This window comes from Polyodon spathula, chromosome 2 (assembly GCF_017654505.1).
Source record: "Polyodon spathula isolate WHYD16114869_AA chromosome 2, ASM1765450v1, whole genome shotgun sequence".
NCBI lineage: Eukaryota > Metazoa > Chordata > Actinopteri > Acipenseriformes > Polyodontidae > Polyodon > Polyodon spathula.
Window position 1 is genome coordinate 94,825,669 of NC_054535.1, and position 121,180 is coordinate 94,946,848.

Genomic DNA, 121,180 nt, shown 5'->3' on the forward strand with positions numbered 1-121,180 from the left:
GACACAAGTGATTGGAGGTAGGAGGGGGCAGAGTGGTGAAAAGAGCGGTAGGCAAGAACAATGGTCTTGAATGCAAGCAGAGATAGGTAGCCAGTGGAGAGCGGCAAAGCAGAGGGGTATCATGAGAGTAGTGAGGTTGGAAGAAAACAACACGAGCACAAGAATTTTGAATGAGCTGAAGGGGGCGGATAGCCAAAGCAGGGAGACCAGCAAGGAGAGAGTTACAGTAGCCCAATCTGGAGAGTACAAGAGCTTGGACCAGGAGTTGAGTGAAATAAGTACGTACTTAATTTAGTATAGTGTACTATATGTTTTCATCTTTGCTGAAAGCTGGGAAGTCTATAATGATGATGAGAGATACAAATGTTTAAAAGAACAAATCTACCTCATCCTTTTCCACTTATAATTATTGTTTTTAACCACTAGATAATGTTAATTTTCTCTCTAACCAATCAAATGTTGCATTAGCTGTAAAAAGAGAATTTCAATGTGTGAATCTATTGCAGTGTTTTTATTAAGGTGCCACCATTTGTGAAACAGATGTTCGAGTTATAATACTTAATAATAAGCTATGAATGATAAGTAGTTTAATTACCGTAAGGTATTTACATTGCTACGATGCTGCTTTATTTTTTGTGTTCATTTTTTTGTTTGTTTTAACTTGCCTTAAATTGGTATTTTTTTGTCGTTTTAGTTAACTAGCTTTAACAACCTGCATTGAAACCTTTTCATCTGCCTTTGGGTTGGTCTTGAAAAACATTTTATATCAGTTCTGTTTGTTTCCGTCTGTAGCAGATTGAGATCAAAATGATTCCAGTTGAGTCAGTCAGCTGGGGCTGGGGCTGGTAGAACTCCATCTGTCCTGGAGGAGGGCTTTAAAAGTATATTTGTAATAAAATCTATTTTTATTAAAACAGAAGCAAAACAGGAAAACCAGATTTTTTATTACAAACCATAATATTATTTTCTTACCTTCAATGTAGGAATAAACCAAACCATCATAAAATTTCAATTGAAATAATTTTATTTGAATTAATCCCCAGCGTGTTGCAAAATCTGAAAGTAAATTAATAAACTAATAATATAGAACATTTGTAATGCCACATTTGGTACTGTGAAAAAGGATCATACAGTCACATGACGTGAACATATACCGTACATATTTCACTATCAATACTTTGTCACGCTTCTTGGATAACATATTTTCTGAGATTTGTTATATTTTAGTCATCTAGCAGTTAAAAAGATAAATACATGATTAACCCTAAAGGTCCTATACATATCAATTTCTCCAGCTCACCTGTTGTTTCTAGCTGCGTCTATTGTCTTCATCAAATGTTTTATTGCTTTTAGGCAGATGTGCCCATGATTCCCAACTGTTTATTCCACTGGATTCATGCCCAGTATTCCCTAGTGTCAGTGTTCATTTTCTGTTGTTGTAACAATCACGGGAGATGCAATATGTCAAATTTAGTGCAAAGAATTTTGGATAGCTAGATTTCCAGCTAGGTCGTTTATTCATCCAGTATGTTGTTACTTTTTCCATTGAATAGATTTTCTAGGCTGACACGTATCTGTTGACATGAACATGGCAATCAAGTCTTCATCATGTGTGTTTTAAATATGTTTCAGTTTCTGTCACTGGAATTATATGCATAACCTATATCCTTATTCTTGTGATTTTTCTTTATCCAATCAAGGATGGGAGAAAAATGGCTAATCAGTTTATCACATGGGAAACAACAAAACAGTCAAATATTATAGATGTTCTCTGTTGCCTTCAGGTTGAAATTGCAGGTTCAGAATAGAAATGTATAACTGAACAGTCATTTATAAATGTACAGTCATTTATAAATGGCTTCCATGTCAAGTTAACTTGTAAATCAGGACTAATGGAGAGAATTAGTCACACTTGGAGATGCTTTGTTAAACAGTCCTGCCAAAATAGGCATCATAAATCATATTAATCTTAGTAAGGAGTCTGCAGTTTATCAGACTTTTAATGCAGAATAAATTGTTAATGGTGAAGACTTGACACCCAGTTTATATGGCCTGTCTATAAAGCATAATCATGTGCTGCAGCTATCTTTTTTATTTTTTATTATTTTGTATAGATTTTTTCTGTTGAAAGCAGAACTATAAAATAATATTTTGAAATGAGACATGGTTTAAAGTCCATGGTTTAAAGTCCATCATCCTCATAACTTCAAACATGTACATTAAGAAGGAAGCAATGGTATATTGATATAGTTACTGTTTAACCTCTCCTATCTTTTTTTCTGTATGCCCAGCTGTTATTCTTACACCAAACTCACTTCTCTCTCCCATTTTACTTTTATATATCTGGATAGCTATATTTATCAACCAATTTGAATAGAAAGCAAAAATTGGCAAAATAATCATGTTTATAACTGTACACAAATCTAGAAATTCTAGAAAGATGCACTGGTTTGAATGTCTTTATGTGACTGCACTGCTTTACTCCAAAAGCTCTACATTCCAGCACAAGTAGAGCACAGGAACTAAATCAAGTAAAATAAAATAAAGTAAAACAGTATAACAACTTGTAAAAACATCCACTTCTGCTGTTAATCCTCATGCCCGAAAAATATACCCTATAAAAAGTTTTTTTTTTTTTTAGTCACAAAAGCAAAATCAAATATTCTCAAACTTGTATGAGCTGTACTGTTCTTTATTACTAGCTCACATAAAGTATTGCATGCTCAAAGGGCATGCTATGCAATACAATACTTCTTGGACAGGTTTGTTACCAACTCTTGAATTAAATGTTAATTAAGGCACCACTATCCGTTTGTCAGAACTTGTTGTATAAAAGGCTTATCAATTACAGATGTTGAGCATCTACAGTATGGGAAACCTAAGCCATAGTTCTATTTACTGTAGTAGTTTCCCTGTGTTAAAACTCATCAGGAAACAAACTCTTAAAAGTGTATGTTTGAAATAAGATTTTACGTGTTAACTAAGAAATAAGCTTTTACGTGAGACCATGCAAAAAACTAAAAATATGAACTCTGTAGTTTTACTTACTGAATGATTAAATTATAGTGGTATTTCTTTTAATTTTTCTGCCATTTTTGTATGTCAACTTAAACAATAACTTAACATTACGGTTAGATTGTTAATGAGTACATTAGACTGCAAAACAACTATTAGTTTAGCTTACACACAGTGTCTGTGAGCTTAATTTGGTATTTACAGTATTTACAGACAGGTACGGTAAAACATATTAACAAACATGGTAAAATATGGTAAATGCATAGTATAACCAATGGAAAAGCATGAGAAAACTGCACATTTTGTGAGCAGATTTAATGTGTAAAATGTTATATGGTTATACTGTAATTCTATACCATACCAATAAAAATGCATGCCTGGCACAAAACTTGCAGTAATTTCTTTCTAACTTCATGTCTTGCAAATTCCTTGTTTGATTCTTACATCCGTTGGATTATACCATAAAAAATTTTTTTCCGTGCATGGTATTCATAAAAAGTCCTTCCTTCCTTGTATTATCCTTGCATAGTTTTTGCTTTAAAGTTTCATTTTGTGGTCTTGCGTGTCTTACGTGATCCTAAAATCATCCTAACATCATCCTTGGTATTGTTTTTCTACTATGAAAGAATGATTGTTAGTTTTATATATATATTATACTTTTTTTTTTGCAAGCCACAAAAGGTTATGTCTTCATTAAACGAGATGTCATTGCTTGAGCATTTATGAAAATCATCATATAGAATTACACTTGAAATAATTACTGAACTGAAAACTGACTTGCAAAACAAAACAGATGCCCCTGTTTGACATACCTGATGTGAAACGTATGGTAAGCACTGTAGGAAGCAAAGTTTATCCAGCCTGTTGTTATTTTTGGAACCAGTTCAAATAGTCATGTTTTGAAAAGTATTGATCTTTTATTAGACCAAACTATCTGAAGCACTATGATCCCATCTGGATGAAAACCAGTGAGCTTAATCATATGTTCATGAAATATATCAACTGGATTGCACAGTAGCTCCTGGATCATTTTGCTAAGCTAAACATGGGGCCGTGTTTTAAAAGGCTTTGTGGTACAATACACAAGGTATGTCAAATTATTGCATCTTTTTAGACATAGCTACATGATTACACTTTATGGAGGAGGTGGGGTTCAAAAGTTCATAAATGATAACTCCAGTGTTAATCAACAAATCGGTATGTAGCATTGATTTTGGCATTGTCAAGTTGTCGTTATCCCTATTTTGTTATTAAATAATCGTGCTAATGTGATTTCCGAAATTATGTTGATTTCTGAAATAATGTTTATATTAACGAGCAGTGCTTCTTGAGACTCTTTCTTTTGTTTGTGTGGGAATTTAAAAGGAAATCTGTGTTAATTGACATAATTTATCAGGAGTTAATTTGCCTGTGGAAAAGGAGGGTTTTAATTAACGAAACATTATATGACTCACCTTGAAACAGTATTTAAGTTCTTTGGTGTTGAAAAAATGGAATAAGAAAAGCTGTGGCTTTGCTGATAGTGGCAGCAGTTGCAGCATCAGTAGCAAAAATGTACTTTTAGAGCTTGATTGCAAGCTGAGATTGACAGCCCCCGGCTGCGACGCCAACGATACAGAGAAGTACAGGACCAGGGATCATTTCTTAGATTTACCAGATGACGATCTAAAAACTTGATTTGCTTCTGGATAGGGCGGCTATTGTCAACATCTATCAGACTGCGGGAGGACCTTGAATCGCCTATGAAAGGGGGCCGAGCCATACCCCAGCATATAAAGGTGCTGGCAGCATTGTCCTTTGTCTATGTCTCTGGGTCATTTCAAAGGGTCACGGGTGACTTGATGGGACTCAATCTACCATCTCTATGGCTATCCATCAGGTCACGGCTGCATTGATAAAGAGGGTTAATGATTACATCAATATCCCATCTAATCCGGAGCAGCTACAAAATATTAAAAGGGAGTTTTATGAAATTGCTGGGTTTCCCAGAGTGATGGGAGCCTTCGCTTGCACACACATTGCACGCAAATCATCGCAGTATCAGGCATATACATATGAGCATAGAACGGGGTTCCATTCACTAAACATGGAATTGATTTGTAATGCCTCCTATAACATCTGGAATGTATGTGTACATTTCCCTGGCTCCTGTCATTTTCAGAGACCCAATAGACCAGATGGCATATTAGTAGGTCAGTATTGTAAGACTACGTAGCTAATTCAACTTTTGCAGTTATAAAAATATTTAGCCTTTTTTTCTATACTTGTGGTTATGAAGGAGATTTGTTCACTTATTTTAACCATTTGTAACCTTACAGAACATTTGTTTTATTACTAAAATGATATACCATTTTTTGCACCTAGTATGATGTTAGTACCAAGAAATTATCAATGCAACTATAGCCTGGTCATCTGAACTCTCGATACATATGCCAACTGACCACTACTGCAGATTTTATTTGAAGTGTACAAATAAAAACCTAAGAGTAAATAAGAAAATCTTGGTATATGAAACTGCATACTGGATATAACAGTAAAGTTTACAGTTGATTGCAGATTTGCAATGCATCCTTGGCTTTTAAAACCTGTGTCTAATCCACACACGAAGAACAGGAGTACAATAGGTCACACAAATCAACTAGGAATGTGATCGAGCGGACCTTGGGTTTATTAAACATGAGGTTTCAGTGCCTCGACAAATCAGAGGGTGTGCATCAATACAACACCAAACTATGGCTAGGATCTTCATAGCATGTTGTATCCTGCACAACATAGCTATACGTCAAAAAGTGCTGGAAATGCTCAACGTACTTAAGGAAGGTAAAGAGGAAGAAGTGCCTCATCTTGAACCACTGGAGCCTCCTCAGAATATTCCTCCCGGAGAAGTGTGTCAAAGCCAGGGCTGTCAGGCAACAGATTGTTGTATTTTGTATCGTTGTAGCATGTATTTTGCCTAAAACGCATTTGTAAGTATACATGTTGTGAGCCCCCCAACACTTTGGGGCTGATGTAAGGATACACACAGTGTCCAAAATCCAAATTGCTTAGCAGCCAGGCAGTTCGATAAGCACTGACTTGAGGAGACAGCTGCATAGGTGAGGCGTGTGCTTTCATTCATGCTCATTGCCAGCCCTTAATCAAAAACAGATAATGTGGCATTTAAAGTCTAATACAATACAATACAGTAGATTTCTTTATATATTGCCTTTCATAACAGAGTTATCACAAAACGCTGAACAGTTTAGAATAAGCCAAATCAAAAAGGTATGTTTTTAACCTACTTTTAAAAATCGAAAGCAAGTCAGCCCAGCGAATGCTCTCAGGGAGCGAATTCCAGGCTGTGAGTGTGATTAGATAAAGCTCTTCCACCCATAGAGACAAGGTGGAAAGAAGGAACAGAGAATAGGTCTGAGTTACAGGAATGATGAGATCAACCCGGAATGAGTGGCTTCACCAGATGACAGATTTAATCAGGGCCAAGTTTTACAAGCTTTAGGACTTTAAACTCAATTCTCTTAGTTTATTTTGTGTTAGGAGACGGGAGCAGGGTTTTGGAAATGTTGGTCTTGAAATGGTATCATCAGCAAGGCTTACTGATGTCTGGATCTGATCAGCATAACTTCAGTTTTGCCTGAATTTAGCTGGAGAAAGATGTTACTCGACCAGGACTTAATATCACTGAGACACAGGGAGAGAGCAAAAGAGGCGTATTTGTCAGAAGGAGTAAAAGATAAATAAATCTGATTACCTGCCGAAGAAGGAGCATGTAAATACTGAAATGAATGGGAGCTAGACCAAACCCTTAGGAACCCTGAGGCCACTGGCAGAGAACGTGAAGAATAGCCACCCATTGTAACAAACTGACACCTAGAAGAAATTTAAGATTTAAACCAGTCAAGCACTGCCGGAGATACCAAAGTCATATCTAAGGTAGTCAATCAATCTCCCTCGGTGTACAATATCAAAAGCATCAGTATGCTCAAGCAATACAAGAAGAGACAATTTACCATTCTGCCTTTAACAGAAGATCATTGGTGACCTTTAGCAGCGCTGTTTCAGTACTGTCTAAAAGAGCTAAATCCAGATTGAAACTCTTCAAAAAGATCTTTATGTTTGAGATGTTCCTCTAAGTTGAAAAGCCACCACTTGTTCCAACACTAGCCAAGAATGGCAGGTTGGAGACGGGCCTTTAGTTATCAAGGAACATTAGAAGTCTTTATAGAAAATGCCAGCCCCATCTAGTGGAATTAAGGCTCAAGATTATTTTTTATATTGTTGGTAATACACAGCTGTGCACTAGAGGGCGTTGGCTGTTCTATAAAGACACCAGAACACAGGAGCAGCCCTGATCTCAGGTCAAAGCACCCTACCACAGAACATTTTTAAAAGGTTTTAAAAAATAATAATAATTGAACCATTAAGAAGGACTGCAAACCATAAAAAAGACAATACAATACACAGTTATTTAAAGATATGTACTAAAGCACCGTAAATAAAATAATAAAAGCAGTACATAAAACAGTAAGTGACATATAGTTCCAAGTACTATATAATTTAATTTGTTAAACCTTTACCCGTTAAATATATTTGAAGAGTTCTATTGCACGAATATAAAAAAAAAAAGTCTTTATTGTGCTGTCTTACTGGCTGCCATCTTGCGTTAATTTATAAGCAAGGTGGCAGCTAGCTAGAAAATAGAACGACATGTATATATACAGTGCCTTGCAAATGTATTCAGACCCCTGACCAATTCTCTCATATTACCGAATTACAAATGGTACATTGAAATTTCGTTCTGTTTGATATTTTATTTTTAAACACTGAAAAAAGGCCAAGAAAAGGCCGTCCCTCAAAACCAAGCGCTCAAACAAGAAGGAGACTTGTGAGAGAAGCCACAGAGAGGCCAACAATCACTTTGAAGGAGCTACAGAGTTCAGTGGCTTGGAGTGGAGTAATTGTGCACCAGTCAACCATATCAAGAGCTCTGCATAACACTGGCCTGTATGGCAGGGTGGCAAGAAAGAAGCTGTTACTCAAAAAGTACCATCTGAAAGCACGTCTGGAGTTTGGCAGAAAGCATGATAGTGACCCAGCTGCAATGTGGTAAAATGTTTTGTGGTCAGATGAGACCAAGATGGAGCTTTTTGGCCAAAACTCAAAGCGATATGTGTGGCGCAAACCTAACACTGCCCATGCCTCAAGACACACCATCCCTGCAGTGAAGTATGGTGGTGGCAGCATCATGCTGTGGGAATGCTTCTCATCAGCAGGGACTGGGCATCTTGTTACAATTGAAGGAGGAATGGATGGAGCAAAATACAGGAAAATACTGCAAGAGAATCTGCTTCAGTCTGCTAAAAAACTGAAGCTTGGGAGGAAATTCACCTTTCAGCAGGACAATGATCCCAAGCACAAGGCCAAAGCAACATTGGAGTGGCTCAAGAACAAAAAGGTTAATGTCCTACAGTGGCCCAGTCAAAGTCCTGATCTCAATCCCATTGAGAATCTGTGGCACTATTTGAAAATTGCGGTCCACAAGCATTGTCCAACCAACCTGAACAACCTGGAGCAAATCTGCCAAGAAGAATGGGCCAAAATCACTCAGACACTGTGTGCAAAACTGGTACATACTTACCCCAAAAGACTTAAAGCTGTTATTGCAGCGAAAGGTGGCTCTACCAAATATTAATGTGTGGGGGTTGAATACTTATGCAAGCAAGATATTTCAGTTTTTTATTTTTCTTAAAAATATTTCCCAACATAAAACCAGTGTCATCTTACAATAATTGATTTTGAGTTTAAGTGTTTTAAAATAAAATATCGAACAGAACGAAATTTCAATGTACCATTTGTAATTCAGTAATATAAGAGAATTGGTCAGGGGTCTGAATACTTTTGCAAGGCACTGTATGTGTAAGCTATGTCTGATTGTTGAGTCACCAACATATCAGGGGTGCAAATTTGGCCCGATGGCGCTAGATTCTAGCACCAAGGTAGCTCATATAACGCCAGCAATATAGCATCCTGGTGCCAGTAGACAGGTTTATTTTTATTTATTTTTTTAAACGTTTTTTAATGTATTTCTTCGCGACCATAAATTATGGTAGTTTCTCATTGGATCTGGACTACTCAAATGACCCACTCACACTCACCACATACACAGGAGAGAAGGTTCGTGTCGTGTGAGAAGTTGTGATTCAACACTCCCCCTGAAACTAAACCCGCCATAAACTATTGATAAACTTGTTTGAACAAAAACGTGGGAACGTATACGTATACGGTATATATATATATATATATATATATATATATATATATATATATATATATATATATATATATATATATATAAATAGCATTTTCTGTTTGAAACCCAATGTTTTTACTGTTACCATGAAGTCTGTAATACACAATTATTCAACTTTCACAGTATCTGAATCATGTTTGAGGTTGCGTAGTAACCAGTTATGTTAAAGAAGGTTCAGCCAAAGTTAAATAGATTCTGACTCCCAATGAACTTTGTAGCTCTATTAATTTGTTTTAAAAAATGCATTCACAATGTATATTGCAGTAGATAAAGTATTTAATGACTAATATCTGATATAAAGATGAACAAATCAACCTTTGATGTTACACAGGCATATTGTACAAGGTGAAGGTTACAATGATAAGGAAACTACATTGGGCAACCAACAAAATTTTTTATATGATGACTTCATCATAATACAGTACAACAAAATACTTTATTAACAACAAAGAGAACTTTATTAACAACAAAGATTACAATGAGAGAAGATCAGGGATTCAAAAACATTTTAAATGTCAGTTTCCTAACCCTTTCCTAACCCTGAGATATTTTATCACTGTTGTGATTTTGTTAGATTACGGTTTTGTATTTTTCAGATCCACAGCTGGAACACAGAGAGCCAGATACTTTTCATGAATAGATTTTTGGCAGAAATAGGCACAGTTCTATAATAAGGTGCTCCAAAATGTCTGACTTTTGCTTGATGAGTAAGAATGGCTATATTTTAAGCAAAGTTGACCTTTTCCTGGCTTTTGCAGTCAGTTCTTATTTATATGATATAACCTTGGGGGTGAATACAGATATCTGCTCTGAACAGATGACCAGTGGAATCTAATGACATCTGATGTAAAAAAAAAAAAAAGAGAGCGAGAAAAGGTTTGTGAATAATATCCAAAACAGAATGGGAAAACTCAAAAAAATAGTGCTTTAGCACAAAAATGAGTGATATTCCAAAACGGCACAAAGCAGTTGCGCACATTGGAATATTGTAGTTTTTTGAGCAATTCGCAAATCTGTTTGTGCTTCGCAAAACCATCTGCGCATTCACTGCCAATATAGCAACTGCACACAACAGCCAAGCGAGAATGCAGAATGATGGACAGTCACCATTAGTAATGCAACAAGCTGCTATCATTGGTGTTGCCACAGTATGTACCGATATGACAGCAGACGAGACCACACAATATATCGTGCACACATACGTACGGACCATTCAAATACACAATTGGCTCCATAGCTAGGTGCAGAGTTTTCAAAATAATGTACTGATAACGCCACTGTTTAATTGAATACGGACAGTATTGTATCACGAGGAAATAGCTGTATGTTTTTGAAGTAAAATTTTTAAAAAAGGCTTTGGATACTGTCTTTTTTTCTGAATGATTTTTTTTAAATTTTTATATATATATATATATATATATATATATATATATATATATATATATATATATATATATGTCGTGCCGTGACAAAGTCTACTGTGGTAGCTCACTCTGATTTGTAAATTTATTCACGTGCAAAGTAAACATCAATCAAGCATTTTTATATACACAATACACAGAAATGCGTTATGTTATTCATTCTACTCACCCATTTGAACGCCATGATTAAGCGCAGTTTGTAAGGTTTTGAGTGTCGCCGGAATGGATTTTTTTCTTTATGCCATTTTTTTTTGTAAGAATAATAATTAATTCTAAATACGCTCCTAAAATGTTAATTATAGCCTACTATGATTTCTCAGTAAATGAACAGTCTCTGTACAATTAGCAACACCGACATTCAGAAAACTGGACAGCTGCATAAAAACGGCCAGAAATTACAGTTAACAGAACGTTTGTCCCGCCTCAGATAACTTATGATTGGACTGCTGCAGAGAAAATACAGGTCTTTGATTGGTTGATCGTATCACTGCGTATCATACCCTTCTGCGCGGTGGGCAAACCTTTCGAATATTGGGCCCAATTTCTGCCTGGCAACAGACCCTGTATCCTGATGCGAATGCCAGGGAATTACAGAAGCAATTAGAGAGGAGTAGGTGTTTAATCAATTTATTTTTTAACTATGCTGTACAAGCTTGCAGTTAACCTCAAAACACTTAAGCTTCCAAAGGAAAACTGGCTCAGCAGTAAGACAGTGAGTGTTACAGTAAACCTGGAACCCAAATTTCCTTGAACTGCCAGGAGTGTCCCAGATCCACGTAATACCCTCCAAAAAACAATAGAAAAGCTCACAAATATAAAGTCTAAATGCATTCTCCCTATCTCTTTAAAACTTTACTGTATTTACAAACATCAAACAGTTGAGGCATGAAAGAAAAACATTGCTAGCATTTGCTAAACAAGGTTCTGCCACTAGTTGTGGTTCTTGTTTGTCGGCCCCCAAAGTTAAACACCTCATTCTTAACTGAGTTCTCTGATCTACTATCATTTATTTGTCCAAAATATAATAGGATTATATTAGAGATTTTAATATTCATGTAGATGCTCAGCATGGTTCTTTCAGCTGACTTTTTGGCTTTACTGGAATGTTTTGGCCTTATGCAGCAAGTAAACGTTCCTACACATAACCGGGGTCACCTTTTAGATCATTATTTGTGACCTGTCACTTTCAAATGTGGATGTTCTTGATTTCGGTATCTCTGATCACATGGTTATCGTGTTAGATTTAGAATACCCACTACCTCTTCCCAGTATTCCGTAACCTAGAGTCAGATGACTTGGCCAGGTTTACTAAAGCCATTTTAGCCATTGTGATTCTCAGTCCTATGCACTGGAGGATATGGTTGCATTTTACTATGGTACTTTGTCTAATGTTCTCGATCGCATAGCCCATGGGAAAAAAAAAAAAAAAAAAAAAAAAAACATGCTTAGTTTCATATACTGGTTTTAATATATATTTTTTTCTCATTAAAAACTTTTTTCCCCTCAACTGTGTGGAATATGGTGTGTAGACAAACTGGAAAAAAAATGCATTTAAATGCATGAAACTCTGAGGCACTGACACAACATAATGTGAAAAAAGTCCACGGGGTGTAGACATTCTATAGGCACTGTGGGAGCGTTAATGGACAGTAATCTTCAAGTCATGCCACAAATTTTTGATTGGATTTAGATTGGGGCTCTGACTGGACCACTCAAGGACATTTACCTTTTTGTTCCTTAGCCACTCCAGTGTAGCTTTGGCTGTGTGCTTTGAGTTGTTGTCATGCTGAAAGGTGAACTTCCGTCCCAGTTTCAGCAGGTTTTCCTCAAAGACTTCTCTGTACTTTGCTCTATTCATTTTCCCGTTTATCCTGACAAGTGCCCCAGTCCCTGCCGATGAGAAACATCCCCATAACATGATGCTGCCACCACCATGCTTCACAGTAGGGATGGTGTTCTTTGGGTGATGCGCTGTGTTGGGTTTTGCATTTAGGCCAAAAAGTTAAATTTTAGTTTCGTCAGACCACAAAACGTTTTGCCACATGGCTACAGAATCTCTTGAGTGTTTTTTTGCATACTTCATCCTTGTGTGTGTAATTTTAGCCAAAAATTATTTTCTTTTTCAAGACATATTTTACCTCCAAATTAAAGGAACAGCAATGGGGTCCTGTATGGCACCAACTTCCATGTTGGTTATTTAGAAAATAATATTATATTGCATACTGGGGTTTGTAAATATTTTGATCTGGAAACATTATATTGATGTATTTTTGACCTGGAAAGGAGATGTTACAAAACTAAAACTTAAGGTATATTTCAGTCACACCTTTGAAATGTAATATGGAATTCTGTTATTTTTTATTTTTATTTATGGATAATTAAAGAAAAAAAATGATTGTGCACAACCTATTTCATAAGCCCACAGATCACAATACATTGTTATTGGCTAATAGCTTTCATTCTTTGTCTGTTAAAAGGATCTTACGTTAGCGAGTTTCACTGTGATAAAAAGAGATATAAAAAGAACACCGATAAACAGGGAGAAGAGGAAGTGAGATAACATTTTTTTGTAGAGAGAGGTTGTAAAAATAGCTGGACTGAATCAGCAAAAAAGAAAGTTAATGGAAGAAATGAAACCCATTCTAATTTTCAAAAAGATGACTAGAACTTTTCAGCTATTTTTACAACTACATATCTTCCTCAGGCAGAAAAGTTTAAAACTATTCTAACACTGGCACATTCTCTCCACAGATAAAGCAATATCTCAGCTCTAATATTTGAAGGATCATCTAGTTAAAGCAGACTGCCCTGTCACTGATATTACTCCTAAAATATCACAATTGTTAAAATCCTTACCAGATGATAATTTTAAACAACATCTCACCCGAAAGATGGAGCATAAGAAGGTTCAATGACTTGCTCAGCAAGTACACACAGCACAAAGTCAAAACTGAGCTAGGGGATATATTAAATTTGAACCAGGGACCTCCTGGTTACAAGCCTAGAAGAGTTTCTAGCGAAATTAACCACTGGACCACACATGGCCTCTCAGTATGCATTCATCTATATGAATATGTTGTGTATGTATAGAGTATTTTCATAAATGTTAACTATAAGGGTCTACCTAAATCGCGGTCACCGCGAAATTCGCCTCTTTTAGGGGGCAATGCGTACCGGACAAGTACAGAGAGAAAAAAAAAGTTTAATTAACTACTGCACAACGCAAGCGACACAAAATACATATCTTCCTTTTGTAGATAAGCTTTTTTTTATTCCCTCGCAATCCTGTGTGCATTGAACTTAGGAAAAAAAACAAACTAACAAAAAAAAAATGTCCTTAGACAAATAATATTTACCAAAATACACCAAAGTGATTAACGTTGTTGTTTACTGTTCAAATGACGACAATGTTTTAATCAGCCTATCAGTGCGTCTGTACTGTACAGTAGGGGGCGGGACAAAGACTGTGCTGCATTGTTTTGATTTAGGTTGCTAAAGTCTAGTTTTCAGGATTGGAGGTAAAATACCAGAAATGGACGACAAAGCAAAAAAAGCAAAGTATATTTTGGCTGATGATCGTGTACTGTACATGCAGATGGAGGTAATTGTTTTGCACATCTTTTAATGTGTCTTTAGAGAAAATACAATCGATCACTATTTAGTTCAGAATCACACATTAAACGAAAGGCTAGTACAGAGGCTGCTGAACAGAACGTAAAATACACAGCTTTCAGAAACCAAACTGGAAAGTCAGCGCAGACAAAAAGTATTCCTGTCTGTTGTAGCCAAGTAAAATCAGTATACAGGTATGATCTCGCACAGCCACCTCACTTCAAACAACCTGCTGCTTACTTTTTAAACACAATTAGAATTTTAGACCTGAATAGGCACGTTTTCTTTCTTTTGACTTGTTGTCACAGGAAATAAGTTAGTCATGAAATAAGTTAGCGTTTGCCTTACATTTGGCAAGTAGTGATTTTTAACTATGCATAGACATAAATTAAACTGACAAAGTAATGTTTTTAAAATATTTATTTATGTTAAAAAAAAACTAAAATACAGCGAGCAATTTCCTGAAGATAAAATGTACTTGAAGATAAAATACAAATGAAATATAAATATACATTATGATAAATGTAACCTTTAAAAAAAAAATACTGTCTGCAATACACTTTGATAAATAAGGTGACAACATATTTAAACAAAAATTACTGTCTGCAGTGCAAAACTTGTTTTCGTTTCTCAAAAAAAAAAAATACAAATGGCGTCCTGTAATTTTCGATGAACAAAGAGAACCTTGCCTTTAAGTTCTAAGATTCGCGCATGCGTAGAAAGGCTCAAAAAGACAAATGCTGACTTATTTCACACGTAATTTATTTCTTGTGACAGGTACTAATAAAATAAATTATTGGATGGGACAAATAGATTTTGCATATATTGCCTTTATTAAAGTATGCCAGATGTCCTTGGGTAATTTCCAAATCTGTATAACTTGGCAAAGCTTTACCTTACACTTCCAATCAATTCAGTGGATGCAGACATCCAGTCTTAATGTATGGACAAGTCCACAGCAGACAGACAATGAAGGCAGCAACTGCAGGGGGATGCTGCATGCTTGCCTTTAACAAAAAACAGCACTTTGTTTTAGTAAGGAAGCAACTACCACTATTTTTAGGCTTTTACAGTGCTCTGAAATATTGTCTACTTAGGTTTATTTAATGTTTAAACTGGTCCATGAAAGGTCCGCAAAATACTAATTTTATTCCATAACCTAACCTAAAAATACCTAAATTTACCACGATTTAAGTAGACCCCTATTTATAAATAGATTACTTAAGGAGTAAGGTGTTTATGACTAAGGAAAATGTTTGCGTGTCTAATTTCAGACTGCACTTAAAAAAGAACAAAGTGAATCCCTCTCCCTGTCTCCTGCACTTCACTATAATAATTACCTTGTTTTACTGTCTGCAGTTTGAAACACTAAACACATTTATAGACAGCTGTTTGTGCAACCTTTATTGGGTGATCTAAAGTCATAGCAGTGTTTGAAGGGGTCCTTAATATTCCCAACATGTAAAGATGAACCTCTGTTTATTTGGTCGCTGTTGTTAACCTGTGTGGTTGAAGGGTGGCCTCTTGGAGGGTTCATTACTATCTGAGCAATAAAGTCTATAGTATCAGAAGTTCTTGATGGAAAATTTGAAAGCACTCAAGAACAGAGAGAGCCTTATTATATGAAAGTGAACCAGGGTTCGGGTTATTTCCCACCCCCTTCACTCAGAAAAAAAGTGCTATGAGTACCTGTCACAAAGACGGCCAAAGACGATGATGTGAAATGAAATGATGATGGCCCTGGCAGGCGCCGGTTTATTGTAAAATAAAAGGGTTTAACAAACAAAAGACAGGACACGGCACTTCGCGCCAAAATAAACAGACAAACAAAACGAATAGACACGGACAAAACACAGAGTGGACGAACGCTACACAAACAATTGAGATTTATAGTTACACTTATCTCTCTATCTCTCTCTCTCTCTCTCTCTCTCTCTCTCTCTCTCTCCCGTTCTCCACTCCCGAACACCCAACCCCCAGTATGTGACAACGTGCATCTATATATACTATTGTGCTGGGATTCAATTACCAATTAATTATTCACTTGAATCCCAGCACGTGAATTAATAAAGTGCAATTCCCCGTGCTCACATATTACTACATTTTACTTGCACGTGAAGTGCTGTGCAATCCTCGTGCCTAAATACACATATACATTTTTAAACACTCGTGTTACACAGACCCGTTTATATCCCGTGTACCAATGTCTATACACCAACATTTAAACACACCACACGCAACACATAACAGATAATATACACAGGGGCGGGCACTTTGTTACAGTACCACATTCCATTGTGTTTCTAGCTTCAGTTTGTTTCTAAACAGTACATGTTATGTCCTTTGTTGTTATTTTATATTGATTCCACATAATTGTTATTCAATCAAACAGTTCTTTACTTCAGCCACCATGACTCCTCGCCGAATTTGTTACAGTGAGACTCACATGTGTATAAAGTACATAATATCACAATGTGCCTTCTTGTTAGTGAACCAAGACTTGGCACTGTGGTACTCAAGGGAATGCCAGGAGTTACTAACCAGCACAGTGCTGTAATCCAATTAATGTAGAGTAATTAGATCATCCATGGTTTAGATCACATGGTTTAGGCAGTGTGCATCCCTTCAGTAGAAATTATAACACTGAGTTTCCTGATAAGGTATACAGTAGTTACATATTGTATCAGGCGCTGGATTAATTTCAGTCTGCAGTGTTTACTTAGGAACAGCATTCCATTTAAGTTTTGGGAACCCCTCTGTAATCTTTCAGCCAGCAATATTTTCTAAAATGTAAATCAACATTTTTGAGGGGTTCAGGTCTCTGAAGCCGAAAAGACAAATTGAAGTGAGAATGATATAGACCAGACAAAATCTCACTCAAAAAGTTTCCACATGTTCTTGGCATTCTCCTGAGTTAGGAACAACAATCGAGGGGATCCTGTTGGTCAGCAAAACAAATAATACATTTTTGCACACATTGGTTGGCTATGTAATAAATATATATTTCCAGTTGAAGTGCTAGGGGTAATATATTGTAACCACTGACTACCACACGCATTGTGCTGTACTTTTTTGACATTAAAAAAGTGTAGCAGACTTTCTGGGCCTTAAATCGTACCAACACCCTCCAACAAATACCTACTCACCTATCTTGTGCAAGTACACCATAACCAGTCACCAGCGAACCCTCCTTCATCACTGAGCAAGATGTATGGTAACTCCCAATTCTACACTGCCAGTATCAGAGTGTATTATTATTATTATTATTATTATTATTATTAGTAGTAGTAGTAGTCCTAGTAGTAGTATTATTATTGTTGTTGTTTGGCATTTCACTGTAATCATTTAACACTTTCTTGAACAGTTTTAGTAGCAAATAGTCTGGGGAGCGTTTGACTTTGGATGTGTCCCTTTTTGTAGATATCACCATGTAGATATCGCCTTTATTATAAATTGTCTGTTCAACTAAAAATGGTTAGGTATTTTTGGTTAAATACAGTTCAGTATTGCCATGGACATGAATGAAATACTAATGTGATCGAGATCATTGACATGGATTTTGCCGAACGTATTTGTAATGTTGTCAGACTCCCCCTCACGCTGTATGTACAGTGTACACTCTCACCTTCACATGTCTGTATGCACATATTATAACATCTTATAATACTGGAAGTGTTCAGTGACTACTTCTATTCATGTTGAGTTTATTTATCGTGGAGACGAGCAACCAGTACCAGAGAAAATGCATAATTAGAGGAGTTTACCAAACAATTAACTATAAACAAATTATGTATTGGGTTAGGAAGTTCTATCGTAATTTTAAAAGCTTAATGTATAATGAAATGTTACATACATTGTATACATGTATAGTAACTAACAACTTCAAACACAAACGACACTTCAGACATATTTGTTTATAGCATACAATCATACATAGTAAAATAATTACAAAAGTAGATGTCAACATCAGAAAATAAATTCCAACCAATATAAATAGATGGCTTGCTCACTTTCTCCTAAAGCTCTCATTACTATACCACGAGTTTGACACAATAACACTGGCTTTTGAAAATCCTTCCCTATGCCTCTAAGACTGCGGATAAGTATCTAACAATTCCTAAACTGAAGTTTCTCTCCATTGTTGGCATGTTACCTTTTACTGTACAGTTGTCCTTTCCTTTCAGCTTGTCTGTTTAAAATGCACCATGATGTAATGCGCAACAATCCGTTGCTTAGTTCAGGACGGAGAATCAGCAATGTGGATGATTTAAATTGCAATTGAGCAGATGAATTAATGACGGATGATGAATTTGGCCAGAGACCTTGTCCATGGGCGCTGACAGCTATCTGCAATGCTGGCTGACTAGCGGCTACACGATGACATCATGCAGCCTTGTGCCATGGATAGGAAGTGGCTCGTAGGGCGTCCTCCCCCCAAAAGACAAAGCCGCCAAACCATGACTGGATAAAATGAAGATGATGAATGGGTAACACAGTGCCACCTACCCACAGAAATAGGACAAGGATGAATGAAAAGTAAGCAGCTGAGACATGGGCCTGCCCTTCACGCATGAAATACACTGAGGGAGAAGCCAGCCTCTCCGACCTGCCACGCACCCTGCAGAAACAGTACAAACTGCCTGGCACTCGGGTAAGGAAAAAAAATGCTGGTAGGAGGAAACTTTAGGGAATCCATACCTCCCCCAGGCTCTAAAGACACTGTATCTGTTTAGCGTCACCGCACGTGACTGTGAGGCCAAACAAAAGAAGCGACATGAATGAAAGCCACGCCGAGTTTCTATGGCTCTTGGACATGACGTGCTGAGTGGGCGGATTCTCCTTCCAGAAATACAACCAAGTTTTCCAGGAACTCTGGATCGAATCCCCCTTCTGCAAAGAAAGACAGACTGTAAAGATGATATCATAAATAACAAATATAAAGTTAAGATATACAGTTTAAATGTGCAGGAAATGTCTCATTCATGGTATAAAAAGTTTATGTACTGAATCTCCATTGTTTACAGAGAATTATCCCACTGATTTTCCATAGCTCTTAAACAAATCCATTTCAGATTCAGTACATAACCTCTATTTATACAATACAAATATACTTGTACTACATTCCCTTAAAAGGCTAATATTTACAGAGTATTATTTAGCTTGTATATCTATGCATTAGGAATATATATAGTACAATAATGTACAGGAGTGTTTTCTGTATAGTTGGATTATAATAGTTTCCTGCCCCAGCTGTTACTGTTTGCATTTCTTTGATTTCCTTAATGAACCATATAGATCAAAGAAAAACAAATAAAAGCACTGCAATTCAAAGCATTTTTATTAAAATGCCCTAATACAGGCAATCCTCAACTTACAATGCTTCGACTTACGATGCACGGCACTTATGACTCTTTCGCATTATTAACCTGCTTCGACTTTACGACATCGATACGGCATTTACGACACGATGAGACCCGAGCCATTCGTCATGTGCGCATGCTTGGTGTCCGAACTGCAGCACCTGTCGTGGTCGCCCTGACTCAGTCTAGCGTTTTTGTTTTGTTTTTTGGAGGGGGGGGGGGGGGGGGGTTGTTCATGTAACTGTTTTTTTGTTTGTTTATTTTGTTTTTCTGATAAGAGCAATGGACTTGAAACCTAAGCTGTGAACTCTGTCACGTGATGAGGGGCTTAACTTCAGGCGATCTTAATTCCGGCTGGGAATACCGCCTACACATACTGAATACGTCATTGGAAAGCCCCTAGTCTGTACTTTTAAACAAGCCAGGTAGGTACCTGAGTAATATGCGCATAACCACCGTGCTTAGTGTAAATAATTAAATAAATATTTGCATGAGTACAATGTAACTGGTCATTTTTGTAAAAATATATTTTCAGTCAGGAACATAACCCCAATTTATAACATTGTTCCTATGGGAAAATGTGCTTTGACTTACAACGGGACTTCAGGAACCAGTTGTGTCGTAAGTGCGAGGACTGCCTGACAGTGACATCGACAAAGAAAACCTCACATTTTCAGCTGTTGTTTCTGAACAAACCCATGTTTACAATGAAAAGCTCTGACACTGTACAGTATGTGATGTGTATGAAAGAAATACAGGTGACAGGACTTTTGTTAAAAACTGCTACCTATATTCCAGCTTTCATACAATGCCTTTTTCAATCACAGATACATCATTAGTAGGTTAAATATTGGATGGAAAAAAGATAGTATTTACATACAGCATCAATATCCTTTTTTTCTATATAATAGAAACTGAGCAGATTAATCTATACCTTTTCTCTTTCTCTTCTCAGGGCACAGCAAACACTAGCAAAACATTGGCACAGACTCACATAATTACTTCATTTAGAAGCACAGTATAACTCCTTGATCATCCATTCCTTGTAGCCATGTGTCCTAAAAGGATTGATTTCAATCTTTACGTGATCAGAGTCTGTATGTAATTAGGTGAATCATTTAGTTTGTTCATATTGCTGTTTTAAATGTATATATTACAATTAAATTAGAGCACATGTATTTATATAATCCTGTTTTATGGTGCTTCTACAAGAAGGTTTTAATGGCTGAGCTTGAGGAACTATGATCACCTAACTTAAACCACTGGACTAAAAGAGCCCTTAAAATATGTTAAGTTTTGACAACAAATCCCCTTCCCCCTGTGTGTGCCTATAAAAAAATATACACAACCGAACTTGGATTGACAAAACAAATACAAACAATGTAATAACAATAAATATATCCATATGGAATCTGTCCAAAGCAGTCACAGGCAATAATAAAACATGCTTGACTTTCCAAAATATATTTGAATGGGTGCCACGCTGATTCTAAATTTAAAACCAGCCTTACATCACTCTTTTATTATCCTTGCTTTCTTCTCTCAAAATCTGGAAATACAGCATGAGAAGAACAAAACAGATATTGTTGTGTATATTATTATTCCATTACATACAGTCTTTAGCTTCAACTGTGCCAATATATCACTCTGATTCCTCATATGCAAATAGCTTCCAAACCCTCAAGTGGAAACATGTACCTGCTGAGACATTGTCTTTACAAAAGTGCTTGCAGATGTTAGCCTCATTCTCCGATTTCCACAGTAATGTTTTATCAGACTAATATTATAAGCTCTAATCTTTTTCTTGGCTTCTAATCAATTTTTGAATGTCAAATTAACTTACTTAGGCCAGAGTAGTATGGCTTTCTTGAAAAAAGAAACACAGTTTTACTGGAGCTCATCATCATGTAATGCAGGACTGGCTCAAGCGAAGAAGAGTTTAGGACAACCCTTACAATTTAAATAAATGAGAAACAAATTGTAATATGCTTGTAGCACCCAAGCAAAAGTTCAGTTGCCTTGCCACTGGAAGAGACAATTGAAGCTGCGCCTTTTGGAAGTAAGACCACGGTGTAGTTTCATGAGGGGAGGTGGCTAAAACATGCAGCTAAAACACAAACTGGTTTAAAAGACTTGCCCAGGGTCCCACCACAACTCGGGCCCTGCCTGCCCCACATTCTAATCAATGACAGTGTTTTCCCAAAATACTTTTAGTTTATCTATGTAATTGCTGTAGTAAGGATTGTTAATGTAGACACATTAGTGGACTGTACTCATTTTACTTTTCATTTTAACCACTAAAAAAAGGATGACAACAATATTTTGTTGCTCATTATATCGTTCCATAAAGAACACAACTCACAAAAAAATGACTTTCAGTACTAGTTCAGGACAGACCCACCATGTACAGAATTTGCTACGAATGGTATGTATTTGATGATTACGGAGGGTGAGATTAAACATTTTCTCAAATCCCTGTTTAGGGAAGACTCCCTGCAGTTAACCATGGCGTAATTGAAAAAGGTGTCGAGGAAAGGAAAGGTTTTCCAATAAAGAAATATCATTGGAAAGGGAATATCTAAAGGGTTTATTAACAAGAAGGATATTCATTGGTTTTAGCAAACAAAATAATTCCATTATTTTACCTGTCATGCTCCCGCATTGGCTGTATAGATTCATTTAAAATGAAAAAGCATTTAACGTGTTTGTTTTAAAACTGTACATTTACAGTGAATGGAAATCACCATAGGGAAGATTGTAGAATCATTTTGTTGGCTACAACCACTTGTATCCACTGCATTAATGCAGAGACAACTTCCAATCTCTTCACTGCATCACATTCTTTACTGTATCCTATTCAATTTCCTATAATTAGCTTGAATGGTTTACATTCAGAAATATGCTCATACAGAATTTCACTGAATCATAGCCAGAAGATCATGCCTGACCTTTAGATAGACAGAAAGTGTCATGACTGGCACAATGCTTTTTCAAAAGACTTACCATGAGACTTAGACGCTAAGAAGACTGACAGCAGGATATGAGATGTTCCCTCGCTAAATCCCACAAGTAATTTCCTGCTGACTGGAGTCATGCAGTATTTGAAATGAAAGTGAGTGGACTTAGGCATATGATGGCATATAAATAATATGGCGGTACATAAGTAAATAACCGTCTGTCATATTTGGAAGAGAAATTAGTTACCATTTTGTGATCTCTATATATAAGAGCATGAATGTGTTGTACATATTTTGGAGTTGCTTTAAACAAAGTTAAAAGCCAATGGGATGTTATTGTGGTAGGAGAGAACTTGAAAATCAATTAACATCAGGGAGACAGAGAAGTGAAGGCCATTGTGGCTGCCTGTGTTTTGCCTACTGTACTGTACAGCAAGTACACTGTGGATATAAAAGGACCCATTTTTCAGTGCTTGCAATTTGACCTCTTTTTACAGCACACGTTTAATCAAGACCTTATTATAGGATAGTTATTTCTGAAAACTTTTGCATTGTATATTTTCCTGGATAATCATCTCTGTTAATTAAAAACAAAATGAAATACTGAGGAACTCTTTAATATATTCAATTCAATTCAAAGGTGCTTTATTGGCATGACTAACATTTTAACCACTAATGTATTGCCAAAGCAAATACATTACATAGCAAGTGTAACAACATAATGTACGAAAAAAAGTTTATATCAGATTGGGTAGTTTTTTTTTGTTTTTGTTTTTTTTTGTGTGTTTTTTTTATGTTTTCAAAACTTTATGTATATACTGTAGATTGACGGCCATGACTGGAGGCAAACACATTTTTGGTTTATCATTTTTAATTAACCCCACAGATTCTGGAAATGTCTTCCTGGATTACTCAGAGATTAGCGAGACTTCTACAATTTTCAATTGTCAGTTAAACAGCTATTTATCCAACCAAATAGGCCTGTAAGATATGCAGTGTGAGTTTCTGTAGTTCTTACAATTCATTTTTCTATCATTGATCTTATTTTTACAGTGCTTTGAGAGGGCCGCCATAAAACGTGTGATTATCTTTATTAATTGCAGGACGTATGCAACCATACTTTGACTCCTTCTGTTCAAAAGATGCTTACAAAGTAAACATTAACATTTAAGACCAACAGCTCAGCATCAATATAAATGTGCGACTTAATTTAACAAAATTACCCACATTTATTTCTTATATTAAAAAGTTTTTAGGTTCATTTATAAATGGCGTGGGCAGCACCACCTACATCAGTGGAAAGGAGGGTAGTTCTCAACGGCCCATGTGCATATTACACTACAGCAAAACAAGTAAAGCACGGGCCAATGATTCTCGTATGAAAAAAATGCCAACCAGGGAAAGGGCACATCAGTGCTTCCCTTATCATACATTTCTGTGATATTGACCTCAGTCCAAAGTCTTGAAGGCTTGTTTTTGTAATAACCTCCTGCCCCCATCCTCTATTTTCTCTTTCTTTTTCCTTTTCTCTTTCTAACAGACATTCCTCCAGTTATCTGGCTTTTTCCAAGCTTGTGGCTCATTTCAGCACAAGATCTAATCTAGTGCCTTATCTTGCTAATATATTTCATGCGGCTTAAAGAGTAAGTAACAGTATACATCCCCACGTGTTGCTACAACTGTAAATGTGCCTGTAATTTTAATTTTCATTGTCAACTTCCTTACAACTTTTTAAATGTATAACTTTAAAGTAAAAATGGCTGCTGTAGTGCACTGGGGTTTGAGATCTGTCCTATAAATCACTGCAGGAAGAGTGATTAAAAAAAAAAAAAACATAACAACTGTTCTGGCTTTTCTGTTCCGTACCATATCACGGATCGTTATTGCTGTGTTACCTGTTTGACAACGTCGTCAATAATGCTTGCACTATCAGTGCACTAGAAAAGCGCTTTGAAACATACTTCATAAAAAAGTTGTCAGGATGTTAACAATGAAAAGTAAAATGACAGGTACATTATTTAAACAGTTGTAGCAACACCTGGGCACGTGTAACGCTGTATTTTTCAGAACCCCGTTACTTACACTTTAAGCACTTGCAGGTTATTTTTTTAAAAGAACACTTTCTACTCCAGGTGTACTGTACAGTAGGTTCCAATTGGCTGCCAGCGTTACACAGCACTTTCCAGGTCTGCTCCTGAGCTAACCACAGTGTTTGTGAAATGTGACAAAAACAGGTGAAAACCCCTCTGAGCATATGCAGACATTTCATCATTTACCTGTTAAAACCCTCAAACCTTTCCCTTTGTTTACTTACTAACTGTGTTCCCTTCCAGACTAATATATTTATCAAAACTAATATTGGCTACATTTACAATGACTTCTGGCACCCAGAATGGAACATTCTTTTTCTAGAATGTTGATATCACCATGCTGTCATCATACTATAGTTTTCTAGATTTTGGAAATACGCGTTCCAAGTGCCTGGAGAGGGTAGGCTAGTGCCAATTTGGTACAATTAACATTGTCGCATGGGTAAAAATGCATGAAATCCAAGGGCCAAACTGAAGAATCGTCATCTTAATGAGACAGAAATACACTTCCTTATCAGTTTAAGCCTTTCAAATCTTGTGTCAAGAAATGCATGTTGCATTACATCAAAAAAAAGAAAGCACGGTCCAATGAAACTCAGCATGAAAAAATGAGCACAGAGCTACATCAGTGCTTCCCTTAACACACATTTCAAAATGTACATCTCTGAATAATGTCAAAACAAGTTAATCTGCTTATGCTGTGCAATTTATACATACTGGATGCATTATGCAATATAGATGTTGATATACATACCCCCAGACCACAACAAGCTAAGTTCTCTATTTTAGATTAACCAATACATCTTTAGCTGACATGTCTTAAGATCATAGCAACAAATCCCTGCTGTTATATATTTTAATTTTTTTTTATAGAAAATATGTCTCTGTAATAATTAATTAATAGTTAATTAATTAATAAATAGTTATAGCCTTTCTTTGTAAATTAATTGATTTGAAGTTGTATGTCTTTTACCAACACATCTTAACAAATTTCAAGTTCACTGTACAGATTTTGATAGTCGCAATGCTCAGTAATCAGAAAACAAAGCGCATATTAAGTTATATAATTTAAAGAAATTCTACAGATAAATAAATCTGCATGTCCAGATTGTCTTGATCCTTACTTAATAAAAGTTGCTGCTGATATTATAGCTAAACCATTGTTGTTTATATTTAATGCATCAATTTTAACAAATTAAATACCTCAAATATAGAAATCTGCATTTGTTACACCAATACTGAAGGGTGGAGATGATTCTGATTTGAATAACTAGACCTGTTTCCAATGTTTCTGTTCTCATAAGGTCCTGGGGTTACTAGTTAATGTACACTTAAAGCACTAGTTGAGTTCTAGTAGCATTTAGTGAAATGCAGTCTAGTTTTAGGTCTATCTGTATATCTTTCAATATCATTCAGCAAAATTTATTGGATTTGAAACTTGTCTTAAAAACAAAAGCAGTGGTTAAATTGAAGTCTCTGGTATGTCCCTGCATTGACAAGTAAACAACTACAAATATCTGGGAGTATGGTTAGATATGAGTTTGAATTTTAGAACACATATCTATATGCTTAAAAACTGGATTATTTTTATAGACATAAATCCTGTTTTTTTCAGAAAAAACTGGAAAACAACTGATCTTAAGTACATTTTTGCCTCTGATTGGTGACATTATTTATAGAGTATCGCTTCTGTAATATCATTCTAAATTCTTGCAAAGTCGTTGTAAACACGCTTTTAATGCAATGCATGTTTAATTATTGGTACATTCTTACGATGCTTCCTTAATTACAATAATATGATACACACTGGTGTATCATTTAGAATTTTGTAAACCCTTTTCAAAGTAAAAATGGACAGGGTAAAGGGATTTTTATTTTCAGGGATAATAGCCAACAATCACAGTGTGCTGCCTTATTGTCGTTGTAAATGTATCTGTTGTGTTTATATTAATAGTGATTCCACTTTTTTGTACAAAAATGTATCTTCAACATAGAAATGCTAATAAAAAAATATGATTGGCTGTCAGCTATTCATTCATAAACAATTGAGGATTACTTCACTAGTGACAGATTTACTGTTTATATTTAGGTACTTATTGATTGTGCCAAATTCACAGACATGCAATTTATAGATCAATTCCTACCCTGAAGAAGTAATCCCAACATTGTATTGCTAAAATAGTTTAGCAAGTAACATAAAACATCTTTAAAAAAACTGCTCGAATAAAAGCAAATGACAAGTGAGTTTAGCTTTAATGTCTCGGGTTAACATTTAGTAGTAGTAATCTTGACTTTAGCACTCGTCACAGCCTTAGCGAAGGTATTTATGTGCTGCATAGTGCACTTTTATGTCTCTTCTGTTTGCTTGAATGACTAAATTAAATATGAATTGTGTAGACCGAAACTGACTGTACTCAGTTATCTTAAAGTGCTTGTTCCAGAAACATGGACTTGGCTGGAGGAACGTTTATGCCAAACTGTGTTGCAGCACTTTCGGTAGGTACAATAAAATCATAGGCCTTTATTCATAGTAAAATTGTGTATTTGTGTTCACTGCGCATGCTGTCTGTCATTTTGTAGGCTATATTACCACATGTAACCATTCTTACATGCTGCTGTTCTTATAAGTATTAGCATAGTTTTTGTCTCAGGTTTGTCTTTTGTCCCACTACATATTTTTAGAATATGTGCTACATGCACAGTTTTGTCAAATGGGGTTAAACTAGCCTGTTAAACAGTAGAATTTCCTTTATTAATAATGTGTTTACTGTACATTGTTCTTGTTTTTTAATCAAAACCATCTAATTTTTCTTGTAGAGTTTACAGATTTCACAGTTGTTTGTTTGTACAGATGGAGTTGTTTTTTTTGCTAAAAATGTAACTATAGAGATTTAATTTCATTGGATTAGTGAAGAATATTTTATACTGATCACAAGGGTCTGAACGTTAGGACAGACTTTTTTTTTTTTTTTACTTCATAATCAACCCGAATAAAACATCTGTATTTGGAATTTAGTGTGTAGTCTTATATCTCAAAGGTTTAGCACAATAAACTTTTCAAAGTTGTTTAAATGTAATTTAGTTTTGGACTTTAGATAAAATCTAGTCAAGATTGTATGGCGTGTTTAACAAAAATTATAAGGAGGCAGTACAGAATATTGTTTTGCCACTTCAGTGCCTCTGGGACTGGGACAATTCTGCTGAAGTAGCGAATTGTTCAGTTGGAAATGAAAACTTTACTATAAATACGTTGTCTGTAATATACATTCCTCGTCTCAGCGGTGAATTCAAAATCATAGCTTTCAGTATGATGAAAAAGTTAATGACCACGACATATATATCAACAGCAGGCACAGAAGAGTATAGAATAAAAATGAGCAGTGACATATTTAATCACAATTTGTTAACCGCTACATATACAGAGTACAAAAATGTACGTGCGACATGGAGCTGGACAGATGTACAGAGAGGTAAACACCCCCTTATAATCTCAGAATCTGATATTGTCAATACCCTTTACTAAATAATGTTAACACTAAGTTTCATTACAACTGGATAAGCTGTTTTCCAGATAGATGCAAAAATGTATGACATTTTGCTACATTTACAATTAAAATAGAGGTATGATGGTAGTGCTATTATTGCTGAAAAACAAATTACTTGACCCTGCCCTTTTTCATTATGACATGGTTTTACAACATACTTCAATAGTGTTTACATTAACTTTGAAAGACATTAGAATGACATCTTGGCATTCTTGATTTTGGCAGTCTTGGTTAACAGCAGGTGTAACTGGGTCATTCTACTTGTCTTCAAGAATTGTTAAATGTAATTACTGTAAAAACCTTTGTATAGGTCTATTTTATAGGTATTTTTAGGGGGTCCTAAAAAGAATGGGGGGGGGGGGGGGGGGGGGGGGGGACGACTTATACACCTGTACGACTTATACACTGGTTTTTACGGTACTTGTTAAATGTTTCTGCTATTACTAAGTGAATTGAAGTGTATTTTTTGAACTACAGTTGTACTGTTTTTATGTGTTTCCGTCACCGCTGAGCTGCAAATACAGCAGCTAAATAGACCGATACGCTCATTGACCCTCATTATCATAACTGCGAATCATTATTTGTTTGTGTTGAGTAATTTGCATTGCTCTTAAGCTTACGTAGGGCGTATTGCAAAATAATTGTCTGGCTGCAATGCAATTTGAATGTTTCATCCGCAATTATTTGCACTGCGCCTATACTTACATCTACCCCTTAATGCACTAATATAACTTACATTTACTGTATGTTTGCATTTGGCCTTTGAATGCAACACCACTAGAAATGTAATCTAAAATAGAATTTATATTTTTTATTTAAGTTAAGAAAGCATGTATAAGCTGCTTCTGGTGCATTCTAGCCTACACAATTGTATTTGGCCCTTCTCACATCCTTAGCCTAAATCCTATGTATTATTATCAGACCAAAAGATGGGCGATTGATGATGGAATAATACTGTATCTTTGTTGAGATCTTGGCCCAGCTATGCTAGGAGTCGGCTGAGGAATTCCCAGCTTTACTGCTAGCTAGACAGTGCTAGATAGACACTTAGGAATCCACAGCACTAGAGAGAAGCAACTGGAGGCTTTCATTTATCTCTCATTTTTCACCATGTAAATCACTATTGTTGTTGGACAATACTGCAGTATGTGCAATACATCAAACTTTCCTAACCTGGTCCTCGAAGGGCTTGATTAACAGCATCTGGGGGCATCTCAGGGGATGCACAATGAAAAGGGAAAGATTAAAGAGAGCACCCCTCTAGTATGCGCCTAAGGGTTACACCAAGCTAATATTAAACACAGGTAGTAAAACTGTCCTGGTAGGCCCCAGACTGTCTCATCTCCTTAGGCCATATGGCTCAGTCAGGATTTTATATACCTTGTGCGGTACTGAACCAAATTAGAACAATGTGGTCTGTCATTAAAGTGTTGAAAAACTCTTTCATTTAAAAAAAAAAAAAAAGTATGTGGGTCAAATTTAACCGTGTGGTATACAGTATACATATTTCCTTCCATGTTAGGTGAAGCTTTGGAGCCATAGCAAAGTCTCAGTTCAAACCCCAATAGTATGTAATTCATTATTTATCCTATAATATGATTTATTTTCTGTCGACATATTGCAACACTTAATCTAAACACAATGTTGGACCAGTTTGTGCCTTTCACAATTGAAAGAATCCATTTTTGTATAATTTTTTTTTTTTAATGTTCCACCTTGCCATTCTGTATTAGCAAAATAAAATATATTTGTGGAAGTCCTGTGTATTTCAAGATGATTTTATTTTCTATTCAGGGTTATCAAGTTCTTTGGTGACAAGGGGTGGGGTAAATAAGTTACAAATCACCCCCCTTATTCACTAGTTCTAGAAAATCGTTTTGGTGATATCACAGTACTTGTGAGACAGCTTGCTCGTTAAAATGGTTTGCATATCTATTCAGGGATATACAGTACACTACCCTTCTGTATATTGGGATACAAGGACATTTCCACTGGATGCAATGGAATTAGTCACAACATCTAGACTGCAAAAAAAAAATTTAGCAGCCGGTGGTTCTATAGTAAAGAAATAAAAAAGATTAAGTAAACTTGTTGTTCTCAACTGACTAAACCATTTACAAGTGTGTAGTCATACTGAAAAAGTACAGCACAAATTTGGCAACATGTTCCATGAAAAACATAATTGTACAAAGTAACCACATCGCCATTGGTACTGCCCAATTCAATACCCTAACGCATACAGCAGGCTCTTTTCAAATAAAGAGCAACGGTCAACCTGACTTGCCGCAGTGGCTCACACACTAAGGCTTTAGCTGCTTTTAACAAGACAAAAACAAAGGACCTAAATAACCCTATAAAAAATTGTTTGTTAGTTTTTTTATTACAGACTGGATTGAGGTCTTTAAACAGCTCTGGTTCTATTAATATGTAGATGGTTTTAAAGCTCTTATTGGGGTTAGTTTAAAGAGGAGCAGGTTCTTGGTGTATTACTCAATTTGGTTAATGTTCATTCTAAGTGCCACCAGATGTTACCGTGACAGCCAGAAAAATGGCCAGCTTGCGGCAGATCTCCAGGTACAGCACTTGGTAATCGAATGGAATCTTATTTTTAAAGAAAGACCAGGGATAGAGGTGCAGGTTAAGAATCTTAAGTATTTCTTTTCTATGGCAGAGAACTAGAACTGAAGAGAAGCTCTTTAACTCAAATCAAAGCAGCTTAACACAGGACATTTCCAAAAAGTAAAAAAGAAAACACCCAGTTATAATCAGAATCATTATAAAAAGGAAAGGGCAGTAACGGTAACTGTTAACATGGAATTTGAAGCTGCTTGCTCTATAAACATTTGTTAGACACCAGTTGCAAATGAAAGCAAATCATTCACTGTTTGCATGTGTGCTGGTCGTCTGTGTGGTATGCACTTGATTTACAGAGAATTGTTTTACTCTTAAGGATTTAACCAAAATAGGCCAAACCGACACTTAGTGGGAGTCCTCTCTGTCTGAAATCTGTGCAAGACTCGAGCTGAGGACATTGTTTCATTCTTGAAGTTTGTAAAGATAAAGCAGTTAATAGAGTTTCTAGGTAGTCCCCTGTGTGGAAAAGTGCCAATATAAGTATTCACTGAACTTTCCCCCCAACCTTACACCTTGCATTCTTGACAGCTTGTTCTGTATAAAGGTTTCACTGAGTCAATGAACGTGTCACTATGCACTTGATCATTGTGACAAACACATTCAGTTAACGTTCATTCGCAAAAAATGCTTTGTTGAAGCAATTTAAATGAGCACATGGCATTATTACCTTGCATCTAAAAACTTACTCTTATAGTGGCACAAGCAATATTGCCAGGCCCAGCAGCACAGTATGCGCTACGAGGGAGCACCAAGTTATTTTGTGACAGCACATCATGGAAAAGGTCACCCAAGTCAAATGACTCACATTCACCATTATTGTGTGTTACACTTCGCCATGACCACAAATAAATAAATACATAAGTAAATATATACTATTACCTTGCAATAGTATGCAACACCCAGACAGCACTAATTACTCTTAGGGCCACACTATACTGAAGGCCATGTTCGTTTCTGGAATCGTTTTTCTTATTCACATATTGGCAACCCTTACTTCTGAGCTACAAGTGAAATTGAATGCAATGAATACAGTGCACCGGCCCAAAGGGAGTGCAATGAACAAATATCGACACACACCAAACTACTCTAAAGTAATGATTGCACACATAATGCTTACTTTTAACTGACTGGACAGTCTTGCATCTGTAAATGTGTAAGCGCTCCTAAATAAGTCAGATTCCCTTAGACAAGTTATTAATTAACAAATCAGTTGCAAATGACCAGTTCCATAAATAAATAAATAATGTTTATAATGACCTGCAGAGGAAATGACACAAAAAAATTTGCATTGCAATTTGACTGCCCTCGAAATGTGCAGATTAAACAACGTCACATACTGTAAGAAAAGGGGTCCCTATAAAGGGGGTTGCTAATGGAGGGTTACTGGTACTAATTTGTAAAAAATATATAACCTTAGAAATTTTCCGGAACTAACACATATTATAGTTAATTTGTTGTGTTTAACTTTTATTCATAATTTGTCATATATATTTTTTATGTCAATATGGGATCTGAACTGGGGGGTACTAGATCTGAACTGGGGGGCGCACAGCCTCCAGAGCCCCCTCCCCTTGGCTCTGACCCTGAATACTGCTGAAGCTCTAGGCTACCGTATAATACCAGTGGTTTTTAGTACAAAGCTTCCACTTATGCTTTGCAATTCAGTTTGGTTTTTGCCTCAAGTTGTTTTTGTTTTGTATGAACTAGTTTCTTTAGAAAGGAAACAGCAGCTCCCTTTAAAGTGAAACTCTTATTATCCACAATGGGGAAGAAAGTTTCTTGGCGACAAGGATATAGAGGAGGCGCCTGCACATGTACATATTCACTATACATAGCTCATGTCAAACTCATTTATTCGTTTAACTTCTCCAACTGTGATGAAACTTGACACATTGATTCCTCCTGTAGATTACGTGGGTCTCCTCAGAGTGATTCTGCATGTTATATATTGGTAACACACGTTTGATTACACAGTGCACATGCAGTACATTCATATGTCACCGTTCCATGTGGGGAGCAGATTTTGTAATTGCACTAATATGTTTAAGCCAAATAAAAAAATATATATATGGAAGAGCAGAAGAGCAAAGATCACTAATATCTTCACACCTGAACTGAGTTAGATATAGTCCACAAAAAACTTACCTGGCTAAGAACTGTGAACAGAATACGAAACATAACTATCTTGACCATTTAATTGCACATTTTGTAATACAAGCTATAACACAAGTTCAATAGCATGTGCTGTATATTTATTAAAGGAATGATTCAGTTGAATAGCATCAGCAGTCATCAGAGCAGCGCTCCAGGCGAATGTGATAACTGGCTTTTCATGCGTGTGTATTTCATTTAGCTGGCTCTGAAATGCCACATGCTAATGCACAGTGCCACAAGAACAGCTGTTACTGGCTGGCATAATTTGAAATACATGACATGAGTTATTGTTTACATTATAGGTAGTGGGGACAGGGTAGAAATAGCGTTAAATGTCTAATTACAATCATCAATTAAAATTAGTGATCTGTAATTTACAATAATTGCATTACCTTGTGCTTTGATGTAAACATTTTCTTGTATCTCCTTTTCTTGTAATAACGTTTTGTTTTAAATGTAGATAATTAAAGTATTTTCTAGATTATTGCATATGTTGGCTAATTTGAAGACAGCTGGAAAACAGCTGAAGGACAGCTTCCAAGTTTTCCAAGTTAAAATATAAAATACAGTATACAGTATAAAACACTGTATAAAATATTTTTAAAAACTGTATAAAATATAAAATACAGTACGGTACTATTATTAACTAGCAATGAATGAGTAACAAATAAAATAAAATGTTAATTTTGAATATGGGAAAAGTTATTATGGGAAACTACAAAACAGCATCAATTCATGACTCAATCCAAACTACTTCTAACAAGAAAAAAACAAAATATAGGCATTTGCAGTTAACAGTTCACATCCCCTGTTCCGACTGTGCTTACTGTATATGCCACTTTGCCTGGGTAAATGTGATTTATTGAAGGACTCCGAATAAATGTCTTTTTTTTTTAATGGCTGACTTTATAACGGAAAAGACTAACCACAAACATTTGAGTATTTTAGTGTGGATGGTTTCAGCTAACACAGCACGCAATGATTAACATTGGCACCTTATGAGAAGGTTGCTGCAATTCAAATAGAAATTAGGCCATTAGTTTACAGTACTGCTGTTAAAACCAGAATATATCAGCCATTTGTGTTCAGTGTGTATTATAACTCATTTCCATGACTTTTAGTATTCTTCAGCTTCTTGCTATTAGTTGTATAGCAGGAGAATTTTACCAGACTAATGTTATTATTTATAATCAGGATATGTTTTACGGTGTTCTTTTTTAAGAAGGTGTAGTGTCTCAAAGGGTTTTAAATAATAAGCTGTAGCATTTTGAAAATAGTGTTATCTTTTTATTAAAAAATATCTACCTTCTCATAAAGTTGAATATAAAGTGGGTTAGACTATATGGATGGAGACACATATGGATCACATTAGTTTACTGTAAAGCTACGTCTTAGTTGGTGCTTATCTTGGCGAGAGCCGAGTTCAGATCAGCATGAAGTTTTAACATCTACTCTCATGTAATGGAAATCATGAAGATCTGGATACGTCCAGTGACTGCTGTGAATAGTGCAGCTGGCAACAAGGGAAAGACCTTGTGACAGCCTGGAGAGACAGCAGACAGGAGGAAAGAGACCCCATTGGGGCTGTCAAGGGTTAGCTACCCTTGTCGGCAGCATCCAGCTCTGTGTTTAGAGGATGCTGGAGACACCCGCCCAAGGCTTCTAAGAACTTAAAGAGAAAAATACCCCTAGAGTCTGCGAGAGCCGGGGCGGAAGATGACTCAACGTTGGACAACACGGTTAACGACTTAGGAACGGAAACGGATATGAGTATGGAGAGTACTTCACAAAAGACTAGTTCAAGATCTGCAGTTAGCAAAGACATGGAACTCCAGGTTTGTGTCTGCGGCTGGAGCAAGGCGACAACGGTCAGGGGTTTGAAGATTCATCAAGGGAGAATGAAATGCTTGAGGGAGAAGGGACAAGGGACTTGCATTGATCAGTACTTCTTACAAAGTCAGTCAAATCAGTCGAATGAAATCCAGCGACAGGAAGCAAACCACAGTTCACAGGATATAAGCACCCCTGTCATAGACGTGAGGAGGACTTACATGGACACAGTTAGTTATGAACCTAATGATCCTTGTGAACCCGGTCAGACAAACCAGCATAAGAGAGAAAAGAACCTCAACGGGCACAAGCCTGGAGTTAAATGGCCAAGAGCTTGTGAAAAAACTGCATGGGACACAGTAAATACAGATCTCTGCTTTGCATTGGAAAGGTTAAGTGGAACAGTTGAAAAGAAGCTGGATAAATTTGGGGACATCATCTACGCATATGGAAGTGAGAGGTTTGGAGTTGAAAAAAGGAAGGAAAAAGTACAAACTATTCCTGGAAAATCTAGACGGCAGCAGGAGATTGAACGCTTAGTTAGAGAAAGGAGACAGCTGAGGAAGCAATGGAGAAGAGCAGAACAAAGTCAGAAGGAGGGACTCAATCTCTTACAAAGGGTCATAAAAGATAAGCTTGCAACATTGCGCAGAGCTGAGCGCCTACGGAAACGCTACAAAAAGAAGGAGCGTGCGAGAGCTAACTTTTATAAAGACCCATTCAAATTTGTAAAGAAGTTATTCACCAGTGAGAAGAATGGCACACTAAAATCATCTAAGTTTGAGCTGGAGAAATATTTGGAGGAAACACATACAAATTCAAAAAGGCAGGAGCCTATGTCAATTCCTTCAGACATCCCACCTATCAATCCACCAGAATACCAAATGGAGGACTGTGCACCTAAGTGGAAAGCAGTAGAGCAAGCTGTGAAAAAAGCAAGGGCTTCATCATCACCAGGGCCTAATGGAGTTCCGTACAGAGTGTACAAGAGTGCTTCTGGAGTTCTATGAATCCTGTGGAAATTGATGAAAGTGGCATGGGAAAAACAAGTTGTACCAAGAGCATGGCGCCGAGCAGGTAGAGTCTTTATACCTAAAGAAAAAGATTCTACAAACATCAGTCAGTTTCGTCCTATTTCCCTATTAAACGTAGAAGGCAAGATTTTCTTCAGCATTATTGCTCAGAGATTGTCAACTTACCTATTAAAGAACTGCTTCATTGACACTTCAATACAAAAAGCGGGCATTCCAGGTTTCCCAGGATGCTTAGAACACATCAATGTGATCTGGCGACAAATTCAATCAGCTAAAAAGGAGAGGAAGGAGCTCCGTGTGACATTCCTGGATTTGGCTAATGCATATGGTTCAGTGCCACATGAACTTCTTTGGGCAGCATTTGATTTTTTCAGAGTACCTATGACAATAACAAATTTAGTGAAAGCCTACTGTGGAGATTTGCAATTTAGCTTTTCAACTTAAGAATTCAACACTACATGGCAATGCCTAGAGGTTGGAATAATGGCAGGATGCATCATTTCTCCATTGGCTTTTACCATGGCAATGGAAGTAATCATTAGGGCATCAAAATGGGTAGTAGGAGGAGAGCGCTTGGCTTCTGGAATGCGACTACCACCAATTCAAGCATACATGGATGACATGACAACCATGACTACAACAGTAGCCTGCACTAATCGGTTATTGGGCAAATTAACCAATAACATTGAATGGGCACGAATGCAATTCAAGCCCACTAAATCAAGGAGCATCTCTATAATTAAAGGCAAAGTAGTAGATAAAACATTCTTCATTAATGGTGAGGCAATACCAACAGTCTCTGAGAAGCCAGTGAAGAGTCTTGGGAGATGGTACGATGGGGATCTAAAGGACACAGTTCGTGTGGGAGAAGTTAGACAACAAGCAGTGGAAGGGTTGAAGAGCATAGACAGTTGCACTCTACCAGGCAAACTAAAACTCTGATGCTTTCAGTGTGGTCTACTGACGAGGTTGCTGTGGCCACTGATTGTGTACGAGGTTTCTTTGACAACAGTAGAGAAGCTGGAAACTTTAATCAGTTCATACATCAGGAAATGGTTGGGAGTTCCACGCTGCCTCAGCAGAGTGGGACTTTATGGTAAAGGAATACTGCAGCTACCAGTCTCCGCTCTAACCGAGGAATTTAAGTGCGCCAAGGTCAGACTGGAAATTACATTAGTAGAGTCACGCGACAAATGCGTAAGGGAGGCAGCACCTGTGTTGAAAACTGGAAGAAAGTGGGCGGCAAAGAAAGCTGTGGAAGATGCAAAGGCTGCCCTTCGAATTGGTGATATCATGGGGCAAGTTCAGCATAGAAAAGGGGGTCTTGGTCTCAGTTCAGATCCTCCTACATGGCACAAGGCAACCCCAGCTCAACGGAGGAAGCTGGTAGTCAACGAGGTGCAAAAGCAGGAGGAGAGGATGAGGTGTATAAAGGCCATTTCCCAGGCCAAGCAGGGAGAATGGATGAGATGGGAGAGTGGAACAACGCAAGATCGGCTGGCAAGACCTGTGGACAATGGAACAGAGCAGAATCAGTTTCCTCATCAGATCAGCATATGACGTTCTCCCATCACCACAGAACCGAAACCTCTGGGTGGGTGAGGATCCCTCATGTCCTTTGTGTTCATCACCTGCAACATTAAGGCACATTTTGACAGGATGTAAGGTGGCTCTTAGCCAAGGTCAGTTTACTTGGTGCTATGACCAGGTGCTGCGATGTTTGGCCTTAGCAACGGAAGACAAGCGTAACCTGACCAATAAGTTGCCACCTGTTCCATCAAAACATTACACACAAAAGACAACATTCCTCCGCCCAGGAGAGCAACCACCAAGAAAAGGTGTTAAAACCAAGCCTCGCCCAGGACAACTGGAAGCTGCTAGAGACTGGAAGATGCTGGCAGATGTTGGTCAACGGCTTATTTTTCCACCTGAGATTGCCACCACTAACCTTCGACCAGATATTGTCTTGTGGTCTGGATCAGCACGCCTTGTTCACCTGGTAGAGTTAACAGTGCCATGGGAGGATGCTGTAGATGAGGCGTATGAGAGGAAGAAACTACGGTATGCTCAACTAGCCACTGAAGCGGAACAGCGAGGATGGAGAGTCCGGGTTTACCCAGTGGAAGTGGGTTGTCGAGGATTTATGGCACACTCTACAACCGGGTTTCTCAGAGACGTCGGATTCAGTGGCCAAGAGTTGCGTCGCACAGTGAAGAACTTATCTGAAGCAGCAGAGAGGAGCAGCAACTGGGTGTGGTTGAGACGGAAAGATTCTGGCTGGGGATCTCAAGCACAATAGAAAGAAAGAAACGCTGATGTAAAGGTAAGTAAGCTGGGCTGAGTTGAGTGGGGGACGGAGGGGGGTGATGCTGGGACGCCAGAATCACCATCGAGCCCTCTTGAGGTGTCGTGGGCTAGTCGACGAAACACTGAGGATGGAAGGTGCCCACTTGAAGACCCCAGAGATGTACCCTACTTAGCTCAATCCAAACGGTTGTCATGCTGATGCGCTGGGGAGGCCGCACTGTGGTTGATCCCCGGAGCCAGCATCACAGCCGTTGTGTGTGCTGATGCGCCGGGGAGGCAAATAAGCTGATCCCTGGAGCCAGCATTACACTTCAGCCGTTAACACCAGACAGAAGGATATCTACATCATTATATGGAAGGAAATGCAAATGGATGGAGACACATATGGATCACATTAGTTTACTGTAAAGCTACGTCTTAGTTGGTGCTTATCTTGGCGAGAGCCGAGTTCAAATCAGCATGAAGTTTTAACATCTACTCTCGTGTAATGGAAATCATTTATACATTTAACAAATACGGCAGTGCTCTTTTTTTAACTGCATGTCTACATGTAATTGAGCCTTTTACTGTGTATAGTCTCTATGAAATTGTCTACATTATAGCATGCTTATTTTCTTATCCCAAAGTAGTGTGTACAAGGGGTAGTGTGTACAGGGGGTAGTGTGTACAGGGGGTAGTGTGTACAGGGGGTAGTGTGTACTTGGGAACACAATGATTCGGTAGTCTCAGCAAACTAAAAAGCACCATGGCCCCCAGCATCACCTCTCAGGAACTACATTCAATATACAGGGATAAATAACTTCAAGGCTATGTTATCTATGTTATCTAAATCACATTTCTGCATTGGCAAAAACAAAAATGTCATCTGGAATTTTTGACGTGATACTGTATGCTTTTGTACATACAGGATTAGTTATTCAATATAGAAAATCCTCCAGACAAAAAGTTTCAGAAACACAAATGCGTTTAACATAGGATTTTCCCCTCCCCTTTCTAAACTCATTCTGAAACTCTTATTTGTCATTGTTTTCATATTTACAGTTCAAAGATCAACTATTTTATCTGATTCACTCTTCGTCTTTCAGAGAATTTCTTTGTATTTCTAAAACAAAACTTGTGAATTCTTACAAACATCCACGTTACATGAATGTTTTTTAACAAGTGTGTGGGTTTGTGGAACATGTTTGCTTTTTTTCTCTTATAATGTGTGTATGTGTGTTTGTGTGTGTGTGTGTGTGTGTGTGTGTGTATTCTTTAGTAAAATAAACTGATCCAATGGAAACCCGAATTGTAGAGGGTCATTTTTCATTTTGCTCGAGCACAATGTCTCCAGAAAAATTAGAGCGCACATGGAAACACGCCCAATGTCTGATAACAGGGAGTGTAGGATTAGACCATTCTCATGCTAATAGTTTTAAGGGTCTACAGACTAACACATACAGTAACAGTCTATAAATGTGATTGTGAATATCTCAACAGCTTTTTTGTGGCTTTTTGTCAATTTTGCAAATGTAAGGCTTTTTTTGTCTTTGTTTTTGTAAAATGGTTCCAGTAGTGTCTGATGCAGAAAAGATTCAAATTGTAGTCCATGGATTAAATATATTTACTTGTGTTGATAACCCAACAAAGATTACTTTAACAAGAAAGACAACAAGAGTTATACAATGTTTATTCTTCCAGTTTATTTTGTAAATCAAAGACTTCTTTCCCCTTTGAACCTGTCAATGTAAAGCTTTTAAGGTGTGCTCCGGAAACAAAACAGACAGTACACTATAGTCACCCTTTAATTGTACAAGAATACAGATCAGTGTCTGCGTACTTACATTCAGTTTTACAGCAGCCTTTAACTAGAACAAAAAGATGCAGTTTAACATGTGCCAATGCCAAAGTATTTGTTATAGAAGCCATAGTTCTGCATAACTTTCTAAGTGATAGAATATAAATATAATGAAAAGTCATTTTCTTTGAAAGGTTTTTTTAAGGTTAAGTTCATCGTTCCTGTGCACTTATAATTTCATAAATATGTATAAGACCCTGTTCACAAAGAGTTAACCATGGTCATAGTTACACCAAGAGTGGCCATTGATCAACACCATGGCTATTGAATGTCGGTGTCAGCACCACTTCCAGCAGCATTTGATATTCATTGGAGGTGTCCGACTACTGACAAATCTGCGAAGACCGGAATCCATGTTAATTAGTTTAGCTGCAAGCTTTATGGCTGCAAAATTATTGTAAAAAATACCATAGTTAAGTTAAAATGCTTCCTGGCCCGTGGTCTTTAACCGTATGGGTTGCCTTGAAACCCAGCCCAGATGAAAGCTTGGGTAAGGCCACTTTATCACTGTTATTAAGAGCTTCGTCCCAGCTTGTTCAGCTTGTTGATCTTTGATAACACCCAGCAATCTCACTCTGAACTCTTCAGACCAGTATGGCAAACCCTGATTCTTTTGAATATCTCTTAGATAAATTAGTATGGCTCTTTGTTAGACCTATTTATTTTACAATGCTTCAGTACATTCCTTCCTGTTTTTTTTAACTTTATTACAGATAGTGTACTTTGTTAAGCAGAGTTCTAATTACAGATTTATTATTGAAGATGGGGAAGGTGTTTAAGAATAGTTTGACCTGAAGAAGCCAGCATGACACTAGATAATGTGATGACCCAGCAATCCCCATCAGGCCAGTTGATTAGCTCTTTTAATCCCCTTTCTCACAGGTGAGTTATTACAGCTAAAAGCTCTCACTGAAATGGCATGTTGGGTTGTGTGTATCAACTATAAAGCTGACAGATTGTATGATGGCTCTGAACCACCTCGCGAGGTAGTTAAACTTTGTGTGAAAACCAATGTGAAATGTGAAATAAATACAAGACAAAAATAAATGATTCTATATACTACATTTTAATGATAATTTGTATGATAGTTTAAATGTTTACACAGAAGGTTTTAACATTTAATCTATTTAACTCAGATCTGTAGATTTGTCAGATCTATAAAACTATAAAAAAAATTGCTATTGACAAAACTATTATCAAGACTGGTACATTCGTCAACATGATCTGGAAATGAGTGTCGTCTCTGACAGTATGTCAACACATGGCAATAAAGCATGCATACCAGTCTCATCCAGTTCCTTCGAAATGGACTCCTATATAGTATGTTTCATTTTTTTATCTTTGTGTGATGATCTTTGTCATAAAGCTCTGGGCATTTTTTCACAGCAGGTATTGTTTTTCTGCTATTTTGGATACTGCTTCACCCTGGTGGACACCATGCATTGAAGCTGTTCTCTGATTTATCAGTTCTCTAGCTGTCATGCAAAACTCCTACAGCTTTCACTCTGTTTTCCCCCAGACCCTCCACTTATAGGTCAATTAATGAATTACCCAACCTGGTATATGCATGTTGAGTTTTCAGATGCCTAAACTCATATTCAAATGACCCCAGTCATAAGAGGACATCCCCAAACACACCACTGTATATGATACACATTGTGAGTGGATAAAACATAAAACATACACAGTTTGATTCCAGCAGAACAGCAAAAATGCAATTCTAATGTTACAATATGTGCTGCAGCATCTGTGAAGCCAATAACAAATTAGGTGTTTAAACTGTAAAATGACAGCTGGGCTTCATTGATTTGCTGGTAATATTCACAGGCATCTAGGTGTATAATCAGAAATAAATTGGTATACCATGGTTTTAGAACAGCTAAGTGTAATGAAAGCACAATATAAAGGCATGGTAAACTGCTAAATTACCTTCAATTTCACCAAAGTTAACCTTCAAATGGCAATAACTGTAAACCAGTAAATTGTGTTGAATCTTTCTTCTGTTGCTGCCCTTTAGATTCATTTTTTGTATTTAGGTGTATTTGCTGTGTCTCTGATAATGTCATAATCTATTGGATTATGTGAAGGGAATAGGAAAATAAGCCCCATATCAAAAACCATGATACCTAAAATTGACACTTTTACGATCTACATTTTGCTATTATTCCATGTATTAGCAGTTTAAATCCTATTATGTGTGTTCTGGATGAATCTCTACTGTTGTTTCTGCTTATATAATTGTGTACCATGCTTACTAACTATTCCAACAAAACTAGCCTGTGCAACTCCAACACAGTATATTTCCCCACATTTCTTCCTCACAATCAGCCAGGCACGTCTCTTTAGATTGAGTTGTATGGCAAACAAAAGGTCTAAGTAGAAACAAGATAATCATGCAAAATAAACATAAGCTATAAAACAGATTCAGTGAATAATGTAAAGATTTCTACACATCTCTTTAATGTGTAGAAATTGGGAAAGATGTTTTTTGACTATGATCAGGGGCTATAGTTTCTTTTTTGGCTCTTAATGCAGCTCTGTTCCCTTTCTAGGTAAAGTGCCTGTCTTTGGAAATGTGAGTTTTATTTTTTAATGAGATATAACTGCAGAATGCTTTGAAGAGATAATGGTAATAATCTTTAAATATTTTATAGGGCTGATGCATGTCAAAGCACACTGTGACTGCTGCAGGCAGACTGGCATAGGTACGTATTTCAATCACATTTTAATTTCAGTCAGTTAATGGTTATCAACTCAGAGCTGTTCTTGGAAAGCGTAATCTCTGTGTTAATCAGTATTTTCTAGACCAACTACTTCAACCACAGGGCTGTGAGCTCAAATCGCATTGGGTACTGATAGTAAAGGTCCTATACTGCTGAGAATGAAGTATACAAAGACAGCACCGATGGATTTTTCCCTAGTTCTCAATAGGTTAGGGTAAGATGGGGGTCACCGCACTGTGGTGAAAGAACTCTTGATAGATACTGAATGATGAAACTAGATTCGTGTGTCAACTTACTGATGCTACTTACTAATACAGCAACGCACAAAATGTAGGCTAATAATTCAGCTTTACATTATATTCTGTTTGCTATGTGTGCAGGATGTGTTAGGGCTCTTGCAATGCCAACAACACAGTATCTGTAGGGTGTGGGAAGTTGTGTATTGCCTAACACTTTAGCCATAATATAAGGTGAAATGTTAACATTTGCTGCATAGCAAACGCGTATAAGGTATACAGTACTATACCATTGTCATGTATGCCTTAAATTGTTTACTGGTAATGTTGTGCCATCCATAGGCATGACCCATATACCTGCACTTGGTCCAGAAATAAAATATCCCATTAAATCTGCCTGTAAAAAATGTTCAGTTGTAAACAGGCAGCTGTCAGTATAAATGATTAAATTACAATTATATAGACTTGACACATGACACCTGTTAACAGAAAGAGATAAATATAAGCTGAAGTTTAACCCTTTAGAATAGACCCTTTAGGGCAGTGGTACTCAGCACTGGCTCTCGAGATTTATTCCAGTCCTGGTCTTTATTTCAAGCAGGTCCTAAATTAGTTAATTGCCTCTAACAGCTTCAATTAACTGCAATAGACCCTGCTTGGTTCTTCACGGGAATTGCTCACCTTTTGCAAAGCTAATACTAGGACAGCATGTGACGAGAGAAAGTAGGACTGGATTCCAAATCCATGTATATTTCTTATCCAGGGTATGTTCAAAAGGTCTGTTTCATTGCAGCATTTCTGATCTTTTCACATTCACTGTCAGATAGATAATAGATAATGTGGACGTTGTCGCTGTGCTGCAGGATTTAGGATTCATTTATTTATGTTTTATACTGTCTGCACCTGGTAACAGAAGCATATTTTATTTGGTGCATTTATTTTTCATATATATATATATATATATATATATATATATATATATATATATATATATATATATATATATATAGCACTGAGTGATATTATAGTGCTATCCCAATGGCATTTGTTGTAAAGGACATAAAATGCAACACAATTGCAGACCTAACAATAGCAAAACACAGTCAGGGCTAACTGACTCAATGGGTGGTAATAAATTAACCTCAGTTTTTGCTTGATATATTTATTTATCTGCAAACATTTATATTGATAGTTGTACAGAATTGTATTGTGCACCCACAGGTTAATGTGTATCATATTATGATGATGGATACAGAAGCACAGCTAGTAAAAGCAAACGAGATGTGGGGGGGGGGGGGGGGGGAATTGCAGTCAGTCCTTTTGCAAAACTGTATCATATGTAATGTCTTTTGATCCATCCTTCATAATAATAGTTTTGAATTCACTATATGAGGCTTGAGCTCCTCAGTGTATGCTGGCCCTGTTGGCTTTTATAAACGTATTGGTATTGCACTGACAGAGCACTTAGCAGGTTTATGCAACTGTGCAGAATCTCTCACATATGTGCAACATCTTGCATCTATTTAAAGCCATAACCATCATTTTTAATACAATAATTAATTTCATAGCTCTTTTTTCAACGTGTAAATTTTAAGCCTATTGGCTAAGCCACGTGTTTGTTTGTTGTTGTTTTTTTGTTTTTTTTTTACAGTTCTTTTCTTGAGCTCTCTACTGAGGCATTTTGTTTAGCATTGCATCTGTCGCAACTCACTCGCTGTCTATTCCTGTGCTTGTAGGCCATCTAGTGGCAAAAAAGTTGATTCGCAGTCTATTGAACAGTTCTTATTCTTCTAGAAAATGTAATCGTTTAATTTAGTAATATGGGCAGAATATTTTCAGAATATTTCTCTTGCACTTATTGCCTTATGCTTGATACAGAATTATGAAGAAAAAAAAGACAAGTTATGTGGATTGTCTACCACGAAGCGTGATCGATCCTTTCTTTTAGTTTATAAGACCCTGAATGGATTAGCACCAAGTTACTTACAGGAATTATTGGCCCTGTATACTCCTAACTGCAAACTTAAGACACGGAATGTAGGGCTGACGGTTATTTTTTGGGTGAATAAATAACATGTGACGAAGAGCCTTTTCTTCTAAAGCTCTGCCTTCATCTGTCAGGGAAGCTGGGACTTTAAAGTCAAGATTGAAAACAAAGTTTTATAAAACAGTTTTTCTTTGTGCTCCTATTTTACAAATAAACTGCATTTTATTTTGTCATTTTTTTAAATTCAAATTTTATTACATTTTTGTTTCAAACTCATTACTGTTTTAGTGATAAAAACAATGTTTTAAATATTTAAAACCTCTTTCAGCTGTTTTCAACATAATATTCTTTATTAGACTGTTTTTAATTTAATTGTTAGCAGTTTTGTGTATATTACATCATTCGGGATCCCAAAAGTATGTTATTATAATTTTCTATGCTTTGTATTGTATAGTGCTTTGTGAAAGGTGCTAAATAAATACAACTGTATTTGATTTGAACAAAAACACCAAACTGTGGGCATGTACAATTGATTTTGGCATTTTCAAGTAGTCGTTATGCCTACTTCATTATTAAATAATCATGCTAATGTGATGTACGAAATGTTAACATATTTTAGCGAGCAATGCTTCTTGCAGCTATTTCTTTTGTTTGAGTGGAAATTTTAAAGACAATAGGTGTCAATTGTCATAATTTATCAAGAGTTAATTTGCATTTGGAAAAGGAGTGTTTAATTAACGAAAAAGTATATAACTCACTTTGAAACAATATTTAAGTTCTTTGGTGTTTAAAAAAAGGAATAAACAAACTGCAGTATTGCTTTGCTGAGAGTGACAGCAGTTGTAGCAGCAGTAGCAGCACATTTAATTTTAGATCTTGAGTGCGAGCCTGAGATTGACAGACTCCAGCTGTGACTCCGACGATACAGAGAGAGGGTTTACAGGACCAGAGTTAACTCTTTAGATTTACCAAATGACGATCTAAAAACTTGACTGTGTCTGGATAGGGCAGCTGTTGTCAACATCTGTCAGACTGCGGGAGGACTTTGATTTGATTATGAAAAGGGGCCGTGCCGTACCTCCGCATACGAAGCTGTTGGCAGCATTGTCCTTGTCCTTTCAAAGAGTCATGGGTGACTTGATAGAGGGTTAACAATTGTAACAGCATCCCACTTAATCAGGAATCGCTACAAACTATTAAAAGGAAGTCGCGCTGAAATCACCACAGCACTATTGCATCTTATAACATCTGGAACGTATGTGCAGATTTCCCTGGCTCATCACAACTTATATTTTGAAACAGACTGCTGTGTGTAATCATTCCAGAGACACAATACACCAGTGTAATGTTATAACCAAGAAATTATCAGCGCAGCTGTAGCCTATCTGAACTCTGGATGCGTATATTATATGCAGCTGACCTCTACTGTAGATTCTAACTGAATTATACAAATAAAAACCTAAGAGTAAATAAAGAAATCTTGGTATAAAAAAATGGCATATTAGATTTTAGATAGTTTCTTTAGGTGATTAGAGACTTGCAATGCACACAGATCACAGATAAACTAGGAATGTGATCGAGCAGACCTTTGATTTAGGCCTACTAAAAAATGAGGTTTTAGTGCCTTGACAAATGAGGTGGCATGGTTCAATGCGATGCACAAACCCTGGCTCTTCAAGCCTGTTGTATCCAGGAGGACGAAGCGCCTCATCTTGAACCACAAGAGCCTCCTCAGAATATTCCTCCTGGAGAAGTGTGCCAAAGCCAGGGCTGTCAGGCAACAGATCATTGACATGGATTTTGCCAAAATGTATTTGTAATGTTGTCAGACTCCCCCCACACTTCATGTACAATGTATACTTTCACCTTCACATGTTTGTATGCATATAAAATGTTTTTATAATACTGTAAGTGTTCGGTGGCTACTACTAATCATGTTGAGTTTATTTGTCACGGAGGCGAGCAAAGAGTACCAGAGAAAAATGCATTCAACATGATTAGAGGAATTGACCGGACAATTAATTATAAACAGAGTGCTTATTGTGTTAGGGCGTTCTATCTATAAGCTTAATAAATATATAATGAAGTGTTATATACATGGTATACATGTATAATAGCGAACAACTACAAACACCAATGGCACTTCAAACGTATTTATTTGTAGCCTACAATCGTACATACAAAAGTAGATGTCAGCATAAGAAAATAAATTACAAACCAAGCCTACATAGGTGGCTTAATTCCTCCCCCCCACCCCCCCAGGACAAAATGCACTATTTTAAATTAAGTTTACAAATTATACACAAAATCGATATTCCCATTATTTTTTCTTTCCATTTGGCTATGGAAACAGCAAATTATGCTTCCAATAATTTTTATTGATCTCATTAACATGCATTTTGATTAAACAGTTCCCCGTATCTGACCTGCGACAATTCTGCATTTCAGCGAGAAATATGTTAATTAATGACCTCATTGTCCTAATTTCAAAGCATTAATGGATTGATTTTAACAAATTTTGTTTGAAAATCACCAACGCTATCATTACTATACTGTAAGTTTGAGACAATAATACTGGCATTTGAAAAGCCCCCTGCTGCTGTGTCTTGTAGGGAAAGTCAGGCAAAGAGGCCATAAAGTTTCAGTTAACTGTTTTTATAATAGCTTAGTCAGTAAAAGCAGTAAACTTATTTTTCATCTTATGAGAGGAACAAGAAAATGAGCTACATTGGTTAACCCTTTCTTACAAATCAAATGTGTTGGTATATTAATAGGGTTTCGGATGAAAGCAAAGCAATTGTTGAATATATTAGGATAAGGGATTTTTCATCAGCTGATATGTTTCTATAATTGTTTTGTCAGCATTTGTTATCACTTAAATTATATACTTGTACATAACGTGCAGAGAGGAGAGGAGAGGGGGTGGAGAAAATCAATTTGCCAACAAATGGAAAACACCTTCCATAACAAATTAGTTCTTCTCTTAAAACAGTAAGACTAGTTTTTACAATTCAGTCCTATGATGGGTACAGTTGTAGTAGAATCCCTCTGCAGATGAATTGATTACATAGGTTTAATTAAATATCCTCTTATCTACCTATTATTTGCTTCAAAGTTGTACATATGGGGGTTAAATAGAGGTGTATTCCATGTCTGAGTAACAAGTTGCTTCATTTATTTTATGGATATCTGTTTTTTTTCCTAGATTAGCATTCCTTTCCAGTCAACATCACAGTGAGAATGGAAGGCAGATTCTTTCCAGTGATCTGGAATCCCAGGATTCAGTCGGAGAGTTCCCAAGGAAAGAAGGGTTTCAACACTGAATCAAAAGTGAAGCTGCAATTATATAAATGTATATGTATATATAAAAAAAAATTATACTGTTGTATTTATTTTAATGTAAACTTTGCTTCAAAAAGGAGCAATGATATATATTTTTTTGTTACTATGTGACAGCTTAATTATTTATAATCTAGTTTTCAATTGTGCTGAAGGAGTATATTTGAAATTAACATCTTTTTGTAATAGCCAAGTTAAATGAGCACTTAAAAAAAAATAATGGGGCTCAAATATTTATCTGCAATAGATTACTGTGCACACCAAGGTAATGTTTTTTGTTTTAAATCTGTTTGAATAATGTATCAATGACAATATGGAGGGGACACACTAGGATTTAGCTATGGACTTAAATATAGATGTTTTGGCCCACTGCATTAATTTCACAATTTGTTGTTGATTGATCATGTGTTCCTTTAATTCTTCATACATCTGCTAAGGAGTTAATCAGTAGTCATTTTATCAAGGGATTGGGACAGCCTGAGCACCACAGGGACCAACCATGAAAATCACTGAATGAAAGCAGCAGCTCCTGTAACTGTATATTGCCATGAGTTGCGCCAAAAGCACTTTATAGACTGAAACACAGAACCATACGGATATGTTGTAAATTGAAAGAGAAAACTACACATTAAGAAATAACAAAAAAAATGTATACATTTAAATGTCACTATTGCATGAATGTATTAAATGTGTTCTTATAGTTCCACTGGAATGGTTACATGACTTCTTCAGCGGATTATACTGTTAGATTAAAAAATTACAAACCTTAATTAGCACGAATATTGAGTCTACTTAACTTTACCATAGCTAATCAAAGATTATTCTAATAAGTCTATGAATCCAGTGAACAGTTTTTTATATACTGGAATTGTACCCATGCTGCACTGACCAGGAGAGACTATTATAAACTATTTTACAGAAAGCAATAGATGAAGGCAACATTTCACCAACACTTTTTGGAACTGCAGATCTTAAAGACCTACTCTTAATCTTATGGATAGTGCAAAATATCCTTCGAAACTCTCCATTGGCGAGTGCTGCTTTGGAAAGTAAATGTTGTATTTGTAATTTTGAAGGCATCCAAGCAAATGTTTCTCAACTGTTTAGAAGACAGGGACCAGACCAGTCCAAAAAATAAACATCCAACAATGTTAATTTACACTCGCCTAAGCTTTCTCTTCGGTCAGTTTTATCCCCTGCAATGAAATCCCAGGAACCAGTAAGTAATCTCTTGTGGACAAGTCATTGTGAAACACTGATCTAAGCTATTTTTAAAAATACTTGTATACAAAATATATCTACTTTAATACAACACTTTCATTGGTGTTTAAAGGCACATGTCAAAAAGTAATGTCTGGAGTACCATCAAGTATATTCAGGATCTAAACTGAAAATTCTGCAGTATGTCCTCACAACATCTATACATACTTTAACACATTCTGCATATCTCTTTACTTATAAAACAAATACACCATTAACATCCTTTTGTGGGGACATTTATTAGCATAATGGCATTCTTATTTGATCTAATCTTAATTTGGTAAACAATTGTCTTAACCTCACACATTTCAGAAACAGTCGATAACTTCACATATTCCACTTCACAACCGGTACTACTATATAACACATTCATTTACTTCATATTTGCCATTCCCCTTTGTTTAGTACTTTATTATCTGTGTTAGGTGCACTGCATTGTACTGCTATCCGGTTTACATTTAAAAAGAATAAATGAAACTTGAACATGAAGTGTATTGAAAGTCACAGTCCAGATCATATGATTTCATGGTCAGGATGAAAGTAAATGCATTATTCCAATCAAATAAATATTTTTCTACCAACAAATGTATGTAGTTTGCAATTAATACTAAACAGTATACCCATACTCTTAATCTGGTTTGTAGCTATTAGTTTCACAGTGCCTGTATTTTAAAAAATATATATATAAAAAATAAATAATCAGCTGTATATTAATATGTAAATTTAGAATGGTTTAATAGAGAATACAGGCAATAACAAAGTTCACAGAAACAATTTAGGAATGTCGTAAAAAAATAAAAAAACAACATCTAAAATGCTCAATGTAATGAACATATTTCACACATAGTAAGCACACACATACACCAACATTTATACATGCAAAAGCAAGCTTCTCCAGATACAACAAAATAAAACTACAATTCAACAGTATAGCCCCCCCCCCAACCACACACACAAGATTTTGATTCCACGCATATATCTTAAAATTCAACAATTCATAAGTTTCCTCAATATTTTCCCTTATTGCCTTCTACATGGACAGTAACAACCTAAAACAAGTACAACCAAACCCCAAATCTACAATTACAACTACAATGGCAGTGGTGGAATGTATTTTATTGTGTAACAAAGTTCACCATTATATATAACATTTTCAGTCATGTTTAACCCAATTCTTTGGACAGATTATGTACTACAGGAAAACACTTTGAAATGCTTTCGACTAGGCAGAGAAAGGAACAGTTCAATTCATGCAAGTTTACTGCAAGAGAACTGGAAGTTAGTGGAGGCCATCCTTTGCTGTGGAATTCAGTATGGCTTCAATGTTATTCGACTTCTTTTCAAGTTCTTTCTGCAAAAGATTTTAAAAAACAAATACATTTTAGGTTTTGCAGGTCTCTCTTAAAATTGACAGCTTGGGTAGTATTTACATCTTTAAAAAAAAGAAAGCAAAATCTCAGTCTTTTTTTTGACTGACTGCTACGAAAATTGTAACAAATTAGGATTTGTATTTTCCTTTACTGTTTACACATACTTTGAAATATACTGAAAAAAATGAAATAAAAAAGTCCACATTGTGCAGCAGTATGCAATTTAGGATAATCTGCAACAGTCTTTCAAACTTTGCTGTGGCATCCTGTTCTGAATTGAGAACAAAGGGCAGCAAAGTACCTTACCATGGGGTACAGCAGTGGATTCCTTTCAAGATGCTTTCGAGATCTGTGAGGACAAAACTTGAGTGGAAAGTGTGTGCTTCTAATTATTTTAGTGTAGTCATTCGCCAAGCTGGTGTGTCATGAAATAGCTGCAACAGTGCTAAGTAGCTCTCCCAGCTTCCATCCTGTTTCATTTGCACCACATTGTCGACTACTGTGCACAATATAGTGGCCACATCTTCCCAAGGGAATGAGATCTGGTACTAGTGGGTCCTCCTTCCTATCTTCCTCAAGATCTTAGGAACTTCCACTTTACTCTGGGGCCATCCATGGAGATCTGCAAAAACTTCTACGGATCTAGTGGTGTGAATGTTTGAATTTCTCAAGAAGCTAGTTCTGCTCTTCTGGGGCTAAGGAATTCATCAAATGAAACATAGTAATTTGACTTTCTGACTTATTCTAATAACCTTTCTTTGAAATAGAGGGATAAACAAAAGCAAACAGCTCTATTCGTTTGGGAGCGCACCAAACTTTACATGCATATTATTCAGGCAATGTAAAAGCCACCTATGCAGTTCAGGGCTTGTTTAAAAATGTACGGACCCGAAGCTTTCCAGGGATGTATTAAGTGTTTGTAAGCTAGTCAGAGCTACAATTCCCTGAAGGTAAGCCACTCATCAAGTAACAGAGTTCACATACTTGGGTTTCGTTTTGAGTCAATTTTTCTAGGGATTTTGTGTGTAGGCATTTTTTTACATTTCACCACAATTTGCAATTCTGTTTTAAATCCTGTAATACAGTTTTAAATTCCGCGAACAAGCCTCCATTGCTAATTGTAATCTTGTTTTAAATCTCGCAAGTGGAGTCTCCAATAGAAATGTAGGAATTTGCTGCCACTGTAGTTGGGGAAGGTTTAACATATTCAGAACGAATCAATAATAGATACAAGTCTGTGTGGTTGGACATTGCCCAGCTGCACTGGGAAAGGTAGTGTGTTTTTTTTTTTGTTTTTTTTTTTAATGGGAAAGGGGTGGAGTCAGTGTGAGTTGAGTAACCATTTTCAGTGTTTATCGGCTATACACCGATTTCTTTTTTTTTTTTTTGTATCAGGGGTGGGGGGGTGTTTTATCGGTTAAAACCGAAAATCGCTAGCCCTAGATAGGTTTCCTAGCTTGCACGTAGTGGCTTAGAAAATAAAGTACTTATTGATTCTAAGGATAATACCATGGGATATGGTCTAGCCTGGCTCACAAACCAGGATCAGACAGGATTTACAATGGCAAAGGTTAGGGTCAACCATTGATCTCATGAATTATGTATCATGAATTACTTTTATAAATCATGAATTACTTTGTCATTTTACTGATCAATTAATTCAGAATATACATTAGACAGCTGTAACATGAGATGCATACATTTGAACTTACTGCAAACTGCGTATAGCTGGCAGCAGGCTTGTCACTTTTGAACTCTTGTAAAGGGGTTAGGTGTGAAATATCTGGAAGCCTGCTCCGGTGTGGGGTCTAAACGATAATACAAAGACTTACATATTTATAAAAAAAGAACTCAAAGAAACTAGTCTGCTTGAGGTGTTCTACCTACACAAATTGGCTAAGTTTCAAAAACAGTTTTTTTATTTAATTACAATTTATAGAAAAATGAAGCAGCCCACATTACAAACACACCTAACAAATTCACATAATATAATTCATTCAATATAAAATATGCAGTTGTCAAATAATTCAGTTATTTAGTGTTTCTACACATCTTCCAAATGAGTGCTTTATACAGGAGTTAGATATTTAACATGAATGTATTTTAGGTACAGGGTCCAATATATTTAATTATACTGTAATGTTATACAGTAATTAGCTATAGATTGATACATCGATTTACCACACCTTCTGCACAGAGAGAGGAGGCTTCCCTGTTACACTGTGAAATGTGCTGCCTGTACTGTTGCTGCCTGTGCTGTTGCTGCTTGTACTGCTAACTGTTGTTCGCATAACAGATGCATTTGGGGTGCAAGGGAGCTGCAGGGATGAGAAATGAGGAAGTTAAATTAAAATCAATACGGCAGCTTGTTTAACGCAAACAGCATTACACAGAGTAGAAACCAGTTCATATTACAATTAAAATCTTCTTATATAACTTAAGAATGGTTTCGAACTTTAAAATCTATCTGGAACAACCTCAGTCATAAAACAACACAAACTTCAAAAAGTCATGAATTAATATGGTTTCCTGGTGTACTGCAGTTAGACTTCTTACAAATACAATAGAAAATGCTTACATTATGCTTTATACAATAGGACAAGATTTCTACCGCTTACCTTTCTAGTCTTACTCGGAGTATTCATTATAGTAGTTCCGCCGTGTGGTCTTTTGACAGGTGGAGTTCTCAAAGAGGATTTGTCCCCTTTCTGTAACTGGAAAATGAACCCCAAACTTTTTAAAAAAAATTAAACTTCAGTAAGGTTTGCAAAATACAATTGTTGCATATATTATCTATACAGTAGAACATAATGCAATTAAACTACGTGCTGTCCTGTGTGTTTTATGGCTACAACAGTTACAAGTTCTAATCAAATTTCTTGCATTATGCAGAATTAAAGTTCATGTAAAGCCAGAAATGAAGTAAGAGCACAACAATCGATTAAATCCATTATCCATCATATGCTACATTTGTATGTTAGAGCAGTAAGCTATTATACCACTTGGTAGTACACTTTTCAGGGATTCAAAGAAGGATTTCAGCATGAGCACCAGAATTAAACACTAGAGATCGCTGGTTGAAATGGACTTTACAGTACTCCTGAAGCAAGCTGGCATACATTCCATAACCAGAGACACTACTTGTATAAATTCTTCTAGTGCAAAACAAATCCAATAATGCAAACATTTGCATTTTACTCAAACTACAGTACTTGTTTGATTTATATGGTATTTAAAAAAATTATAATAATGAAAGCATTCAAACATTGGCTAGTTATTGTTTTTCAATCCCTACTAATCTTGCACTGTAGTTCTATGTTTAAATTTTGTTCCGTCTCAATGGACCTAAACATTTCTTATGGTCCTCATATGCACAACTGCCTAAATGTTTTTTGAATGGAACAAAATTTAAGAGCCACATGAAACAGTTTTGCTTTCCTGTTCACTTACACGTTGACTCTTTTCTTTTTCCTTCTGTGTTTTGAGCTCCTCCCACTGGTTGGCCACATAATCCATAAATCTCTGTCCCTTGACATAAAAGGCTGTGCCCTGCTCAGCTTCCCATGCTTCAATGTAACCCTTTATTTCTTCCTCAAGCTAAAGTAAACAAACACAAACAAGGAAACAAGTTACAAAAAAACAGCTTGCTCTGCAATTCCTGAAATCATTTGGGTTATATACATATAGTGATCTCCCTATATACAGCAGAACTAGTTACAAAGCAGTATGGTCAAGGCTCCCATTTACCCAATAACGTCACTCTACTAGAAAATGACAAATCAAAACAGGATTTCCAAAAATACACCATTTAAAAAAGCTGCAGTTTTACCTTGGGTAACATCTTCTGTATTTTTGCCCTTTCTTTGCTCTCTCTTAACAAAGTACCTCCTCTGTTAGAAAACCTGTTTGGATCAGATGCTTTCTTCTAAAAAGAAAAAGTAACAAAAAAAGTACAGTATTTCAGTAATACACCAAACCGGCTTCATAGAATAAACCCATAACAGTGTATAAAACAGTGGAAACTCTTGCTGCCTTTACTGAAACACATCCAAATGTGATTTATTAAAAGAGCCAGTGTATAGTGTAAAGTGCCACAGCATACCTCAAAATCCTGGAATAGCTGCCAGTTGTGTTCCCATTTGTTAACAGCGTCAAACAACACTTTGCACTGATCATAGTAATTTTTCAGCCGTGCAAGCTCCTTTTCATGCTTGATCAGCAACTCCTCTTTGAAGTTATCTAGATAATGGGGGAGGGGGAAGTACGGTAAATTAAATGCAAGACGTGGTATCTAGACAAGGGTTACAGTATACTGTGAAACAGTCATTTGTAATATTTTATGTTGTTTCAAGTGGGAGAATTGCAGTTTTATAGTGTGTTGAAATAAGGAACAAGTTGCTGCAAATTACTATATGTGGGATGTGCAAAGGGGGGGGGGGGTGTCCACAATGTAAAAACATTTTTAAAAATGCAATATTCCAGTCTTTGATGCTACAAAAACACATGTGAATCAAGTAGCGTTAAAAAAATGTAATATATCTCTCTACCCGAATAGAAGGCTGTAAAGGATTCTCTCTGTTCCGTGCTGAAAGTGCACTTGTCCCAGTACTCCATCAATTCGTGCCTGATGTTTTCAATGACTTCTTCCATGTTAGCCCTTTTGAGTTCATCAAGTCGGTCCAGCTCATTTTGCAACTAAAGAAGAAAAGAAACATGTTGATGGTCTACTTAATGTATCAATACAGTGTAGCCATGGCCAGTTTTAAAAATGGTAAAGTATTGTGCAGTATTTTACAAGATAAAATTGATGTCAAGGCAATATGCAGATCAGTTAAACCTGTCCTGCATCTTCTGTAAGCTAGAGGACGTTATCAGACTAGAAACTGGTTTGTCACATTACAACTGAAGTACAACGTTTAACCAGCAGGTCTCACATGCTGAAGATCAGGCCACTATAGAAGGCCATCGTCTAAACAAAATACTACACTTATTTGACCGTACAGGAATCCAACAAAATACAGTACACTAAAAATGGACCAAAGCATAGAAAGTTCCATGTAAATTTCTCCAAATCCAGAGCGTAACGAAAAACATACAAACAGCCTAATATTTCAAAGTGCTTGTGGCAAACAAAATGTGTTCTATATACTGTAGCTTAATGCTATAATGTTCAGCAAAATGTAAATAAAACAATAATGGAAGTAACATATTTAAAATATTCTACTGCATCCAGATTATCCTTTTTCATTAAAAAGTAAACAAGCCTTGGTTCAACATTGTTATATATTACTCTGCAGGTGCACAGCACGCACGAAATAGTTACAATGCATAGCTAACCCATGTAAGGCCATGTGTTAGCTGCAGTTAAATGGGAAGGCGCGTGTGCGCTTCGGGGGTTAAACAACGTTTGATTTTGTATGGTTCTCCTTGTCTGGGCTCACTTAGTATATAACAAACTGGCGACGAGGATGGGATGTTGCTAAAACCGAAAAAAAGTTAAAAATAAGAAGAGCGCAAAAGGATGGCTGCTATCGGAAGAGCCGAGGATTTCCAGTTCAACGAAAATGAACAAAGTTTCGAAGCATACCTGGATAGGCTTGAGCAGTACTTATGTGCTAGCGAAAGATAAAAAGGCATCAGTTTTTCTAACGGTGGTGGACCGAAAGACATGGCATGCTCACAGACCTTATGTTTCCAGACAAACCTAGCGAAAAGGGGTTTGATGAGCTAAAGACTGTGCTGAAAGGTTTTTATATGCCAAAGAAGAACTCTATCGCTGAGTGATACCGTTTTCTTACACGGTACCAATTGGAAGGAGACACTGTAGTTGAGTTTCTGGCGAGGTTAAAGAAACTATCAGTAAATTGCTGTTTTAGGACATGTCTGGTGGAAGCTCTACGAGACCGGCTGGTTTGTGGACTCCGATCCTATCAAGGGAAAGACGGCACCGATGGTGAAGAGGAGTCCTTGTTTCCGTTGTTCAGGAATGAGTCATGCTCCAGATTCCTGCTAAACGGGACACGCACAGCGGGCTTGCCGTTCAACTGCACCGAAGAAGAAAGCAGAGACTGCTGGAGAGCGTTGCAAGACATGGGCCACTGGCGGGGCTCGCTACCTAGCAAACTGTCCAGTGGACACCCCAGAGTCCCCAGCATTAAGCAAGTATTCTGACAACAGTAACTGTGAGTCTGACTGCTATGTTGAATTGTACACTGTAAACTCTAGCATTGATTTTGTAAAACCGTACTATGTAAAAGATGTAGTCGTGACAATATAAACAGACACAGGAGCTGCTGTAACTTTGATTTCGGAAAAAGTGTACAAACAAAAGTTTCCTAAGGTTAAGCTCCAGTCAACTGATTGTGTGTTAAAGACATATACAAATGAAACGCTTGATGTGTTGGGTAAACTAAATGTAAAAGTGGAACGTACCGAGAAGAAATCTTTGATTTGGCTCTTGTAGTTACTAAGGGAAATGGCCCTGCATTGTTGGGCAGAGATTGGCTCAGCAAGTTGAAACTAGAGAAAGATACTTAGAGTTAATGATGCAGTAGGAGCTCCGTGTAATAAGTACCAGTCTGTTTTCGGTCCCGAAATTGGCTGTGTGACCGTAGTTAAGGCTAGTCTTAGGCTGGCTAAAGACGCCACACCAAAATTCTGTAAAGCAAGACCGGTACCTTATGCTTTGAAACCAACTGTAGAAAGCCAGTTAAGAGCTGGAAAAACAGCGTATAATTTCAAAAAGGTTGACTTTAGTGAATGGGCTGCTCCTTTAGTATGTGTGTCAAAACACGACGGTAGTGTACGCATTTGCAGGGATTACAAAGTTACCATAAATCCGTGGTTAGAGGTAGACCAATACCCAATTCCGAGAATCAGAAATCTGTTTGCAAAATTGGCAGGGGGAAATAAATTCTCAAAGTTAGACCTCTCCCAAAGCTTGCAAAAAAGAATGTTAATAGAATTACACGAACAGCACCAAGGCATTGTAAAGATGAAAATGTAAGCTCGCAGTTTGTTCTGATGGACAAAAATGTGCATGGGACGCAGGAACTTGCCTGCTGTAGCGCCTTGCCACCCATGGAAGTGGGCTAGTAGACCATGGCAAAGGATACATACTGATTACGCAGAGAAAGACAAACACACTTTTCTGGTGGTTATCGATGCATATTCTAGATGGCCTGAAGTAGTGCTTGTACCAAATGCCACTTCAGCAAAAACAATTCAGATATTATGTGCTGCCTATGGGTTGCCGGAGGAGATAGTCTCCGACAATGGGCCTCAGTTTACTTCTGAGGAGTTTCAACAATTCCTCAGCCTAAATGGTATTAGACATACTCGATTGGCTCCGTACCATCCAGCTTCCAACAGTGCTGCGGAACAATTGGAGCAGACATTTAAACACACTTTTGTGAAAAGTAACAAACCCGGCTTGTCGGTACAGCATCAAGTTGCAAATTTGCCGTTAGCTCACAGATCGACTCCGCAGTTGACAACAATGAAAACTCCAGCAGAGCTGTTTTAAAGAGACACCTTCGCACGCGTTTCTCATTGCTGAGACCAGACACATCACAGCACATGCAGCTTCAACAACAAAAACGAATACAGTGGCGGAATGCAAATTCTAGATCTACACTCAGGTCTCTGCTTCCTGAACAACATGTACTGGTAAAAGATAACAGGGGAGGAAACAAATGGCAAAACGGGATAATTAAGAAGGTACTAGGTCCAGTAACGTACATGGTTTTGGTAGCAGGTAAACTGGTAAAGAGACACATTAATCAAATGTGAGCTGTGAAAGAGAATGATGTATCCGAGACTGAAACAAATGAAAGAAATACTGTGTGGTACGATGATGATGTTTCTGTATCCAGAGTCAATTGGATGTAACACTGAAAATGTTGAAGTGAAGGTAACGCTGAAATGCCAATGTCTGTACCTGTTTCAAATGAGGAAAATGTACAAGTTCTGTTGTCACTTGTCCCAAACGTAACCGTAAACCTCCAAACAGACTGAATTTGTAATTAAAAATAAATAAATAAATAAATAAAAGGGGGGGTTCTTTTAAGGAGTGGAGGAGATGTTATATATTACTCTGCAGGTGCAGAGCGTGTTCACATGCACAGCACGCACAAAATGTATAACGTATAGCTAACACGTGCAAGGCTGCATGTTAGCTGTAGTTAAAAGGGAAGGCGCGTGTGCGCTTCGGGGGTTCTGTGTGTAACTGCCTGAATAAACAACGTTTGATTTTGTACAGTTCTGTGTCTGGGCTCACTTATTTCTGGACCCAAAATACAGAACAAACATACTGCTGGTTATTTATTTATTTACTTTTATCTGGGGAGTGAGTGAAAGCCAGACCTAGACGAATCTGCCCAGACAGGGCACAAACAATGCGAATCATTTTAAACTAGAAATATAAAAAACAATTATTTTAACATTTGTTGTATGGACAAACTTAAACCTGCCCAGGCCAGGCCTAAATCAACGAGAAACGTCCTGCAAACAATAAAAACTTGATAATTATATTTAATATGTAGATTATAGGACAGCGTAATTCGGTGGTATAGTCTTCAAAATGATTAACATTGCGTTAGTGCTCTGGCTGGCAGTTTTATCATGGTCTGGCTTTCACCCTCCCCCTTCTGTCTGTGTTCTTCATGGAAAGCCTGCTCTTTCATTTCTTTCAATTATGCCATTTGTTTTATCTTTGAGGACAAATGTGCTATATGATACAGGTAGGTCTCCCTTTGTCAAACTGTATTACTAGCAAATTTAGGCTTATGACCTTGTTACCCCATTCCCTACCTGCATGACATTGTCGGGTACTAAAACATGATAATTCTTCATTAATAAAATAAACAGCTTCCTTAAATTAAATTCAACTTTAGATACAATGCTGATAACTTCTTTTTGAAACTGTAGGTTTTATTGGTTTGATTAGGTTACATTTTATGTATTTGTCTTGCCTTGCAGTGCAGTAAAATGCACATGACTGACTATTTTAGTTATGATGAATGTGCATAACATATACTGTGACTTAGATTTTCAACACCTGATTATATAGCAAGATTTGTGCCAGCTTCAGACTAAATTGTTGTGCTTTCGATTATTATTTCATTTATCCAAATTTCTTGAATGTATTCAATACAAAATGAACAGGGCTTTATAATACTTTGATTCAGAGTAGTGACTCATAGTTGGAAGTGCAGTAAGTACGGTAACTGATAATCTCCTGAACCACGTGCAGTTTAGGTGCGCTCTGACAAAATACACAAACTTTTTTTTTTTTTTTAATTTAGGAGTGACCATTTACTTTTCCCCACCGAATTTGGAATGTCCAATTATGTTTTGTTTTTTCTCTTTGCCGCAGCGAGTCCTCACACAGCACAGAGGTTCTGAGGGCGTGTGAGCATCCTCCGATGTCACAAACCTCAAACCAGAATCACTTTTAAGCCAAACAATCCAGAGCAGAGATGGGTGGGCTACCGATCCCGGAGAACAGACATCAGCCCTGCTTTACCCACTCTGAATGTGCTCAGTAGGGTTCGCTGTTGCGCGATGAGGAGAGTCTGTCGGTTGCCCATCCCCCACCGGGAGCATCAGAGCCAATGTTACGCCCCTTTGGAGTGCCCAGCAAAGTTCGGCCTCTTTGCATACAAAATATACGCCAATACTAATCATTTTCATTTTGAAAACTGAGCACCGTCAGCCCCTCCCCCCTCCAACTTTTTTCATTCGCCATCTTGACAGCAAAGCGTTGTAATCTGCATTGAAATAAATGTCTCAAAACCCCTCTGCAATATGGGATTTAAAAAAAAAAAAAATATGTTTTTGTTAAATGCCCATGACCAAAAAAAAAAATTTGATACAAACTGTGCAAGTGTTTGTTGATGTATCACGGTGCGTTTGTTGACTGCTCGGAACGGTGACTTAAATTAAGCTTGTTTTACCCAATTCCGCTGCAGGTAATCCATATAAATGGAATAAAACATTCACTTGTAGTTTAAAAATATGTTATATAGAACAGTAATCATGTTTTTATAATTTAAATAAAAATACACAGTTTGTCACTTAATTCGTGCTGCTTGCGAGTAAGCTTGCATTGCAGCAGCACGAATTAAGTGACAAACTGTGTATTTTTATTTAAATTATAAAAACGTGATTACTGTTCTATATAACATTTTTAAACTACAAGTGAATGTTTTATTCCATTTATATGGATTACCTGTAAAATAGGATTTTTAATCAAATACTGTATAGACAAGTACCTATGATGACATCACCAGTAAATTATGCACATTAGTACCATCGAAAGTACAAACTTTCCTTCGGTAATGTGTTCTGAACCTTTGAAGGTGAAAATGTACTCTTCATTGCCGCCTTACTTACTACTTTTGTCTTCTATGTATAAACCGCAAGGTGCCACTGTAGTATACCTCTGACAATGAACACAAATGTTTAGAGACTAGTCATTTCAGGATATGATTACATAGTAAGTTTACCATTAAATAAACAGTATGGGGAACAGAATTATAAAACTTGTAGCTTGTGGAACAGATATCAAATTTAAACATTATGCAACTCAACTTTTACATGGATTTAAATGATGATTAAGAGAGTAGTTTTAAAATCCAATCAAGAATACCACAGTTTTGTTTGAACTAGGGTCTAAAGATGGTTTAAGATGCTAACCGCATTCAAAAGCAATCTATGAGCGGGTGTAGGTGTTTAAATAGAAAAGAGCCTTCACTTAATGAGTGCAAGTGGCTTCTCGGAGTAGAGGCTGCTCTCCTATTAGTGCACAAGTTTTTTTTTTTTTTTTTTTTTTTTTTTTTTTTTTTTTAAACAGGTGGTCTCCCACAACAGTAAACATACCATCTTACCTTTCTAACCTCATCAGAAAGAGAGCCCTTAATATCGTTTTCAAAATTATTTTTGTCCTCTTGTGAAAACTCTAGTCGATTCCACAAATTAGAGACCTTTTCTACTAAATCGTCTCGTGTTGAGATCAGGGTTTCCTTTTTCACCTCCAACTGTAAAGGAATAACAACAGCAATATAAAGGATAAATAACTGATTCCATGCTGCAAAGTATAACTACTCTTTATATGTACAAATACACATTCACCTGTAAGCATATATGTGGTTGTATTTCTGTGTATTAATTGCAGTTTCTATTACCTACCTGGCACACAATTAGTTTCAGGGCTTTGATGTTTTCACTTGTGAGAAGGAAGGTGTCTGCATCATCACAAACTGCATCTTTCTCCAGAGTTGTTTCAGGATTGTGACCAATTTCATTCATTAATCGACTGATTTCTTGCCGAAGTCCGGAAAACACTTCAACACGGCTTTCCTAGAGATAAGGAGAATAACAAAAATGTAAAACAACTGACAGTGAGCAGGAAAAGCATTTAAAAAAAAAAATTATGTAAGAGGAAGGTTTTCTTTTGTATATGTTTGTTTTAGTTATATTGAATATGTGATGTATCACTGGCAAACAAATAATAAAAAAAAAAAATCTATTCTTTAATTGTATTCTTTAGCATACAGTACCCGCTCCAGTGAAAGACATTTGATATGTTCCTTAACATCTTGGAGCTGCTGGTGGGAAGGTATACTGCCTGTGGGAATGTAATAGGGAGTGGCACAAAGATCAATGCAAAGGGACTTCTCCTCCTCTTGAAGGGATTTCAACTCTTTCAGACGGTCAGTTTTCTCTTTCACGAGATCCTCCAATTTTGTTCGTAGGTCCTTTTCCAATTGCAGAACAGTCTGACTCAGATCAATCTATTGCAAATAAATACACATTTATTGAAATCAGTCAACATATAAAATAAAAAAAGCCAAATTATAATTATTTTCAAACTTATTGAAGTATTTGCAGTAGGTCTAATTCCTGAAATTTCTGTAGTTTGGCAACAAAACATTTGACAAGACAATTCCCCCCCAACAGTATTAACTCAATTTGTGACAGTTTCACCAGCCAGCCTCTTCTCAGGGACCGCGCACATACGCTTCCAACAGAGAGTTCTGCTTCTTTCTCTTGAACAAGCACTACCAATAACCCCACATTTGGCAAAAAGTGTTGCACATTTTGGAAACATTAATTTGTGATGTAAAACTCGCCCTCCACAAAACTAAATCAATGTGCTGTTTACAGTATATGCAAGCACAAGAAAAAGTTTTTTTTTTTTTTTTTTTTTTTTAATGCTGCACCATCATAGGAAGCTTAAAATGCCAAATTGCAAAGCACTTACTTGATAAGGTTCTAGGGACAGCTCGTGATACAATATATCCAATTCCTCTCGACAAGCACTTATGTTCTTTAAGATTCTTAGCTTTAAATTTTCTTCTTCTATAATCATTTCATTCATCAAAAGCTAAAAACAAAACAGTAATATTAAATCAGAAACAAACACACATGACAAATACTACAGTGACTACCAAAGAAGTTTTGCAGCAAAGTAATTTGGCCTGTCAAGCAGTTAATTGGTCTGAACACAAAGAATTCACTGTTCACCCGAGAAAAGAAAAATTAACTTTGCACCTAATGAATTTGTGAACCTTAATGAAATATCTGAACACATCTTTAACACTGATGGTGTATCTCACATGAACACCTTTCCACCTACTTTTACAATCCAATGCAATAAATTACATTTTGCCTGCTACAACTTTCACTTTGTGTTTGGTCCAAGATCTAGTTATATAAACAAAGTAGCTTTTCTCTATAAAAAAAATACATTGGCATTTCAGGGCTAATGCAGTATACACCAATTGTACTGTTAGCTAGAATGATTGCAAAGGGAAAACAAATTTAAACAAACTACATCCACCATGTCCCCAGACCACTTAAAGCATGCTTTTTTATTAAGACAAAATCTAGATTAAAAGGAGATAAGAATGTTTACCTCAATATGTTTCTTGACTGCCTCCATGCGCTCCACCCTTTGTTCTTCCTGTATCCCTATGCTATCCCAGATATCCACCAGTCGTGCTATTGCCTTGTTAATCCCAGACACAAGAGAGAAAGCTAAAACCTCACTGAAAAAATATAAAATAAAAACCTCAGCAGTTGTCTACTTGACAGTAACAGTTGCAGATAGGAAAATACAGAACATTCCTCTACATTACCATACAGCCACTTTGTAGGGATGTACATTGATTAAAAATATATTTGAGTAGAGTAGCCAGTGGGGTACTGTAGCGAGATTTCTAATTGTAGACATAGCACTATTCTGCCAAGTGCTTTACAAACTAATTGTATAAATTGACTAATGCATTTCAGACTTTTGGGGGTTAAACATTTTAGTACTTTATTTTAAATACTTGCAAAAATAATTCTAATTAACAGTTGTCCTTGCCTTGCAATAAATATTGTACATGACAAAAAAGGAAAAAAAAAAAACTATTTAAAACATGTTTTTAGAGGATGTTGAGTGGTGAGATGAAGTGCTGGATATCCTTGGTACAGTATGAGGTTAATAAATGTGAAGCTACCCTAGTAAGCCAAAAATTTTTATTATTTATTACTTTTTGGTATCATTATTTCTTGTGTCATAACTATCATACATTTTTTGACCTATCAGTTTGCACCAATCATATCACCAGCTTCTGTTCCTCAACTTAGGAGATGTAACCCTGTTGTAACCCTCAACAACTATTTTTAGTAGTAATACTGATAATTTCCCCAACAGAAAACATAATCTTTTGTCAAACTATTTTGTTTGACTAGATGCTGGGCTTACAGTGCTGTGATCCAACTTACGCCCACCTCATCTGTTAAGAAACTGCATATATATACACACACACACACACACACACACACACACACACACACACACACACACACACACACACACAAAGTGGTGAATTCTGAGATTAACATTAAACTATTCCCCTGCAAATCAATACTCTAAATCACATGGACCCAAATGTAGACTGCATGACCACTGTTTCACCTCAAATGAAGAAGAAATGTGGAATTTTTCAAAAGCACCCCAGATACACTTACACACAAATAAAAGGCGAGAACACAAATAAGTAATCGGAATAAAATGTATAAAGCAAGCACAACTAAACATTAACTCAAAAAAAGTTTTTCTTAAAACAAAAACACACTTGAGGTGTATAACTTAAACAATAGGGTGGATTTCCGTGGATACTCGTAACAGCGCCAAACTTATATAACACTGAAAGATAAAGTAACGGTTCAAAACGCCAAATACCTTGTGTGTGTGTGTGTGTGTGTGTGTGTGTATATATATATATATATATATATATATATATATATATATATATATATATATATATAGTATATCATACATTACACACACACACACACACACAATAATCTGTTAACAGTTATCATACATTATCATCAAACCGTCCAAAATTATATAAATAAAGTTGGACTTACCTCTTCCTGTTCTTCATGATCTCCAATTAAAAAAAAAATCAATCCAGGATAACCCTTGATGTTTATTGTGTTTATTTTCTTTTTTATTACTGTTGTTCCGACACAACTTCCACCGACCCTCCACCCCAGCTTCTCCTTTAGAAGTACAAATTCAAAAATGTCACATAAAGCAAACGCGTTCGTTAATTGGGTAGTAGTACTCTAAACCTCATCCAACAGCGAGTGACGTCTTGTATTGGCAACGCGAGCTCGACGTCCATGATTGATGTGGGCAAAATGAAACTTCTCGCCCACTGCCACACAGTAAGCCCATGAGGTTTATTTCAGTCATGCACATAGGCCTTATTAAGAGGAGCAGGGCATGCACAAGGAATTTGTTTTCCAATTGAACATTTTCATGGCGTTTTTCTGTTTTAGTTTTTTTTAACCTGATTTGTACAACGTTGATACAACACTCAGTCACATGATGTTAAAACTTCACTGGACGTGATTTGCTGGTGTAATCACTTTTTATTCAATTTAGTAGCTGTGCATTATTATCATAATAATATAATAGATTGACAACATGACATCATTGAAACATGCTGCCTAAGGTAATATTTTACTTCCATTTCATTTTTAATATAAATATAGACTAAAGGTAAAAGCATGGTCTGTTTAGGGATTGTTCGTTTACTCGGAGAGCTGCTGTTTCAGAAGTAGCACTTACTGAAGCACGTTGCCGCTACCTCCTACACTGTCACAGTGGGTGCAGAAACACCTCAAAGAGGTCTGAAGCATTTCTGGAAAAGTAGTGGGTTTTGGTATGTGTGTGACTCTGTTGTCAGTAGTGATTATATAAATAAGAATGATACTGCTTTTAATGGGGAACCTAAGCAATATTTTAAGGGCAGTAGTGAGTAAGTAAGGTGTAAACACTAGATTTGGATGTTTTTGTTTCTTTTTTATTTATGTAATTATTTTTAATAAAGATTATCTGGCCGTCGTCTTGAATTTTGCAATCTAAAAACCGTTTTAGATCCAACCAATTGATTTAGAGCTGTATTTTAAATGTGTTCCTCTCGGCCGTTTATACTTGTTTCAAATTATTTTGGCCCCAACACTGACATTCCTACCTTAAAGTTGAACTGCATTTCCCATTTTCACATGCAATACATAACTTTTCATTATGTTGAAGTGTCACAAGGATTTTATTTAAAAGTTACAGGATAATACATAAAGTGCTTAATACATTTTTCTTTTTTTTTTCATTTTTTAAATACAGATCTTTGGTAAATGTAGGCTATTCATACTGATTGTGACTATTGGGGACATTTTATAATATTGCCAGCAGGGGGCAGCAATGATTTAAAGTTCTCTTTTGTGATGAAGTTTTATTATTATTATTATTATTATTATTATTATTATTATTATTATTATTATTATTATTGTTGTTGTTGTTGTTATTCATAGGGAGTGCAAAAGATTCAATGCTATTTTGTGTTTTTGTTTTATTTCAGCCCTCCTCTTCCTCATGATCAAGCTAACAAGTATGACCTTAGCAAAGACCAGCAGCTAAATCTTGCATACATCTCTTCAGTCCCACATAAAGGGACTGAGCAAGTCCGAATGCACTGGTTACTGGAACTGGTAACTATCAAATAAGTCTCCTACGGTTTTCATTTTAATATTGTTATATTACTATTTTGTTAACCATACACTTCTACGGTCTGATTCCTGATCTATGATGGTCTAAATAGAGGCAGATCTCATAAAACAGTCGCTGCACCTTTTTGTGCTGAAATATTATTGTATTTAGTGATTCTTGTAAGGGAGGCAATGAATCACACTTGGCGGGAAACACCAGCAGCATTAATATAAGTTGGTCCAAAAATTTGATTCATAAAATGTGTAGACCTCTAAATAAACCCTGCATCCCCCTTTGACGAGATGCAATGTCATGCCATGCCATATTGTACTTAGGGTTGAACCTCATGAAACAAGTTTATTTTGAGTGTTACAATTTAAAAGAAAAAAACTTTGTTTTTTAGGATAATCTCTTTTTATTTTCTTTATTGGCCACAAAATACGCAAACATTACAACATATATTAGATAACTAATAATCTTGGGCTGCCTTACTTAAAGTGACATTAGGCAGTCCAAAATGCATGCTAATCAGGGTCTCTGAAACCAGCCAAAACTGTCTAGCATTACACTAAACACACATGACAATTACAAATACATAACACAAAATATGGTGCTACTTAGTTATCACCTGAATAACTTTTTACAATTGAATAATTTATTGCTTACACTGTTTAGAATAATAATTTTTTCACCGAATGTCCACATTATTAAGTAATTGTAGTCATTATTTATTTTAAGTACGGTATTCTTTCTACTTTGATTGTATTGTGCACATCTTAGATGACCACCGGTGTGACCAAACTGAGATTAGCATTTATACAGTAGCCTGTCATACACTTATCCCTGATCACTCCTACACAAAATGCATGTATTTACTGCAAACATTTACTGACCAGCTAAGTCCATTTTAAACTGCAAATTTCATATTTGGCTCCTGTTCCCCTCACCTAATTAAGCTTCACTTAATTGTTTAATTAAGCAATAATTAGTTTTTAAGTCTGGTGTATGAGGACATAAACATTCCCAATTCTAATAAATGACAAGGCCTGCCAAGTCCTGCCAAGTCTAAACTCTGCACCTATACAAATAATCACTATTATGGTATACACTGTTACGTTATAGAAAAATACTTTAAAAGGTGTTTTGTTTACTTTAACTTGTTATTCTTGGATACTTAAACCTAGACATTTTTGCTTTTACTTTGCTCTCTTCTGTGATAGTTTCTATGGATGTAGTGGTGATGGAATGTTTTGTTTTATTTTTATTAGTTTTCTTTAGCTTAAACTAGTCCTATTTTATACACTACAGAAATAAAAAAACTAGTGTACCATAAATAAATGTTTAACAGTCATTTCTAATGCTTCTTTTCATGTTTGTTTAGTAAATTAGATTTTCTTTCACTTCAGCCCTGCCTAGAAGATTGAGTTAATTTGTAGAGCTGGATAAGTGCCCATATGTGTCTGTCAGTACTGTAGTCAAACAGAGGGCTGACTGTGTGCATGCCACAAGTCAGTTACAGTGCTGCACTGTCACAGGCTCGTGATTGTTATTTAAATGGGGTGCTGTACTAATTCATATAGCTGTTACTATTAAATGTATGTTCTCTATTTATGATATTTAACTGTTTGAAAAGATAACTCACAACCAGATGTTACATTTTGGCACAGTCAAAAAAAAAAAAAACTAATACATTGATTGTGGCTAATCTATCTTTGTCCCCAGAACCCCTCTGATTGTTCTGTCTTATACATAAGCCAAAATACATTAATAAAAAAAAAAATGTCAAACACACCCTACCCATCTGTAGCAGGACTGGGGCCATGCACATAAGGAAGGGGCTTCTGTGCTTGTTGATTGTAAATAAGTGTTGTGATTGTATAAATAAGAAAGGGATTGGTTTTAATGGGGAAGCTGACGCTCTGTGTGTAGCAGCCTGCCTGCTGTGTTTGGAGCAGGAGGGAGCAGTGTGTGTGTGTGTGTGTGTGTGTGTTTACCAGCTGTGAGCTCCTAATCAGCAGGTGAGTGTGGTGCAGAAGAGCGCCAGGAGTAAAAGGGTTCTGATTAAACACATCAGGGCTGCTATAAAGCCATAGGGGTCAGAGCACTGCTGCCGAAGCATCGGTCCATCTGTGCTACTGAATGACTATCTACCTACCAAACTTTAGAACCTTGTTGGGTTACTGCAAAGCAACAATTTATATGTACAGTGTTAGTGTAAAGGGGTTGGAATATTGAATAATAAGATATTCAAATATACCAAGATGTAAAGCTTTGAATACCCGACATTTAATTATCCATAACAGTGACAGGTCCTTAGCACGAATTAGCAGCAACCACACATAGGGACGCATAAATAAATAAACAGTAGCAGTGAAGACGCATCTAATGTATTCAAAGTAAGAAAACAAACAAACAAAAAAAAAAAAAATAAGAAAACACAGCAAAGGGGTTGTAACTATAAAATGCAGAACTGTATAAAAAAGACCTTCAAAACGTTCGGCTGCATTGTTAACAATCTGTGACAACTCGTAAAAAACACACAACACGACTGCTTACTAACAAAGCACAACAAAATATGTTTGCTCAATAAAATCAATGCTATTACCCGTACCCGTACATACTGAATCCGTTATTATTAATAAAGTTTGCCCTCGTATAATGGCCGCCTTCTTTTAAGCGCCGCAGTTAAAATAAACACTGCGGCGCCAAATTGAAGTAATACGATAATAATCTTTTTAAGTCTGATGCCGGAATGAAGCCAATATCAGTAGAAGGCCAACAACAAAATAACTCAAACAACAGGATTAACATCGCCCGGTAGTTTACAGTCAAAATCCTAATTAAAGTTCACTTTTAACAAAACATAAAAAAGCCTTTTTTTTTTCCCGCCCGAGATGCATCACATCGTCGACCACTGCGCACAGTAAAAGATGCAATGCTTGTTTTTTTTTTTTTTTTTTCTTTTTTGCCACATTCTGTGTTTTCGTCCAAAATAGCAGATGAGTGCTTGCATTTCAGATGATTGAGCGTTTAACTCGCTTTTTTTTACAATCCGAACTAGGTGTGCTGCAGAGATTACACTGCACGTGGTCTCGTTTAACTTTTAAAAAATACTTCGATGAATTGCTTTTTTTTTAAGATGCAGTTTTCACTGCTCATGTACTCCCTTAGCCAATAGCAGAGCTTGGTAGTGAAGAACTCCCTGTCATTTATCAGTGAGGTGACAACTGTAGTGGCTGATCACTTTTAACTTCCTCCTCTCTCAAAAAGTTTTTGTAGTTAGCGCATTTATCCATTTGTTTTAGAAATTGAGTGTTTGAAACTTGATAAAATTATTCAAGTAGAAATCACCCCTAGTTGGTGTATTACATTTTTTGTAATGCAAGGTAACAGAATAATTTTTTTGTTAAAACTTAGACTTGTCAGACTTGTAATACTAAGACTTAAAATCTAAGTCTTAGTATTACAAGTCTGACTTGGAGTTTTGCAACACTTCATGTAACTGACTGCCCAGCTTATATAAAACAAGACTTGAAGTCACACCAGGGCAGTATTGAACAGCCAGTCTCTGCCGAAACACTCAATGGTTACCTTGGTTTAACTGCCTACAATGTTACTGAGATGATCAGGGGATGGGTTCTAACTTTTTTGACTTTCCACATGTACCACGGTCTAAAACAAAAGCGCCTTTGACAGACACACAGGTAGCTTTTATTGTAGTGTAAATGAATCACCCTTTAAGTAAACTTCATAAGGGGACCACAGTTTTTGTTACGTTTTTGATTAGTAAGCTGAGATAGATAGGTTGCAATCCAGTTTGGGACAGGTTTGTTTCTAATTTAGCTAAATGGTCTGCCTATTTTTCAGTGGAATTCTTCCTATTTAAATAATCTACAGACAGCACTGGCTGCTGAGAAACATTGGTAGCTGCCATGGACACTGCTTTGCCAGTGTGCCTTAATGTGGTTCATGGGAAAACGCAAATGTTTCTTTTTAAACTTATGTTAATAGTTGTGATATTAAAAAAAGAAGAAAAATGGGGAATAACAAAATGAGCCCCCCACCCCATACCAGGTTGTGTAAAGTAAAAAGAGAGTAAAAACTTTGCATATATCTTCAAACTAGCCCTTCATTCCAACTTAATGAACATATTTCTTGATTAATTTCTTCATTCGAGTTACTGTATTCTAGCCCTTTCGGGTTTTAAACAACAAAGTCACTTGTTTCTGTATTTACTTTCAGCAATATGGTACGTAACCAGGGCTGCTGCATACATACTCTACTTCTACAATTCAAAATCTGACTCAGCCACGTCTGAAGTTCTTAAAATAAGGCTCTGTTACATTTTTTGGTTCATGAGTACATATCCATAAAAGAGGGCGGTCCCACTCTAGCATGACTATAGTGCATTGATGGGGCAGTGAGGAATTTCTGTCTGCAGTTTTGTAATTGAAACAATGCACTAGGTTATGTTTTTAGCTTTGTGTGCCAGGCAGAGAGAAATCATTCCTGCCATTTTGCTGGGCAAGTTTTCTTTGCTGTTAAGCTTTGGCTTGCAAAGCTTATAGGGCTGTGTTCGAAGGTTCGTTCGCTAACCAGGGATTCGAAGATTGTTTTAAACCTTCGAAGGTTTGTCAGACGTCATTGGCACACTGTATTTGTTTTTTTCCTGTTAACAGAAACTGTTTGACAATATATGAATATTATAAATCACTCATCATGTCACTCGCATGCAAAACTTGATCTTTTGATTTATATAATGCATATTACATAAAGAAAAGTTTTTGTATTAAGATCCGCTACCAAATCATTATATGTAGCAACTCTATATGGTGCCGCTGCCATGTATGGAGCAGGGTATAGTATCCAAAGCACTGGGGCGGTACAGTTGTAGTGCTTCAGTAAAATATGTACTGAATATCTAGTGTGCAAGACTATGAAAAGAAGTGCCATGGTAGAATATGAAAACTGAGCACAGTCCATCCTTCCTCCATCCAGCTTGTGTTATCCAAAGGTAAACCTTTAATTTGTTCATTCTCCATCTCGACAGCAAAGCGTTGTATAGCATAAGCTGTATTGAAAGAAATGTCTCAAACCCCTCTGCTGTTTGGGATTTTTTTTTGTGAAATGCCCAGACGACCAAAAAAAAAAAAAAAAAAGTTTAATGCAAACTGTGCAAGCGACTCATCATGGCGGTATAACCAATCTCTGGGGTCACGTGACAAGTGAAATTATAAAAAAACATGATTACTGTTCTATAGTATTTTTAAACTACATGTGAATGTTTTATTCTATTTATATAGATTACCTGTAAAATAATAGGATTTTCAATCAAATATAAACAAGTAGCAATGGTGACATCACCAGTAAATTATGCAAATGAGTACCATCGAAGGCTCGAACCTTCCTTCAGTTATGTGTTCCGAACCTTCGAAGGTCAAAATGTACACTTCGTTGCAGCCCTAAAAGCTTATATGACCCTGCACCCTGAGTCTCAGCTGCTTGGCATCACTGGCTAATAGCTGTTGATCCCTGTGGCTGAAACACTACTCATTTGAAAACCTATTTTTAGGCTGATTACTATCAATCAGGAAATGCTAAACCACAGAATCAACGATAGCAACTTCCCTGCTTACTGCAAACTGAACGGCACTGTGCACTGTATAAAACAGCAAGGTACTGATGTCTTTCTCATATGTCCCAAAGTAACTGCCTTGTTTTAGTGAATCAATTACAGAGGTGTTACAGCATGCCAGGAGGATGCTGATGCCAATTTCTTTATAGTCTTTGAGTATTCCCTTCAGGGTCAAAAGCCCTGCAGTGTCCAGGAACTGAATGGAAGAACAGTCTAAGATAATGGTGTGGAAGTCAAACCCATCAGGAGTCAAGATCAAGGGTGTGTTTCCACTGGACTTCTCTTGTCCATTTTCTTTTGCCTGTTTGGCAGCCTTCGCTTTGGCTTTCTTCTCTGTCTTCTTCCTCTTGGCATCTTCTAATACTGGATCAAGCCCTGAGGTTTTATAGAGAGACCGCAGGAAAAAGTCCTTGTTGGCGTAGTATAGGGGTGCCTGGAAGCGGAAGATCTTCACTTTGGGGACTGTGGAGAGGTTCTTGTATTCTTTGCTGTCTTCATAGAAGACAGAGTCTTGAATCTGACCCAAAATGGCCACATGGGGAAGCTGGGTACGAGCCACTACGCAAAGTATAGAGAAGACCACCCCTACAAGCAGACCCATTTCAGTGCTGATCAAGGCTGAGGATAGCATGGTCACAATCCAGATCAAAGTGTCCACCTTGTTGATCTGCCACTGACTGGGCACACTACGGAATTTGCGTAGGGCTCCCCTCAAGCTGACAATGATGATACAGGCCAGGACGCACTTCTGCAAAGAGTGGAAGAGTGGGGCAAAGACGAGCAAGACAAGAAGAACCACAAAGGCGCTAATCAAGCTGGAAACTTGGGTCTGGCAGCCCGTGGAGTCTTTGACTAATGTTTTTGCAAGGGCTGCGCTGGTGGCGAAGCAATGAAAAAAGGATGGTATGATGTTACAGAAGCCGATGGCCAACATCTCCTGGTTTGGCCTGACAGTGTAGCCATGCTTTTTGGCAAACATCTCGGCGAGGGAAACTGTGAAGGCAAAGCTGATGACTGCAAGAGGTATGGCATCCAAGGCAATCCTTGGCATCATTCCTAAACTGGGTACCTGAGGTTGGATGAAACCTGTAGGAATTGCCCCGGAGATGCTAGAACCATACACTCCGTTAAGGTCAGCAAAATGTGAAACTAGGGTTGCTGTTACAACCACGACCAGTTCGGTGGGGAGTGGGATCTTTAGCCGGTCTTTGTATCGATCACCCAGCTCTTTGGCAGCCACCAAGACTGCGATGCAGATGGCACTGGTGATTACATCACATGAGTTGGCGTTCTGGATATTCCTGAAGATGTTGACCCAGGTGATTATAAGAGTGCCAAATCCCTGGGTGCGTGGGATCTTGATCCCCAGAAGGTATTTGACTTGCACAGTTAGAATTGTGAGAGAAGCACCTGTGGCAAAGCCATCCAGCATTGGTCCAGACAGGTACACTGATACAAAACCCAACCGAAACACTGCCATCAGAACCTAGCAAGAAAAAAACAAACAAACATTATTGTGAGCTTCATAATCAGTAACACTACTAAAAGGGCCTTTTTCAAAGCTTTGTCAATGTTCAGTGTGTGTGTTTGTATTTATTTATTTATTAATTTATTTATTTATTTATATAAAATGCTTTTTTAAAGTTAGTCAATGAATCCCATCTTGAGAGAAATGTTGACCGCAGTAGGCAGATTATGATTTCTGATACACATGGACAATGCCTAAATTGTAAACTTTACCAATATAAGCGTCTGACGACCAAATATACTTTGCTGACTTTGGATATAAAATAAATGTCTAACAGCATTGGATATGTTTTATCTAGTGTTCAGCATAGGATTTGGCTATTGTCCAAAGCTTATATTTTTATTATTGACATAGGATGGCTAAATGTCTGTTGCTGTCTTTTGGATAGATTTTGTTTCCACCCATGCACATGGTGGACGCATTTTATCCATTAGGATCAGCCTTAGGAAGCTAGGAATTGATGCTGGCTTGCGGTGTAACGTACACAAAATAGCACAGTATGCACTTTTGAGTGTCCGCAAATTATTATTAAATGTTGGGGAAGATGACATTATTTAGAACTGAACTCGCTAAGTAAAACCTGTTGTTACCTGATAAACTCCAGCCATTAAAGTCAAGGTGGCTGCAACGCTCATCGCATAGCAGTCCTTCCCACATTCCATATTGAAAGCTCCTAGAGTTGAGTTTAGTTTTGTGATATTAGCAGTGTTACTGCCGTACCACAGGTCTTCAGGGCTCATAGCAGCTACCTGGCTGTCATCACTCATGTCAAATCCTGCAAGCTGCACTTCCCGATCCACCACTTGTCCCACCATCAGGCTCAACAGGCTGAAGATTCCCACAGAGACATGCCGGGAGGTACCCATGAAGAAGTAGATGATGTTGGCAAAGAAAGACGTGTAAAGTCCGTGGATGGGCTGCAGGCCAGCCAGCAAGCAATATGCAATGGCCTGGGGTACCAGGATAATCCCGATGATGAGGCCTGACATGATGTCACCACAGGCATGTTCCTTAAGTTTATACTTGGGCAGCCACCGTACTACGGGGAAGAAGCCAACGAACAAGTTTTTCAGTTTTTGCACTGAGCAGGAGCAGCTTTTGCTCAGTTTGCTTTTGAGAACCTCCTTGGGGTTCCACTGCTTGTGTTCTCTTCTCTCCAGTAAATAGGAGATGTTCTCCAACGTGCTGCCCTCCATTTCCTTTTCCAATGTTGCCTCCCCTTTCTATTATTGAGACCAACTTCTGAAATGATGAGCACAATTTAAAATCGGGTTATGTATAACCCAGGCAGAATATTAGTCACAAACAGTTAGAACAGCTATTGAATAAATATATTTTATTGTTGGAATGTCTTGTTTAATCAATGCTGCCATTATTACTGTTAGTATTATTGGGTATGTTTTTGCTTTTATCATCTTTTTTGTTCTATGATGCATTTATAATGGCACCATAAGTTAGCTTTAGCCCTTTTAAACCGAATGTATCCATCTATAAAATGTCAAACTGCTGTTTTACAAGATAATCAGAATCAGCTACTGTTTTCTTTTTGTCTGAAATAAAATTAGACATGCCTCAGACGGGCTTAGTTAGTTACAGTATGTTATTCACAAGTACCTACAATTTTAAAAAAATGTAGACATTTTCTTACTACTTTTCTTTTTACTCCTATAATACAGTATTTTAACAAGAATACAGCCTTGGAAACCAGGATTCAAGTTGCTTAATATGTGGTTAATAATATACTAAATGGTTTCTTGTTTGGTTTGCGGGGGGTGGGGGGGGGTCTTGGCTGCTGTTCCTAAGGCCCTGGGTAAGCCTGTAAGGCTTCACATTCCCGACACCTCTCACGCAGAGTAGATGTTTATTCTTTGATGTCCAGTGTGTATGTTTAGAACTATATCATGTATAATATATATTTTTTAAATACTATAATGTAATAGTCTCATAAAATGCCATTAACAGACAGTACATCTATACTGACCACCTGTCACCATGAAGTACATTTTTTATCTTCTTGGTAACAGAGGTTACAATGGCTTACCAATGCCTGCTAGTTAATTTTAGACTGGTGCCTTTGTGTCAAGACGTGTAGTTTTGATTCAGAACAATTGATTTGAAATGAGAACCTTCTGAAGTGTGTAGTGCAGTATTGTGCTCGGCTGTAACCGCAGGAGCATTTCTGTGTAGACCCCGGGTGGAGAAGCACCCTAAGTTAATTTGACAGACTTTGACAAACCTGAAGTTGAGCTGAATGTATTCACTGAAACTCAAGGTCCTTTTTGAGTGCAGTTGTTTCAGAAATAATTGGTGGTGCAACCAGTACTGTATAAAACTGCAATCATTTTTAATTATGCTTCTCTTAAGCTGATAGACTGGTTAGTAAACTTTTGTGCATTTTGTAATACTAATCACAGGTACTATCTGTGCCATGACCAATTTTGTATAATCTCTATTTATTTATTTATTTATTTTTGCTTGATTGAGATCTAATGAGTTGTAATAATAATTAATAAATTAACATTTACACAACAGAATACCTTTGTATAAAAGTCCCCAGGCATGTCACACACACACACACATAACTGCTACATAAAAATAGCATATTTAAAAAACAGTATATCTATTTAAAAAAAAAAAAAAAAAGTTAAAAGTTAAAAATGCAGCCATTTAAGTTACATTAGAACCCGCTAAGATAAGAAAGTAATTTTGTATTTTTTCAGTCTTGACTTGAAAACTGTAATCGTCCAAGCTTCCCTGACAAAAGAAGGGAGGACATTCCATAATTTAGGGGCCCTGCGTGAAAAAGCCTTCCTCCCTTGTTAATTTTTTTGACCCAGGGAATAACCAGTAGCCCTCATCCTATGATCTAAGAGTGTGATTTGGATGATACGGGGTCAGTAACTCCTGCAAATAACTAGGTGCTAATCCATCTGGGGCTCTATAGGTCAGAATCTTAAAATCTATTCTATACTGCACAGGGAGCCAGTGTAAGGAACCTAAAACAGGGGTAATGAGAGACAGCACACCTTTTGGGGTACCAGAGAGAAGTGCATTACAGTAATCAATTCTAGATTAAACAAAGGCATGCATTAGTCTGTTGGCATTAGATACAGAAATAACTGGTCTCGGTTTGGCTATATTTCTCAAATGGTAAAAAGAACTTCCCTTTTGTAACTTCCCTAATATATGTCAAAAATGATAGATCAGGATCAAAGATGAACCCCAAATTTTTCATTTCTGGTTTAAAATTTAATGAGAGATTACTATGATCGAGCTCATGTAATCCCACATTTTTAGTTGGTTCTGAGAGCCCACTAGCATAACCTGTTTTATCTGAATTTAGCATTAAATAATTCTGAGACATCCAATGTCTGCAAGAGAGGCAGCAAGTAACTCCCCAGCAGAAGTATATCCTGGCTTTAGGGACAGAAAGCTGGGTATCATCAGCACAGCACTCCTTGTGTGCAGATAATATCACCCAACGGCAGCATATATAATGAATATAACAAAGGTCCTAGAATAGAGCCCTGTGGAACACTGCAGACAATTTCAAACCTTTCAGATTTTGCCTCCTCAATAGAGACTAACAGAAATCTATCGGAAAGAGAAGATTTGAGCCAGGATAGTACAAGGCCAGGCAGCCCCACTGTGTTTTCAAGACGATTCCATAAGACGGAGAAACAGATGAAGAACCTAAACTGCTGTCAGCCGGTTTAAGCAGATACACAGATCACATACTTGTAAAGTGGTTTTGTGTAATCCAGTACGAACTGAACTTTTTAATGTTAAAGTGTAACATTATCTATGCAAGAAGGTGAGCTGATTTGTATGGGTGGCAGTGCATTTTTTGCATCAGGCATCTCTTTAGTTATATAAGGGTGCATTGTGTTTACTGCCTTTTGGCTTAATTATTACAGACATACTGTATAAGGATAACAAGTTTATAAACTGTATTGCCAAAGCAAAAAGTATGATTCTCTAAAACATAGTTGTTATCCTTCTCTGCTTCCGCAGTAATGTACAGTCTAAATAAAAAAAAGGTATACAGAAACCTTATTTCATTTTACTAACAAAATTACCGGTGTGCTGTTATATCTACTATTTGTAATGTAAGAATCAGCCAGGCTTGCTGGTTTTATATACAGATCGATTTATCTAGTGTCAACTATGAAACTGTAGGTAATGTGAAATATGTGATCCTATGAAAAAGCTAAATTGTTCCATTACTCTAGTTTCTTTCCCTTCAAATAATGAGTGTAGTGCACAGTGAAAATGACTTGGAAAAATTTAGCAAGCTGTTTTGAGAGCACATTCAAGGTTACCCAAGTATGCTGTGTTTTTCTTATATTTATTAATGTAGTCATTTTCTAAGTATAATATCACAGGACTGTCTGGTGCTGCTGATATAGGCTATTTACAGAATTCTTTATTTGTTGAAAGTGTTCCAAGGCTTCTCCAGACAAAAATTAACAGGTTAACAATAGTGCCGTTACTGTAAAAGATACATGTAGTACATTAAATAAAAAAGGCTGACAACCAAAATATTTTCATCAGAAGTTCACATCATTCCTTTTTTTTCTTGTCTTCAAGACTAAATGTAATATCTATAACAACATCATTTTTTTAATTGATCATACAATTTGCAGTTCTTTTTCTAACTATTCCTGCTGCAGTGCAAGGCACACATATATTTTCACTTCTAATTCCATATAATTTTTCCTCAGAATGTGCACAATTAGTTCTCTATCTATATACTGTACTGGAAATACACAGAGAAATATGTTCAGCCCATATTTCAGCTCATGCAAACTTGCCGTCTGGGTGCAGCACTCACTCATATCTACTCACCCATACACGATTTGTGAGCTTCTTGAAGGAGTTCAAATGGAAGCAATAGGAAACCATGTGTAACCAGACGTTCCAGTTACTCTCTACTTTCGCCCTCTCTCTATCTCTCTTCCTGTCTCTCTCTGTGTGAAGCGACTGGTGTCCTCGTGGTGATGTGTCTCATGTAATAATCCTAAAGAAATGGGCAGTTCCCTTCCAGACAGGGCTGTTTAATAGGCTGTTCTCATGCGTGTCTTGGGGAGGGGGGAGGGGAGATGGAACAACTTCAGGCTAACTTGTACTTTTTACTTTTTTATTATACCTCAGTTGATTCACATTGTGAATCCTTGCTTGTGTAACAGCAGGGATTTACAATGTAAATATTTTACTGAATAAACTGCCTTGACTGAATTTTTTAATTCTTCTTAGGAAAAAGAAAAAACATACGCCTACAGCTTGTAGCCTTTTAACAATTAACCGTTCCGGTTTGGTGCTCTCAGTTCTTAGTCCTTGACACATGACACCCTAATTTTTTCTGTGATTTTTGTCTGTTTAATGAACTGGAGAATTCTCTATTCATTCAAATTCAGAGTACGTGAATGTTGTAAAGTTGGGTCAATGTCTGATCATTTATTCCTTTTATTGACTGTGGCAAACCAGCAAACGCATCTAACCTTAAATTGAGGAACTGTTTCCAAAATCTCTTTCCATTATTACATTTTAAGAAACAAAACCTTAAAACACCTATCTATTCTTTAGTTACTTTCTTCAGAAGCGACCAAACCTGATTAATAGTAAAGCACACACAGTACTGGGGCAATAGCAAACTGAAACACACAACAAAACATATTATGCTAGATAGAAATCAAAGCTTGTATGCATATGGTGAAATGCACCAAGTGCAAATTAATGTTTGGTTTCAAGAAATAAATAAAATACTTTTAATGGTAAAAAAAAAAAAAAAAGCTATAAAGAAACTGCTGAATCATTTTAACTGCTCCTGTTTCTTGTCTATTTTATACTGTTATAATTGTTTTATATAGTTGAACTTGCTTCAGTTTGTAGGACCCCAAGGTTTTTAAAATAGACGGCAGTAACACAAGGCATCATTTATAGGACCTATGTTTTGCAGTCTTGTTGCCCATCATGTGGTGCCTTGCCGTGGCAAATTTAATCCTTGTGTGTGTGTGTGTGTGTGTGTGTGATTTATTTCTCTGCACAACAGTAACAAAGAGTGGCTACTTTCTGAAACTAGGTACTTGTAGTTTGACTTATTTGTTATGCCCATGTTATTGCTGTGTGCTGTATAAAGGCTGATTCGAACTTTGGTATAAAATAGCTACATTTTAACTTTTTGTTAAATATGCTGTGTCAAGACTTTTCAAATTTGCAGCACAGTGTATTACAGATGGGTGGCTAAAATTATATATTTAATATATATTTTTTATTATTTTTACTATGAATGATTTACACATATTTTATAAATGTGCAAGTCTTTGTAACTGTTTTTTTTCCAAACTGTCTTTGGAACTGTAATACAAAGTGCTTTTCAGTGACTATAAGCAGCCTGTGTTTGCTCTGTTTCCTGTGTAAGTTAGTACCACAGTCTCAATGAAAGCTAATCTGATCTTTACAGCAGAAGAAAGCATCAATTCTGCAGCCAGTCATGCGCATCACGATAAAAGATGGTCAGTGCATTCAAGGAAGTGTGTGAATGTAATTGTTAGTTTCACTGTATTATATGAGCGGAAAAGTCAGCGGAATAATTTGGTCTCAATTCAGTATTTGACTTGTATAGTCACATTGTCACGCTCAATTTTCAAAGGTTATGATATTAATAAAATGCATCACATGGATTGTCATACATTGTATTGTGACCACGAAACAATTTGATACAGTTTTAATTCAATGCTTGAGAGAGTCCCAGGACTCATGTCAGGGTTTGGTCAGTATTAAGATGTGCCTGTAGAGCTTTTGTGGGCGCATCACACAGGGCGAGGCAATCCACACACAGGTGTAGGGTGGGCACGACCCTGGACCTCTCGCACTGAAGCATAGCACTGATGCTGCTGTACAAAAGAACTGGCTACTTTGCTAGGATCGTATATCAAGCTCATGTCTCTGTATGTGATTACATCACGTACCAGCCCTGCTGCTGCCTTCCCCCGTGCACGCTACACTCTCCCCTGCCAGCCTCAAGTCCGCCAGAAGTCCACTAGATAAATGCCTAATGCCAAGTCCATATAGCCACAAATTTAATTGGATAATTTATAAGGCTGAGGCTATGCATCGATTTATTCTATCATGTAATAACTATCGATAGTCAAGCCTATGCATCATTTTTGTGTAAAGGGTTTAAGCAAAGGAAAGTAATTTTTTTATTAAATTTGGAATTGGCGATTCTTTTTTTTTTTTTTTTTTTGCATTAAGCGCAGAGCTGCTCTGCTCCCCTCAGGTCTGACTCGCTGAATCTGCATGTGATTTTGAGCTCACCTTCTCCCCCCTGCCCCGCCCCATGTGAGTGTTTACTGATGGGATTGCATCTGTGCAGGAGTCTTCAGAGTAACAGAGCAAGTTAAGAGCATTGTGCTAGAGTTACAAATACTCTATCGACCGAGCTACAAATACAGTGCCTTTCGATGTTTGGCAATTATTTTCTAAAGATGGTAAGAAAATAATGTTTGGGATACCCCGGTAACACAACCAATCTGTGTGATAATTTAACGGGATGGCACCCTACAAAACTTCAAACAAAGTCTGTGTTTATTCATCTGAACAACCTCGGAGTAAAAATTAAGAAAAACAACCAAGATTGTTCCAAAAGCATCTCTTGTCAGAAGTGTGAAGCATTCTGGCAACGTCAGTAATGCTGGGCAGATTGTAAGCAAGTGCCAGTCATCGCTTACAGTTTAATTAAAATAAAATGTGGACACTATCATGTTCCTTAACACATTTAAAATATAAGCCATGGACAACACTCTTGTTACTAAACTGCTGTGGACAGTGATAACTTTTTTAAAATGAGTTTTTTTTTTCTCTTGATTGGTTGTTATGAATTTAAACAACTATATATTTTTGTTTTTGGAGGGATTTTGCTTTGACCCCCAAATGATACAAATGAATAAGGTAAATATATATAACAGATGTAATCAATTTAATATGCAAAAATAAATAAATTATATATTATTTATTTTGCCCTTTCATGACGTCGATAAATCGATTCATCTGCTTTTTTGGTTAATGATATATCTATAGTGAAAAATTAGACATCGCCCAGCGTTAATTTATTACACGTACAGTTTTCTTTAAATTCATCGTTTCATTTTCAGTGATCTGATTGTGCGTAATAATTAGAATTTCAAGTCGTACTAAAGTCAAATTAGAATGTGTACTAAGTAATGCATTTTTGACCCCGGTGACCTTCCATACATTATTCAGCAGGTTTCATTCGACTATGAAATAGCGGCTGGTTGAATTTGTTTTCGGTGTTTGAAATTGATACAGAAAGTGCAAAGTGACAAAGTTATACCCATTGGATCATTTTTATGTTAGCTTTAGTAAAACAAATAAGCTTATCATTGTTGGTTTATTATAGCTTTATCTTGAGGTTAATGTGTTTTGATACTGTAAAAATTTAAATGGCACACAGTTATGCTGAGATGGGAAGTGCACGGTAACGTGTTAAACATTTACAATGTAGACTATTTTGGATTATTTATAATTTTGCTGCATAGAAAGCGTTTCAAAAGAGATTCCCAAATACTGTCGTTTGATTCTGTGCACCCAAAGACTTTTTAATTGCAAGCTTTAAGAATTAAGCATACTGTTTGCGGGGGGCAACAATATGTTAATCTGATTATTCTGTATTTTATTGCAGCTGTGGTACCATTCAGTAGAGCTAAAATTGTAAAGGGGTTCTTGAGCTGAAACCTCCAGACAGAAGGGCTACAGTTTCTCAAAAAGATTGAAAACCCCTTGCTATAGGGTGCTGCAGAACCTTTGGCCATAGCTGTACAGTTATTTGCAAAGTAGCAGGCTTTTTTTTTTTTTTTTTTTTTTTTTGGTTATTTAGAACAGAGGATCTTAAAAACTAGTATAGTTTCCACCCTTTTTCTAAAAGCAAAAAAAAAAATACTTGTACATATCTTACAAAACTAGTAAGAAACCATTTTAATCATATATTCTGATTTGCTAATTTCAACTGTGTCAGTATGAAACTACAAAAAGAGCAGGTTTATGGTTTTAAGTTTAAGATTTAAGACAGATATGGCCATTCTACCTAGGAATCAAAGGGTCAAGTGTATTCAGAACTAAGCCAGTGATCCTTAGGGAATAATTAAGAGGTGGTTAAAACGGCCTAAAAGGCCCTGATTGTTTAACTTCTGTTTGACTTTACCTAGGCTTCACATATATCAACTGTCTCTCTGCATAAATTTGCACACTATTTAATATATATATGTTAGCAATATCTGCTGACAACACGATTATGTGAAGAAAGACGTTTAAAGCATTACAGCTACTGCTTTGGAATACAGTTAAGTCTTTTGGAAAACTAATATATTAGGTTGATGGATTTAGTCCTTATGGTATTGTCTCTCTGTTTTATTGTTTTATGATGTGTTCTCAATCATATTTTGTTACTGTTTATTAATTCATGGATATTTTTTACAGTGAGTCGGAAGTGGTTTCAAAAGATAGTTGACGGGCAGAGACGGTTAGTTTGGCTTCAGTTAGGAGCCTTTGTACAGTACTTTCATGGACTATTATACTGTATTACGTGTAGGGTGCCAATACTTCTGTCTATGCTAGTGACATTATTATGATGTCAGATGTCCATAAGTGCTGATAACATGGGATAATAAACAGATAAAGGATATAGCATGTACATCAAAAGGATAAACATTACTCGCTTTTAAGCTTTTGATTGTGCATTATCGCTTCTCCTGCATAATTAATTTGGTCGGAATATGTAGTATTATTTGGTCTGGAGCTGAAGATTACTCCTCGACCGCGCCCCTGGCACCAAGTTCTCGACTCCTGTCGGAATCCGACAGGTATCTGGAGACACCTCAATTGTCACTCAAAAACAAATGCACTTTTCACTTTAATTACCTTGGCCTGCTCTGTTTGGGGTGTAACAAGATAACATAACATAAAACATGATGTCATTCTTTACCCTGCATGCTATGTACTCACAAACAACACATGGTCGCAGTATTACAGCATTGGTGGTAATACAAGCTTTTTGCTATTTTGTTACATTTCTTTTTATTCATATTTTGGTAAAATTTCAATTTTTATTATAAAAATGCCACCAATACCTCGTTTCCAAAGTGAAGCCAACTCGAGTGCACTCAAATGCTCCTGGGTTAGCCTGAATTTTCCAAAACTCGAGTTAAGGCGCAACGGGAGTTGGCTAAAAAAAAATTACATTTCCTGAGTTTCTCAAGTTATTGTGTGAGGTAGACAAGTCTCACTCATGTTATCGCGAGAGGTGGCCAGATAGTAACCAGATTACTGTATCACCATTATTGACATTGTAACATTGTTATCACCAAACACGGCAATGGACACTTTTCCAGAAAATTCACTGCAGACTGTCTTGTGATATTGGACGCTGTCCTAAAATCACATTGTTATTGTGGTCTTTGATTTTTTCCCTACATTGGAGCGCATTCCCACTCATACCCATAGAAAGTAGAACTTGACTTATATTTTGAAACACTTTTTGATTTCGAAAAGATCCTTGATGCTGACTTTGAATGACCCGATCTCCCCAAACAGTAATCAGTGATAACATTTCATCATGATTCCACGTTGCAGAATGTGCTGTCGTGTTTTTTTGTTTTTTTGTTTTTTTATCCCAGAGTTAAATTACAGGTAAGCTATTATTTTGTTTTTTTCTAACCGTAATTTGCAGCTGACACTGGCTTATATAGGGATTGCTGCTAAGACCCGGGATTCCATGATTAGAAACGTATTTTCTACTCGGCCCAAAAACAAAAACATGGAAATGTAGTGTTTGGGTGGGGGGGTGGGGGGGTGGGGATTAGGCTGTACTCGATTTGGCTTGACTATGGAAACAAGGTACAAGTCATCAGAGGGTGAAATGTGATAATTGTAAAAAAAGAAACAGGATGAGTGGAGCTTTCTCATCACACACATGTTAAACAAACATAAGCTCCCAACCTTTTTCTTTACAAAACACTGTTTTGACATTCTGCTACCTTGCCACTACAGTTTAGCTAGATCTTGACCCAACAGCCGTAAATATGACACTCCTCAGAATGAACATAATGTCTTCCAATACATTACTCTTTTTATACAACTTAATATCCCTAGAATTTGTGACCCTTGAAACACCACCCCTTTACAGTGTTATTATCTTTTCTTTGCTTACAAAGCTCTACATTTAAAAGTAAAATATTAGTTTTCTTGTGGTCACTGGTTGAGATATCACATACAGCAAAGACTATCATACTCGGTCGTGTTTGTCATGAATATTTGACATTTTAATAATAGTGTACAAGATGTGTGGTGTCCAAAGACATATATTCTAAAACGCTGACTGTTTTTCAGCCAGTGGTAATATTTGCTGCTCCATAAATGATGTTCTTATGTTCTTACATCAGCATATCAGTATATGTAGAGCCCTGTGTCTTTTAACCTTAAATAAAACTTAAAGCAGCAGAGAAAACAAAATAAAACAAAATCAGTGGATACAATTAAAATAAACAAAATCACCGTTTGAAGTTAAAAAATGTGTTTGTTTGTTTTTTACAGAAAATATTAACAAAGTCTTTCCAGGTGTAACAAGGGTATTTTAAGTTAAATATCTGAATACTAATCTATGGGGAAACAGTACAGGACATTAGTTGTAGGCAGTGTAGTTTAATGCTGTACCAGTGTAGTTACCAGCCTATTGTTTTACAGGTCTGGTTTGCATTACAACCCAGTAGCTAGCTGGAGGGGTGCTAGATCTCACTTGGGGGAATCTCACGAGAATGTTAATTCAGAAGCTACATGCAGTGTTTTCCTGTCCTGTGCTGTGTTTATGAAAAGCCCTGTAGACCGTCCCTCCCAATGTGTTTTATTTGCAGGAGGACAAAATAAAGTGCCATTGAACTGACCAGCGAGCCTGAGAGTACACATCTTTACACAACACAGAGTGATCTGAGTAGGTGGCGTCAAGGCCATGGACACTGCATGACTGACAGCCCTTATACAGGGTTTGTACGCTAATCTGGAAGTCTGGAAAAAGTATGGGAAAACTGATTTCCAGGTCTTGAAAATGCTTGAAAAACCATGTCTCCATTATGAACGTCTTGAAAGGGGAAATGAAAATAATTCAGCGAATATTTCACAGGAGAATGAAAATGAAAATTGATCTCGAAAGTAGGTCAGCAGCTCTAGCAGCAACTATCTAGGCAATTTACTAGTAGCAACTATATTGCTTGCGACCAAATCCCATGAGGATTGCCCCGTGTAACACCCGTGACAATGTCCTGACAGCTCAAGCAGTCCTATCCAGTCAGTGCACTGCTATATGTCACATGACTCTACGAAGGGCAAACTGGACACTGTGACAGACAAAGTATATACATTTATATTGAAGACTATGATTTTTGTAAACAGAGTTACAGACTGGAATTACAAGCTACTGTAATCTGCTCACCAAGATTCATATTTTCTTATCTTGTCAGCCGAGTGTAGATATACTATTTACATCCTTGCTATATGACCTTCATTGTACGATTTAAATACGGATTTAAAAAATAAATAAATACATTTAACAGCTGCTGATTTTGGCTCTTAGAGCTCTAAATAAGGAACCACTATTTAAATTAACATTTGCAATTGAAACAAAGCTGTTTGGTTTTACTATACTATTGGTACCATTATACTATCCTATTTTGGCACAAGTATACTTGCAGTATACAACTTTTTTAAATATTCTTTTTGTAAATAATCCAATGTAGTTCTCAAATATTGGACATCTTCTCTTTTGCATACCTGCATTGTGTCTTGCTAGATATGCACCTCCAGCTTCTGACAAATATTTTTAGAAAACCAGGTGTAACTTATGCTCTGGATCAAAAAGCTATAATGCTCTGCGGCTGCCAGCCTATGTGGATAACTATCGAAAAACTAGTAGAAATAAAAAACAAATGGAAGTCTAGAAAAAGTATGGAATTCTGATGTTGAAAAAGTGTATGAACCCTGTTATAGCAAGTAGCACCAAGCCTGACTGACAGTAGATAAAAAGCAGAGGGGATTTTAAACTAGGATAGCCCTATTTTGCTACAACTTGTCTATTCCAAACTATGTAAATCAGCAAGCTATGTGGTCGACCCCAGTTAAGGTTTAAGTGTTGAAGTTAGCGCTGGTTACTGATTTAGTCCCATGTTAATTGGTACTGGTTAAAGGGCTTGTAAGTAGGGGTTACACAACTATGGTTGTGAAGAATCTGTTGTTACCATGGATACAGTATCAAATTAAGTAGACATGTCTAATAGTTGTAACATCACAAAAGTATTTTGATACAGTGCAATTTAGTTGTTCAGACATACTGATCTGCCGTCAGATGTAAAATGCCTAAACCAAGTGTTACTAATGGAAGTAATTGCAAAGAATTTGAACATGATGGGATTATGCCGTTGCTGGTATATAATGATGTGCTGATTTTGTAACTATCTGCTGGAGCGGGAGACAAACACAAGCATTGTCATTCAACAGGTCACACAAGTTAATTAAAATGCAACCGCTGGTAAAAGAACCTGCCAAGCTACATTCTGCAAATCAGTGCATCTGCCATTGTCAGTGATTCAGAACCATATATGATAAATTGTTTTACTGCTCACAAACTCCAATTTGCTGGAAATGTTTTTGTGGAGGGCGTGACTGCGTTGAATTCAATTGTGGCAAAATTAGGACAGTTCACACTCTAAAAAAAAAAAAAAAAAAAAAACATAAGTCTAGTTATAAGCGCTTCCTAAAGGAAAACTACCCAGAGCTGCCTGCTGTTTTATATCTGTAGCCAGTATTAACCAGGTGGAACTCCTAGTTAAAGTGCTTTACCTACACGATCATTTGAATGCTCTCTTTGCTTGATTTGATCAGTGTGAGCAGAAAAGTGCCAGCATGAAAGCCCTATGCTTCTACTCGGCCTAAAGTTTAAGTGTAGCATCGTGAAGGCAAATTTTGTGCAAATAGCAGGTTTGATTGCACAATTGGAAGAAACCAAAAAGCCTTGGGGACACTGCAAATACAAAAGTTGCAGATATTGAAGCAAAACGTTGTGGTTTTAAGCAGCACTGTGGAGGACCCAGCTGAAGGGCGGTGGCTATTGAGCCAGACAAAGAAGACCATAACTATACAGCATCTGAAAATGGCCATTTAAAAGTCAGTTTACAAGTTGGACACACACGTCGGCAATCTCCAGCAATTCCTGATTGGCTGACTGTTTATATCCACATGACCATCAGTGGATACAACTCTGTTAAATACCACTATTGTAAGTGTGCCCCTGTTCAAGAATATACAAATAAATTAATTAGTTTTGTTGTATATGAAACTGAGCAACAGCGTAAAAGATGCACTTCTGTTATATTGCTAAGAACTCAGGCAGTGACAGCATAGCAGCAGGGCGTGGCCCCTGTGTGTGTGTGTGTGTGTGTGTGCGCCTATTTTACAGCAAGATGTTACAATATGTTCGTGAATTAACTACAAAGCAAAGGATCCCAAATAGCAGTTCAAGTTAAACGTTGTTTTGTTTATTCCCAAAATAAATAGTACATACAGTTGACACCACATTTTATTTATGGGATGGAGGGAGGTGATGCCTGGACGCCAAAATCACTGTCGAGCCCTCTTGAGGTGTTGTGGACTAGTCGACGAAACACAGAGGATGGAAGGTGCCCACTTGAAGACCCCAGAGATGTACCCTACTTAGCTCAATCCAGACGGTTGTCATGCTGGGGAGATCGCAATGTGGTTGATCCCCGGAGCAAACATTGCAGCCGTTGTGTGTGCTGATGTGCTGGGGAGGCAAAATAAGCTGATCCCTTGAACCAGCATTACACTTCAGCCATCAATACCAGACAGAAGGATATCTACATCATCAGATGGAAAGTAACACACATGGATGGGGATGCGGATGGATCACATTAGTTTACTCTAAAGCTACGTCTTAGTCGGTACTTATCTTGGCGAGAGCCGAGTTCAAATCGGCATGAAGTTTTAACATCTACTCTCATGTAATGGGAGTTATTTATACTTTCATTCTTTGTCATTGCCGTTTCTTCACAGTAAAGACTGGCCAAAGACACATTTTCATAAAGTAATAACATGAAGTTTACTTGTGGTGCCTTTTTTTTGTAGTTGAACAAGCAAACAAAAACTGAAATGTAACGTTAAACACTTCAAATAAAACAAACGTGGAAATGGCGTAAAATGAAGGGGAAAAACCTCAGTGTTTTTGATCTTGTTTATTACATTCCACATAAAAGAAAGGCGGTAAATAAGTACAAAGGATTTGTCATTTCTACAGAATATGAACATGATTGATTTTTGTATCCGAATACATGTCAAAAAGTATTCGTTCAAATGTTCTGATATTTGTCCAAGCACTAAAATAAAGTAATAAAAACAGATGTTGTGGTTATTGTTATAAAAGTTCTTATTTAAAACTGATCTAGAAAAAGTTTCCATTCAGTGTGTGTTGCCCAAGCAGTAATGTAATTGCAGTTGATGTTGTCTTCGATTTGTAAATGTTAGAAAATCTTTTCTAATTGATATTTAAGTTTTGGTTTAGTTTTCTTCCCCACGGGGAATTTGTTTAGAGCAGAGTCGTGAACAGCAGCTGTGATCAGCACTGTTCAGTTTTTGGGATAGCGATACGTCACTCAGTTCAGTGGCAGACAGACAGGCAAGCTTTCAGTGTACTTCTGCTTTGAGAGTTTTTTTCAGTGTGAGAAATAGACAGAGGACTTGGATAATTTTAAAGAATGGAAAAGTGAAGGTGATAATTTTGTGGACGAGGCAGTGAAAATCTTAATTTCACTGCCACCAAAAAATAAAATAAAACAAGGCAACATATTACATTATTTTTGCAGGAGCCAATCTCCACAGCAAGGCAAAAATGCTGACAACTTTAAATGCAGTGGCTTTGATAAGCATACTGTACAGACAGAACTAACACTGTGAATGTTGGAAGAAATAAGGACACGTTTATAGCTAACAGTGAACGCAGGGAAGCCGACTTTGCAGCTCGTAACGCTGTATAAGACTGTTGAAACATGTTACCATTTCTCGTAATTTGTGTCCGAAGCAGTAAATAACTGTATCTTAATAAATAGCTTGCCTTTTAGGTAGGCTATAAAGCTAAACAAATACTTTGTAGACAGATGTTTAATATTCTTTATCAGTGTAAGTGATGCACATGGACATTTTCTTTTTAGTTTGTTTTACAAAACAAACTTTTCATTTGTTTTGAAGTAAATTAAATTATGTTTTTGGGATGACTCACCAACATTCAGATAACAAGCTCAATAATAATAATAATAATAATAATAATAATAAATAATAATAATAATAAGTCATAGTAGTGTTGTTGTTGCAAACTTTTAAATAATCAGTAGACTATAAATACAGTATATAACCTGCTTTAATATTTGGCATAATTGTTATATTGCGTTCATTTATCCATAGAAATGCTGCATTACAATTATTATACTTTTTTTAAGAGAATTCATACCCCCACACACACACACACACACACATTTTTCGAAAGGCTCCGGTGTCATTTCTTCCAGACAACTGAAGCCGTTCAAATATAAAAGTTAAACCCAGGCAATCCCAATCTCCCACAAAAAGGCACCCTGATTTGGTTAAGGGGGTTTGACCCACCCAACCCCCAGGTAATCTTGAGCTCTGTGCATGCATGGGTTGAAGTTACTTTCCCTTTCATAGCCCTCATTGATCCTGTCACCAAGTGAGATTGATCAGAATGCTTCCATGCAGCTTCTCCACATGTAGGTAACCACTGTTTTTAAATGAAATAACCAGGGTCAGTGGCCGAATTTATTGACAGAGAGCCCGGTTTCTCATCTCTTTGCCCCTGTTTTTTTTCAGCAAGGTGACTAAAACTAGCAAGAAAACACTTGGAATGCTCATTCAGCTGATTGTACCTGCTCTTGCTGTAAGTCATTTCTTGCTAGTTGTAAAATGTAAGTGCAAACAGAATAAAAATGGGGTCCTGTGTGTGGGTAACAGGTGCATAGATAATGATTTAAACTGTAACAGAACTTTAAACGTGTAAAAGAATCCTGCTCTACATGGACCTCTTTATACTGTCTTTTGAGATTCATTGACCAGATGAAATGTAAAAATCAAGGAGCAGTATGATGACATTGAAACATAGAATTCTAGTAAACTAAGCTGCTGTGAGCAACAGTAAGTGACCCTGAGTGCATTAATTGGAGTAGACTTAACAGCTGCCTAATTCTCCACTTCCACCTGTCTCTGACAGTGATATTATTCTAGCACTGTGTGCTGATCTCCTCTCGTTCAGGAAATTAGGAATTAAAATAAATACTTTGCAGCTTAACGTGATTGTATCCGGTCTTAATCTTTGTCACAATTACCACTGATATCTAATTATGAAGCATCAATCTTAATAAATTGAACCTGAAGATATTTATTTTGCTCAGTTAATTTGTTCTAATATTTTGTATGATTTCTGATTTGAAACTGAGTATTTTTTACATTTGAGTATATATATATAAAAATGAAACTAGAACACCCATCATTGTTAAAATGAATCACACATGCATTTCTTTAAGGCTTGCTTGCATTCGTAGCTAAATTACTGCATCTCAAAGATGGAACATTTATATACTGGTAAATAGTGTACATCGCCTTACAGTTTTATAAAAAAACAAGAGCACTTACCTCTTCCTATGAAACCACTCTGTTTTGATGTTGCTGTGTGTTCCATACCTTCAGAGCTGTGGCTCTGTTTCTGCTTTCGTTAGACTGCAGTAGCACAAAAGCTTACTGTGTGAGGGTCCTTCAGCTAGACTTGGGCCTCATTTTCCTGTCGGAGTGATAGGCCGCCTTTTTTTTTTTTTTTGCTTCAGTTTGGTTACTGTGGATTCTGATGTAATCAATGTCAGTTTTAGATGCAGAGCAGGGTTTCTTTGTCCCTACTGCCTCGGGTGCAGTCCTGTTTAGCTTGTGTCATTGTTTAATCTCCCACCCGAGCATATGTTATGTATGTGTGTGTTTATTTGTTAGGGGCTGAGTTTGTGTGTTTAGCTGACAGTTACTGTAGTTACTGTAGTTCACAGTTCACAGTATCCTTTTGTTTCAATCCTAACTGTTCTGGTTATTTGTTGATATAGAACATAGTTGTACCGTCAGTATCATTATCAAATAGCCTTGTTTGTTTTGAATGAGGTTGGAAGGTTTGGAGTTAATGGCACTTTAACAACCACATTTATTAAGCATCACTCTGAGGAGAGCCATGCCACCAATGCAACTCCTTTAGCAGCTCGTATCCAGGGCTGCATTGTTTTCACAGTAAACAATGGCTTATTTCACAGCATTTCAGTCTCAAAATAGGTCTGTTAAAATATTTCACGATTTAAACATAGAATGTATGTATTAATATTATATATATATATATATATATATATATATATATATATATATATATATATATATATTTACATTGCCACATTCAAAGTTGATATTTTCTCTAGTTATTATACTACAGATGTTCCTAAATATTTAAATGCTTACCTGAAAAACAGTATATGCTAAATAGTAGACTATTTCATTTATTTATGTCCACTTTTTAAAGAAATTCTATTGTCACCGTCAGTGAATTATCAACCAAATCTTTGTTATCTTTAGCAGAACATTTTTGGAACCCCACTACTTACTCTTTAGCTGTTTGAGATGCCAACTTCATATTTTCAAAGTAATGAAAATAAAACAGTACATTTTACTTTGCCAGTTTGTGATAACATGATTTTTTTGGTTTTGATCGCTTTGAAATTTTTACTTTATGTTCAGTACAACTAACCATTTTACTGCCACATTGTTTCATTATTTTTCCCGGTCATTGGGGCTATTTGTATTTGAGTTTTTGGTCAACTGTACGGCTTTTTGGCGTGAGAAACTGTCATTTTCATAAAATTCCAAATCGATACCAATATTTGCATACAATGGCAGTCATAGCACTACACTGACAGCATTTTCACCACACTCTTTGCTGCATGTAGACGGTTCATATCAACATCCTTAATAATTGTAATGCACTGGTAGTAACATAAATCAAGTTATGACAAATCTAACAGCACCTCATTGAGCCTGACAGCCCTCACTAGTGGTGACTGCAGCTTCCTACATACAGTGGCTCTCAAAAGTATTCACCCCCCCTTGGATTTTTCCACATTTGATTGTGTTACAACATGGAATCAAAATGGATTTAATTAGGAGTTTTTGCCACTGATCAATACAAAAAGTCCATAATGTCAAAGTGAAAAATAAAATCTACAAATTGTTCTAAATGCTATGACACACCTAAATAAGCTCTGGTGCAACCAATTGTCTTTAGAAGTCATGTAATTAGTTGAATGGAGTCCACCTGTGTGCAATTAAGGTGTTTCACATGATCAATATGCTGGAGTGGCCCAGTCAAAGCCCGGACCTCAATCCAATTGAGAATATGTGGAAAGAGTTGAAAATTGCTGTTCACCAAAGGTCCCCATCCAATTTGATGGAGCTTGAGCAATTTTGCAAAGAAGAATGGGCAAAAATTGCAGTGTCCAGATTTGCAAAGCTGGTAGAGACTTCTCCAAATAGACTCATGGCTGTAATTGCTGCCAAAGGTGCCTCTACCAAATATTGACTCAAGGGAGTGAATACTTATGCAATCAATTATTTTCTTTTTTGTTTAATTTAGAACAATTTGTAGATTTGATTTTTCACTTTGACATTATGGACTTCTTTTTGTGTTGATCAGTGGCAAAAACTAATGCCATGTTGATGTCATGTTGTAAGACAATAAAACGTGGGGAAAAGTCCAAGGGGGATGAATAGTTTTGAAAGCCACTGTAAGCTGGGGGTTAAGATGTCCAGGACTGTTTTCTTTTCAGGGTTTCTAAAATGGTTAGTTGGTGTGAGTTGCTGGCTCTAGTACTACTTTTTCTGTTTTTTGCTGACATAAATTAGAAGTGGTCCCTTTGACCACACATTGGTAACTTCTAATTAAGTCTCAAATGAAAGCTTAAAACTAAGATTTGTGTAAATTATCAATGCCCAAAAACAGGCAGTTTTAAGTCTGATTGGATCTTTTTTTTTTTTTTAGATCAATTATAAGTGTACTATATATTTGGTAATTGCAAATAATTAATTTAAAAAAGTAAAACACATGTTTGCCTGTACTTGTTATAACTGTTTTCATTTTCTGGAAGACTGATGAGGAACCCTTCATGGACGCTAGCTATAATCAGACTGACTTGATTACATTAATTTAGTTCCTGTCTCTCGAGTTCAGTCAGTGTTAAGGCAATGTGAAGATACACTACTTTTTCAATGGGCCATTATGGGGTGAGAAGCAGTTTTTACATTTCATAACCCAAGGTACACAGAACATTTGAAACTGACTCCGTTTATATAGTTTAGCACCTTTCTCAAATTCATCTTGTGGTTGGTTCCGGTTTCGGAATGTATTATGATGCTATTAAAAAAAAAAAAAAAACTCTTCTTAAAGATGATTCTTTTGTTAAAGACATTACATTTTGAATTCAGGACTCGACCAACACCTCTAGCCTTGCACAAGAACTCACTATCAACCAGGTCAGGGGAGGACACTTATAATAGTATACTAGTGAAGTAAGAATGAAGAAAAATCTTTGGCATTTCAGAGACTGTCCAGCACGTAATACTTTAACTTGATATTAGTATGGTATCAAAGTACATTCTGAATAGATTTTTTTTTTGGCTCTGTACAGTTTTGCCAGTCACCTATTCCTTAACTTTATTGCTCATGAAATGCAGGCGCCGATGGCTGCTGTAACTGTAGAAAAATGTAGTAAGGGAGTCTTGGCGGACTGTCAATTAAAGCAGAAATTCACAAGTCAGAGCTAACAGATTGCTTACCTGTAGGCGGGTTGTAATGACCAGTGTTGCCAGGTACGCTGTTTTCGCGCGGAATTGGGCTACTTTAAAAACACAGCCGCAGGAAATCTTAAGGAGTCGCGGGTTGATGTAATTAGATTGGTGTATAAGTTTAAAAGATTAAATTGTTTTCATGTTTGCAATATTGTTTAGGATACAGTACCAGCATTAGTATTTCAATAAAGGGGTCACGCTGTTAATTCGGTTGCTGGTCTGGTATGAATGTTGATTTGTCCCTTCAGAGGATCCATACACATTTGTTGACGTGTGGATGAGCTGTATCTGGGGCTTGTAGTTTTCTATCAAATTTATATAAGGTATCTTTTCTTACGAAAGCTTTTGATTGCGTTTTTATGCACAGGCCTACGTGTTGATAAGCTTGCTTTCAGTTAAAATAATGAATTGGGCTATTTTTTAAGTGACTTTGGGCTATAAACCCAGCTGAAATCTGGCAACCCTGGTTCTTGCAATAGGACAGTGTTCAGGTCATGTGATCGCTCTGCTGGCAGATGTAGACAGAGTTGTAAGTATTAATACAATTATAATGTCGAATCCACTGCCAAAGAATAAGTATAAAGAACAAAAAGGCAGCTACAGGAGCTTGAATGCATTTGTACAGTGGGCTCAGTTTTGAGGTGCTGGAATGAGTTTATTATTTTGTAGAAGTGTTTTCATACTAACTTTTATACTTGATAACATTCATTTAAAAATTCGATTGATGCCTATGAAGTACGTTTTTGTGACTAATTAGCTATTAACATTTTAAATAGTGTACTTTGACATATGTTTCAATAGTAACCAAGTCAAGTTATTAATCAAACTCATAAATCTTGTTATGTGCCGGTAATTGATTTATTAAAATGTTTGGATATACTGCTATTTTATTAATTATTGGCCCATTCACAGTTGTCTTAAAATAACACTAGAATATGTTTTGTTGGAAAATAATAATAATAAAAAAAAAAAGTTTTTTGACTAATTCAAATTTCGCTTCAGATGGATTTATTTTCATAAGTTTTCTTTTGGTTAAGTGGCGCAGGTGCTCTCCGATTTTTATTTTATTTTATTTTATTTTATTGGGGGGGGGGGGGGGGGGGGGGGGGGGGGGGGGGGTGTTGCAAGCCAACTAAATGTGATTTTGCAAGTTGTATTTGGTTGCACAGAGTAGTGCCGACTTCTGCAAGGCTCTCGTTTCCCTCTGTTTTGTGCGCATTCGTCTTTTTATGCCTGACAGTTCAGCGTGAGAGGTAATGGTTGGACGTTTTAGTTACACTGTGTTAGGATTTAAGAGTTATGTTTTTGTGCACGTTGTACTAGTTTTACTCAACAGTGATTCCTGTTCAGGTATTTATGAATAGGAAATAATAAGATACATGCACTTCTTTCTTGTTTGATGACCAAGAAAAATAACTGCATTTCTAAAATGTTCAGTTTTACAGAAGTGCCTAATTTTATAGCTTTGACAAAAACATCTGTTTTAGTTTTTGCAATTTATTTTATTTACTAAAATTTAAGTGTTTCAATTTTCCATCAGTGTATATTTTATGTGATTTCCATCTTTCACAATATGTATTCAAATGAATAAAGGCCAGTTTAGATTAGGTTTATTTATAATGTTACAGGTTTAAACATATGAAATGTTTTTAATTTGACATTTTCCCAGGGAGTGCTAATAGTGGGTCAGAGTGCCTAATGTAGCTGAACAGGTGGGCCTCTGGTAAAAACAAGTCTGGGAACTCCTGCTGCACAGTAAATGAATTACAGATGTATATTATGGATGTTCAACTTGGGCGTGTACATTGGACTGTAGAAGATGACCTGGGATCACATTGGACTATGAACACAAAGTTGCACTTTTAGCAATGCTAACAGTCAGTAATGTATTAAGGTTCTGTGGTTCACAAGCCCATAACTTTTGCAGCATTTAAATTATTTTCAATTTCTGCTTGCAACAGTGTTTTTATAACTAAACATAATATAAGGAGACGTTTTATATATTTCTGTTTATTATAATATATATATCCACACATATTATATATATATATATATATATATATATATATATATATATATATATATATATATATACATACACACACACACACACACACACACACACACACAGTACCAGTCAAAAGTTTGAGTACACCTGCTTGAAACCAGGTTTTTCATGATTATCTATGCTTTTAACTGTATAAAACGGTCTATAAACACTTAATATTTCATTATATGATATGTGTACTTATATAAGCTGATAATCATAAGTGAATTGCATTCAAAAATTTAATTTTTAAATGAAAATGGAAATCTTGTCAATTTCAATGAAATGGTCACCCAAAGCAAGGGGATTTCAGTCTGAAACCCAAGTCAGTTAAAAGTCTGAAATGTGTATAACACAGTGTTAGAACACTGGCCTAAGTATAAAAGTGTATTTGTTAGATGTTCTCTGAGTTAACTAGCATGTTACCTAATTAACCTTTTGTCACCAATTATTGTTAACAGGTGAGGGTCCATGATTACTACAAATATAGGTAGCATAGGCACAAGTTTGTCATTCCTGAATGTAAGGGAGCAGAAAATGGCAAAATACGCTCAGTTAAGCAAAGAAAAAAGACTGTAATTTAAGAAATGAAGGTCAATCTTTAAGACAAATCGCAAGAACTTTGCAAGTGTCTGTAACTGCTGTGGCCAAGACCAATAAACAATTTGAAGAAACTGGCACTCATGAGGACCGAACAAGGTCAGGCAGGCCAAGGATGACCTCAGAATCAGAGAACAAGTTAATACGAGTCAGAATTCTGCGAAACCGTCGAAATACAAGCTCAGCTAAATGCTACCAGAAGTACAGATGTTTCAACATCAACTGTTCAGAGGAGATTGCATGAAGCTGGCCTAACTGGAAGAATTGCTGCAAAAAAAACATTGTTAAGAGTGCAGAATAAGAGGAAGAGACTTGCCTGGGTCAAAAAACACAAAAACTGGACGTTTGAGAAGTGGAAGTCGGTCTTATGGATCGATGAGTCAAAATTTGAAATATTTGGGTCCAACCGCCGAGTATTTGTAAGACACAGAGAGAGGGTGAGCGCATGAGTTCTGCACGTGTGGTTCCCCCTGTCAAACATGGAGGAGGCATTGTCATGGTCTAGGGTTGCTTTGCTGGTGACAGAGTTGGTGATCTTTACCAAGTCCATGGCAAAGTTGTGCAAGAACTATCTGGCGAAGAAGGAAAATGAAGGACAACTCAATCTAATGACCTGACCTGCCCAGTCTCCAGACCTCAATCCCATAGAACTTGTATGGGACGAACTGGACAGAAGAGTCAAAGCAAAGCTACCCACAAGTGCCCTACATCTCTGAGAATCGCTCCAGAAGAGCTGGGAAGACATGTCGGGTGATTTTCTGCTGAAACTTGTTAGCTATTTTGAGGAATCCAAGATTTAGAGACAATTTTCAATTTTCTTGAACATTGCTTTGATACTCCTTATGTTTTGTTTTGTATATTGAAAAAAGTGTGATTTCATTTTCAAGTATTTACAGAAACGTATACGACGTAAAACATTGTCAATTATGAAAAAAACCTAGTTTCCAGCAAGTGTACTCAAACTTTTGACTGGTAGTGTGTGTGTGTGTGTGTGTGTGTGTGTGTGTGTGTGTGTATATATTATATCTATATATATCTATTATATATAATATCTGATATAATATAGAGATATATATATATCTATATATATATATATATATATATCCTCTATCTCTATATATAATATAATATATAGAAATATATATATAGATTTATTATATTTATAAATAAGGATAATATCACCTGACTAAGACCAGGTAAATTTTGCTGTACACTTCAACTTGCATAAAATGGACAACCCATAGACTATATACATTTACAGGACCAGCCTTTGTTAACATGGTGGCTTTTCACCTTGCCTGTTTAATATGTGTTTATCGGGTGAAAGATAAGGTTTTCAAAACTGAAAAATATGAAAGTTTGAAAAACCACCAGAACTCGCCTTCCATTGGATTGTTTCAGGTCTTACCTTTCTGAAAATACATTTGTCCACAACAGATCAAACTTATATCACATTTTTAAAGGATTTAGTTTATATAATGGCCTAAAAATGTCCTATGGTATGACAGCAAAATTCGCTTGAAAAAGATGGAATTTTTTTTATTTTTTATTTATTTTTTTGCCAAACTAAGCTGTAGCTGTCAAATCTCTATGTATTACTGTTGTCACCTTGCCCAAAACCAAATCAAGCAGAGTCCCCAATAGAAATGAGGAAATGTGCTGTCAGTCAGTAGTTGGGGCGGATTTAAAGTATTCAGAACAAATCAATGATAGATACATGTCAGGAAGGCGGGACATTGCCCAGCTGCACTGGAATTCATTATTATTTTGTAGTAGGTTTTATTTTTTAATGGGAAAAGGATAAAGTCAGCGTGAATTGATTAACCATTTCCACTGTTTTTCCAGTGGTTTCTGGTGTTTATTGGCTGTCCACCAATTTCAGTTTTTTTTCAACAAATGAAAATCAGAAGCCCTAAATATACCTCATTCGTCTTTTTGCCAGCAAGCACTCTCTCTCTTAGCAGGATCATTATTGATCCTTGCTCGACACGTTGCTGTTCTCAGTTTGCTAGTGGCCATCTGTTCTATTCGTAAAACATTTTCCAGCAAAGCATAAGCTGTATTTCAAAATATGATACATTTATCACTAAAAATCCTAAAGAAATTCTTGGTAAATCATATATTGCTGCCTTTATAGATTATACAAGGGCATACTATCTCTTAGGAGGCTAACAAACCCATAGGGGAAAAGTTAGTGTCCTATGGTGTGATGTTAAATAACTGTCACATCATAGAACATTTTCTATTTCTGATTCTGAACAGGCACTTATGAAGCCACCTATACATTATCTCATGACGTTGAACCTATTGATATTCATTTATTTTCAATGTAAAATAAGCCATTTTACTCTTTTTTGTTAATATAAATTCCTTTTCTATGTGTCACACCAAAGGACACAAAAAATGTACATGTTCTGCAGGGAGGCATAGACTTGATTTGAATTACATTTGTAAGAGACTAACATAACTTGTAGGGGTTCTGCTGACTTCCTGATGCCATAAATGAAGTGTAGGGGTCTCCAAAAATGCCTGAATTTCATAGCAAATTCATCGTCACACCATTGAACACTGATTTTGGTGTCAACATTTTTTTTTAAATAAATACTTTTGGAAATACAATTGAACACTGTATTTGAGAGTAGCACAAGCTATCCATGTAGAATTAGTTTAGGAACCTTATCTTGCATTTTTTAAGCATTAACTTAGTTTTTATTACAGCATGCCTTTGGACACAGTCACTCACTCCATAGGACACTTTGACTGTTTTGAGTGAAAAAATTCAAATAAGGAATAATGTATCTTTACTAAATAGTGAGAGTATAATTTTTTTTGTAAGGACATAAAAATGGTAGCGTCTTATCTTTTGCCTAGTATTGTATTGTCCTTTTTTCCATGTCTCTGTGTTTCCTAAATTCCCCAGTTGTGTTTCATTGATTTCAGGTTTTGAATTGATGGGGAGTGCCTCTGGTTATTTTACTGATTTTGAAGATAAAAAGCAGGTGGTGGAATGGAAGAACAGGGTGGCAGTTATCGCAAAGAGATACATCAGTAAGCTCAACAAAATAAAATCAATAAATAGAATCAATGATCTTTTGTTACAGAAGATAGATCACATGGTTAAGTAAGAATCGTGTAGATGTAAAACATGCACTGTGCTGTGTCAGCACCCTTACACTAAATGGTTTTCCAAGGTGCTGTTCTTGCAGAGAACAACCTTATTAATACTTGTGGCTTTTCTAAAAACTCCTTGTCCAAAAAAATGTCAGTTCTTTTAATCATATCCATAAGGGCAAGACTTACTTGCAGTGTAAATGTGCTAATGTATTCTCTGAAATTGTATTTAATATATTTAATATAGTTTGCTATCTGCTGAAAAGGTCATTAACATTATAGACATTTATTGGCAGTGCCTTTTGTTATAACATAGATTTTTAAACTTTGATTTCAGATAAGTATGGTCTAGGGTATGTTTCCCAGTGGAACTTCGAAACCTGGAATGAACCAAAATGTTCACGTCACAGGGCTGTTTAAGTAAAGGGTGAAGAAAAGAAAATCTTAAAAAACATGGCTGTGAAAATGTGGTTCAGCTAAATTTGCTGCTCACGCAAAATGACATCTTTGGAACAGGAGGCATAAACTTAAAACAAAGTCCATTCAGATGTCTAGAATCCACCTTAAACTATTCAGAAATCGAGCCTGTGAAAGCTGGGTGTTCTTTGAGTAAAGCACTGTATTAGGATCCACTAGAAGAAGTTTAAAAACGCACTACTAAAGGAAAAATAGCAAGCCAGTTCACTTTCCATTGGATATGTTTCTTTTTATGAACCTTAATTATTTTCATGCACATGCGGCTAGATTCAGTACAGTTGGCACTACTTAATTGGTACAATTTGGGAAAAGTAAAAATATCCTAATAAGCGGCTGTCCCAATTAAACGAGAGGCATTTGAGACATTAGTCATATTGTTTTAGTTTCTAAATTAAGTTATGATTAAATGTTAAATACATCAATTAAAATATGAGTCAATTGTTTTTTTTTTATTCCTTAACAAAATAATTTGCTGCTTTTTATTTCTACATGAAATACAAAATAATGCTTTCTTGCTCTGAAAAGCGATCTCGGATCGTCATTTGAAAATCCTGTATCCCAGTTAATCAAAGTGCCGTCCAAATTAAACGACATAACGACATAACATTGGAAAGAACCGTCTCCTAGAGCTGTAACCCATTTAAGCAGAAATTCTGATTACCAGTATCCCTATTAGGCGGTGCTGACTGTGTATCATGTAACAACCAGGTAGGTTTAGTTTAGTGCATTTAGTTTCTTTTATTTTTTCTTCCCTCTGTGTCTTCATGGTTTCTCAACTGTTATGATGCCTGTTCTGAAGGAAGTCAGCCCCTTCCTTCACTTTGGGGGTCCTGGGGACTCATGCCACTCTCCCCAACACACACCTTATTGCTGGGCCGTGCTCAGCCACTGCTTTAATGAGACCAACTTCTTTACTGGAGAGACTGGCGTTAAATCTAGTTAAAATAACAGTATGATTTATCCAAGACCTTAACTGACTAGACTATTTTTGTGTTAATAATTTCTTGTTTTGTAACATTTGGGTTGTACTTCATTTAACAATTGACACCAAACTTCCTGGAGAACAGGGGGAGGGGTAAGGGGAGAGGAGGGGGGGGGAGGTGAAGGAGAGAGGGGAGAGTGGTAAAAAATAGACTGGAGGATACAAAAGATGTTATGCAAAGGAAACATTTGACAGACACTGTACATATACAACATGATACATAAACGATGCAGCCTTTGCAATGTTCTGACAGTATTGTGCAATCTATGAAATCGCCCTGTACAATTTAAAGTAAACAATTGTCAATAATCTCCAAATTGCACAGTAACAGTTTTATTACAACGGTGAAAGCCATTGTGTGCTTTTATATGAACCTTGTAAATTGCAAATTTCACAAAGCCTACAATTAAAAAATAAATAAATAAATAAATAAAAAACATGGTATGTGCAAACAGGTCAATGTATGTTAGGGTCCCAAGCTGAAATACGACCCCATCGGCTTGGGGTTAAATTACATTTTTCGGTAGCCAAAATCTTGTCTTGAGAATGATCCCATTGAGGCAGAGCAGGATTTAAGGACATGGGGGCTCTACGCTAACCCATATATCGGGGGTCCTGTGCATATTATGGTAAATGGTGTTATTGGCATATTGATTAATCTGGGGGCCTATACCTAGGGGTCTGCTTAAATCGCTGAGAATTTACATATTTTTCGCGGGTAGGTTATGGAATAAAAATAGAATTTCTCTGACATTTCACAGACTTTTTCAAACATTAAATAAACCTAAGTAGGTAATATTTCAGAGCACTATAAAAGCTTAAAAATAGTAGTACAGTACTTCCTTACTAAAAAGGAGTGCTGTTATTTGTTAATGGCAAGCATGCAACATCCACCAGCAGTTGCTGCCTGCATTCTCTGTCTGTGTTGTGAAGACTTGCCCATACATTTTATCCTGCAGACTGATGCCTCTGACATAGGACTAGGGACTGATCTTTCCAAGGAGGGCGTGGGGCATTTGGTGTTGTACATTTATTAGCAGGAATTGGCTTGCGTGAGAGAGTCAGAGACCAGGTATGCTGTAATCGAGAAGGAATGCCTAGCCGTCATAAAAGAAAAAAAAAATAACTGAAAGGAAGCTTCTGTGCGCCTCTTTTTCTGTGTGTCCTGCCCACATGCAGTTTTTGTAAAATGTCCCAAACAAACGGAGACCTCATATGGGCCCCAATTCTGCCTAGGACTCTACGCTATAGCATAATTTGGTTATAGGTTAATCCAGTCCTGCATCGAGATGCAGAAAATTTGCTTTACCCAAAGCCAATCTGAAGAAGCTCTGATCATCCCTTCATGTCAAAGTGAGACTAGTTTGTATTGCCCATCTGAGTTTTCATAAAAGTGAGACCTGTTAATGCTGTAATAAATCAGTTTTATTAAAAACATAATAGTACTCGCTGGAACAGGATTGCCTGTCGTTACCCTCTTTCAAAGGAACCGGTCTAGCGTTGTGTAGCAACAATGATTTCCACTTTTGGGCATCAGGTTTCTTGGCTATCTACGTGAATTTGTAGCCAGATGTTTCAATTTAAGGCACATGCTGGCTGTTTTGAAGGTTGGTGATTTGAGAACAGCGCTGCATACTGAGTGGATATGAGATTGAGTTAACATGCATTTGTTTGCAGGGTAGAGGTAGTTCCCTTCACATACTTGAACAAGAAGTAGAGACGACACAAGAGATCCAAAAGCATTTCCATGGATTTAAACCGGTCCCTCTTTACAGCAGTGAAGCTGATCCCTTGGTCGGATGGTCAAAGCCATCCATATGGAGGGCAGATGTGACCTATGCATCTATGGTGGTAAAAGTAAGTGGTATAATCAGTGGGGAAAACACTCAATACATATTGCATCTCCAGAGCGAGTTCTTAAACAAAGTGATGCACATATTAATGGTTCTAGTTGTGTGATTACAACCGAGGCAACTTGATACTGGGTATCGCACAACCTGTTTTTTTTGTTTTTGTTTTTTTTAAGGGTGACTGGTTTCAACATTTCTAAATCATATTTTGCAAACATAAATATATGGATGTGTTGATTGCTGACTGCTGATCATTTTTCACTTGGTGCAATGACATCATCATGTGATACCTCCCTATTCAGTATAAGATTTATACAAAAACTAATGCTGAATCAAACTGAATCCCCAAAAGCAAAATCAGCAGCTGACATTATGAGAAGAGAGAAGAAATGTGTACTATTTTAAAAATAAATAAATAAATATAAATTCTAGTTAAGAAAAAAAAAAATGAGCAGACCTTGTTGGACCGAATAACCTGGAAAACAAAATCATATTCTAATCTAAAAGTTGCTATACATAGCTGACATCATTATGTAAAATTACTCCAAACTGCCTTGATAGAGCAGCATGTGAGATTGACACGGCCAGTAGGAATCTCATATTTTCATAATTCCTCTGTAGTACTGTCCTCTGTGATGCTTAACAAATCTAACCCATACTGTTCCACAGAGATGCACCTTGAATATCGTGCAAAACAGTCAGAACAAAGTTAGGAAATACAAGACAAATGTTATAAATATGTAGATCAAAGATTTTGTTCATTATTATTAACTTAGCTTGATTTTTTTGCAATAGTTGCTTCGAGGGTGAACTAAAGACAAGCTTTCCTAGAGTAAGATTGCATTACCTGTAAAGAGTGTGTTCAGAACATACAGTACGCTTTTTTAATAAAATGATGCTTATTTTGTTAGAAATGGTGCACAAATACCTTCAATGCCAATAATGAATAAAATTATATCTTATTTGTTTAACCCAGTTACAACTCGGCATATACAATAGTGACAAAGAAGCATACTCATACGCTGCCTGACAAGCTTCAGTTCCCAAATATGCACTGTCATCATGTGTTGTTTATACTATTGCATTTGAATAAAGGAACTGCCCTTGAGTTTTAATGGTTTTATGGTAAATGTAAACCTTGGCATACCATGATTTGGCAAAACATATTTTTTGTCAGTGTTTGTTCAGTTTTAACTTGGCTAAAAGGCTTCAGTACATTGATAAAGGGAATATCCAAAATGTTTGTCTAAAGGTTGTTCGTATCATGGGGTTTGGGGATGAAACACTTTTGTTTTTAACTTGCATGTGGTGTATAAAGCTGTCTTGCTTCTGCAGTGGCCGACATAACAAATAGCGAAAGAATAGTAAACAGCAATATGGATGTGAATTATACACCAGCTTGCTTTATTAGCAAACATTACACAAGGTCAAATTAGGTACATAATCGACACATGACCATTTTCATATTTGTATTCCAAGTTTTTTGTTGTGTCGCTACGACTTTTCAAATGCCATGGCGTAAGTGTGTCTGTGCTGGGACCTTGAATGCATTTAAGTGGGGTCATCACGTAAGTAAACATTTATTGAATACAACATTATTTATACAACAAACATGGCAAAACCAAAACAAACTCCTACCTCTTGGAGGTAAACGGTAAATGTTCTCTAATAAACGGGGCAGCAAAGCGGTTTTCCAGTCACACCTTCTTGCATTTGCACTATTAGTACAGTGGCTCTCAAAAATATTCACCACCCTTGGACTTTTCCACATTTTATTGTGTTACAACATGGAATCAAAATGGGTTTAATTAGGAGTTTTTGCCACTGATCAACACAAAAAGTCCATAATGTCAAAGTGAAAAATAAAATATACAAATTGTTCTAAATTAGTTACAAATACAAAACAGAAAATAATTGATTGCATAAGTATTCACCCTCTTGAGTCAATATCTGGTATTGGCACCTTTGGCAGCAATTACAGCCATGAGTCTATTTGGATAAGTCTCTACCAGCTTTGCACATCTGGACACTGCAATTTTTGCCTATTCTTTGCAAAATTGCTCAAGCTCCGTCAAGTTGGATGGGGACCTTTTGATGAGCAGCAATTTTCAACTCTTTCCACATATTCTCAATTGGATTGAGGTCCGGGCTTTGACTGGGCCACTCCAGGACACTGACTTTTTGTTTTTAAGTCACTACAGTGTGGCTTTGACTGTATATTTGGGGTCATTGTCTTGCTGGAAGATGAATCTTCTCCCAAGTCCCAGGTCTCTTGCAGACTTCAGCAGGTTTTCCTCCAGGATTTCTCTGTACTTTGCTGCATCCATTTTGCACTCTATCTTCATGAGCTTTCCAGGCCCTGACGCAGAGAAGCATCCCCATAGCATGATGCTGCCACCACCATGCTTCATGGTAGGGAGTGTTAGGCTTGAGCAAACATAGCGCTTAGCATTGAGGCCAAAAAGCTCTATTTTGGTCTCATCAGACCATAGATTCTCATCCTTCCACTTTGTCTCAGAGTCTCCCACATGCCTTCTGGCAAACTCTAGCTGAGATTTGATTTGAGTTTTTTTCAACAATGGTTTTCTTTTTGCCACTCTCCTATAAAGGCCAGTTTTGTGCAGCACCCGGGCTATTGTTGCCGTATGCGCAGCGTCTCCCAGCTCAGCCGTGGAGGGCTAACTCCTTTAGAGTTGCCTTAGGCCTCTTGGTGGCCTCCCTGGCTAGTGCCCTTCTCTCCCGGATACTCAGTTTTTGACAGATTCAGAGTTGTGCCATATTCTCTCCATTTCTTAATAATGGACTTTACTGTGCCCTGGGGGATATTCAATGCCTTGGAAATGTTCTTATATCCTACCCCTGATTGGTGCTTTTGAAGATCATTATTCCAGATTTGCTTTGAATGTTCCTTCGTCTTCATGATGTAGTTTTTGTTAGGAAATGTACTAACCAACTGTGGGACCTCCCAGAGACAGGTGTATTTAACCTGAAATCATGTGAAACACCTTAATTGCACACAGATGGACTCCATTCAACTAATTACGTGACTTCTAAAGACAATTGGTTGCACCAGAGCTTGTTTAGGTGTGTCATAGCAAAGGGGGTGAATACTTATGCAATCAGTTATTTTCTGTTTTATATTTGCAATTAATTTAGAACAATTTATAGATTTTATTTTTCACTTTGACATTATGGATTTTTTTGTGTTGATCAGTGGCAAAAACTCCTAATTAAATCTATTTTGATTCCATGTTGTAACACAACAAAATGTATGTAAATATTCTTTTTATTTTCCCCACATGGACCGTGTCTCCTCGCTCTCCTTCCTTGATCTCTGTTACATGCAAAGTTTTAATAGTTAAGTCAAGTAACACATGTTATCCATTAGCTTTTTATTTGACAATCATTTATTTTGATAATTCATTTAATGTAAATGTCCTTTTTGCTGACCTGACAGAGAACCTGAAGTTTAGCACTGACGTACACTTTTAATAATACCAAAAAATAAACAAAACAAAAACAAAACCTAGCTCTCTTCCAGCCCTAACTACACATTTCCGGAACCTACCTAAATAACCGGACAGGTAAGCTGTTTACCAATTGACAAAACAGAGCACACTGTTTCACAATTAGTACACACAGTACTTAAAAAATACAAAAACAAAAGGCTTCACACAGTACCTTTTGAATACGATTGAGCACACTATCAATCGGGCTTCTTCACACAGTAGAGCCCAGAAGAGACTAACTGCTCTCCTTAAATACTTTGCACCTGGCTCTAATTTACTTTACATTTACATTATTTCCCTGCGTTTTAAACCAGTGTTGAACAATAACTGGATTGTTGTGGCCCTAATTGTATGATTTGTATAGTGGCGGCGCAAACCAGCAATATTCATTTTTGCCATCATGGTACCAATTGTATTTTTTTCTAATGGCCTGCAAGTATACCAGATATTTGTATCGCTCACATTGGTTGGATCTAGACCGGTTCATGGGTAAAGAAACCTTGTGGTTTCTTCTGACATTTTATTATATATTTCTCCAGTGACTTGGTGGGGCAGTTTGGATCACCGGGCACTCATTCTCCCTCGGAAGTTCAATTTTAAGCTTCATTGAAACAGAGACTTTCAAACTTTAAAACGTTTTAGGTCAGGAAAGCATTATCAGGTCATTCTCTTGAGCCTTATCTGACTGTCTGTCCAAAATGTATTTGTATGGCAAACCACATGTCACATGGTCTTGTGGTGTTTGTGTATAAAACATTTGAAGACTTTAGTTCTGTCAGGACTGATCCGGTAATGACAGGATGATGTGTATTCTCATTCTTGCACTCTCTCCTGGGCTGTTTTGCTATTGAGGTAAAGACATTATTGGCAGATGTGAAAAAAAAAAAAAATCTGAGTTTTGTATTATATGTATTTGTTTGCAGTACAGAGGGCTTAATAAACTTCTGTGTATCCCAGTTCTCAAAGAAATATAACTGTGTAATGTACCGTTGTCCCTCAATGTTTGACTGCATTTTTTTTTGTTTTGTTTTGTTTTTAATTTTCGTCAGAGGAGGTAAAGGAGACATTGTCTACTCAAAAATGTTGAAATAAATATGCTTTTTTATTTATATGTATTATGTAATATAACAATAAATACGTTTTTCTGCCTCCCTGTTTTTTTTGTTCACCCTTTGTCACTGCTAGGGGCATATACTAGGGCAGCGGTTGTCAAACTTTTTTTCTTGGACCACTTAAAAATTGCGGGGGGTCTCAGCAAACCACTTAATTCACTTTTTCTTTTTCTCCAAATCAAAGCACTTAACTTTGATTTGAATAACTGTAGTCTTGCCTTTCTAATGCGATGGATATGCCTGTTTTTGTGAGCAAAGTTCTGTGAAGTCGGGTGTAATGTTTGTCAGCTTTAGCCTCAGGTTAGTTTCAGCATTCATCCTGCTTCTGTATTTGGACTTGAAGGTGTCAAGTGATGAAAATCCTGTCTCGCACAGGTACGTAGTAGCAAATGGCATCAGGAAACTCACTGCTTTGTCTGTAAGTTCTGGGTATTCTCCATCTCTCTGAATGCAAAATTCAATAGGGAATGTCTTTTAAATTCTGTCCTTAATGTTTCATCGCAAGAAAGCTCCAACAAGCACCCTTGTGCCTTAGTGGAGAAGCCAGCGGGCTGTGAAAAACACAGTAATCCTCAAATATTTAGCACAGGTTTTCAGGGTAATATTACAGCACACCTGCAGATTAGTCTAAATGCGTGATATGCGTGATATTTGTATCTTCCTGTTGACAGTAATATTCGTCACCAGAAGCATTAAGTATAGCAATTTTGCTGCTTAAACACCCTCTTTATTACTTGCCTGGAGAGAATAGTAGCCTACACGTAAAGTAATATAAAGAGGTACAGTATTTATAAACAAAAAACTTCATACATATATTCCTCTCTTTAGCATGCAGTAACATGTTCTGACCAGAAGAGGGTGGAGTTGTAACATCACATCAAGATTGTCTTTCCTTTTTTGAACCAAGGGTTTGGCTTCACAGATTAGAGTATTCGTTTTGTCTGTGTAAACCAACTTTTAAAGACAGTGAGCCAGGAGAATCAAGGTTAACTTTTTGACAGCAGTGAAGCTCCAAGCTTCATATCAGACATTTCTGTAAAACAATTAAAATTTATTTATTTTGTGGTATGTTTTTATTTTACACCAGAAATAATGAACCTGTATGATGCCTTGAAATGTCATTTAATTTGAGTGAATATTTTGAGGAACATGACTGTAAATAAAGGTTCGAGAAAATCACCCTGCTTCAGGCATTCAAATTTGTTATAGTGCCACCTTGTGGGCAAATGCTGGATCTTTCTACACAGTTATAGTACGGTACTAACTGCAGATCATCTCAGGTTCTGTACTATCTCAAGTTTACCTTTTTTTTGTGTGACCTAAATCTTATCATACACTAGAACACTATCATTTAATAAATGTAGTGAATACAATTGATCAATTGCAAGGAACTAAAAGTAGCATTCCACCTGTGGATGATCCTGTGGTTAGTACAGAGGGCAGTACTAATGATAGTCTGCAGGGTAGTTTCAGTTATAACAAATGAAATCTGCAGGTGTGTTTTAAGATGTTCTCAAATGCAAGACTATAAAACATGTTAAGTTAGCCCAGGGGTTCACCGTGCACTGTGCTAATGTGTTACTCATGAATAGAGCCCCTACGTTAGGCCTAATTTTGAGTGAGCTCAAAAAGTAGATTGACATTCATTTACATTCTGCTATTGTATTGACTAGTACTGGAAAAAATAAAACATAACTTTAAACTTATTTGGATCAAGCTACTGAAAATCTTTAGATTTAATGTTGAAGGTAAAATATATTGAGAGCAAGTTACATATATTGCTCTTTTTGGTGCTGAAAGGGTAATTTAATGTTATTCCATTAAGTGTGTTTTATTTTAAAACATGAAATGCACCATTTGTTTTCGGGAAGCTTAAATTCAGCTTTAAAACTAAAGCTGAAATATGCAGTACAAGAATCCAGCATTACTCTCCTGTCTCCTTCCCCACGCAATACCATTTTGCAATACACAAAGACAAAATTATCAGTTTAACCCTGAGGTCTGTACTAACTTGGATTATGTTGAATATTTATTGATAGGGCACAGGTATTAAAATGCCCTGGACAGCTGATGAAAAGCTAATCCTGTGGACTTTAGTTGCAGTTATATTTGGTTTATACCAAGCTGTTAATGGCGGCAGTCAGTAGTCAGATATATCACACTGACTTGGGGGACACCCACTGAGAAGAGTTGCCTGTGGGAGGAAAACTGATCTGGAGATATCCCGTACTGTTTAATACACATGGCTCAATACGTGGCAAGCCTTAACTTGTCTTTGTGAGCCTGGTGTGGTACTTGGCAGTGGTGTTAGAGGAACTAAATCGGGATAAATTAACCCAGGGATGATGAATCATTAAATCTGTAACAAAAACATCAGTTGCTGACTCCTACACTTCTAGCACTGATCCAATAACAGGAGAGTGTTCTAGAGAAATACATGTACTTAACTCTTAATCCTCTTCTGTTATAAAACCGAAAGAAGGACATGGGAAAGGTTAATGTGTGCCTTCAAAAGAACCTGAATATTTTACAATATATCAGTTACATATAAATAAATACACATATAATAAACATATTGTTTATTGTTTTGCTTGAGATGTGTTGTTTTATAGCTGTAATTTTGTTTTACAGTTTAGGGATGGATATTTTGATATCATATAGTTCTGATGCAACAGTCACAGCCACGTTGATTTTGCTGGTGTTTTCCAGTGTCACTGTTGTGTGTGAGTGGTTAGAGGCTTTCTTCTATGTAGAGGATAGCGTTTAGCCATACGAGATCACAGTTGTATTTTAAAATTAAACTATAACATTGGAATGTAACTAACAGGCTATACACAACCCCAACTTCTATAACTAAGAAGGTTATTTTTAACATGCTGCTGTCTAATTGAGGGCAGATAAAGTTACTTTGAAATCATTATTGATTTTATTCTATTTTATTTTTCATTTCACGAGTACACAAAACACATTAATAAATCACTCACTTTTTAAGGTACCATTTGTTTAGAGTTGACTTTAACTGAAACATAATTTGAAATCCGTCAATTGTTCAAGAAGCCACAGTTCCTCGGGTACTTGCAAAACCTTTCAATTCCTTCATTAGCTGCTGAAACACATTCTTTAGAGTGGCTGGGTGGAGGTATTGAAAAGGAAGCAAACCAGAAACACAGTCCTGTTCACTGATGAAGCCTAATTGGGAAGGCATCTGTAACATAAAATAACATGCAAACAGTTCTGTGTTTGTAATGCTGAAGTTGAAGACATTTGATTCTGTTGTACATGGATTATATATTAACTTGAATAATTAGGCCTAATTACTTTAGAAAGAATATGTGAGGCTTAAACTTTGGTAGCTGGTATTTTCAAACTCATTTGCTTTTCTATTTTACTTGGAAAGTGAATTACTACATTTGATTATGTTTCAAGGAAGACTCTTAGCCTAAAAGTTGACAGATTTATAACATCCAATAGTGCTGAATTAAGAAATACTAAAATAAACTAAAGTTCAATGACAAACAGTTCAATTAGAAGTCTTTTTCAATGTCTTCCAGTTCATAACAGTATTCTGTGTGTTCTTCAAAAACACTAAAAATAAGAGGCCCTGGCATTTCTGCTCTATCTTCCTAATATAGATGTATATCTTTTTTTTTTTTTTTTTTTTTTTAACTTAAAGGTGAGAAGCAAATATCATCAGATATTGGAGCCAGTGGGGAATCTGTGAACATGACCTTGGGCGTATTAGCTAGTACTCATGAGACTGCTGTACTGGTACCTCAGACAGCTGGCAGTCCACCATACTGATACGGTCAACCTCAATCACTACGCCGCACAATTAGGTAGGTTATGGTTTAGTGAACCTCTCCTGCTTGTGTTCAAGGTGCAAACCTCAGTCTAGCATGAGTCAACCTTGTAAGTAATTAACTAGAACCATAAAGATGTTCCTAAAAGTTTGTAAAACCCTGTGCTGGGTTATCAAGCTGAGCAGTGTGCCATTTGTTGCCCATTTCAACCCACTCGGAGCATTTGTATAGATAGATAATAGTCGCTCTTCAGATATATGTACATTAGATTAATGAGAGTTTTCACAGACATGTTAGCCGTTTATGATTAATGCAGAATGACTGGATGGGATATTTGTTCTTCATTTTACCACAACAAATTGTGTTTTTTATAAAAGCACTATAAGTGAAATGCAATATTTTAACACTGTCACCTTTGCTTCTTTCCAGGGTTGGTGTATGTGATGTATCTAGACAACAACACGACAAATGGTTATTTTTTTTATGTAAAAGCAAAAAATGTAAGACAGTCATTGTTACAGTACCTTAATAATAACAAGACTGTATAATTTACAGTATTACATTAGTTTAGAGTTTGACTAAGGGCTTTGTTTTCCGTATGTCCTGATTTAGAAAATAAAGCAGCAGCATTATTATTCTGTTCTGTTACTCCTTGTCTCCCTAGGAGCCTCTTGTTGTGGGATCCCTTCCTTTCCCCTCTAGTGGTACACTGACGCTGAAAGCAGAGCTTCCAGTTCCCTCACTGTTCCTCGTCCACATTTGTGCTCAACCCAAAGTTCCTCCAGATCAGGTTTGTTGTTTCTTTAACTGTATATTTTAGTAAACAGTGCTACTAAATGAAAAGCACTGTTTTGACCGTAAATCGTTGTTAGTTGTGAATATGGCTCTGTGTTTCAAGAATAAACACTGCTGTTTAGTTCAAGTCAGTTAGTGTACACATTTTTGTGGCAGTCTGTATGATGTGTGTTTTAAACTGCAATATTTCTGTTCTGTTGTGTGTGTGTGTCTCTCTCCTAGATAACAGGTTTGAATATCATGTCGCTCACCAAACGACAAGTGGTAATTGTGTGGAAATATGGCAGTCAATTCAAAGGTAGTGTTTGTGATTTATAATTCTAGTTCAAGTTGATTCTTGGTTTACTCATGCTTGGAACTAAAGCGTAGTTTTTAAAGTAGTGAATAAAAATAACAGCTGACTTTACATGTAGAACCAGAGACAGGCTTTAAAGTAAACCACATTGACAGAACAGCCAAATAACAGCAACAGAGAAACAGATTGAAAGTGAACACTTAAAACGTCAAAGGAAGGAGTACAATAAAGCAATAAGACCCGACAGGGTGGGCGCTATTGGGCAATACCTCCCACCCTGGGGAACTGTCGGGGAAAAAAAAAAAATACATAAGTTTTGTGGTTTAAAATGTAGATGGGTCAAGGTTATCTATCTAGGTGAAAAGGTAATTATGCTGTACTTTTTATCTCCTGGTCATCTATTGAAAATCAATGTACCCTCCTGTCTAGGGTACTCGACAATGAGATGCCAGGAAATAAAATACCCAGTTTAATATCTTTGAACACATATACATTGCGTGCAGAAGTCTTAGACATGTTGCATTTTTCTTCTCTGATGCATTATGAGCATCAACAATTTACTCAAAGCCTCCAGTAGTGTTTTCTACTATTATAACAACCTTGACTTGCAGAAAGAAGGAAAAACATTGAGTGAAATAACTCGCATCAGTCGGTTTTCAAGGTGTGGTATCTGAAGCATAGTCAGCAAGTACAGAGACATATCTGTACTTGACAAACCCAGGACTGGAAGACCCAAAAAGCTGTCCAACAAAGATGAGCAATACTTGAATATAATATCCTTAAGGAACAGAAAGAAGACAAGCATAACCTGGGCGCGAATACCTACTGGCAAAAAAAAATAAATTACTTTTAGGCATACAAGCAGAACGACAGTAGTTCTGCCTAATTGTAGCAGCAATGTGAATAAAATGTCCAAGTCAGCAAAATACATTGATACACTCACAGCGAAAGACTGGTTACAGTATTTAAGAACACTCACTTTATAAAGCTTTTTAAGCAATGTTCATAATCCTTGTGAGGTGAGAATTCTCTCATGACACACACCAGGACACAGTAGATAATATACATATATTATATATGTTTTATATATATATATATATATATATCTATATATAATATATATATATTATATGTATATATATAAATATAAATATATATATACTATTATACATATATATGTATATATAACAGAACATAACTTTGTTTTGGGCCCTGTTACACACACACATGAATATTAAAGTAAAAAGACTCAATTTGAGTAATCATGTAAGGTTATGAATGCTGTTCCAGTTAAGAATCTGAGAATTTTCCGCAAAGACAGATTCAAATATGTAAAATATTGTTAACTTTTTGTCTAACTGAGCCAGCTCTGATTTTTTGGGAAATTTACTCACCTTGTTCAATACCACTTTTCTGAACTGATTTTGCTTTCACGTTGTATTAAAACAAATTAAGCAAACTTTGTTTGTGTGCCCGAACTAAGAGCACATCTTGAGTTCATTGATAATAAAAACAAACTATTCCCCTATTATTATTATTATTATTATTATTGTATCATTTACTGAGAAGGATAAGGATATTTTTATGAAAAGAAAGAAATATGTTTGTTTTTGTAAAACTTAAAATGTGTGTGTTTGTCTTTTGCAGAGAAAGCTGAAGTTTCTGGTTTTTACAGAATGCATGCAGTAGACTATTGGGGTCGACCAGGAGAATATTCACTGCCTGAAAAATACACAGAAGAGCATTGGAACTTGTCTTTTCTTTTAAAATATATAATATAGCATCTTTTTAGGGATATTTTTGGTATTGTATATTGTGAATACTGTGTATCGATAAAGCACCTTTATTATTAACTTACTATGATTACGTTTAAGATTCTACATTGACAAAGCTTGAATAGACCAGCTAAGAATGAATTGACACAATTGTGGTGTTCTGTCTACCAGAAGTTGTATAAAAATATATTAATACCATTTAAAAATTATTGGAACCAACGCTTATTATACCATAATTCAATGTAAGAGATTAAGGACAAGCATTTGGTAAACTTTAACTACTTTTTAATAAAACAGATACACAATTTCTAGTAATTTAACAAATAATCTATCAAAAAACAAACTTATTTCATTTAAAGTATTCGTTCATGACAAAAGTATGCTTTAGTATTTTGTGTGGCCTTCTTTTGCTTTTATTGAAGCTTTCAAACATTTATGATCATTCTTAAACTACATTACAGCTTGTTGGTGAAATCTGAGCTCACTCTGTCTGGTGTATTCAGACAGATTTGGATACACAGTGCTTAGCTACAGCTTTTTTCATATCAGTCCAAAGCATTTCTCTTGGGTTAAGAACTTAGCCGTTTGCTTTTGGTCATTGTCTTGTTAGAAGATAAACTGTCTGCCAGTCAGCCTAAGAGCAGATTGTATCCTTGCAAGGTTGTCTTCATTTGAAGGCTTTCCATTTGGGGGCAACTTTTATATTTTGGTCTCATTGGACCAGAGAAATCTGTGGAAGAATGCTTCAAATTCCTGTTCATATTTCTTGGCAAATTTTAAACTGTTTTATGAATTTTTTATGAATGTGGTTTGCAGGGAGGTCTACATGCTTACCACTCTTTTGTGTTCAAGTGTCTTTGTACAGTTCTCTCATCCACTCTTATACCAGATGCTTCTAGAACTTTCTTTAAGTCGTTGGCTGTTAATCTTTGATTTATATTTTTTTTAGCGCTCGGATGCCCCTAAAATACAGCAATGTGACAAATGCAAAGGGTTAAAATAAAGATTTTATTTCAGGTTCAATTCCATTGTTTTTGGTTGTTGTTTTCTGTCACTTCTGTGTTTAAATGCAAGAATTAAAGAGTTATAATTTGTAGTTTTTAGATGGGATGTCATGGGTTTTATGTACGCTAGGTTTACTTTCCGTTGTTTAAAACTGTTTGGATTGTATACATACCAGACTGCAGCACAGTCTCGAACTGGCCGGCCATGAAGATCTTACTGCACGCAACACAGACCACAAGAGCGTTTGCTGGTTATGGTCTATGTAAACCCAATGTGTGAAGTTTTACAAATAATCTACCAAGATAGACACAGAAATGTGTACTTTAACACTTTAAACACTAGAAGGTTTAGGAACGATAACTCCTCTCAGAAATGCAGCCTGGTCTTGTGCTACTGTATATACTGTAATCTAATATACTCATGTAGCCTAGTCACTAACAGTTTCCTAGGGTAATCATTCTGTAAAGTTACATTCGGCTGAAAGTTGAATCAAATGTGCTCCGACTATTTTTAAATATTCTGCTTCTAAATTTAAGAAGTACTGTATCAGTAAAGAAAAACATACTTTTCTTCGTATTTACCAAGAGTAAGTAACTGTTGAATTCTAGATTTTTCCCCACGTTATCCCTTGTTTCGAAGGAGTCAGTAATCTCACTTTGTCAATTTTCAAAGTAGTGAGAGTAGTATTGGGTTGAGATTAAACCGTGTTCTTTCACTTGGTACCAATGCTGCTCTGTTTCAAAACGACCCTTTAAATAATGAAAAAACATGCGCAAATACATTATTTTCCCTTCTTGTACTAAATAAGGTGCTTAAATCTACCACTAATCCTTTAGAAAAAAATTCTAGGCTAATCCCTGCATGCTAAACTCTATGCTTAAAGTAAAAACAATTCAAGCTTTATGTAATAAGAAAGATGTCTACTCAATTGATTGTAATGAACAGTGGTTAAAATGAACTTGCGTACACACGGGTCAGAAAGATTTGTCTACAAGTATGCTGGACACATGGCTAATCTTCGAAAACCGATACAGTCAATGTTCATTTTCAGGTCCATAGCAGGGACTCTTGGGCCCATTTGACTCATGTTTTGCAGTGGGTGTGTGTGCATAACAGTGTTAGGTATCAGCCCATGTTGTTCTGGCAACGGATAAATGGAGTTTAACACAGACATATTTGTTTAGTGAAGGAGGGTAGATAATCATATTTTAAGGTTGTTGTTTTTTTTTTTTTTTAATACTAGAAATTGATATGAAACCTAGACTTACAAACAATAATATTAAACAAGAACTGGGCCTTTTACCATTACTAGGGTGGGAAAAAAGCCCCTTCTCCTATTTAGATTATTTTTCCAGGTGTTTTAATAAAATGTCATTTGTACAATGTATTTGTTGTTTTCAAGAAGCTCTGTGTGGGGATTATGTGGGGAAGGTGTGTAAGATTCTGGCGACGACGGCATACGAGGTAAATGCCAAACTGAGACATGTTCATGGCCAGAGTAATTTGCATGGAACTAAAATACCTCCTGTGCCTACACAATTATGACATTGTACCCAGCACATATTATTATTATTATTATTATAAGCAGCACACATATTATTATTATTATTATTATTATTATTATTATTATTATTATATATGGTAAGCTAAATATGATGATAATGATACCTGTGTGTAATAAGATTGCCTGTGTATAATAAGGTTGATGATAAAACTGCTAACCTCAATTAAAAAATTCTATATGAACACAACAAACCATTGTCAAAACCAAAACAAGCATCAGTGGCTTACAGATTTAAAATTGTATCCACAGTTGACATGGAGAAATGTGTGGAAGAGCCGACTAACACAACGAGAAATAATAAGCAGCACACATTTTGTATGAAATCATTCATCCACAGACTTTTTTTCTGAACAAACCAATTCTATTTGACCTTGAAACAACAACCTTTGTTGTTTTGTTTTTTTCCCCTCCAAAACCATAGATAATCTTTCTTATGTATTCTGTAGCCTTTCCATAGAATTTTCACATTAAGCTACATTATTAATGATGCAAAGTTTGGTACAAAACACACAGTGACAATATTGTAGATTCAACACAACTTTTGGAGAACGACTGGGTAAAGCAAACAATACTGTTTTATCACAAATGTATGTTGTCTGGGAGACATTAAAAATACTCATCCTTTGGGATGAGTAGGCCCTAAAAGCCTGCCCTGACAATAGACCATGTGCAAAAGGGCTACCTGAAAAATTCATTTTCTCAGGACAGATGTTTACCCCTGCCTGTGGTTGCAATGCCTAAGAATACTGCAATTGTGCAGGTAAACCTACAGGTGCAAATTCAGATTAGACCATTCAAGGGCACAATGTGGTAAGTTAGATCAAATTATTGCATTAATTGGTCAGTTACAATTACTTTAAAAAGGTCAGATCTACATAAGACTTTGACTACTTTACATTATCACATTTAACTTAACATCGTATGTATGAAGAGAATAATAATGTTTTACCTTGTATACAAGACATTAAAAGAGACCCTTCCCGCTGAGATTCAACATTTTATACTAAATTAGTTTAAATGCTGACTGTTCCTATTAAATAGCTGCATAAACCATTATATTTTGCCTAGTTGTCTTTTATATATTAAATGTTGCCTTACTTAGGATCATATATATCTTCTTTTGTGTTTGTTTGTTTTATTATTCACCAAAATATTTGCATATAGCCTACCAGGACACTGTAAAGAAAAATGATAATGTAGTCATTCCATGAAAAAATTCTCAAAAGTTCTCAAGACTATATGGTAGCTACAAAAAGTTGTAATTATACTGCAGATTTTTATGCATAGGCATTTTTAAACTAAATGTTTTTTTTTTGTTTTGTTTTTTTTGTCTGTTTTAAATGGTAACAAGATATTTTTAATAGTGCTGTTTTACTTCAGCAGTGGGGTCCTAATGAGAGTGCTGTAAGTGGTGATCAGAATTTGGCTCAGTGTCTTGAAGTGAAAAAAAAAGCATATAAAGTTTATAGATAGATAGAGATAGATATGAAATCCAATAAAATGGTTTATTACAACTTTATCAGTTGTATATTACCATATCTATAGATGTTGTGTTTTTTTCTGTAATCCAATGTAAACCAGTTTTAAGAAACTGGCAAATGTTGCTTCTAGTCTGCTGGCCTCTCTTGAATTGATAAGCTTAAGCTCTGAAAAGCTACATTTTACTTAAACCACAGTCATTGGTATGGTAAGATCCTCAAGACAAGGGACAGAGCGGGACAAATCTGGACTGCAGGTGCTCCACGACCCCAAGAATGGGTCCAGCTTCCACAACGCGTACAGTGTCTGATTAGTGGGATGTAGAGGCAGTGTCAGAGAGGCATTGCAGACATGCACGGTACTGATGACGTGTAAACACACAGGAAGGGACTCTTTAAAAATGTGTTCATGACTTTGAATTTTTTACATGACTTTCTGGGAGGTTGTTGCACTTTCCATTGTTATCAGAGTCTTTATGAACCTTATTTTTGTTATGCATCATTTTACACACGTTAGACTGTATCAGCCATTCAATAAACAGCACAGCATGAAAATCCTTAGTAAAAGTTATGTATTTAATAAATATTTTACTCTCCAGAAAAGCCATAAAAAAAAGTCTCCTCATTTGGAATTGTTTTATTTTTACAAGAACTCTTTAACTTCTAAAAGCCATTGCATCTCCTCCATGCCTTGTCTCTGCAGTAGGTTAATGAACTGAGTGCATTAATGAAATGTTACATTTTATAACTGCTGCACTGGAATGATTCAATCAGTTTAATCTCTAGAGGTCTTATAAAGACATATCGGCAGGAACAAACTGTTAAATAACCGGTCTGAACTGAACCAAGAGCTGTCTGTATGCGGTTTTATGAATTGGATAAGCATCTACGGGCTGAATGGCCTCCTCTCATTCGTAAACTTTCTTCTTATATATTATGGGTTACAATTTTACAGCCATGGTTAACCATAGTATTAACATGCTACACTACCATATAGTGAACCTATGTACTTGAGTAAATGTCCGTAGTTTTCCCCTATTGCTGCAGGGTTCTGTATGCAGTGCCTTATAACAGCATGTCTAAAAGACCATGATGTAGTGTCATTCTATATTTTCATGTAGACTTTCTTTATGTACATTTTACACTGATTACTTAAACAAACAGAACTGCAGCTGTAATTATTAAGGGGTGTCACTGCAAGTTAGTCCTACTGTTATTGGTGCTGATGTAATCAGATAGTCACCTAGTTAATAGGGATTAGGAGTAAGGAGTGAGTTTTTAAATAAGAACTCGATGAGCTTGTGACCTGTCCCAAGGCAGCTGTGTAAGGGGAGCGGTGAAAGAAAACTACATTTATGGTATTTGCGAATGAATGTAAATCAAAAGAAAATTAAAATAATATTTTCACAGGTAAATTCAGGAAGTGGCACTAACTGTGCCTTCTAGATTGGTTATCAGCTTTGGGACAGATCATCTGATCAGTTTTTATTGAGAAGATCTGCTCAAGCTTGGGTTCACCTTCAACATAATTAAGAA

The 121,180-nt window shown here is 36.5% G+C and overlaps 3 protein-coding genes across 7 annotated transcripts; 1 reads left to right on the forward strand and 2 right to left on the reverse strand.

The window, feature by feature from the left end:
• Positions 1-50,389: 50,389 nt before the first annotated feature.
• Positions 50,390-92,281, reverse strand: LOC121304207 (protein regulator of cytokinesis 1-like). 3 transcript variants are annotated; one of them, XM_041235215.1, is made up of 14 exons: positions 92,014-92,281; positions 63,938-64,070; positions 63,284-63,406; positions 62,580-62,813; positions 62,209-62,379; positions 61,908-62,057; positions 55,566-55,713; positions 55,121-55,257; positions 54,848-54,943; positions 54,469-54,615; positions 53,637-53,732; positions 53,205-53,336; positions 52,719-52,826; positions 50,390-50,999 (listed from the first exon to the last, which is right to left on the reverse strand). In XM_041235215.1, exons 2-14 carry the CDS (start codon positions 63,962-63,964, stop codon positions 50,928-50,930), a joined length of 1,641 nt encoding a protein of 546 aa, XP_041091149.1. In that variant the 5' UTR covers positions 63,965-64,070; positions 92,014-92,281; the 3' UTR covers positions 50,390-50,927. The 3 variants fall into 3 exon arrangements, with proteins under 3 accessions (XP_041091149.1, XP_041091131.1, XP_041091140.1); XM_041235197.1 differs by lacking the exon at positions 92,014-92,281 and adding an exon at positions 65,446-65,650; XM_041235206.1 differs by lacking the exon at positions 92,014-92,281 and adding an exon at positions 65,446-65,648 and having other exon boundaries at positions 52,731-52,826.
• LOC121304220 (alpha-L-iduronidase-like) lies at positions 65,765-115,847 on the forward strand. Of its 3 annotated transcripts, XR_005947926.1 has the most exons (6): positions 65,765-66,038; positions 66,945-67,074; positions 112,606-112,768; positions 113,397-113,522; positions 113,750-113,825; positions 115,470-115,847. XR_005947926.1 is itself a non-coding variant. In XM_041235228.1 (5 exons), exons 2-5 carry the CDS (start codon positions 67,054-67,056, stop codon positions 115,601-115,603), a joined length of 357 nt encoding a protein of 118 aa, XP_041091162.1. In that variant the 5' UTR covers positions 65,765-66,038; positions 66,945-67,053; the 3' UTR covers positions 115,604-115,847. The 3 variants fall into 3 exon arrangements, 1 of the variants encoding a protein (XP_041091162.1); XR_005947927.1 differs by lacking the exon at positions 113,750-113,825; XM_041235228.1 differs by lacking the exon at positions 112,606-112,768.
• Positions 72,419-79,237, reverse strand: LOC121304201 (sulfate anion transporter 1-like). Its single transcript, XM_041235183.1, has 3 exons — positions 79,084-79,237; positions 74,826-75,477; positions 72,419-74,193 (listed from the first exon to the last, which is right to left on the reverse strand). The coding sequence occupies exons 2-3, from the start codon at positions 75,429-75,431 to the stop codon at positions 72,670-72,672; spliced, it is 2,130 nt and encodes a 709-aa protein (XP_041091117.1). The 5' UTR covers positions 75,432-75,477; positions 79,084-79,237; the 3' UTR covers positions 72,419-72,669.
• Positions 115,848-121,180: the final 5,333 nt, after the last annotated feature.

Bases quoted from the DNA above. Each gene is read 5' to 3' on its own strand.
- LOC121304207 (XM_041235197.1), bottom strand. The intron at 62,380-62,579 runs GTACTGTATGCT...CCTTATCTCTAG, and splicing joins AATGTCTTTCACTGGAGCGG to GAAAGCCGTGTTGAAGTGTT. The intron at 54,944-55,120 runs GTATGCTGTGGC...TTTTCTTTTTAG, and splicing joins AGCTATTCCAGGATTTTGAG to AAGAAAGCATCTGATCCAAA.
- LOC121304220 (XM_041235228.1), top strand. From the start codon at position 67,054: ATGCACTGGTTACTGGAACTG. The intron at 113,523-113,749 runs GTTTGTTGTTTC...TCTCTCTCCTAG, and splicing joins CCAAAGTTCCTCCAGATCAG to ATAACAGGTTTGAATATCAT. The intron at 113,826-115,469 runs GTAGTGTTTGTG...TGTCTTTTGCAG, and splicing joins ATATGGCAGTCAATTCAAAG to AGAAAGCTGAAGTTTCTGGT.
- LOC121304201 (XM_041235183.1), bottom strand. From the start codon at position 75,431: ATGGAGGGCAGCACGTTGGAGAACATCTCCTATTTACTGGAGAGAAGA. The intron at 74,194-74,825 runs GTAACAACAGGT...TTTTCTTGCTAG, and splicing joins TAATGGCTGGAGTTTATCAG to GTTCTGATGGCAGTGTTTCG.